Below are 144,179 nucleotides of genomic sequence, written 5' to 3'. Positions count from 1 at the left end.
GTCGTAGCTCCTACACTGTAACATAGACTTACAACTATCATATCCCGTATACCGCAACAAAGACGTACGGCTGCCGTAGCTCCTACACTGTAACATAGACTTACAACTATCATTGCTCGTATACCGCAACAAAGACGTACGGCTGTCGTAGATCCTACACTGTAACATAGACTTACAACTATCATAGCTCGTATACCGTAACAAAGACGTACGACTGTCGTAACTCCTACACTGTAACATAGACTTACAACTATCATAACTCGTATACCGCAACAAAGACGTACGACTGTCGTAGCTCCTACACTGTAACATAGACTTACAACTATCAAATGCTCGTATACCGCAACAAAGACGTACGGCTGTCGTAGCTCCTACACTGTAACATAGACTTACAACTATCATAGCTCGTATACCGTAACAAAGACGTACGACTGTCGTAACTCCTACACTGTAACATAGACTTACAACTATCATAACTCGTATACCGTAACAAAGACGTACGGCTGTCGTAGCTCCTACACTGTAACACAGACTTTCGACTGTCATAGCTCGTATACCGTAACAAAGACGTACGGCTGTCGTAGCTCCTACACTGTAACATAGACTTACAACTATCATATCCCGTATACCGTAACAAAGACGTACGGCTGACGTAGCTCCTACACTGTAACATAGACTTACAACTATCATAGCTCGTATGCCGTAACAAAGACGTACGGCTGTCGTAGCTCCTACACTGTAACACAGACTTACAACTATCATATCCCGTATACCGTTACAAAGACGTACGGCTGCCGTAGCTCCTACACTGTAACATAGACTTACAACTATCATAGCTCGTATACCGTAACAAAGACGTACGGCTGTCGTAGCTCCTACACTGTAACACAGACTTACAACTATCATATCCCGTATACCGTAACAAAGACGTACGGCTGCCGTAGCTCCTACACTGTAACATAGACTTGCAACTATCATAACTCGTATACCGCAACAAAGACGTACGGCTGTCGTAGCTCCTACACTGTAACATAGACTTACAACTATCATATCCCGTATACCGTAACAAAGACGTACGGCTGCCGTAGCTCCTACACTGTAACACAGACTTACAACTATCATATCCCGTATACCGCAACACAGACGTAGGACTGTCGTAGCTCCTACACTGTAACATAGACTTACAACTATCATAGCTCGTATACCGTAACAAAGACGTGCGACTGTCGTAGCTCCTACACTGTAACATAGACTTACAACTATCATAGCTCGTATACCGTAACAAAGACGTGCGACTGTCGTAGCTCCTACACTGTAACATAGACTTACAACTATCATAGCTCGTATACCGTAACAAAGACGTGCGACTGTCGTAGCTCCTACACTGTAACATAGACTTACAACTATCATAGCTCGTATACCGTAACAAAGACGTACGGCTGTCGTAGCTCCTACACTGTAACACAGACTTTCGACTGTCAAAGCTTCTATACTGTAACATAGACTTACGGCTGTCGTAGCGTAGCTTTGAGAAATGGGACCGAGCACACCTGGCATCATAAACGTTTGAAAGTGATGCATAACCAATTGTTCATCAAACTATTAAGTCGACTCTGCTTTCAGCGGAACTATTGTGTGTATATGGAGTTTTTTCACTTTTTTATCGTGTTTTCGGTTAGCTGGCATATTCCGCGGTGGAATGGGGAGAGATACAAGCCATGACATTGCTGGCACTAGAGACTCCAAGTCACTACTACTACAAGTCAACGCTACAAGATCCTCGTTGTCCTCGTTTGGACTTAGGTAATGACGTATTTGTGACGGTCAGGATATGGAATGGACTAGACATTTATTTAAGGAAGTATGATGTACTCACATATCCCAGCAGAAAGTCCTACCCGACTCGTCGTGGCATCGTGCTTACCTTGAAACACTGGCTGGAACGTCATTTCAACCTTCTGGAGGCCCTCGATCAAGGAAAGATCCATGATTATGTTCATGTGGGAGCCAACATGTATGCTACTTTGTATCTAAATGGTGATTTGAATCTCGGACAGTGGGAGAAACATAAACGAGTGACAAGAGTGGTAGGTCTAAGGGTGTCTTATTGTCCAAACAACAATGGCAGAAGCTGAGAGACTGTTGTCATGTGATGACAGATTTCGTGCCCGCACTCAAAGACATGGTTATGTGTATGGAACACGAGGACTTATTAACATCCTGACAGTTATGGTGGGCCCAAGAAATTGTATGAAGCTGTTAAAGCTGAGAATCAGTTTCAAACTGGTTTACATATAATCAAGGAATGGGTGAAAGGTCAAGACGTCTATACCATGAGTATACTAAATGAGTTTGTCGTGGAAGGTTTAGATTGTCTCTGGCAATCAAATTTGATGGATACGGTATCACTGGCCAAGTACAGCATTGGCATTAAATACTAGTACCTTTAAGTCATCATAGATAAACATTTTCACGATATAATGGGTGTAACCACTCAAATCCACTAAGGGACAAGAAGTGGTGAAAGAACTGACCAGCTTATTGAAAACCGACACACAAAAATGTAAACTTTTTCAATCCGACATGAGTTCAGAATTTAAGGGTCGATGGCTAAAAACCTTTTTGAAAAAGCACAAGGTATCCCAAATTTTTACAATGGATGAAAGTAAAAGCCTCATATGCTGAGCGAGTTATTAAAACCATTAAATCGAGACTGTATCGATATATGTTGAAACACTTTACCTACAGATATGTGAATATCTTTCCAGATGTAGTCAAGAGTTACAATTACACTTAACATCGTTCCTTAGGACAGTCTCCTGCTAGTGTGACTGAGAAAATATGAATAAAATGAAAATAAAGCGAGACTCTCTCAGTATTTAAAGAAATCCAAAGTGAGTTCACGTTCAATGTGGATGATTAATTTAGTGTGAGTCATCTACAGAGAACCTTTAAAAGAGAATATCAGGAGAAATGGTCTGGTGAAATCTTTACAGTAAGAAGGAGATACTTGTCGCAAAACAACGAGATGTACAAATTGAAAGATTGGTGCTCTCTATTCATCAGAGCTGCAAGCAGTGGTAGAAAACCCTGATCTGCAGTACAAAATTCAAGACACTGTCCAATAAGAATAGAAGTAAACAAAAAGAAGTCTTAGTGAAATGGCTTCATTGGCCGAAAACGTACAATAGCTTGATCCCGGGGCCAGTGTAAACAATTGTGAGAAGGTATAAATAGGGATAAAACCAGAGATGGACTCATTTTGGTGTGGAAGACACAGCAGAGACACCATCTCTCTCATGCAGTAGGTCTGGACATTACTAGGTCGAAAAGTAGCCAAAAGAGTCTTTTTGTCAAATCATCATTATCTACATTGCGTTGACAACTTATCATGAATGTGCCCTTAGACAAGGGAAACTCTAATTTGTAGACAGTACTACTCAATAGTATTTTGGGATAGATCCTTACCAACCATTAGCTTAAATCTATACATGGATAAATAGTCGACTGTATGAAGTACGGATAGTAAGGAGACGTTTTATCCTCACAATAAACCCAAACAGTTTAAAGTCAACTTGAATAAACCTTTCACTTGGACAACCATTGGCACGTTGGACTGGCAGATATCACCTTCTGTAACTGAGCTGCTAAAGAGAAATCAAAATGTTGGGATATCTACATCTGTTCATCCCTCTTTGACACCTCCCGTGTGGGTGACTGAGAGCTACAGAACTGCCGATTTAGCTTCATTTATGACTGGACCCGTGATAGGGATATTTCATTTGAAATCGCTGTCTGAGAGTCAGTATTCAACTGGAACAATAAAATGATACTGGAGACCATATCTGGATGACCCTAGGGTTTGGAGTAAATATAACTATTTGCAGGCAAAAGGCTATCCCAATCCCTTATTCCTTTGCTACAGTGGATGATCATGTGATCTATTATGAGCAGCAAGGAGTAACAAAATGGACCTACCCTCTTCTACAGACACATTTCTTGTTACCTCTCCCCCACCCGAGAAGTTGTTCAAAGGCTAAAGCATGTCTGGAGAAAAAACATCAAGGTAAAGGGGTCACAAGGGTAAACGCAATACAGAGTGGGTGACTTTAGTTTTACGCCGCACTCAGCAATATTCCAGCTATATGGCAACAGTCTGTAGATAATCGCGTCTGGATCAGACAATCCAGTGATCAACAACATGAGCATCGACCTGCGCCATTGGGAACCGATGACATATGTCAACCAAGTCAGCGAGCTTGACCAGCCGATCCCGTTAGTCGCCTCTCACGACAAGCATAGTCGCCTTTTATGGCAAGCATTAGTTGCTGAAGGCGATCTCTGTGGTCTCAAGTAGAGATCCCCCTAAATGGAAAACTGCCGACTTCAGCCACCTATCTCCACTCGTATATATTCTATTGGAAACTTCTTATGAGGACAGGCACCTCAGGGGAAGAGGCCTATGGTACCAGCCAGCTCTTCTACCGGGACACTGGGAATGTCAAGAGTACCAACCCCATTACTGGGACCAACGTGGGACTGATTCAATGAGGTTTTCATACATAGTTCAGCAAGGTAGCTGACATGTGTGGACCTCTGTATGAAGATGTCATGGAATGTGACAAGTTTCTTATCAACACAGCAAAAATAACTTCGTTTCCGGACACCGGAAACCTAACTGAAACAAAATGGAAACTTAAGTTTCAGGTAGGTCTCCGGATCGTTAACCTTATATTTCCATTAAGTTTCCGGAAAACGGAAACTCACAAGTTACCCACAATCCGATAGGGCTCCAGGGGGTTTCCGTTACCTAGATTCCAATGTGGGCTCCAGTTGGTTTCTATTAGTACATTAACCATATTCCGTTTCCATATTTCAGTAAATCATAATGTGTTTGGCTACATTTGGTTTTATAATGAGTTATTAGCATTTAGTGATTACCATATGTTCACATGATTGAGGATTGCTTAAATGATAATACTACATAATACATTGTACGTTGTACATTCAAAATACATATTCACTTCAATTATCTAACACCACCTGGACATAAAACAAAAATGAGTCAGTTGATTTCTCTTTATTCATCATAAACATTGTTTTAAAAGCTATCAAAATATGTTGAACAGCTTTTAGCATGTAGGAATACATACATTATAAAGAACAATACCACCTATATTTACGTACATCACATTGTCCTCATGATATGTCTATGTTTCAATGTTGCAAATATACATTGTCATAAATCACAAAATCCTGCCAGCAGACTTCTCTTTATTCAGAGAGGAATGACTTGCCCACTTACAAGCACATAAACCACATATTATACATATTTATAGTTATTATTGACCATTTTTCTAGGAACAGGTTTTAGTGTTTTCAAAACCTACATGTTTGGAATGTGTGACGGAATGGTGACTCAGAAACAGAATCTTTAGTTGTTGCTTTCCTAAACAGAGTGAACGCAAGGAATAATCAGATGTACATTTAGACATTCCGTCCTATCCCTAACTATCCTGAATCATATTCTCAATGACCAGGTTGGAAGATTTTTGGATGGCAGGGACTGAATGCATCTCGTTGCAAGGTCTTCATTTTTGCCCTGGCTCTGGAACACCCTGGAGCCATTGGTTCATTGTCTATAGTCTACAGTCTTATAGTGCTGAAGTTTCCCTTGAAACTCCAGCGGAGTGGACAAGGTTACAGGGTTGTCAAACTCCACAGACGATGTCAATTCTGGGGTTACGACTGCAGACACCTGTTTCTCTTTCTCAGTCCACTTAATAGTAGCTTGATTCTTCACGCACTGTTGGAGTAATGACATGGGTAATGACTTGAGATAAGAAAAGTTATTTTGTTACAGTTCTGTTGCGATGTGACAATACGTAGCTCATATGCTGTCAGGTAGTGTATTTAAATTGATACAAGTGGTACTGTGTAGTCCAGATTCAGGAACATACGGATTCTTTCTTTTCATTTAGCATCTCCCGTTTGATCCCGTTTTTCCTGCCTTCTGTCATGTCGATGGTCCCCCTAGCTTTAAGAAAAGCATATGCTTTCATTTTGATTTTTCCAGTAACATATCATTACAATCCCACACCCCTTATTTTGATTATTATCATATTCACCATGCATCAAACGAAGTAATAAGTAATTGTGGTATATGCACGAATTACCCCCGAACCGTCCCCAAGCTGAACCGGCCCCAGATATGTGACCCGAATCGGCTCCAGATATTTGACCTAAACCGGCACCGAGAAGTACATATTTCTACAACGACATATGAATTCAAGTTCCTCTAACATAAATGACAAAAACACATATGATTTATGAAAATATATTTGCGAATATTACTGCTAGACACATATTAGATGATCCTGCGCACTAAACGCATTTGTGACAAGAGAAGCGGTACAACGAATTGGGCGAGTACACTTGGCTGCCACAGGTAGCTTGACGATTATGCACGTGCAATACATGCTAACCGTGACATGAAATCAACACCGCATATTCCTTTGAATGATAAGACTGCAATTTCAGGCATAAGATACTGATATTCCACGCTAACCTTTAGTTAAGACGAAGACAAATAGACGATTGGGGAATTGACAAGGATTTTAGATATTCAACAATTTTGTTTAAAAAAAACCAGGAAAATGTCATTTGCTTCGTGAAATGGATCGGTGGTCCTAAACATATTTGCTCAGTTTATTGTGTTGATTCAATTCGTTGGGATTGTACCTGTTCCCAAATCGAGTGTGCTATAAAAATTCATGCGTGAAACGCACGGGGAAAATGGACTTCTCGATATTTATCAGACAACCTGTCTCCCTCTTGTTTCAAGTGGATCGTTCTGTGGGGAGTTCCCAAGTATGCAAATTGGGGTCATTTGTCAGGTCGTGGATCATCTTATATGTGTTTACCAGTAGTGTCAATGAGAAGCGAGTGAAAATGCTACTGATTACGGAGATCCCGTGGTAGGGGACATTTTATATACTGTAAATCAAGAAATTAACGCGAACGATAAATTAATGAATAGAATGCGCGTGTTTGTTGCTCGCATTATTTTTTAAACGCATTTCAGTCTACTTTTTCAACGTGATAATAACTAAAGACAATTAAAGTGACGATTCAAAATTTTATTCTTGCAGACATGAGCACTTATGGAGATATGGAGTCGATATGCAAATTAAACTTATCCCTGCCACACCCCAGTTTTATATCATCAGTGAAATGACTGATACAAAAGTGAAGATTTTACTAGAAGATGTCTATGTCCGTCTTTGTAAGAAACGGCCCACCACTTGCATTACCACAGGACATGATGACATCTTGGTCACAGAAAATGCAGTGTACGCCTTCATCAAAACAGATCTCCGTGTACCCTCCATCCCTCAAGAACAACTCACTTTTACATGGGACCATATAGTCACAGTCGTTACCCTAGGACCCCATACCCTGTATGTCAATGGAGAATCTCTTCCAGCACAGCCTCTACAAATAACTAGGTGGACACATCATACCTGCCTTCGAAGGTGTCTTTGACTCCTGACATCCTTCTTCAGTTCCCAACATGACGAGAAGTATGTTCAGTAGGGGGTGTGCCCTGTTCCAATTTACCCTGGAATCTTCCTATGGAAGAGAATTTCTCCATCAGATAGAACGTGGAACGTGCGTCTGCAAATTCAGTTCAGTAAAGCCCTGCCTGAAACAGTGAGGTGCCTGTGTATGCTGAAGGTGCCCGTGTATGCTGAAGGTGCCTGTGTATGCTGAAGGTGCCCGTGTATGCTGAAGGTGCCTGTGTATGCTGAAGAACACAGCTGCTGAAGGTGGATCAGGCCTACAACATTCTGATAGAATCATCATCATAACGATTCCTCAATAACAACACACTAAATGTAGAATATATAGCTGTGTGTCATTACTATATGTTTCCTCTTAGGGATCTTGATGTAACTTGTTACCTTTCACTTTTTAGCATGGTGATATTGTACTCAGAACTACAGTGGAAGCTGTCTAAACCGGCACTCATTTGGACTGAAGAAATAATCTGGTTCAGACAATGTGCCGGATTGTAGAGCTGATGATAAATGTACGAGCCACGAACGGGGCTGAGATTTTATGCCAGTGTTGACAACCTGCCGGATAGGACAGCTGCCGGTTTTCACAGCTTCCACTGTAAACATTGACAAAAAGAAAATTGCACTAGCCCACAGAAGTTCCCTATCAGAGAAGGATGCTTGGGAGGTATGAGACTTGTGTTCTGATGAACAAACACGATATACAATTTCATTTATTTAATAGCTCCGGTCACATCAGTGGAACTATTGGTTCGGAGCAAACCATAGTCTACTTTACTACAACATACATAAATTTATATACACACATATATATTTAAAATTTAAAAGTCTGTTCCTCTGTTGTGTTGGAATATCCGACGGCCTCCCTGTCTTGGTACTAAGAGTTAGGATTTCATTTTTCATTTCAATCTCCCATCGCTGCTTGATGCCCACTTGACCTTGAGGCACACTGATGTCTTTTAAGGACTGGTAGAATTCAGAAATTCTCTGTGTCTGAAAACGGGTTATACAGAGTCCTTGAGTAGGTCTTCAATATCACTCCCTTGAATGAGTTGACCCTTGTACTCTGAACCGCATAAAAAACGGCACTCCTTTTTTGAAACTGGTCATTAGTTTAATTCAAACAGGTGTAAATAACATACTAGTTGTCTGAAAGATTTCAAAATTGACATGTTTGACTATCAATACGTAAAGACGAATTTCAGACAATTACAAATCAAAATGACGACAATGACGAAAGTCAGTAAGGTGACTTGAGCATTGACAACAGAGTTGCATCATCTGTACATGGATGAGACGGTTGATGACGGCCACAAGCAGCTGTGCCCCGCCTCAGTGATATGCCGGAGAGAGTTCATTGTGCCTCCTGTGAAGTGTTCTATCGAGTTTAAGTTTGGACTGGGAGCAGGGCATTGAAGAGTTTGTATGCCATGTTGACGGTGAAAGTCACCATTTGCTCTGGCTCAGTTTGTGACTGAGAGCAACAGTATATCTGTATTGACATCCCCACGAGTCTCTTTCCAGGAGATCCGTGAAGGTCCCGGGGTAGAATATGCCTTCAGCAATCCATGCTTGCCATAAAAGGCGACTATGCTTGTCGTAAGAGGCGACTAACGGGATCGAGTGGTCAGGTTCGCTGACTTGTCATCGGTTCCCAGTTGCGCAGATCGATGCTTATGTTGTTGATCACTGGATTGTCTGGTCCAAACTCGATTATTTTCAGACCGCCGCCATATAGCTGGAACATTGCTGGGTGTGGCTAAAACTAAACTCACTCACTCACTCTTTCCAGGATAAAATCATCTGCATAACGCGCCCTACATCGTCGCCACACTCTCACTCTGCCATCTGCCGTCGAAATGTAATACTGGCTTTCGTTGGAGGAGACTACAGTTCGCCACTCCCTGTCACGTCAATTCCGGTGATGTATGGCCCACTGGAGACAATCACGACGATGTCGAACAGAGAGGATAGGACCCCGGTAAGGTCTGCAACATCAGGCAATTCTCAGCTTCAAACGCCTCTGCACTGTGTCATGATTGGTCTCTGGTGACTGTCAGTGGTTGTCAATAGAGTTTCCATAGCCCTAACGAAACGATTTTGCAGGTGATGACGGACAATCTGCCAATTTGCCTCAACGCTGTCACAGTCAGTCTTCCACTGCGAGGACGGTCGGCTGTGTTTCCAGTGGCTTGGACTCGTTGCTGCAGATGGTATATTGTTTGAACATGAACAGAGAAATGATTCGCAACATGCCTTGCAGACTGACCAGCATTTCAATCTTCCTAGAGCTTGGTCCCTCTGTTGATCGCCCCTTGATACTCGTGGCATGTTGCTACTGTCAAATAGTGCATGTTCGGTGGCTCTTCTTACAGGGGTGACACTACGGGGTGTACGTGCATTGTCATTTTCATTAACTATATAAAAAAACCCCTTGTCTCATCATTACTTTGACGACTTGTCAAATGCAGAATTGGGAATCAAATATACTGTATACATAGCAGTGACTACGAACTAGCTCTAACTAACATATAAGTGAAAAAGTAATGTAAAATAAGATAAAACATATCTAGCAAATGATTTGGTAGGGTGACGTTTCTTTTGTGGTTCAATGTAGATGGGTACACCTTTCTACTTCCCATGATAGTCTCTCTTCAGGGTCACTCCGAATATATCGCAATAAAGCAGCACCTCCCTGTCTGTAAGGTTTGGGTAACACACTCAGAATCAAACTGGTATCCATGGGTTCTGACGCATCAATGGTTGTAGTATTTGTAATCCATTGTTCCACCAAGTAGTGGCTTCGCATGATTTTTCAAGAGTCGTTTATATTTATTCATGGGAATAAGCACCTGATTTCGGATATGCTCCTTTATAATGTCTTCAATAGAGGCCCAACAACTTTCAACACTAAGCAGATGATAACCACACTCTTTGGCAGTTATTGTTTTTTCCTCTGCATTAGAAACAGTAGTCATGACAGAGAAAATGAAGCACTTTTCTGTGTTTTCTCAGTGCAGTCAAATTATCTGAATGCAACAAATTGTAAACAATCTCCACCAAAGCTTTTGATTGTCCACCAGTCCATCACTTTGCAACAGCAACTCTGAACGGTGAATGTGCTCTCTTGCAAAAAGCGTAAGAAATATCTGTTCTGTCTAAGTGTCTTAGACATAATGGCGGTTCAATTAATCTTCACCACTATTTATAGCCACAGCATTATTCCTCGCTGATGACTTGTTTGTTTGAACATGACAAAGTCACTGCCATTTGTATTCTTGGCACATACAAAATGGAGCCTTCACTTGGAAATAAATCTGATTCTGAGTTTCAGTTTATCCTCTGCACGTACAGACATGTCCAACAACAAATAGCCATAGGTTTGTATCATAACATCAGTGTCAGCTTCCACGAGAACCCCAGCACGTCCAGGAAATAATTGTATTCCATGGGTCATCATCTATTAAAAAACACGCACATTCTTGAACACGACCAGGCACCATACGTTCAGGGCTATGGTTCGTGTTAACCTGCCCCGACCATAAACGTTCTGTGTAATAAGTATACCACTCAGGTGTTGATGATCACAGCCTTGTGTAAATAAAAGTTTCATGTCTTTAGAATATAACACTTGATGGATGAGATCTTCCAGGATAATGAGTCCATCTTGCTCATCCGAGGACAACTGTACAGCGTCTGCTTCTGTGGATAACCCCCTTTGAATCACAATGTTTGGCACTGTTCTTTCCATATCTTCAAATAGAGATGGGTAGACACCATAACAGTACAGGATTTTCTGGGATGGTGTTCTTTAAAAATTTACACACACACTGAACCTTCCTGTGTCTGTGGGCCCCTTTCTTTGGTTAACTCTGGAATGCACCATGTCCCAGTAAAGGTACGTTCACGAAATACCTCCGATCTCCGAATACGTTTAATGTCAACCCTCTCACTCCACGGAGGACGGCGAAAAGAAAACAAAAAGTTTACTTCATTGTCCTAGATTATAAAAACGTATGTAAGATGATGTAATTCGACATTAGTGACATAAATTGTGGATCGCTTTTATTTTTGTTGTTTTGCTCATGAGGCTGATGGATCGCCTTAATACTTCCGGTTAGAAATACAGTCAATGTATCTCGTCATTTATGACATCTGAAGACGGCTTCTTGGAAAAGACCATTGTTCATTTGATTGACCTTAATGATGTCATCACTGGCGAGGTTAACATGAAACGTATCGTAAACATACCCACACCCTCTTATGTTAAAGGACCTTGGTCTGTCTCTCAATGTTTTGATAAATAACGTGAGAACCTATTTAGGTAACTCGACTCGACCCAAGCATGCAATTTGTGTTACGTTTGTGTTGCTTTCCTCGTTGGTCATGAAGCTGAACCGAGGTCGAGGTCACCCAAGCTCACCAGTGAGACACGCAACAAACATCGTCCCTGGTCCAAAGTGACAACAGGGCCTATCGTGTGACATCTTCCACCCTCCACAAAATGTGGAACTAGTCTGTCTCACAGACCTTGAACCACTTTATTTTTCCTACTACCAAGCCCTTTCTAGCAATGCGAAGCCTTACATGAAGCAGGTCTAGATTTTACCAGGCTCTGAATCTCTGCTGTCCCTGTGATATGGATTAGTTGTTATCGGAATTCTATGTATTCAGAGACTAGCAGTTCGTCTACCTTGGAACTAGCCACAGAATGTCCAGGTTATTGAGAACAAACGAGGTCTGCTTGTCTCACACAGAGCACGTCTACGGTATGAGGACGTTGGTAACAAGTATCCAGATTGAGAGTAACAGTATAAATTGCATGAGAATGGCGCACACTGTAAATTAACTGTACATAAATAAACAAACAAGGGGACAGGGTTCAAGGCATGAACTTGAACATGAACCCTGAAAAGTTAAAACCTTTTGATATACATGTACATAGAGTAACTGAAACATTACTATATTATGGTCGAGTTAATACATAGCTATGATTGTTAGTGGCTGTACCCTCGGTGGGGGTTGAAGCAGCGACAAGTAATGTCCTCCGAAGAGGGTACTTCCGACCATATCATTCAATATCTGTTTATCAGTGCCAGAATTTAAATCACAGAATGTTTGTAGTTTTAATTTATGGGTAAATTGCTTACACTTCTCCAGCAGTTGAGGGGCGATATAATAGGGACCAAGCAGGTAGCAGGTGTTCTGGTTTCTGGGCTGCTACATCGGGATTAACCTCACACCACCTGGCTGGATCTACCACAGTGGTAAATCCGACATTATACTAAGCATGTGTTTATGAATTGATGACAAGAGCTGTTTGTGAGATGATTACTTTTTCCTGCCCCGTGTTGTCAACCGTCAGACGCAAGCAATGGTTGGTAGCTTTTTGACCTGAAAAAAGACACTGTAGTATGTAAAGCAATCAATAGCATCAGCATCGCTATGCAAACCTGAGAACCAATGACATTTGTGCAACAGCCGTATCCAAGTACCAAACACGTGTGACGTGATGGCATAAGCGCCACCCGCTAATGACTATTCATATTCAATGTGAACTTACAGACATTGTGAGTTTAAGGTCGTCTAACCACTCAGTGCTACAAGTCTTTTCAGCAGTTGTGACCGGACACCCTGTATATAAAGGTGTGCCACGTGACCTGGAGACCTTTGTTAGTGCCGTCATGTTGACCGTCGCAAGCCTCGTTCTGCTGGCCGCCGTGGCCCTGGCCCAAGAGCCCCACCCATGCGGTAGGTCATCCTGCTTATAACACTGAACATGGCAAACCTACAGAGACGTGCAAAAAGTATTCGGACACTCGAAGTCATTTCCATAAACTTACATGTTATTTCAGTGTAGTAAAGATAATTTTCATGAAATGCGTTTAGGATGGATCTTTGTCAAATTTGACAGGCACGTCTGAAATCGTCTCTGCGAGGTGTGTTATGTGCTTCTCTATACCGACATTTTCCTGGAGATTTAACCCCCTGGATGACGAGTTTTTTTTCAGGCGCACATTTTCGTAAGGTTTGAAAAGTGAACGTTGTGCGAGATTTGCGCTTGCGTGGTACTGGATCTGCGTATGGCTACAGTCTACGTAAACTTCGTCTCAGTGTATTTCAGTACACTCCACCACTGAGGCTAACAAAACCTAGCAGAAGGTCGCGTCAGGTAACCTTTGAGCGACCAATCACAGTCCAATCAAATCCGAGACCGTTAAATAGATTTAACCAATCAGACAACGGCTACTATTTAGGGATCGGAGGGACTTTCAAAATATTCAGATCACCGACACAGATCTCCCCACAAACAAAAATCAGCATATAACACAATTATTTAACCTGCGGTATAAACGCTTTGGGGTTTCTCTTGACATGGTTACCACTAGCTAATATTTCCGCCGGATAACATCCTTGAATATTGTCAAAAACACTAATTTCAGCGACTGTTTACTCACCGTTGTCATGGCTGTACGTAAGCCGTGTGCATCACCCGAAGCGATCGTACGCTAAATACCATTCGGAATCGTTCGGGTACGAACTTTTTCCGAGATAAAAAGTTCAAAAGGTATGTGCGAATGTGCCCTTTCGCGATTTGGTAAGCTGTGTTCTGATTGGTCAATCTCAAAGGTTGCCTGACGCGACCTCCCATAAGGTTTTGTTAGACTCAGTGGTGGAGCGTAACGAAAAGTACTGAGGATAAAGTTTACTTAGACTGCGTACGGCTACAAAAATTGCACAGAAATGTCAGTCTAAGTAAACTTCGTCTCAGTGTATTCAGTGGTGGAGTGTAACGACAAGTACTGAGGATAAGTTTACTTAGACTGCAGAAATGTAGAATATTTAATTTCCTATCCGTTGGTATAAATATAACTGCGGCTACCTCAGCCGTTTGAGAAATAGACACTGCTAAAAGTTGTCCAAAACTTTCGTGTGTGTTGAAAAACAGTAAATTTCTCCGTTTTTTATCGTTCACCAATAAAAACACTCTGCTACGATTTTTTAAAATCTTTACGGAAAGTGTGAGCGAAGAAAATACAGCTTGATATCTGAACGACATAAGTGTATATGAAATGGATGTATGTGCTAATGCATAACGTCATATTCACAAAATCAAAAATGACCTGCAATAAATGTCAAAAATCGATTTTCTTAATAAGGGGGCATAACTCAGCTATGGTTTACATTAGGTCAATGTAACTCAGATCACATGGAGAGAATTTGCTGTGGATACTGACAGTATATGTTCGTGATGTTTTGTTCACAGTGAACCAAACTATTCCAATACAAAGTTCCCCAATGTGAGAGGATACCTTTTGGTAGTTTCACAATTTGTAAGAAGTGATGCCAGTGTACTGCATCAAAAAGCAGGTAATAGCCCGACTTACTTATGTAAATGAGGACAAAAATACTCCTTGACGTCATACCCATACCTCGAGTTATGAGTGAGTGAGTGAGTTTAGTTCTACACCGCGCTCAGCAATATTCCAGCTATATGGCTGCGGTCTGTAAATAATCGAGTCTGGACCAGACAATCCAGTCAACCAGCGCGATGACATATGTCAACCAAGTCAGCGAGCCTGACTACCCGATCCCGTTAGTCGCCTCTTACGACAAGCATAGTTGCCTTTTATGGCAAGAATGGGTTGCTGAAGGACTAATCTACCCCGGGACCTTCACGGGTCACCTCGAGTTATGACACAAACACGAATCAGCCGACACATTCCAACACTATCCAGAGCAGAACATGGGTGCCCTACATTACTGCTCAAAATCATGAAGCCGAACGTGACACATTCCAACACCCTCAACCAGGGTAGAACAAGGGTGCCCTATATCACTGCTCTAGCGGCTGAAGTTCATCACAAGAATGAAGCCGAGATTTGGCTAGATATTTACGACACTTCAATGCGTGTGAAAAGCGACGAATTAACGACCCCATCAATGTATTTTCACCCCAAGCACTACACGTTTAGAATAGGTGACCTCGTTCGACTTTCGATGAACAAGACGGCGTTTGAAAAGGAGTACGAAGAGAAATGGATGCGGATAGTTTTCAGAGTCGTCCACCGCGAACGCAGAGAGGGCATCACTATATACAAAGTCAATGATTTAAAGTCAGAACCCATTAACGGTATATTCTATCAATCTGAAATGAACAAATTTCAAAGATCCGGACAAATCGCTATAGCGTATAGAGAGAATTTTAAAGTATAGAACTGTGAAGGGCGATAAAAGCAGTAAGGGGAGAATTAAACAAGGCCTCGTTAAGTGGTATGGTTTTCCCAAATAATTCGTGGATAGACACCGACGAGATAACATGACCAAGACACGCGGAAATATCCAACCTTCCCCCCTCGCATTAGTGATGAAAGATGAATGGATTGTTGCTCACAGTAATAATAGTTTATTATATTTCCCAGACAATCAACCGCACAGGTTTTCTTTGTATTAAATTTTTACAACAACCGCTTCGGTTGGAAGGTCATTGGACAATCGCTCTCCGTGAATTTCATGCCAAGCAGAAGAGAGGAGGAAAAAAGAAGAAAGTCACAGATGACATGTTTTACATATGTTTTGTGTGCGAATCCACAATCGTATACGGTGAACGACGGTCTCTGCTGCGACGGGCAGAGACAGACCTGGCTTTGCTCGGCGGGTGTTTTAAACTGATCGGCAATTCCGGATTCTGTTGGACAAATCAAAACACCGGGAATGTGTCTACGTGGAGGGTGATGATGACGCCAGATCGAGCATAAATAACGCGCGTTTTATCTCGCTGCGTCAGCTAAACGACGAGGACTTCGAGGTCACTAAGACCTCCCGATTGTTTTAGGGTTTCATATTCTACTGTACGCCAAGCAACGGATGTTGGAGTTTCAATACAACTTCCTCGATGTTTTCGTGAGTAGAGCTGATTTTGCACTTTTGCATATGGATACGGAATCTTTATACTTGGCAATTCACGGATCGTGTTTGAGCGATGTCATAGAACTCGGAAACGGGAACTATACACCTGGAAATTAATCAAGCAACACCCCAATTTTTTCTATTGGAGCAACTTTGAAGTGTTCTGACAATCAAAATATGCCGGGTTGATATAGTTTGACACTTTTTTATTCAACAGACGATCTCTGACAAACAACTTAAAGGGAAAAAGTATCAAGACTTTGCTTTATTGCAACGAAATCCAAATTCTTAAAACTGTCTTAAATTCATGAAAAAATGGACACAATTTACTATTCATCCACAGACGTTGTTGTCAGGTGTATTAACACAAATGTCACATGGAAAGAAAGAACAGTCATCTGAGAGTCTGCACACCGACTTTCATCAATATCTAGTGTGTCCTCCCTGCGCACGCACCACCGATTCCAGACGCCTCCTCATTCCTTGGATGAGTCTCCGGATCTGATTCTGGGGGATCCTGTTCCACTCCTCATGCAGGGCAGCCGTCAATTCGTTGAGATTATGGATTGGTGGGTCTCTCTGCCTCACACGACGGCCAATAAAGTCCCACAAATGTTCAATGGGGTTGAGGTCAGGGCTCATGGCAGGCCATGGAATTCTGTCAATTGCATTTTGCCGCAAAAAATCATTTACAGCATGCGCCCTGTGAGGTCTAGCATTGTCGTCCATAAATATGGGTCTCGTTGCCAGAGGATGGTTCTCAAAATGAGGTACCACAGCCCTGTCAAGAACCTCCTGTTGGTAACGAACACCGTTAAGGTTGCCACGGATGGTAATGATATCCAACTTGCAGTTCATGGAAATGCACCCCCATACCATAACGGAACCTCCCCCAAAGGCCACAGTCTCCTGGATGTTCCGTGGAGCCATTGCTGTGTTCCTCTGCCTCCAGACCCGAGTACGACCGTCCACCATGTGCAGCAAGAACCGGCTCTCATCTGAGAAATGGACCTTCCTCCAAGAGGCAATGTTCCAGTGCAAACGGTCATTACACCAGGCCAGTCGGGCTGCCTTATGGGCTGGAGACAGTCTGGGTCGCTTGATTGGCCTCCTTGCCCGGTATCCTGCAGCTTTCAGACGATTCCGAACAGTCCTGTTCGAGATGGGTCTCCCTGGAAGCCACTCCTGTCTCAACCGAGAGCTCGAGTCGAAGGACCTGCGCCGTACAAGTCTCAGTAAAGCTCTGTCCTCCCGGACTGTGGTCTTCCTGGGTCTTCCTGGTCTAGGCAGGTCTTTAACTTCATTAGTGGCCCGGTATTTTTTCAAAAGTTTTGAAATTATGGAATGATGTCGTCCGATTTGAGTCCCGATTTGTCTTAGAGACATACCAGCATTCCTCATGCCGATTATTTGCCAACGAGTGGCCTCTGATAATTTCCTACGTGCCATGACATTGAAATGAATGAAAAACCGAATGCAATCGACAACCTGCGCTTGTAAACACCCCAGGGAAAAAGTGCATTTTTCGAAAGTTGAGGTTAAAGCAATACACGTGCGCTGTGGAAGCTTCACGCGCGTCATATCAACCCATGAAAAGCTCATGCTGTATGTCAATACATCAAAATTGAATAATCAATCATCAAAATTACTTCGTTAAACTTTGTTAAGTTTTTATGTGTCTTTGAATTTGGTTTTGCTTAATTAATTTCCATATGTATATTATCAGCCCATGCTTGGTGGATTTTGCGATCGGGTTGACATAGCAGCGGCTGCTGGCATTCACTTTCTCCCGAGGACGTGTTGTGAATTACACGCCAAATGAGACAAGAGAACACCTAGTATTTGGGGTGTGGAAGCTGTAATAATAATCACAAACAATATTATAATATATAATATAATTGCAAAGGCTGTTTGATCAAACAGCAGACAAAAAACCCAAACCAAACCAAAACAACCCCACGCGATGATGGCGACGGGCACCGCCGACGAGATGTTAACCCTGGCATCATGTTATTAAAAAATGTCGACGACCGATGGAAAGATATTCGTCAACGACGCGTACCTCGCCACCGCGATCAGCTTGCTTTCCATAGGCTACGCGCACTAGAGCAAACTGATCACCAAGCAACCCGCACCTAAGCTCGACTTCAATATGGGCATGCTCGTGTTCGGCTTGGGACCGGCAGCGGACACCAAAGACATACTTGTCAAGCTAGGCATCATCCCGGACAACATATTGAAGTGAAGACGTTGTACATGTGCATATCGACGACATGGCCATGATCGTGACAATGGTTGGCGGGGCCTTGGGCAATGCTCTGGTCTTTTCCGGCAGCAATTACCTCTTCTCCCGATTACGAACCGCGAACGTTGCCGAAGTAGAAGCAAAACGGAAACGTCATGACGAGGCCGTGAAAAACTGCATGCCGTGCAGATCGAGAACACCGAAAAACGCCCACGGCGACTCGATTTCATCCACACCAGATTCGTGCATGAAAACCACACCGAGTTAGCCGCGACCGCGACCGCGACCGGTTCGTCGCCAAACAATTGGATTAGGTCGTTTAAACGCGAGTATAAACCCTGGGTTGAAGAATGAAGAACCGCTGCAATTACCTGCTGCTTAGCAAAGTTGAAACCTGCGACAAGAAATGCGTCACCGAGTACATAGTATGAGCCTTTCAAAGGCGGGTCCCACCTGCCCCGTCCCCCTTACTACACGAAAGAGCAAGCCATGGTCAACGTCAAAAACAAAAACAAAATTGCGCGAGGGTGGTGATTTGATCCGTGCTGTTTCCGACCGATTGACATTCGGAGAGACTTTCTAGCTATCGCGAGGACGACGGGCTTGTCTGGGACAGCATCGTCGAACCGACTCCCGGTTCACCAAAATCAAAAACAGAACGACCACATCGTCATGAACGCAACGATCGTGCACAGTATCAGCTCCCTGATGTATGATGAACTACACCAGACCATCAACATATTTGTGATCTGGCGAAGCGACAAGTACCACTACGTGTGGATCTAACATTTCAGCCGACTGCTGTACGAACAGTCAAAGCATGACGAGAAAGAAACAAAGACAATTGCGAGTGGTGCCTGCGTGGCTTCACACAAGTTGACCGGGAGGATCGCCAAGGCGTGGGAGGGACAGACGGCGACTCGAATCGACATGCCCAACAAAGACAACAACGTCCTGAAATTCGCCAACCACACACATCAGATGTTCGTGTCGTATGTCTTCTACGCCGACTTTGAAGCCCTTGTCAAGCACGTCGACACTGCTGCCCCGCCCCGTGACCTAAGCATCATTGAACTCAGACTTGCGATTTCGAGAAAAACCTCTACAAGCTCATGAAGCACTCGGTGTTTGGTAAGACCATGGAGAACTTGAGAAAACGCATCGACGTCAAGCCGTGAGACCCGATGGAGACCCTGCTGCAGCTGGTGAAGTGTTCCCATGTCTTCCTCTCTGACCGAGAGAAACTTTTCCTAGAGTGATCAGGCCACACCTTCTACGAGCGATACGATGTGCCTAGTCTGTTTCTGGAACTGTATTTTCATTTCTTTTGTGGGGCCATAGAAAAAGGTAAAAAACGGATTTCGTCTACATCTACCCATGCAACCAATTTCAACCCACGGCAGGCAAACTCCAAGTCATTCTCGCTGACAACTGCTGTCCGGAACCCGAGGACAGAAGACAGAACCGGACCGCTGCACAGACAGCCCAGCCTCCCTAACGATAAACCCGACAGTCGTCAAATCGGACAACTCGACTTGCAAGGGCAGTGTCATGAACCACCCCATCAACAGCAAGAAATGTGTTAAGTCTTGTTTTCACAGTCTAGCTGAAAAACATTGCCTTCAATTCATGACAGCCAAAAACCTTTCTCCTCAACCGACCCTAAGTTCTCTTACATCGCAGTAGTAGTGTTGGGATTGGTGGCGCTGGATAATTGGACCCTTGGGAGCGTCCTGATCCGTTCCAAGTGCAGTAATCTGTTACATGTGATTTCATCGTTTCATCCAAAATGCACGAGCATGTGCAATATTCAGGTATAAAGTAAAGCACGTGTTATACATTTATTGAACCATGGTGTTGGATAATGATGTAGACGAGTTGTTGTCTCAAACTGACTTGAGGGCTGAGAAGACTTAAAACTTACATCTAGGCAAGAGCAACGGCGCTTTAGTGAATTAGTGACTGGTGAATTTATCGAAGCTTTCCTTCAAAATCGGATTCCTCAAAATAAACAACGGAACTGTAAATGGTGTGTATAAACATCTACGACTTGTGGGCGGGAAACCGAAACGTACGAATAGCCCGACAACCTACAACTGCAATTGAACAGTATGTATTAGTACCTCCTCTCTGTTAAAGTTCTCGCAGACACCAACAGGATGCTACCCCGCATGTGTGACGAGGCAGGTCTAGATGGAAGATTTACTGGCCATTTAGAAAGGTATAAGTCGATCGAGTTGATACCTTTTTATTAACATGAAACGCTAAGTAGTGCAATGTCCTCAACAAAGAGGTTAAGAAACATCCCCAAATCCAATACTTAAGTATTATGTATATCATAATATGAACTTTAAATTGATAATGAAAATTTGGTTGGTCAATAGCCGATTTTTCGCTGAGTATACAAGCGATGCCTGTTTGAGGAAACGTTTTGCTACTTAAACTCCACAAGCTGAAAGCTTCTCTTCAACTGTAACATTGGTGTGCCTATAGAACATTTGTATTTTCTCATAAAGCAAAATGTAAATTTCTGAGTCGTGTCGAGAACCGGAGGGTGAGGGTTTACAGGTGCGCTTTTGAGGACATACCGAAACATCAGTCTCGTTAACCTCGTTTCAGAGAATGACCTACTTTTCAGTCGATCCGAATTCGTGTGAAAGTGAAAATAGACACCAAAAACAACTCTGGTTACACTGAATTCCAATTCCTTGTTTCATAAGAAGATGGCATTTACAAATGGACATTAAGTTTAAACTTTAATTACACCATATTTCTATATTTTATGTTGAGGTTTAGGCGCCATACATTAATTAAGAAATCACAAACTGCCCTGTTTGATAAGGTCGTAAAATGATTCACGATGCATGTGGCTGACTGATGGTGTTTTTGAGATTGATATAAAATCAATTCCGTACCAAACCGCCAAAGTTTTCTAGTAGCAAAGCCTCGTTTTGATATTTTCACGATTTCAAGCACTGAATATGCTGAAAAGTCGTCTTGACTTTTCGAATAGTTAGAAAGTTATGGTCGTTTCCTGATCTTTTCAATCCAGTTTGAAATGATATCTTTGGTAATGTGAAAATAAAAATAAAAATCTTCTGTTTTAATATCTTGGTGACGTCAGGATACAGTTTACTGAAGTTTTCAAAAGTGTCCCTGTATCTGATATCAAGACACTTTTCATCAAAGAGTCCTGATATCGATAAATATCAGGACACGTTCATGAACGGTTGCCCCTGACAACAAGGTGTTAGAGGGATGTAGAGAAAACATAATGAAACTATTTCGTAATACTTATGGTGTCTTATTTTATACCTACATGTCATGGTACAAGACTTTTTTGAAGGAAGCTATCCTTGTTTTTTATCGTTAAACATTAACGGCTTTTGTGCATTTGACCTTTTATAGAATCTGTGTAAGTATCTCCAGTTCTTCACGTCGTTGCTGTTCTTAAACAGATATTGATAAGATGTACCCTCTCTTTAAAATGGCAGCCCTAGAAGTTGGAATGACGTGTGGGGGACAGCGTTTTCATGATGATTTAGAATGATCCAGCACTTGATACGTACATCGCGTAATTTGTAATATCATGTGCTGCTTTACTGTTCTTTGCTGCATATTATCAGTTGGCCAATGTCTGTTTTCATCTTACAGAGAGCCCAAGTCAGTTCCAAGGAAGACTGTCGATTGTAAGTTTTCCATACACTGGATTCGTCTATGTTGTATATAACAAACAACACTCTGGACTAGCTGGATTAAACTTTTCGTATTAGAATGAAATTGTATCGTAATACCGCCAATAGCAGTATTTTGTCGGTCACGTACTATACGGAGGCTGCTACAGCTTTTTGAGTAACGGAGGGTGCACACTCCCTTTTCAACCGCGTTTTTGTGGTGATTTAAGAAAGTTTCAGGACAAAAAGGAGGGATGCGCATTCCTGTACCCCTCCCAGGATCCACCTATGCTATAATCAACCGAATTCTGTCGACTTCTGTTGCTGTTAATATACACACAGTGTCTTTGAAGATGGTTTTATACATGTTGTTTAAATTCATTATTTAACTATGAATACATTGTATCACTCTAACGAGAGAAATACAAACAAATCAAAATGACATCATCCTAGAGGGAGTGGTGGGGGAGGATAACCTTTATGATTCTCCTTTCGGAACATCCGGTCAAAGTTCGAGAAACCATTTACAGACATCTAAAGACACATCGATGTTTGTTGGGCCGATTTCAAAATGCATCTGACGCGACTTCTAACGAAGCAGTTGTCAGATCAGTATAACGAGTGGAAGTAAAGAGCTGCGTGATATTGCAAGTAACCCAGTGTATTTTCTCAACCAGCAGTGAATGGGTACCCGGTATAATGAGAATGCGATGTAGCTGTGAAACCATATCTTGGGTTATATACTCATCAGGGAGCAGAAAATGAGAGGAGTGATAATGATAGTGTTTTGAACATGCACGTGTAATTCGAAACGTGTTTCTGTTTTCAGTTCGATGAGGACAGGCAGTTAGGTGCGTTCGGGCGATTTGCTTATGATGACACGAACAGGCGTTTCCGCGAGACTGAAGAGATGGCGATCGGACGTGACCGCGAGTACTATGACAGACTGTACCTCTACAGTAAGGTGAGTCAACACACGATCACACATCCTTGACGGGTAGCGATTATTCGTAATCACTTTACACACATGAAAATGCAGTGTTAGGAGTATTGCATAAGCTCACGACCCTCGCGAAGAGCACTCCGTAAGGTTTCCTGTAGGAATAAGTGCCCGCTTTCGGCTTCTTGGCATTTATGTTTGTGACCATACCTAGGCGCTTCTTTAATATCAATGGCCTGTCTTATCCAGACATGAGTATCTATAGCCCTGCGTCATATAGTAGCGATGTTTTTTGAGTGCAGCGTTAAGCAAACAAAAAAATCAGCAAAAGCATCATGAACTGTCTGTGTTTCTCCCTTATGTAGTATGTGAGCCAATCAAAAAGGTCACGTTCAGGTGCCACTTAATTCCAGTATTGTAAAATAGCTATAATAATTACAGGTATTGGCCGTTAAGTAGATTTACATATAGACTAAGCTGTTGTATGGAGTTGTTAAATCTTGCATTTACCGTCACAGTGATGATGATGATGATGATGATGATGATGATGATGACGACGACGACGACGACGACGACGACGACGACGATAATGATGTTGCACCTTGAAATCTGTGTAGAACCTTGCGTACCATCTGAACCTGCGCACCCGCAACTGTACCATCACCACGCTCACCAGTCCCTCGATTCCATTCACTGTGCCCCGGGACGCCAGGTTGAGAGACGAGGGCGTCATTGGCATCAACGACGAACAGGTGACCACCGTCAACTTCGACGGCAGTCTTGCCGGAAGTGAGTTAATTTTTTAAGACAAACCATAACGCTAAAGAACTTCTGTCTCGACTACCGAAACAGATTGTATTGATAGTTGGATCTTCCCATGGTACATGGGTGTTATGTTGTGATGTCAACTGAGAGTGATGGTGCTCTTCCAGATTCCTACTTCATCACTGCCACCTCCATGGACTGCCTACCCGTCACTGTCGTCATTACCAGCAATAGCGCCGGCGTCGTTCTCAGACAGTAAGTTTCCATCCTGACAGTCTTCACCTTTCAGTCAGATATGAAAGTTTCTTTCAGACGATTGGCCCATCTCTCTCAATGAGCATTGTCTGAGATCCAGTATGGATACTGGAATACGTCACTATTTCTCCTCGGGAACAAACTTTCAAAGCTCTTTTCTGTTCTTGATAAACGCCTGTATTATAGATTCAGTAAGATACTCTGACAAACAAACTTGTAGCATAGAACAGGAAACAGAAAGTTTTGTCATCTAGTTTGGCCTGTTGTTGGCAAATCCCCTTCATCGGTGTGTTCACTGCATAGCTGAAACATTTCAGATGCTTAAATATGAATGTCGTATTTGTATCGAAGTACCGACTTCATGGGTGAATTGTTAACCTTTAGTCAAATTCAGATACTCTTATGCTATTTTGATGTCATTAACACCAAACAATATTACTTCGTTGTTTTTCATCGTGTTGTCAGGTGACTAAATGCATGTGTTGTTTTGGCTTCTGTGGTTTGACATCACTCATCACTCTTGTTTGCAGATTTTACGATATCACTCTTGGACTCGCCGACCCTAATGTGTTCACCCCTCCTCAGGAATGCGACCTTCAATAAGCGTTCATCGCGCGTAGATGCCCGTTTCAGTCACAGAGTACGATCAGATCTTTGTCTTAATTACACATTTTATGATATCACTTTGTCGACGGATGCAAAGGCATCCACCCCGCCAGCAGAATGTCATCCAAATGTCACTGTCCAAACGTCCGATCAAAATTTCATCCTTCGTTCCTGTACCTATAGTAGATGTTTTTTTAAATAAAATAGATCTGCTGTTACCCTGACTTACTACTGTGTATTGTGAAGATATATACATAAGTAATATTATCTGTTCTTAACTGATGGACTTCATTCACTGATGGTCTTCATATTGGATTTAGTTATTAAAGTTATTCAAACAAGCTGTCGATGTAAATTTCATGTGAGACCATTTTGTTGTTGAATGTAAGTGTTCATACCTTGTAGATGGAGTGTGAGTGAGTTGAGTTTTACACCGTCTTTAGCAGTATTCCAGGAATATCAGGGCGGTGGACACCAGAAAATGGGCCTCACACATTGTCCCCCATGGAGGGAATCGAAACAAACAAACGAACGCTTTCACCACAAGGCTATCACACTGCCCCGTGGTGGAAGTGAGAGTGACATTGAATTACTTGTTAGAATAATGACGGGAACGAACGTGATGATACGTCAAACGAGTTTATGATGGACACTTAATACTATAATATGTGGTCACGCGTGTTACAATGTATGAACGATTTAAATAATGTTTCTTGGGCAGCGTGGAAAATATCACTGCCAAATGGTTACTTGAGAGGTGTGGGGTTGGTGAGGTAGCAAAATGAGCAAAGCCTGCCTTAGTCACCCCGAAGATCCGTGTTACGGCGTAAATTGTAATATTTGCAGCAAATTTTAATAATCCTTGTAATTGTAATAAAATGTGGCGTAAACTGGAATACACAAATTACACAAATTGTAATAAAATCTGACGTATTTTTTAAAATTTTAGTTGCGTTAAAATGTAATCAATATTTACTTAACCTGAAATAACAGTTTGAATCATTCGTTTATACGGATTTGTACGTTTTGAGATTCACCGACACCAGTTGAATTTAGTGACCCTACGATAACTTTCAAATAGAAATATGAAGAATCTGCCAATTTAAACTCAAGAAAGAAATTATGCATTTTGTTCAAATTTGGGTTCTTTAGACTTGTCACTCACTGATTCAACCGTCTATAATGACTTTGAATGGTCCGTCAATAATGATCTTTGTGGGAGTGACCATTTTCCAACAGTACTTACAACAATTAACCCTACCGATGATCCGCCCTTAACAAAATGGAATTTTTCTAAGGCCACTTGGCCCTTTCAGGCCACCTGCCTTGAAGAACTTAAATCAGACCTTTTCGAGGATGTCCCTAATCCAAATAAAATCTCCTCGGGCAAGCTGAAACATAGCTGAGGAAACTATTCCTAAGTCCTCTGCAAACGCGCACATCCGTAAACCATGATTTAATGATGAATGCAAACAGGCTAGGAAAGTGAGGAAGAAAGCAGAGAAATATTTTCGCTTTCATCCCACTGCACATAAGTTAAATAATGTGAAAATCAGTTAAAAATGAGAAAGAAAGCAGAGAAATATTTTCGCTTTTACCCCACTGTACATAGGTTAAATCATGTAAAATTCAGTAATGCTAATACCCCGAGAGGGTACTTAAGTCCCAAAACATTTGAAGTACATTTAATTGTTCCAGGTTTTTAATCGTAGAATAAGTGTTCGCTTACTGTATGGCTAGATTTGTCTAAATTGCTATCAGCTGAAGGGATGATGTAAATCCAACTAGGGTCCATGCAGGAAGCAAATGTACTGTAAGACCCCATTGTCCTTAGTATGGTGATCTACCTTCAGTTGTTAGCAACCCTATAGCTCAATTGTACGTTGTAAGGTCCTCTATAGATACATTGTTATAGGTCTAATCACTAGTTTTACATTTTACACTGTGATATTCTAGTTAGTTTTACTGTCCTTCGTTGACAGGTTTTACTATGTATGTGCTATTAATTCATTTGTATTTTTATAATTAATCGTTCTCGTCACTATATGGCTGCAATATGTGATGTGACGTTAGACATTAACTCACTCACTCACTGTTCAAATTTGGTACCGAGGTGTCGTGGAGAGATTCACTGACAGCAGTGCCCTCGGGATAAATTAAAGTCTCTCTTCCACATACACTAGGCTGTTGTGTTTGGGAGCTGGAATCAGACATGGGGCTGGTGTGTTTGAGCACCATTGTTTTTCGCCGTTTTTGACATAGACCGGCGATGGCGAGTGACTTCATGCAACAGCCATTCTCTCTCAACTCTGATTAATGATTTATATGTTCTTTTTAAATTTGGTCGATTGTTAGAGGCGGTACCCGCGGAGAGGGTTAAAGTAGTGAAAAAATTCCTCAGAAGAGGATACCTAAGACCACATCGTCCAGTGTTTGTTGGCCATTGATCGAATTTTAATCGTAGAATGTTTGAAGTTTTAATTTATGGTTAAATTGCTCAAAATTCGCCAATAGAAGAGGGGATTAATTTAAATCCAGCTAGGGACCATGCAGGTACCAAAAGTAACGTAAGTCCCAATGGTCCCTAGAATGGTGATCTACCTTCAGTTGCTGGCGGTCTATAGCCCGAGTTTATATTGTGTTATTTACACTCATCTCAACCTAGATTTTACTAATGTGTGATATTCTAGTCGTTATACTGTCTTTTGCTACAATTAAAAAGTAAAATAGTCGATATACTTATACTTAGTACATACCATTTTTGCCCTCATGTTATGGCTGAGAAATTGCCGATAATCACATGCACACTATGTTTCCTGAAGTTTGTGATGCATGTATTGCAGACTTTGCTTTTTAGCGGATTACCAAAATGGGGATCGTGAGGCTGGGACAGCAAAGCCAATTTTCTTGATGTTGACAGATAGTATGAAGATTAATAATAAAATGGCATTTGTATCATATACTATACAAAATGTTAACTGACACTGTCACACATCCCTCAAAAACAGAAAGTGTAAAATTATTACATAGCGTGATAAACACCTTTCCAGTTTTGTCAAATAATAAGATCAACAAGAAAGATTAAGATCAACAAGCAAGAGAGAAGTTACAGAACTATAACCCTGAAGCATCAATGACAGATCAGATCAGATCGTCATATTTTTCACACACATCACATACGCCCCAACAATTTTTCTAAAATCATAAAACTATCACTATTACATGCAAACACATTTCATCTGCTAGTATATTCCCCTCATAAGAATGAAAGGTGGATGTGAAAGATGTTTTGAAGCAATAACTAGGGCTGATGGTGGTGACGCTGGAATGAGATAAGTGAACTGTTGCGTGCTGCAGGTTGACTACTGTTTTCTTGCTTTCACGACCGATGGTGGTGACGCTGGAATGAGATAAGTGAACTGTTGCGTGCTGCAGGTTGACTACTGTTTTCTTGCTTTCACGACCGATGGTGGTGACGGTGGGGTGGGATAAGTGAACTGTTGCGTGCTGCAGGTTGACTACTGTTTTCTTGCTTTCACGACCGATGGTGGTGACGGTGGGATGGGATAAGTGAACTGTTGCGTGCTGCAGGTTGACTACTGTTTTCTTGCTTTCACGACCGATGGTGGTGACGCTGGGATGGGATGATGGATAATGTAGAATTTTCGAGATGGATGAGGTGCAGGCCTCGGGACAGGAGGTCGGAGTCTGAGTCCCGTAGGTACGATGTTGTTGTCTGCATCGGAGTAAGAAGGTGGGGTGCATTTTCGATTCGATCTTAGAATTGATGGCCGACTTGGTGTTGACATGTCTGGCTGCTTCATATCCATGTAGATGTCTGCTGTGATTCTTCAAAGGCAGGACAAATCTTATGGATAACAACTTCTTGAATTTATTTCTGACAGCCTTACGTATTTTTGGTCCTTAGCGATATCCGTCCCTTCATAATAGTATACTTGCTGTTGGTGTGAATATCTTGGATCTTAGTGCTTTGTGAGAAACGAGGACTAGGAAGAACTGTAAACAACATGCCAGCAGATGATTAGACATCCATGGTCTTAATACTTCACCTGAGAAGAGTAAATGTTATGAATTTGTTTTATACCCCTTCACGCCTGAGGCGGAATGAGCCGAAATGCTTTGGGAATGAAAATTTCTGGAGAAACCTGGAAATTCGAACTGAATTCTGAAACTTCTCACTGCAGTCCGAATGCATTCCAACTGTTCGGGTCAATTCTTATAACATGTGCGAATTTTTTAACATGTTCAAAACTTTCGAGGTACACTAGAAGTGGAAAAATATGGCAAGGCATTTGCAGTGCGTATTAACTGCATTCCAAGTAGTCTTACTGCATTCTAAATGCATTCTAAATATGTTACTGCATTCAAAGTATGTTCTGAACATATCGGAGGGAAAATAGAGAAGGCAAGCCACTTCAAATCCTGCCAGGATGTCTCGAAAGCGTCTCCAACGAGTCGGAATGTATCTCCATTGCTTAAGGTGGAATATTCTTTTAAATGTATCGTAATATTTCGATTGAAGTTGGAATACAGTTTGAATGTACCTCAGGTACACCCCGCATATAGTGGACAGGAGGTCCCGAATGCTCTTAAAATGAGCGCTGACTTCATGATAACCGTGGCACCGCCGAATCGCATAAATACGTGGCCACCTGTCATTGAAATGTCAGATAGCATGTAGGAGTCGCACAACATTTTGAAAGAGCCTTCAAATTTGGTTAGTTTAGTTGATGAAAAGGTGATTGACGCAAGGTGTGATGTGGAGAATATAGATAGGTTTCATATCAAGATATTTTATATGTTGACACGCTCCAGGAATATACATAGAATTACTACAAATTACTACATTTATAGGTAAATTGCGCAGACCTCGCCAACAGTTGAGGGGACGATATAACAGAGACCAAACTCGTAGCAAAAGTAACTTAAGTCCTCATGGTACCTAGCATTGTCATCTACCTACAGTTGCTGGCGATCTATAGCCCCGGTTTATATTGCGGTGTTATGAAAAGATTTAGGATTCCTTTGCCAACAAATGTATCAAAAAGTATATAATCGTCTATATATTTACTCTTAGTACATACCTTTTTTGTCGTTACGACATGACTGAAATAAAGCCGATGTCGCGTAAAATTTTACCTCACTCAGTCACTTGCACATTTTGTTTCCTGAAGTTTGTGATGCATTTGCTTCAGGTTTTCTTGGAGTACCAAGATTAAAGACAACCAAATGGGGATCGTGAGGTGGGAACATCGCAAAACAAATTTGAGGTTGACATAAAGTAGTATTATGTAGAAAAATATAACATTAAAACAGCTGCACTTGTGTCATATTATGGGTGAGGCTGACTACATTTTGAACGCCCCACGTAGATGTGTCATTTAGAACAACCTACCCACCACCCACCACCCACCACCAACCACCCATCCCGCATCCTACATGTATTTAAGTACGCTAGATATACCAGGTAAATTCAGATATCTTGACATAACAGTGTTTTAGCGGGGATGGATAATTCAAAGGGAGCTAACTCTTGATGACCCAATATGTTGCAAAAACGTTTTGTTACGAATTCGAATTCGCAGATTTGTTGAACTCTTGCCAACAATCTTTTCAATGTGTTTTTCAATACATCAGTTCATGTCTACATAGTACCTTTAAACAGTTTAGAATGTTTTGCTAAAGCTTGTTTGGAACTGTTGACTGAAAAAGTGGCCACATGATGCATTAGTGAGTCTACAATTTTGATGGATGGTATATATATATGATCATATCTGAAAATGTACAGTAGATATTCAATGAAGAATGAAGTGTACTGAAACGGGCACGTTGCTTGCATTCAGAGGGAGTTTCAACACATTCTTATAATATTTAATTTCGTTTAATCTCACACACTGCAATAGTCCAGCTATGTGGCGACGGTCTTTAAGTGATCGAGTCTGGACCTGACAATCCCGTGATCAACAGCATGGGCATTTATCTACACAGCTGGAATACGATGACATGTGTCAATGAGATCAGCGGGCCTGACCACCCAGTTAGTCATCTCTCACGACTAGCATGGGTCTCTGAAGATCGCTTGTAGCTCGGATCTTCACGGGACAGACGTTCTATTCGCCAATTTGTATATTTTGTGCTGATGTCATTGATGATCCATAACACAATAAGGGTTTATTAATACAGGCATTCTACTGAAATGTTCAATACAAAGACTCACATTACATGTGTTCAGCTTGTCAAGGTGAAGTGAAAATAAATTAAAATAGAGAAACGGCATTGAACAATATTCACCTACTATTTATCCAAGATTATGTAAATTCATTTTGTCGTCCAAATCTAAAAGATAAGGCCCAGGTCAACACATGAAGGTATAAATAGGACTGAAATTGTTCTTATCGCTCACCTCCTGTAGTCTCCTGAAAAAGCCGCTATGTTTCTCGTTGTCTCCCTGGCCTTGCTTGTGGCCGTTACTCTGGCACAAGAGCCACACCCCTGCAGTAAGTACATCGGTAGTTTTCCCAGAACAAAATACGAATCTTGAACCATCATTATAACCTTTTGTAATGCTATATGCTGACATGTTGTTCAGAGTCACTGTAGTAATTTTGTGTAATATAGATGTACTTGACCGTACCTAACTGGCCCAGTCTAAACGGAGAATTCAATCTGACTAGTACAACTCTAGAGTGAAGATTGCCTATTTGAACGAAATATCTTCAACTTATGGTACTAATTCCATCTCAGCAGGTTCTCTATTCTCGAAACGTTCGCAGCCCTACGAACTGCTTATGCCCATTCTGAACACACTGGCTACGAACAAAGTTAAGAATCCTTAGGGCTACGAACGTTTCGAACACGTATTTTTAATGTAGCTTAAATTAAATTCTTTATTTATCAAGAGCAAGTTTTTTCCTGGAATTTACCGCCAATTAAATCATACGTATTAATGACAGAAATACCTAGAAATTCGGTGTACAAGACTAATCTTGTCTTATATATGGTTCATGGATTTTGAGAGTTCAAACGCTTGGCATAAATAGTTTGGTAACATGACTGATGTTCGTTCCCCTTCAGGAAGTCCCGAACAGTTTGAGGGACGGCTTTCTACAGTGAGTGATGCTGATTCATTTTCATGTTTTGGAATGTTCAATACAACCCAAACACACTCAAAACATTTGTCTACATTAAGGTATTTTTTAACGCTAAGCTGACAAAGTAAGTACAGACGTTTGGTATAGCCTATACAAAACAGTATGAAAATCAAGATACCAGATTCATAAACGTAAGCATAAAATATTTATTTCCAATGATCTGTACATGAGGTCAAGCTGTTAGTGTCGTCAAGCAAATATACTTGTCACGTGTATGGCATTTCCAATTCCAGTTCGACCCGGACAGGAGATTTTACCGTACGGCCCGTTTCGCCTATGACGACAGACAGAGAAGGTTCAGGGAATTCGAAGAGGTTCAAGTGGGCCGTGACGACGACTTCTTCGACAAGCTCTACCTTTTCAACGAGGTGAGCTACACATCTCCACATGTAGGCCACACTAGTTTTCCAAAAACATAAACCCTGTCCATAGAGACGGGGACGAAAAACTTGTTTCCCCCAGGTCCTAAAAATGGACATTTGTTTTGACGATCGTAGAATGGTCGCTGGTCGAATCTTGATTGCTCTTGATTATGTTTTTAAACATTTTGATTTAGTTTCATTAACATAGTAGATGTGCATGTCCAGTGCACCTTGGGGCTCTTATTCTGACGTTACATAGGCATGTTATTTATGAGGGTGGGTTTGGGCATATAACTCATGAAGTCTAAAGGTTAGGATATCCTTTTTCGGGAGATGGGTACGAACCCCCAGCAACCCCTCCACCACCCCTCTAGATCTGTCCCTAAAACACACCCACCTTTCATGGCTTAATTCATTTTCCCTCAGGGCAAGGAGTACAGAGTCAATGTACGCACCCGCACATGCAATGTGACTGGCATCACGCGCCCCTGGATTCCATTCGGCGTCCCCCCAGACGCTAGATTCAGGGGAACCGCTGACATCGGCGCTGCCGGTGTTCCTGATGAACACGTCATCGTCAACCTCTTCGACGGTACACTGGACAACAGTGAGTTACCATTTCAACTGTTTAACTACTGATGTACAAGAACTAAAAGCACATGTAGGAACTGACAAACGCAGTCAGAGTTTCAGTCTAAACTGCATCACTTTACGGCCTTTGCTTGACGAAATTAGTATCTATGTCGAAACGTCGCAACCATTGAAAAAAAAGATGTTGTATATCCATAAATCATTGTCCTCATTTTCCGTAGTTCGTTATGAAGGTAGGTGTTTACTTCCCAGAGGTTACTCGCACCCATGGGGATCCTTACTGTGAGGTTGCTGGTGTGTTTAATGAATGTCACTGTGACCATATATGCTCATGATGTCAATCACTTGGTTGTCTCGTCCAGAGTCGATTATTACAGACCTCTGTGGTAGAGCTGGAGGGGCGGATTGGAGGTTAAATCGTTCGCTCGTCACCCCGAAGGCCCGAGTTCAGTGTGTACTATGTGTGAAGCTCATTTATGGTTCCCAGCCGTGATGTTGCTGGAGTATTGCTGGAAGTGACTAATCAAATATACCCACAATGTCCAAGACACTGACTGAGAGCAAGATGATAATTAATTGTTATGATGACGATTATTCCAGACCCTTACTTCGTGACGGTGAGCGGAACTGACTGTATCCCCATCCAATCAGGATTTTTCAGCAACGAAACTGGAGGTGTCCTCACAGAGTAAGTGTGCCACGTCCATAAACCAAACAAACACACACACATATACGCCTAAAAGCACAATCCAATAGTCGCGTTCCCCACTATCTCCACTGTATCATTGTACATCCACAATATCACTGTTTAAAGTCACTATCAAATGAGAGGACAGCTGGTGAGGACTGTTGAAAATCTGGGTGGATGGGGCTTTGTTGGTGGCTTCTGTCACAAACACATGCAGAGGCGACTTAAGTATGCACCTTTAGCAAAATGGGAAAATGTGGTCTGGTCAAAAGAACGAACTACAGAAGTAAGCATGTCTAGTTCGACAGAAATTCAATCCAGATCTTCAGGGAGATATTTAACACATTTGGGTTTTTTTCCTTCTTTTTATTGTTGTTGTCTTGAGGCTGTTGTTGTTGTTGTTTTTTATTTATTTTGTTTTGATGGCAAATTCGCCTAAACCAGACTAGTGTATGTCGGTACGCGTTACGATTATCTTAAGAGTAGGCTGTGGAGATGATATCATCACATTCCTGATGGCTATGTTCCTATGAAATACAACATAATGTTTTCTCTTTCAGTTTCTTCGATATCTCCATCGGTATTTCTGACCCAGAAGCCTTCATACCACCCAGGGAATGTTCCTCCTAAACATATTTACGACATGTTTGTAATTCAATGTATTTTGTATAATAAAACTGTATTTTAATGTAATCAGAAACCTCGTATACTTTTTCATTTAATGAAAATATTGATGCACGATCGGTTCAGATGTGGCGAACGTATGACTGCCTCTAGTGTAAAGCTTATATGAAATTCGCTTTGTATAAGTAAATACATTTTGCATTGGATCAGGTGATAATATGGAAGTACGAATACCATTCATAGGACATCGTCTCCAATTAGTCTGTGCAGTAACTTATTGTAGTATTTCTATTTCACATAGTGGAAATGTGGTTTGTTAAACAGCGAGATTGAAAACGAAATTTATAAATAGTGACAAAGTATTAGATAGTACATCCTCTTTTTGGAATATGAGGAAAAACACGTCACAAGTACTCAAACAGTGCTACACATATAGCTTAACTACATGTACTGATGTGGAAGGTCAATGTGACCCGAAACCGATGTACCTACCCTTGCTTTCCGCCAGTGGTTTGTGAATTTACAGGATGTCATACGGAGATACTGATGACTGTGGCGTTAAAAAACAAAAGAAAGTTGTGTGTTAAACGTGATTCAAGTTGAGAGAGTGAGTTGGGTTCTTGATTGCAACTGGTTAAATGAATTTAAGCATTTATATCTAATTTTCATTAACTTCATAGTCGTCCATGGCTTTACACTTCTTCCTCAGGGCAAGGAGTATAGAGTTCATAAACGTATCCGCAGATGCAATGTGACTGGCATCATAAGTCCCGATTCCATTCGAGTCCCTATCCCATTCGGCGTCTCCCCTGGCGCTAGATACAGGGGCCCCGCTGATATCAGCCATTCCAGCTATATAGCGACGGTCTGTAAATAATCAAGTCGGGACCAGACAATCCGACGATCAACAGCATGACCATCGGTCTGCGCAACAGGGATACAATGACATGTGTCAGCCAATGCAGAGAGCCCGACCACCGGGCTGATTCAAGCTGGACTGCAGATGAATATTGTTAAACATTCTACACAACATGCACTATTTAATCCATAATGAAATTAAAAACACATTATGTCATGAAAGACTGTAAGATAAGCCCGGGGTCAACACATGCAGTATAAATACGCATGAAACATTCCTTTCTTCCACACCCCGTGTTCTGAATACGCCGCCATGTTGCTGATTGTATCTCTGGTTGTCCTCTGTGTCGTCACCTTGGCTCAACTGCCTCATCCTTGCCGTGAGTAGACCTGCCGGCTGAAATATTTCCCTGGCGCCTATAAACAGTCTCGATCATCATTGTGTCTTTAACAAGGATTTGACCTTTGAGAAATTTTACGTTTTGAGCGTTAAATCAGGCCACATACAGTCAAATGTTAGTCAATATTAAATACCGTATTATCTGGGGGACAGTTAAAATATTGTTTATCACTCTAGCAACTAATGATGATACATTCAGTTTAAAAACTTTGTTTGACAGTTTCATTAGTTTATTCAATTCTGATGAATCCTGAAGGCATAATTATGGTATTTTCTTTGCACGTTGATGTAGAGAATTAGTGACATGATTTTATCCGGTAAAATATGTGATAATGTTTCATACACCTCTGCGCTTTCAAAGACTACTTGAAGTTCTCAAGAATAATATACAATTAAAGAAGTAGGGGATATTCCATTTTGCGAGCATACCACTAGCCAGTGCCAACGCGTATGAGAAAAGGTAATACATATCCATACAGATGAAACATTTCCAAAGGCATAAATTGTCACATTTTCCCATAATTTCTCTTCATCATCTGGATCCTGCTTGGCTTCATCATTTGTATTTTGTCAATCCTGTCAATCCTATATCCCCTACTTGTTAATGGTATAGTTGGAGTGACATGTTTGATATGTTTCTTCAGGAACTCCAGAAGAGTTCGAGGGCCGGGTTGTTACTGTGAGTAGAATCCATAAACAAAAGAATTGGTACGTCAACAAACATCCAAACACCTGTAGGATGTGTATGAGCAAGACAACCTCGTTCTCAGTACCTTCCTATTAGAGAACTAATTTGACGTTTTATAAACGAAAACCTGTGGTTTCTGATGCGTTTAAAACTACATTTGTCAATCGTTTTGGTATATATACTGAGGAAAACAAGTAATGGAACACTACTTCACGTCAGTGTTCCTAAATGTATTCTCTGTTATTCAAAGCTGGTGATGAAAACTGGAAAAAGAAATTAAAGAACTCTTGAATTTTCCTGTGTTCCTGTATTTGTTCCTATATCAGTGTTTAAAAAGGCTGAAATTGATAGATTCGTAAATTATATCTCTAAACGTCATATTATTCATATCGCCTTTGGGATTTACATTTTCCAGTTCGACCCGGACAGAAGATTCTTCTCCTCCGCCCGTTTCGCCTATGACGACCGACAGAGAAGGGTCCGTGAGTTTGAGGAGGTTGACGTAGGACGTGATGTGGACTACTTCGACAGGCTCTTCCTATTTAACGAGGTGAGTTATAAGGGAATTACTGGTCTCTGTTCGAATCTCAATTATCGTCATTAATATATCTTTATTCATACCAGTGCTCGGCAATATCCTTCTCGTTCTTTGTCATTTGACGGAGAGTTTGTTGTTTAGTGATGTTCTCAGCAATAGTGTAGCTACATGGCGGACTGTGTTTTAATAACAGAGTCTGGACCTGACGATCCATTGACCAAAGCATCATCATTCCCTCACGTAATTTTGATACGATAGCACGAGTCAATTAAGTCCTCGAGCCAGACCACCCGATCTCGTTATCGTACATGAGTGAACTATTACACAGAGCAGTCTGGAGTCCTCATCACCCAGCTTTTAACACTTCATATATTCTTGCCCCAGAACAAGGAATACAGAGTTAATGTGCGTACCCGGCAATGCAACGTGACTGGTTTGAGTCGCCCATGGATTCCATTCGGCGTCCCTCTAGACGCTATGTTCAACGGGACTGGTGACATCGGTGCTTCTGGCGTTCCTGATGAGCACGTCATCGTCAACATCTTTAACGGCGTCAATGACAACAGTAAGTTACCATTTTACCAAAGATTAAGGGGGAGCGGTACTAGCTTAGTATTTATCATACCGATGGCCTGGGCCTAGATTTTCGAAACTCTCTTAGCGTTAAGATACTCGTAAGTTGTGTTAACGTATGGCACTTACGACTATCTTAGCACTAAGAGAGCTTCGAAAATCTAGGCCCTGGGGCTCATTTCACAAAGCAGCCGCAGCGCTAAGACGGTTGTAACTCCCTTACGTTAGCATAGAGGTACGACAGGCATAGTGCCACGATCGCTTTGTTCCTGGGCCAGTGGTCCGCTGTATCGTTTCTCTATATCTGAAGAAAATAGTGTGTCCAGATGTTTTCATGTTGTTTGAATGTATCGAATTCTTCTTAAAAACATTTTACTTATGCATATTTTAGAAATGAAAGGTTTCTGGGGTATAACGTCATATACGGTATATACCGTATATGCATGTGTCTAGTTCTTAAGTTTAAACCTTTAAACTCTTCTGGATAAAGTGACGTTACAGGTTACTCATCTGAACACGATTCTGATAAGTGTGACTGTGGACTTTCAGATCCTTACTTTATGACTGTAAGCGCAACTGACTGTATCCCAATCCAGGTCGGATTTTTCAGCAACCAGACTGGAGGCGTCCTCAGAAAGTGAGTGTTCCACAATATCGACCAGGGTCATGATAACGTATTTGTTGTAACGAATGAAACGCCTATTCTCTGCTATCTTTTTCGGCCAGTGGCTCGCCAAGTCCCAATGAAGTATGGAATAATTTTCGTGTTATTCAACATCAGTTTGAATGATGATGGCAAAAACTATGATGAAATCGAATCTAATCCTGAGGGACGGTATTTATGAATGTTCTTAATAGTGGACTTCGGTTGTCTTGATTGGGCGAATATCACTCCAAGTTCAAAAGGTTAACACTATATACCGGCCCAGCATGACAACGTCATATTGACGGTCCACCCACAGTCCATGATAAATAAAATATCTTCTCTGTTTCCAGTTTCTTTGATATCTCCCTCGGCATATCGGACCCGGAAGTGTTCATACCCCCACAAGAGTGTTCCACATAAACATCTGGACTCCATGTTTGTAGTTATTCAGCGTATTTTGTACAATAAATCATTATTGTGGATGAAATGATAGTAATTCATTCAGCAGCATTCATGCACGCCCATTTCAAGAGTAACAAACGGAGTAAGGTTCTGAGGCTCACCTTTATTTATTGATGACCATCATATAGATAGTCGGCATCAACATCTGACTAGGTAATCTGTACGCGTCAGATGGATAATCGGAGATTATGGTCATGTATATAATTGCGCATGCAAATACTTGATTTACGGGGTATATTTAAACGACTATGGATCATATGGGATTCATTACCCAGCAGTTGTGTAAGATCCCAATGATAGACAAAGCATATACTATGGAGATATGTACTTATACGATAACCATTACAGCTTGAGTTCGGATGAGAAGCCCAGTACGCCGGACTGGACTAAAGGTAGTGGCCCAAGGTCCACAAACTGGTCATAACGCTACGACTGTAGCATGCTAAGTGAACAAGTTACGACAGTTTCAGCGCTACGGGCGTTTTGTGCAAAGGAGATGATTGGTAAACTGCATTAACGACATGTCGTCTTGAAAAGATATTGGTAGTTATTGTTTGTTAGCTGAACGCCACACTCAGCAATTTTCCAGCTACAAGATGGCGGTCTGTAAATAACCTAGTCTTGACTAGACAATCCTGTGATTAACAATATAAGCATCGTTTCGATACGGTGACTCCCGATTCCATCAGTCGTCTCTTACGACAAGTATGGTTGGCCGGAGACCAGTTACAACCCTGATCTTCGTGTTTTAATGCTCAGTTGGTTGGGACCGTAGATTATGCTATCAATCACTCGACAAGGATACATTCGAAGCGTTACCACCTATCGTAACTCTATACTTTCAACGGGTTAACGAATGGACGTTTCGTGAATACTGATACTATTCCAAAGACTTGTTTAATGGGCATTCTAGAAGTTGGTGAGTCAAAAATGAAACATACAGCTTCATGGCTAAACCTTTAGGTTGAAAAACGATGTAAGAATCTACATCGAAACGTCGCGCAACGTAATAAAAAAGAAGTTGTAATCCGTAAAGCTATATGTTTCATTTTTATTCCAATGACGTGACCACCCTTTCATATCACTACAGCTATTCCGTTGTAGCATAATTCCTAGTCTGGTCCCTGGATACCTAAATAACAGGGCTGGCCAAACTCAAAGCTGTGATGGCTCTCGTGAAAGGTTATCAGATTGAATTAAGAAATATTACACTAGGTTATCGAGGATATATTTATGTAATCGTGTTAAGTAAAATCGTTCTTTCATGTTATATCACGGAGATGATATTACATTTGGATACATGTATATATGTGAATATCCAGGTTTGATTCCCCACATGGGTACAATGTGTGAAGTCTATTTCTGGTGCCCTCCACCTTGATATTGCTGGAATGTTGCTAAAACCGGCGTAAACCCCAACTCACTCACTCACTCACTCACCCACCCACCCACTCACTCACTCACTCACTCACTCACTCATACAGTGCAGGGCGAAATAAAGGTGATATTTGATGGCAGCTTGAAAAGACGCAAGCAAGAAATGGCTCTGTGATGATGATATAATTCAGAAACGTATCACAGTTTTGTATCCCTGATAGTACCAACCGACCTTGTCTTATCTCGACGAGAGACTCCAGATGACACCTTTCTCACCACTGTTCTACTTAAAGGATATCTTTTAGCCTGAACTACATAAAAGGGTCAAGAATACGATTTTGTATCAGTCACTGTTCACATGATTAATGATGTTTTAAAAGCACTCACTATCCTGTTAGACGAACGATCAATATTGTCCTGCAGCAGATGGGTACCCGGTAGGAAGAAATAGTAATTTAAATGTAAACTACTATTTAAAACTTTGGGTGTATTTTCCGTGGAATACTGAGAACGCTCATTTACAAGGCAAGTCGTGTTCGGGGACAGTAAGGACCCAAGGCTGTTATTCATTCTTTATCGCATCAATTTTCCTCTAAGTTGAGTGCAACTAAAGAGGATACAGCTGCGATTTGTAAGCTGATCATGTTTTGTGGGTGTTGTTAAAAACCCCTGTGAACAGCATTTTCGTGTCATCTATTTCGGAAGAGAGGTTTTGGGAGGAAAGCTCAAGTCTTGCACGTTTACCACTTAGTTGTTCTGACAAACCAAGACTCGGGGAAGGAAGGTATCTGCACAGTGACATCTGACACAGTGGTGCCCCTTTCCTCCTCTGACATGAAGCCATATTTATTAGGGGAACAACTGCATGAATGATAATGCATTTATTTGCATTTCCATTCTATCCGGAATTGTCAATCTTTTTTTACAGGGCATAATAGTAGGATCTGCTATACTAAAGGGACGTAACTCGACCATGCGTGTCTCCATGTAGACAGATCATGGCTTACGTCAGCTAAGTTGATAAAGTATTCTAAAGAGGTTTGTATGTTCAGGAAAATATATATGTAAACTGCCTGACTAAAAAATAGTATATAAACCTGAAATCTGACCCTTCACTCGACCCCTGAAGGTCCGGGTTAGAATATTGGCCTTCAGTAGCCCATGCTGGTCGCAAGAGGCGACTAACAAGATTGGGTGGTCAGACTGGCTTGGCTGACACGTCATCGCACACCAGATGTGAAACTCGATCCTTATGATGTCTGGATTGTCTGGTCCAGGCCAGGTCCCTGTTTTACAGACCGTAGCCACATTGCAGGAATATTGCTGAGTGCGGCGTAAAGCAACAAACAAAGCAAAGCCAGGCAAACGCTGATCATTAACATGAGTCTGATGGTCTTCTTGCTGGCATTGTTGCTACTGCCTTGTAGGTCGTGACAATGTCTGTCTGTCAGCAGTGTGGCAAGTTCCCATATTATACAAGCATATTATGTTTGCGAAGTGCTGACTTCGTACATAGTTTCGCGATAGAAAGTGCCAGAATGTACCCCAACGCTCGCTTGTTCACGTCACGTATATGTTTTGCTAGTCATGCAGACATGATTCAAATTTAGACTGGATAAGGACCACGTGTCGAATTCTACATGTCCTTTGACCTCAGCGGTTCTAATCGTGGTGAAAAACGCGGCCAAGTTAAGAATTGTTACATATGCTGATCACCTGAATATTTGGAGGTGAAAGGTTCAGGAACTGGAATGTTTGTCCACGCAGGTTGGTCTACAACACAGATAAAAAAGAGATCGACATTTCTAAAATGATCTGCTGGGTACCTTCATTTCAACATAATCCTGCATATTTTTCACACTCAACCACATTCATACTTCATTGTGTGTAATTGCTTTTCGGGGCGCTACGTGCACATGTCCTTTTGTGGCATACGCATTGAATTGATGCCTAGAATACAGTGTAGCATGTGCAATGCCAAACACCGTACAGTGTAGCATGTGCAATGCCAAACACCGTACAGTGTAGCATGTGCAATGCCAAATATGTACAGTGTAGCATGTGCAATGCCAAACACCGTACAGTGTAGCATGTGCAATGCCAAATCTCGCACAGCGTAACATGGCGCAGTGCCAAATGTCATACGGAGTACCAACTAACGTACACTTCAGCATAGTGCAATGCCAAATATGTACAGTGTAGCATTGTGTAGTGCCAAATATCGCACAGAGTAGCATTTGCAGTGCCAAATATCGTACAGTTTAGTAACTGCGCAGTGCCAAATACCGTACAGAGTGCCAAATACGTAGAGCGTAGCATAGAGCAATGCCAAATATCGTACAGTGCAGCATGGTGCAATGACAACTATCGTACATATAGCATAGTGCCATTCCAAATACCGTACAGGTTTAGCATGGTGTAATGGCAAATACTGTAGAGTGTAACATGGTGCGACGTCAAATATATACCTGGGTGGCTGGCACTTTTGATCGCATATAAACTAATAGGACAAAGAATTATATCAAATCAATAAAATTAATTTGACGAACAAATTACGAATCACATCAAACTAAACTTGTATCTCTTGACTTCCTTACTCTGTTAAGTACATCGCCATCAGTCAACCATGTCTTGTTTGTTTTATACCACCGAGATAATCCTTCGTTCGGCTGGCAAAGTCGTCTTGAAGTAACATGAGCCGATCTTGAATCAAACTGTGTATGAAAAGATGTACTATGCCAATAGATGGCATGTCCAATGGAGGCGTGACGAATTATCCTAGAAATACCGGAGTATTAATTGCATGATTGAATATATATAATGTGTTCATAAAAATGAGTTTATTTCAAAGTCATTAGTGTTCTTGTTCGACCATCAATAAGAGAGACCGTGGTTATTCTGTGTCAGAAAGTCTATGTGCGGGTATTTATACGCCCTGATAAGAAAAGATAAGAAAGCTGTAGAAAAGACGACAGACGGTTGACCCAAACTCACTGCGATCCATAACCAGTCGTCACGATGCTAGTTTTACTTCTCGCTCTCTCGGCTGCGGCCGTACTGGCCCAAGAGCCCAGACCATGTCGTGAGTTCAATATACAAACTCTGATTTCAATATTCCATTCACATCTGAAGATTGTGTTTAGTACATCTTTCCGATTATTCCATGAGGACAGGTCATATTTTGAATAACATCTTGTTAGTTAAAAGAATGTGTTACAGAAACTTTATTTTGTTAACTTCAATCTATAATTTATAGGGGTTGTTTTTTGTTTGTTTCTTTGTTTGGGTTTTTTTTCGTTACTCTGATCAGAGACCATATAATAGATAATAATCTATTATATGGTCTCTGCTCTGATTTTGGCTGCGAAGCAAACTGAATTTAATTCGCCCTGTTTCATTTGTATCTAAGTAATGTAGCCATGTCACTGGAAATAACCCTCAATACACCGGAACTATATCGGCGTAGAAAAGGCCTATATTTGGAACAGTTAAATATTTCTAGAATTGTATCTTTGCCACACTTCTTGAGTGTGGTAATCGAACTTAAAATTTTGTTTTAACCGACGAACATTTTAAACATAATATGAAACTTACTTTGTTTACAGAAAGCCCCCGCCAGTTCGAAGGCAGACTTGCCCGTGTAAGTATTGTTATTGAGTCCATGCCATGTATGGTTAGAGTCCATTGATGACACTGTGTCATATACACACCACCTATACCACTACATCGAATAAAATGCGGGTATAAAGAAAATACACCTTCAGACAGTGGTGAATATCCAGACCATTTGCTATGGTTTCGTTTAAAAACCGAAAAGCCACTATCGTTATTTCATGTATCGCTTATAACGATATATGCGTGTATTTATATAATTAAAGAGCTCTTAGTACATTTTTCTAAAATAAAATCATGTATTCTGCAATAATTATCTGACGAAACATTTTTTGTTTACAAATCTACACATAAAGAAATAGAAACTGATTATGTAAAAACGTCGTTTTCTTCTCTATATATTTTCATGCCCATTATTATCACATCTATTGTATTTGCTTATTGCGTCGCCTCGCCATGGTTTGTTGGTTCTTGGCACTCGACTAGAAATATACAGTGATCTGCTACAACGAACGCTTCACAAGTTGTCGATGACTTCTTGGTCATTTCAAAAGACTGTGTCACATTTAAATATTTCTAAACGATATATTTAAAATCAGTGATATATTAAAATAGATATGGTATTGTGAGTACGTTTTTTCCAGGTTTATGTAATGCAAATACATAAGGCAAACATTCTCAAGTGATTGTGTTTGGCGTCATTCATTTTTATGAACTATGTGATGTTATTAATGCCAAACTGTTTTCTTTATCATATAACATATTCTTCATAAAGAGGCCATATACAAATAACAAATACCTTTAGTATAACATGCATAATTTCGTTTTGCTTAAAAATATTATTCTGTACTTTTCATAACTGTCCTTCTGAAAGAGGATGATATTCTGTGACAACCAATTTCAGTGGTCATGGATCCTATTGTTTATCATCATTATTGATTTAGGCGCTTCTGAAACATTTATTTCGTGTGTATTAGTTATTACATTTCGTGTATGTGTCATTATATTTTGTGCTCTACGTCATCAGATCGACCGATCACGTGGCTTTGCCGTCTTCGCCCACTTCAGCTACGACGAGGACGACAGGAGGATAAGGGAATCAGAGGAGGTTGACATCGGCTCTACCACCGATTACTTCGACGTCCTGTACCTCCACAACATTGTAAGTGACGTGTTGGAACATCGGCGGTGGCCCTGACCTTCTTTTATCTTCTCAAAGACGTTTATATACGCCATTCGTAACTACTCGTGTCATTCCGGAAAGTCGTAGGTCACGGAAACAGAGTTACAAATGACATGTGCGTCTTTGGTTTGTCTTTGTCTTGAGACAACTCGTTTGTTGTTTAACGTTACAATGAGTAATGATCAAACCACATAACGGCGGCTGTAAATACGTCTTGACCATACTATCGAGTAATCACGACAAGCGGTCTACGTAATTGGAGAGTGAGTGACTTTAGTTTTATGCCGCACTCAGTACTACTCCAGCCATATGGCCAAGGTCTGTAAATCGTTTAGCCTGGACAAGACAATCCACTCAGATATACCAGAACAATCAGCTGAAGGAAATTTCAGACACAACGAAGAAAATATTTTCAAGTTTGATTTTATTTCTTGCCCAAACCTTATTAAAATCCTTCTAAGTTGAAATGATTATAAACATTTATATAAACACACACACGCGTGTGTACGTGCGTCAGGTTGCAGCGTCAAATTACCGTTATTCCAGGGCAAGGAGTACCGTTACAACTACAGAACCAAGAACTGCACCGTGTCCGATCTGACCCGTCCTTTCATCCCGTTTGGCGTCCCCCCAGACGCGCGTTTCCGTGGTGAGGGCAGCATTGGTGCCTCCGGACTTCCAGATGAACATGTCACAGCTGTTCTCTTTGAGGGAGAGTTTGAGTCCAGTGAGTTCTATATTCATGCAGACATTACATTGTTTCTGTGTGTCACTGGAGTCCAAGCGCTGCAGATAGTCGTGAGTTTGAGTCCAAAATTCGCAGTGACCTTGTTTACAGGTTTGTCGACATCATACCTGCACTCGTTGGATTCACCTCAGTGATAACCAACATCTCGTTTCGTCTTTCCCCCACATCAAGTTTACAAGCCGTGACATAACTGGTTATAGGTCCCAGATCTCCAATATTGTTAGTTTACCATCAGTGTCTGTTAGCCACATGATAGAGTGGGGTTAGTTTTACGCGCACTCCGCAGTATTCTTTATGGCGGCTGGATCAGACAATCCAGTGATCAACAGCATGGGTATCATGTACGCAACAACTACGATGAGTGTCAACCAAGTCAGTGAGCCTAGTCGTCTCTTACGACAAGCATGGGTTACTGAAGAGCAACTCTGACCCTGATCATCACAGCTCTTCACAGCATTGAAAATTCAGAGAAACCAGTGGTTGACATTATGACAACCAGGGTACGATGACACCGAAAGCGATCGTAGGACTACAGTCACTTTATGAAAAACGGCACAGAACAACCCAATAATTTTGACATCGCCTACACCGATCAGAGCTTGGTGCCTGTAGCACACTGTATCTAATGATATCCCTGTTTAACTGTAATGTCATGACAGGACAGGAGGTTGGTGATAACTAGTCATCCATTGTTAACAGATCCCTACGCCTTTGTGGTGACCAGCCCCGACTGCTTCCCCATTGAGATGGACTTCTACAGCAACAGAACCGGCGCTATCCGCACCACGTATGTCAACACGTTTACCTGTACCATACTTTCTCTAGTTACACTCTGGAACCGACTGAAACAAAATAAGTGCCTGGCATCTGATCACCTGTCGGTCTAATAGTGGTGGTATATATTATTAAGGCAGATGTACTATTTTGAATTCCACCCCTATAACACACGTTTTACTTCACTGTAAGAAGAAAAGTAAGAATAATAAAAATAAAACTTAACATGAGGATAAGAAAATGGTAAACTGTTCATTTCTTTCAGCAGTTCTGAGAGACCATGCTCCAACCACATAGAAATATATTGTGATTTTTCTAACTGAAATGATTGAATATCCTCTTGTGTTTCAGGTTCTATGACATCACAATCGGCATCCACGATCCAAGCCGTTTCATCCCACCACCAGAGTGTCCCCAGTAAACATTTCCTACTTGTCTTTTTCACATGTTTACTCATCTCAGTTTGTACCATTTTCTGTATTAAAGGTGTACAAAGTAACATACTGCCATGATCCCATGTTTATCTGGAAAGCTCCTCATCCATTACTGTGATGGAATAGGCCGGAAAGTGGTGTTTGTTGTAATTGCTGAGTGTTGTTAATGCCACACTCAGCAATATTACAGCTACAAGGCGGTCTCTAAATAACTTATTCAGGACAAGACAACCTAGTGATCAACAGCATGAGCATAAGGCTACACAAATGGGTTGGTTGGTCTTTGCTTCACAATATTTCAGCTATATGGTGGTGATTTGTAAATAATCCACCCTGGAGCAGACTATCCGGTGATCAACAGCGAGAGCATCAATTTAGACTATTGGAATAGACAACTTGTGTCAACCAAGTCAGTGAGCCTGACCACCTGATCCCGTTAGTCACCTCTAACCAGATGAATGCAGAGTAAAACAAAACAGATAAGCCGTTAGTACTTATCGAATTTACTTATGGAAACAATCATTTCTTGGTAGCATGGAGGACACCTAACTGCCAAACCCATAGTGTTAATGACATTGTGTGCCCCTTGAATTCATATTCATATTTACAGGGGAAATAAGTGGGTCATAGGTCATGTTCTTTTCAGAAATTAGGATATACAAAGACAGTGAGAGGATGTACAGTAACAGTTAATGCACAGTATGTTTATACACTGTTGTTTGATGAAACAAACTGTTACTGTGCATCATATCACTGTCATTGTACATCCTAATTTCCCATCACTGCATACTTCACGGGTTCCACCTGTGGTCATCTGCTCCATGTGAACACCTTGTACAAACACTATGTACACCCCCTACCCTTTCTCGCTAATCTGTTGTAAAATGAATCCTGTGGCTTCATGTACATAACTGTACACACTTTTGTAAAAACACCCTGTGGCATATATATACCTCTGTAATTGTTCACTGTCATTCACCTGATGAAGGGGCAAGTATTAGCCCAGAAACGTGCATAAATAATAAAGAAGTTGCATATCCATAACAAGTGTCAAGTATTACCCTACCAATTTCTAAATGCCTATCAAACATCCAAACTTGTAAGTTGCCTCTAATTTCATCACAATGTATATATGAACGGGAGTGTGACTTTGCTGTTTGCTAATTTTAGTATCATAAACCACTTACTCTGAGTGGATGTGGAATAGCATGTGGCCAGCAGTGTTTAATGTGGTGTTGAGCCCCTCAGAACTGAAACTTGTGGATTATAGAGGTATTCCACTGGTCAGACAAACGTCAGTTTCTCTGAATGTGATCAACAGTGGTCAGTGTCTCGGGACATGTCTGTGTTAAGCTGAGTCGAGGTGAAATATAGAGTGTGACATGTTCGCAATTCTTGCACTAATACAGTTTTCAGATGAATACCTCACTCAGACACAGAACTGACTCCAATCCAACCAGTCCATTGTATTTACTTTAGTGAACACAGAGATGGTCTGGTCTGGCTGTACCAGCTCCAACAATATTTCCAATGGTTTTCATAAATCAACAAACATATGTGCATTATTAAAACTTGTTGGTTGGTTCGAGTCAGCACCATCACACCTACATCATAACCATGGGTAATTAACCTTGTCTGAAATCAAGAGGTGGATATCAAGAGCAAAAACAGAGACCATAAAAGAAGTACAACAAAGCATCAGATGCTCACACTCTGGAATACCAAACCCCTTTTTAATCAGGTCTTTCAACAACGTTTGAGCAAGGAAATCAATTATACTGACAAATACTGGACAAGCTAAAGAGGACAATGCTTTGTTTACTATTGGGAGTTGCTGATGGTTTGATTAAGCACTTATCAACATAATGTACACAGGTTCCACTACTGCAGTGCAACATGTTATGTCAGAATCAAAACACATGGCTCACATGTGTTCCCATGTATTCAAACAGCATCATTCTGTGGTCAGAGAGTTGGTGAGGTAGCCTAGTGGTTACAGTGTTCACTTGTCATGCCTAAGATATGGGTTCTAATCCCAACAGGCTGACCTCCTCTTTGATGATATTGTTGAAACAGTGCTATAGATGATGTGCAACAACACTCACTCCAGTGATGTGACAACAAGCTGTTGATATCGCCATCACGAGCTGTCCTCCATCAGCTAAAGACCATTACTTCTGGTGTTCCCTTCAATGATATTGTCAAAACAGTGCTAAGGATGATGTGCTACCACACTCACTCACTCCAGCAAGACGTCACAACAAGCTGTCCTCATCGCCAAACTTATAGTCCCTCCAGATCTGATCAAAAAGAGATTTACAATGGACTTTACACCTGAGCTTGGTACACAAGAGAAAGGCACCTGACATCTTCCTGTGCAGGGAGTAGGTCTCCTCTGGGGGTGGGGTCAGTCTGTGTTTCAGCATTACAGGGACAAGGTTCTGAATCCTGTGGGTGGTGCTCTGGGTGGAGAAGTCAAACATGTCAGAGACTGCAAACGCCTCACCAAGAATTGTTACTGCGTCCACATGAGCATCCATCATTACCTGGAAACAGAATGGTTTTCTTGTTTAGGCTCAAATAAATTTATTATTACATTTCCATCCACATTTTAAAATCCAGGAAAAACTATACATGAAATAAAAAGAAATTAATAAAATTTGTCATTTGTCATTATTTTGTGGATTTCTTTACATATGTACAAATATACACAGTTGAACTTCAGAACACCACCTCAGTATATATATATTACTAAAACTGTTTAAAGGCATCTGTAAATTGTCATTGTGCTTAATTCTCCTTACTAGGTATCTGCTTTGACTGGTCATAAAATGCATTCAACGAATTTATGTTTTAAGAACAATTTAAGAAAACAAATTAGATCATATATTTAGAATACATTTTAGCTATTGGTTGTCTGACCTATCCAATACATTTAAAACTAGTATTGCCTTACCAAGAGCAGAAAAATTTACATTACACTGGCATATGTAGCATAAGGGAGAGAACTCACGTTGCCAGTTGAAAATCAGGACATAAATCTATTCTGTTTTCAGTTTTTCAGACCTGTACTAAGGATCACAAGCTAAAGGATCGCAAAAATGAAAACAGACTAGACATATCTCCATTCCAGCACAACTGACATGCATTTGAAATCTGGACATTTCTATGCACAAGATTACAGAGCTGTGATAGGCAGTGTTTCCAGGAATCAAGAGTGGAATTGTCCAACTTAAGAGGAGTTTGTGCAATGAACAAAACAAAATGATTACAGTATTTAAATAACTTTCAATAACTTCCTGGCTAGTCTGTGTCACCACACGGAATATACCGACCTTTGTCTCGTAGCCTGTGAGGAAGCCCATATCAATGGAGCCAGAGAGAATCGTTTCTCGATCTCCCACAGAAGCAGCCTTTATGACCTTGATGTACTTATCTACGAACGACTTGTCAAACTCTCGACTGGCTCCAAAGTCCAGAAGTACAAGCTACAACATACATGATCTCTTACACTGAGACACAGGACAATGTTTAATATCACCATCACCAATACTGTAATATACTGATGTGGACAATCAACAACTTGCCCATCATAAAAGTGCTGATGTTGTTTCTTCTATCAAGTACAGCCCAACAAAGTCTTACTTAGGACTGACTTACCCTGTAATGTATAATGTAATAATTTCATACATGTTTCCAGTTGGATGTTCAGAAACTGGTGTATGAACAACACATTTTGATGTTCATGTAACTATTCACAGGACTGAATTCTTGAAACAACGCAAACACCTACAGACTACTTTCACAATGCAAGGGAAACGTCTGGGATTTCCCCTTGCACGGAAAATATGCTTGAATTGTTTCAGATCTATGATATTTAACATGTCAAGCTAGAGGATCTGACTACATGTCTGATCAAGAAGATCCTCTCTGTGACGAAGTCTGCGAACAAAGGAGGGAAATGCAAAACCTATCAACTTATGTCTAGGCTGACATGTGACAGTCTATAATGCATGTGTCTCAGTATCTGCTTGACACATATATATCATCACCTTTCAATGTCCAGCTAAATGATCACAGAAGATTGATAATAATGATCATAGGTGCATCTTTCCCATCACTTTTTGAAGACAAAATTTACGTAAATACATTATGATGATTTTAAGAGGTGGTTCTTAGGAGACTTGATTCAGTCAATGACAACATAACAAGAATCTGACTTTACATCCTGCTACATGTAACCCACTTCACAACACTGACCTTGTCTGTTACTGGGTTGTAGAAGAAGTTGGACCAGTTAGGATCAGTCTGCATGAACCGGAACACGAACAGCTCCAGCAAGCACAGCTTCAACACACTTTCCCCCAGCTGCAACATCAAAATCATTCAGCTGAAACTACAGGATACAATAGAGCAAAATGAAAACGTACTCCACAGACACCTTGACTGCTGTGTATATGCTCTTGTAAAGAGTCTGTCTTCAGCCATCTATGACAACACATGGGGCAACTGAATACACAATGTCTCAACAGGGACAACTTTCTTGTATGTACCAGCATCACAGATTATCCATGATGCCTTCTGATGACCTTGACACTTCATGCTGTACTGGAAGTGTTGCATCAAAGTTTATACAACACATTGGTCCATGTGACAGATTTAAGCATTCAGTCAGTATCCATGATAACATCACCACAGGAAATATACTTTATCATATGGTAAACATTACCGTTACTGCCAAATGATTCTGTTCTTTTTAATCCATAAATTCACGATTTGTATTTAATGATATGTGAGCTGACTATGGGAAGAGGGACAAATGTCACGTGTTCACCTGGGTGATGAAACCACAAGGATCACAATCCAAGGTCATTATCTGACATTAAAACGGCGAAACATGATTTCTATAGCTAAAGACAGACGAGGCCACCGGTTCCCAATCAAACATCTGAAATTTCCTTTGATTAATCCCATATCAATCTAATGTGCATTCATCTCCATAATCCTGGGTTAGACTTGGTACCAGGAACGCATCGCATCCTTCCTGGATCCAAAATTCCTGCAGATAGTTTTGAAATATTCCACAAAATCATTTTGGTTATGTTCAGAATATTTGTGAAGACATAGAGGGAAATCCCTTGATTCACATTCTTTTGTTTTTGCAATTCATGTAATAGTTTTGAGTGACAGATTTTGCTAGATGATACAGCTTGTTTACTACTCCAAGATGGACTAATTTGTTACAGTGCTGCTTTACAGTAGTTACAGTTCCCATAAAAACGGTATTCTAATGGTTGGATGTCAACAGTATATAGCTGACAGAATGTATACCAAAATGTCGAATTATAAGAAAATAAAGAAGCAATTATCCATGAAGTATCATGCCTTTCTCATTATTCGTCAACTTCTAAAATGACAATCAAACAGGGCAGAATTTATATTGACTCCATGACAAAACATGTCTAGAGGCAAGACCCACTTAATACCATGTATATTCCTAACACATGATATTTACCATTCCACACATCCACATGATAAATTCTACAAATATTTCTTTATCATTCTTCATTCACCTTTTAAAATGCATGATTATGTCAAAATAACATGACTCCCCTGGCAAAACTCACAGGATGTTTCACAATGGTAAATCCCTTTTACATAAAGGACTATGACTGGCAGCATATGTCATATTTGGGATTTCACTTTCTTAGTAAAGTACAAATTCAATTACACTCTGATGAGTGTAAATTGGCACGGCTCCCACGGCCGAAATCTATGATTACACGATGCCATTTAGAAAGTGGTCAAATGCTACATATGTCATATTTGGGATTTCACTTTCTTAGTAAAGTACAAATTCTAGTACTTTTTTTCGGTTGAGTCCCATCCGGGATTCGAACCCGCACCCTCAGAGTCAGGCACCTAATCGCCAGCACACAAAGTCAACCGCCTAGCAAAAATGAAAGTCGGACAACTGGTAATCTAGACTGCGTACTTTGTGTACCCCTCTGATGAGTGTAAATTGGCACGGCTCCCACGGCCGAAAGCTATGATTACACAATGCCATTTAGAAAGTGGTCAAATGCAACATATGTCATATTTGGGATTTCACTTTCTTAGTAAAGTGCAAATTCTAGTACTTATTTTCGGTTGAGTCCCATCCGGGATTCGAACCCGCACCCTCAGAGTTAGGCACCTAATCGCCACCACACAAAGTCAGCTGCCTAGCAAAAATGAAAGTCGGACAACTGGTAATCTAGACTGCATACTTTGTGTACCCCTCTGATGAGTGTAAATTGGCACGGCTCCCACGGCCGAAAGCTATGATTACACGATGCCATTTAGAAAGTGGTCAAATGCAACATATGTCATATTTGGGATTTCATTTTCTTAGTAAAGTACAAATTCTAGTACTTTTTTACGGTTGAGTCCCATCTGGGATTCGAACCCGCACCCTCAAAGTCAGAGGGGTACACAAAGTACGCAGTCTAGATTACCAGTTGTCCGACTTTCATTTTTGCTAGGCGGCTGACTTTGTGTGCTGGCGATTAGGTGCCTGACTCTGAGGGTGCGGGTTCGAATCCCGGATGGGACTCAACCGAAAAAAAGTACTAGAATTTGTACTTTACTAAGAAAGTGAAATCCCAAATATGACATATGTAGCATTTGACCACTTTCTAAATGGCATCGTGTAATCATATGACTGGCAGGTTCCTATTACATTCGGGTCCCTGCTACATGATGATTCCCATTAAACGATGGTCCCTATTACAAGCAGATTCCTATTACATGAAAGTCATTCCTACATGAAGATCCCTATTACATGAAATTCAATGTTACATGAAGATCCCTATTATATGAAGGTCCAAGTTACATGAAGGTGCCTACTACATGAAGGTACAAATTACAAGGGGGTCCTAATTACATGACGATTCCTATTACAGGTCTCTGTTAGATGAAGATCCAAGCTACACGAAGGCCCCTGTTTCCGGTACATGTAGGCCTCTATTACATGGAGCTTTTAATTACAAGGTCCCTACTACATGAAGGTCTCTACTACACTGAGGTCATTATGACATGAAGGTCCCTACGAGATGAAGGTCCGTATTACAGGAAGGTCTCTTGACATAAAGGCCCTATTACATGACGGTCTCTATTACATGAATGTCCCTGTTATGTGAACATCTCTATTACATGATGGTCTCTATTACATAATGGTCTCTACTACAGGAAGGTCTCTATTACATGATGGTCTCTATTACATGATGGTCTCTATTACATAATGGTCTCTACTACAGGAAGGTCTCTATTACATGATGGTCTCTATTACATGAAGGTCTCTACTACAGGAAGGTCTCTATTACATGATGGTCTCTATTACATGAAGGTCTCTACTACATGATGGTCTCTATTACAAGAAGGTCTCTACTACAGGAAGGTCTCTATTACATGAAGGTCTCTATTACATGAAGGTCTCTACTACATGAAGGTCTCTATTACATGAAGGTCTCTACTACAGGAAGGTCTCTATTACATGATCGTCTCTTTTACAAGAAGGTTTCTACTACATGATGGTCTCTATTACAGGAAGGTCTCTATTACATGAAGGTCTCTACTACATGAAGGTCTCTCCTACATGATCGTCTCTTTTACAAGAAAGTTTCTACTACATGATGGTCTCTATTACATGAAGGTCTCTACTACATGATGGTCTCTATTACATGAAGGTCTCTTCGCATGATGGTCTCTATTACATGATGGTCTCTATTACATGATGGTTTCTACTACAGGAAGGTCTCTATTACATGAAGGTCTCTACTACATGATCGTCTCTTTTACAAGAAGGTTTCTACTACATGATGGTCTCTATTACATGATGGTCTCTATTACATAATGGTCTCTACTACAGGAAGGTCTCTATTACATGATGGTCTCTATTTTTATGATGGTCTCTATTACATGATGGTCTCTATTACATGACGGTCTCTATCACATGAAGGTCTCTACTACATGAAGGTCTCTACTACAGGAAGGTCTCTATTACATGATTGTGTCTTTTACAAGAAGGTTTCTACTACATAATGGTCTCTATTACATGAAGGTCTCTATTACATGAAGGTCTCTACTACATGATGGTCTCCATTACATGAAGGTCTCTTCGCATGATGGTCTCTCTTACATGATGGTCTCTATTACATGATGGTTTCTACTACATGATGGTCTCTATTACATGATGGTCTCTATTACATGAAGGTCTCTATTACATGATGGTGTCTACTACATGAAGGTCTCTATTACATGATGGTCTCTATTACATGATGGTCTCTACTACAGGAAGGTCTCTATTACATGAAGGTATCTACTACATAATGGTCTCTATTACATGAAGGTCTCTATTACATGAAGGTCTCAACTACATAATGGTCTCTATTACATGAAGGTCTCTATTACATGAAGGTCTCTACTACATAATGGTCTCTATTACATGATGGTCTCTATTACATGATGGTCTCTATTACATGAAGGTCTCTATTACATGATGGTGTCTACTACATGAAGGTCTCTATTACATGATGGTCTCTATTACATGATGGTCTCTACTACAGGAAGGTCTCTATTACATGAAGGTATCTACTACATAATGGTCTCTATTACATGAAGGTCTCTATTACATGAAAGTCTCAACTACATAATGGTCTCTATTACATGAAGGTCTCTATTACATGAAGGTCTCTACTACATAATGGTCTCTATTACATGATGGTCTCTATTACATGATGGTCTCTACTACAGGAAGGTCTCTATTACATGATGGTCTCCATTACATGAAGGTCTCTTCGCATGATGGTCTCTATTACATGATGGTTTCTACTACATAATGGTCTCTATTACATGATGGTCTCTACTACATGATGGTCTCTATTACATAATGGTCTCTACTACAGGAAGGTCTCTATTACATGATGGTCTCTATTACATGATGGTCTCTATTACATGACGGTCTCTATTACGTGATGGTCTCTACTACATGAAGGTCTCTACTACATGAAGGTCTCTACTACATGATCGTCTCTTTTACAAGAAGGTTTCTACTACATGATGGTCTCTATTACATGATGGTCTCTATTACATAATGGTCTCTACTACAGGAAGGTCTCTAATACATGAAGGTCTCTATTACATGATCGTCTCTTTTACAAGAAGGTTTCTACTACATGATGGTCTCTATTACATGATGGTCTCTATTACATAATGGTCTCTACTACATAATGGTCTCTATTACATGAAGGTCTCTATTACATGAAGGTCTCTATTACATGATGGTGTCTACTACATGAAGGTCTCTATTACATGATGGTCTCTATTACATGATGGTCTCTACTACAGGAAGGTCTCTATTACATGAAGGTATCTACTACATAATGGTCTCTATTACATGAAGGTCTCTATTACATGAAGGTCTCAACTACATAATGGTCTCTATTACATGAAGGTCTCTATTACATGAAGGTCTCTACTACATAATGGTCTCTATTACATGATGGTCTCTATTACATGATGGTCTCTATTACATGATGGTCTCTACTACAGGAAGGTCTCTATTACATGATGGTCTCCATTACATGAAGGTCTCTTCGCATGATGGTCTCTATTACATGATGGTTTCTACTACATAATGGTCTTTATTACATGATGGTCTCTATTACATGATGGTCTCTATTACATAATGGTCTCTACTACAGGAAGGTCTCTATTACATGATGGTCTCTATTACATGATGGTCTCTATTACATGACGGTCTCTATTACGTGATGGTCTCTACTACATGAAGGTCTCTACTACATGAAGGTCTCTACTACATGATCGTCTCTTTTACAAGAAGGTTTCTACTACATGATGGTCTCTATTACATGATGGTCTCTATTACATAATGGTCTCTACTACAGGAAGGTCTCTACTACATGAAGGTCTCTATTACATGATCGTCTCTTTTACAAGAAGGTTTCTACTACATGATGGTCTCTATTACATGATGGTCTCTATTACATAATGGTCTCTACTACATAATGGTCTCTATTACATGAAGGTCTCTATTACATGAAGGTCTCTACTACATAATGGTCTCTATTACATGAAGGTCTCTATTACATGATGGTCTCTATTACATGAAGGTCTCTATTAGATGATGGTCTCTATTACATGAAGGTCTCTATTACATGAAGGTCACTTTGCATGAAAGTCCCTATTACATGCAGACATCTCTATTACATGAACACTTCTTTTACGCAGCTGGAATGGTCCCCACATACTGGTGAACATTATTCACTGACTCAGTAATGTGTATCCCAGCAGACAAGATTATCTGCAGGTCGCAACAACTTCAACATAACTTGATTGAGGAGGAAGCAAACAAGATGTCGCCAGCCAAGTGTTTCTGCATCCATATGAATGGCTGCTGTATTCAACACGCCTGTGGCAGACAATATTAACAATAACAGATCATGCTTACCCTCCAAGGACATATTACAACAACAAGCTGTCATCAGGCCACTATATTACATTCGTTCTGCATGTGCAACAGGAAGTGCAGTCTCGAGAATCTACTCTGGTTTTATTACTTGCTAAACAGGATCCATTCAACTCAATGAGCCTGATAAAGTTGAATTTACACTGCCAATTAAAGTGTGTTTAAGCAGAAGTTAAAGACATGCTGCTAAATTTTCCTTTCTAAGAATTCATGTTTGCAGAAGTACATAACTGTACATACACATTTGCCCGTTTTTCATAAGTATAATCTGATCAGATATGAGAATTCAAGGGAATTCACTGGGTTTCAATCAGGTACTTCGATGCTGGTACAAAACTCAGTTAGTTGCGTAGCTGACACTAATTGGCATCTGGTGATTACACTGGCTGATTACAGTGGTTAAAAGAATAAAAGGAGTTGTTTCAATTTAAAGCCCATTCATCTTCTTTAGACCTGATAGTGATATCAAAGAAATACAAGTCACTTCCACAAAGTCACAACAAGAGTTGAGACCACTTGGAATTATTTACCTGTGGCTGGAATGTTTACATTTGTTGGAAACATAGGGCTGGTTATGTGAGTTGGTTGGGCTGGCCATTATGTCACATTGACATTATTCCAGCCATAAAGTGACAAGATCAAGTCTTCATTCATAAGTATTTTAATTACAATGTCCATGTCAAAAAACATATATTTTACATACATTATTATTTGAAAACAGGAAATGTCATAGCATCAAATTAAGAAGCAAGAAATTTGATATAGTTACAATTTATAATACAGGTCATATGTGAGCACTGAAGCTGTATTTCTCTCTCCCTCTCTGCGTGCGTGCGTGCGTGCGTGCGTGCGTGTGTAGTATCACAGCAAGAGACACCAGCAATGGGCTTCATACACTGTACCCATGTGGGGAATTGTTCCCAGGCTTTGATGTGACAAGTGAATACTTTTACCATAAGGCTCTCCTACCACCCCCATAACCTGGGGCCCTTATTCTCAAAAAGTTAGTAGCATCGAGTGGTAATAATACCACCTGTATTGACCGCAGTAACAGTATCGACTGGTAATAGTACCAACTGTATTGACTGCTGTAACAGTATCAACTGGTAGTAATACCACCTGTATTGACTGCAGTAACAGTATCAACTGGTAATAATACCACCTGTATTGACTGCAATAACAGTATCAACTGGTAATAATACCACCTGTATTGACTGCAGTAACAGTATCAACTGGTAATAATACCAACTGTATTGACTGCAGCAACAGTATCAACTGGTAATAATACCAACTGTATTGACTGCAGTAACAGTATCAACTGGTAATAATACCAACTGTATTGACTGTAGTTACATAGTAACAGTAACAATCTAGATTTTCAGAACTGTAGGTTTCAGTTTACCAACAGAAGTTTGCATACACAGATTCATCAACATTCAAATGATACACGAGTGTTTGAAATCAATTGAAAAATATCGTTCCAGATTAAACTCAAAGTACAAATGTTTTCCCAAGCAAGATTGAATCGCAAATTTCAGATTCACAGGCAGACATTCTACCACATGGCCATCAGGCCGACAAAGGAGGTGGGGGTCAAATTATCTACTTTTCAATTACTGTCATTAAATTGATTGCACGTGTCCTTCAGTTATTGTTATGTAGCTATATTAAATGATCATCTACATTGTAATTATCCATCACTGACAGTGTATATGCTAGAGAAAACACCTCTCCTCGGTTTTGACAGACAATGTAAAACCATCAAGGTCGGGAAATCCCTCCAGTTTTACATTGTCTACCAAAACCTTGAAAGGCGTATTTCTCCTATACATATCATCTTCCAGTTATTTACCTTGAGTCCTGTATTTGAGGGTCCCTGGGACTTACACTCTTAATTTTTAGGGGTTCTGAACTACAAAATGGGAGTCACAGACACTTAAATATTATTATTAATACTATGTTATAATACAGTTGCAAGTCAGTAAATGTTATTGCACTGCGTATCATGATGATCATCACAGTCATTAAACTGCAAATGATATCATAACCAGGCTAGTTTCAGACTCGGTGATAACCTATATTTACTTGATCAACATTTTAAACAAAAGTATCTGGACTTTTTCTGCATCCCTGTGGATGCGCCAATCTATTTCATTACATCCGTTATCAATTTTTATGCAAATAAGATGCAGGAATTTTCGTCCTTTCATAAGATAACATGAAAGTTCGCGTTTAGTTAACAAGATTATAATATATTCCCTTGATCATCTGTTATAATATTTCTAAATTCAATTTGATAACTATTCAAGTGATCAATCAAAGCTTTGAGTGATGAGCAAACACTTTAACCACTTGGCTACACAACTACCACACAAACATAAATGAAATAAGAGTCTTGAGGTGTAATATGTGATGAGTAATTTTGGTTTGACACTTCTCTGAGCAGTATTCCAGGCATATAAAGACAAGATGTAGAGATGGATGTTGTAGATGCTGACCACTTTGATGAAATGAATGAGCAAACATAATGCTGACACACAGATACACAAAAAATTTGAACACGGATTCAAAACCACAATCTACAATTTGGGAGGAAACACTGTACTATGACACGGTGTCTCTGTGAAGAAATCTATAACCAAGACAACCTTTTCTCCATTAGCATGATACAGCACACCTCTACTAATTATGATTCTTGAACAGATACATATATAAGTTTTCAACACGATAGCTATGAGGGTGTCTCTGAAAATGACACAGGTGTGCTCATATTTTTTAATCCAACAGATATACAAATATATTTGAAGACAACAGCTATCGAGACATTTGTGCAGACAACAGACATATCTCACAATGGACATTCTTGGAGACAGTAGTAAAACATGTTTGCAGTCTGCCGTGCTGAAGTCTAATTCCCCACAAAACAGTTATAGTTAAATTATTATGACAACCAAAAGACCATTGATAAATACTAAGTACTTACTCATGGTGTTTCTACATGTGTAGGGAACAAGGACATCTCAGACTTCTGACATCCACGTCCAGGCACTGTGAAGCCATGCACTGTGTGTGAACATCCTCAGCCTGTCACCAGTCAATAGTTCTAAGGTTGTTCAAGGTTTGTCAACACTAATGTCATCCCTTAGACATTCCTAAAGACAGGTAGTCACCACATTTAGGAAATTGTGAAAACTCAATAGAAACATTCTTATTGTTTTGGTCGTCATGGATGGTAAACTTTCAACTAAATCTGCTGCTCTCCATGAATGACTCTTGCACTGCAGGGGCAAAGTGGAGAGAGCGCCATCTTAGTGTGTCCTTGCAACTAGCCCCAATCAAAAAATGTCCTAAAGAGTCAAGGCCTAGTCATAAATACAGGATCCTCCAAGTAAAGAGTAGATATTAAAACACAGTAGTGGTTAATTAAAACTGATTCACACAAAATAGTGTTTGTTTGGTTGGATCACTGGACCAAACACACAGATGTCTTCATCTGTACTCAGAAATCCATATCATATCCCCAAACCATGCTATCACAGTCCTCCATGTGCATGAGAATCCAAATTTTTGAAAAATGTTACTTCTCCTTATCTTAACCTTTCTTTAGTGTCCAAAATAACCAACATCATACATCCGGAATGTGGCCTGGAATCCTCAATTTTCTTGGAAATTTTCTACCATCACTATACTTCATTCATGGTTGACACAGACCTCAAAGAATGGAGTGATCCTGTAGATGACAGACTGTGGAAATTGCTCAGATATTTCAGAGGGAGGTTCATCTTAACTATCGTCCCTTGTCTCCTCTTGGAGAATTCCCTTCGATAACGAGCTTTTTGTACTTGTATGAACAGAAATCTCTTAAATGCTGCTTTGAAATCTTTGCGAAGGAACCCATAAATAATGGGATTTATAAGTGAATTGCTGAAACTTAGACACAAAGCAAAATCTTTCATGGTGACTACCATGTCCGCTGGTATACCTTCGATGTATTTCATTGGGGCAAGTATGAAATAAGGTATCCAAAATATCACAAACATCAGAAGGACAAATGCCATGACCTTTGAAGATTTAATTTCTTGTTTTTGACGAAGTCGAAGTTCGTCTGGCATCAAATTAGATGTGCTCTCCATCATTCTATATTGTTTATGAGCAGCACAGAAGACACGCAAGTAAAGCACAAGTGTCAGAGACAAGCAAACAGCTCCAAGCATGAAGTCTGACAAAATTATCCAGATTGGTGACATAACCTTGAAGATGACACATTTGGATTCTTTCGTCCACTTGTTCCATCCCATAAGGGGTAAAAGGCTCATTAGAATGTTGTAGAACCACAAAACAAATATGGTGACCTTCACCCTGAAAGGTGTCACCAGGGCTTGGTACCTCAGTGGGTAGATAACAGCAATATATCTATCTACAGATATACACACAAGGTTGAGCAGAGATCCACCACATGAAGAGATGACTGATGCATAACGGATTAAACACAAGTACTTATTGTCAATGGCAAAACGGACTTCCAGATAATACAAAGAGTACAATGGTATAACAAAAACTCCAACCAGTAAATCAGCAACAGCCAGGCTTAATATGAAGAAGTTTGTAGGGATCTGGAGTTTGGGAGTTGTGATGATTGCCATGATCACTAAAGCATTTCCACCAATAATAAAGGGAACAAGACACAGGTCTATCACTGCCTGAATTACACCGTATAGTTTCATATCACTGGAGGTCATGGATGTCATATGACTAGAATTAGTCCAGTTTGCACCTCCATATATGGTCATGTCATCCATTTTGTTCTAGAAACTGCTTGAACAACTTGTCTCAGATAAACAGTCCTGTTCCCCTTGCGTCACAACAAATCTGTAATTATTCGCACAAACACATTTGCATTTCTCAAGAGAAGAAACCATCAAGATATGAAAATATACAACCCATCCAGCATACCAACACCATCATACTCTGCAAGAGTGACATCTTCTCCAAATACTAATGAATGTTTCTTCTATGATTGTAAGTGTCCCATAACACCTACTAATCAATATCCCCTATGATGCGAAACACCACACAAAGTTGACTGTCCATCCCAAATATTTGTTCAGTGTGATCTAACAGTGTCCATCAAAATTCCTGTGTAGGAATAACCAGCTTGAGCCCAACCGCACATTAACCATCCCTCCCTCTGATTGGCCAGACATAACTGATGAACAGAGGAAAGAACATATCTTATCAAAACAAAGATGTCCCAGTAAATCTTTCAAGGCAATAAAGTCACCCAATTACTGCTGTAATTTCTGAGAATCACCAGTGTCATGCAACCATTCCTTATGTTCAGGAAGCCACCTCTAGCCATGGATGTGCTGACGGCCTGGGACAGACATCTGTCTCTGTCTCTCAACTAATGATACATGGACACTACAACATCAGACATGTCCTCTAATGGGGCGTGAACTCCATAATCTCTGACTGTGTAGTAGCCATGGTGATTAACAGACGTGAAACACGATACGGTTAATTATATCAAAGGTAGCATGACCAGTGAAGGTTGTAGTAATGAGTTACTAAATAGCAGTAGTTGTGTGGGTAGCAGTATGATGATGATGGGGTTAATGATTATATGTACTCTTTCAAACATTATCTTATTTCGCTAACAGGTAATAGTATTAGTAGTAGTAGTACTAGTATGGTAAAACTAGCAGTAACCCTAGTAGTATAAGCAGTAGTAGAAGCAGTAGTGGTAGTAGTGGTAGTAGTAATGTGGTAGTATCAGTAGTAGTGGTGGTGGTAGTAGTAGTAGTACTGGTAGTAGCAGCAGCAGAGGTAGTAGTTACAGTAAATATAAGTGCTTGTGGTAGTAAATCGTAGTAAATCCTGACAGAAGTAGTATCTGTTACAGTAATATCAGTAGCAGTAGTAGTAGTGGCAGTAATAGTACATGTATGAGTTGTTGCAGTAACAGCAGTAGCAGTGCTAAAGTATCCCCCAACTATTAACTAGTGCCATCAATGAGGAGCACGCCTTGTATCACTTGTCGTCACTTAGCATATCAGACAATACTGCTCCACACTCAACACTGTACATACTGATAACTGAGGGTTATATAAACACCTGTCTACATCACATGCCTAAATATGGGGCCTATCAGTGCTGACCACCACTCAACAAATGGGTCTGGAAGGATTTACTGTCGTACCAGCACAGTTTACTCATGATACGTGTTGTATGAAGGTTTCATATATTCATATTTCAGGGTTAAAATATACTATGCAAAAAGAATGAAAACGAATTTGTGAAAGTGGGCAGTTATCTCAAAGTTATCTCAAAGAGTATTAGATGAATTTTGAGGAAACCTGATGTGATGAGAGCGTGTCAAGATAAGATGAAGTGTATCAGTTTGGTAAATATACTTGCTGATATGTTTACACAAACTGGTATTATTGTTCAAAGATGGGGATGTAACGAGAAAGAAGCCAATTAAAAACCATGAAGGTGCTGACCGTGGTTACAAGCAGCTGATTGTGGAAGGAATAAAGACGTCAATTTGAACATAATGATAGGTTAGAACACCAAGTCCTCATTTCCTTCCAGCTTCTAAATGTCCAACTGAGATCAAGCTGACTATTTCTGTCAAATGTCTGTAGATCATTAGTTCAGAGAGTGCAGAAAATACACCATTAGCGAGTGAGCTGGGTCAACACGGCTGTGAACAGGATTCCAGTTTAGAACAAACTTTATTGCTAACAATTTCTATATTTCATGCGTGTAACATATCGACACAGATTCTTGTACTGTTGTCAAGCTTGATTGTATTGATTGGTTTAATGGTACATTTAGCAAAATGTCACTCTCATGAAACAAAGCAGTTGCAACTATTAAGACAATTGGATACAAATTCTTATACCAGTGTACCATTTAATGCAGTGATCAACAGCATGAGCACTGATCTTCACAAATGGGATACAATGACATGTTTCAACAAAGTCGACCATCCAAATCCATTAGTAGATTTTTACAACAATCCATGGTTGATGAAGATCGATTCAAACCCAGATCTTCCTGGTGTACCAGCCCAGACCAACACCCCACCAGATTATACCCTGGTGTAAACTATATAGTCTATCATACAGACCCTGAAGTATATATATCCAAGAAAGCCCTAGAAGTCTAGAACTGGTCTGTCATACAGACCCTGAAGTATATATATCCAAGAAAGCCCTAGAAGTCTAGAACTGGTCTGTCATACAGACCCTGAAGTATATATATCCAAGAAAGCCCTAGAAGTCTAGAACTGGTCTGTCATACAGACCCTGAAGTATATATATCCAAGAAAGCCCTCAAAGTCTAGAACTGGTCTGTCATACAGACCCTGAAGTATATATATCCAAGAAAGCCCTAGAAGTCTAGAACTGGTCTGTCATACAGACCCTGAAGTATATATATCCAAGAAAGCCCTAGAAGTCTAGAAAATGTGGCAAGCGTAGATTTCCAAAGCTTCAGAAAATGAAGAAAGCTCAGGGCTCCATTTCATTATATTCTCATTTTTTCACTATGAACTTTTTTCAGTAAAATATGTTCATTTCAGAGACTAGTTGTTAGTCTATAAACTCTCGGCTAGTCCAGTTTATACCCCGGGGTATATTCTGGACCAGGCCAAAGTAACCCCCTCCATAGCCCAGACTACGTCTACAATTCACTCAATATGACTGTGTGACTCCGTGCAATGGTCTTGGTGTCATTGAAAGGAATTCGCTGGTGCATTTCATTTATATATACTGAAGAATACAAAATTTATGAATTATTTGTTGAGTGCCTCTTTACGATGTGCTATTTTCAACTTTGTGCGACCCTGCCTTGCTGATATATCATCAAAGTCAGTAATTACTTATTTGCTTTTTTCAGAGTTGCAAGCACAAGCTAGGTATTTCGTCACTGGGGTAGTGCACTAAGAAATAAGAAGGGGGAATGGAAATTTTGAAAGTAGTGTTGCTACCCAAAAACTTAAACACTGAGTATTAAGGGAAATATCAAAGAAAGTGAAAATATATGAAATAAGTAAAGAGTAACTGAGATTTGGAATTTAATATTGATGTAGTATAATATATGGTTTTTGTTATTGTTTGAGGACAGGAACTTGTCTAATTTGCTTGTACTTGTACTAAAAGTGTGTTTAAAAACATATTTTGTTAAGTGAATAATGATGAATATATAAAAGGTTAAAAATGAAGTTGATAAAAAGAGAAAACTGATTTGAAAAGTTAAAAGAACACACATACATATAGCCCAGTTCAACCCCGGTTATAGTTTGGAACAGGGGTATACCTGGGTTGGGGTACCTGTGAATATCATCTGCCTTCAAATGCTGTTCACACAGAACTTGAATATTTGGGACATGGTACATAGGATGTTTCAAGTAGAGACAATAATCGGGGATAGCAAGATCGGGGTTCATTTCACTTACACAGCATCGTGCATGTGATGGTATGATGGTACTATTCTGGACTTTTATTTACTGCGAGTCAAGTAGGACACAATGCTGCAGTTTAACATGGATAACCCTCTCAGACACAGTTGTCAAGTCTTTATTTCATTTAGGGAGCTCCAGGGTAACAGAAAGTACCCTCGATTAATATTTTCAGCAATAAAGTCCATTGAGTCAAGATACTTGATGAAGATGATTGAAGAAGGGTACTTGATGATGATGATGATGATGATGATGAGTGTCTTGCAGAAAGGTAGACTGGAAAATGGTAAGGGATTAACAGATGTCTGAATGGTAGTGGCTGATTGCAAGGTTTAACAAACGTCTGATGAACAGTAAAGGGTTAAGAGACCACCCCTGAATAGTAAGGGTTAACAGACTTTTCCTGAATCATAAGGGTTAGCAGACTTCTGAAAGGTAAGGGTTAACATACTTTTCCTGAATCATAAGGGTTAGCAGACTACTGAAAGGTAAGGGTTAACAGACTACTCCAGAATGGTAAGGGTTAGCAGACTTCTGAATGGTAAGGGTTAGCAGACTTCTTCTGAATGGTAAGGGTTAACAGATTTTGTCTGCATGGCATGGGTTAACAGATTTCTTGTGATAGGTACAGGTTAACAGACTTTTCCTAAATGGCAAGGGTTAACAGACTTCTCCTGATAGGCAAGGGTTAACAGATTTCTCCTGAATGGTAAGGTTAACAGATTTCTCCTTAACGGAAAGGGTTTACTGACTTCTCCTGAATAGTAAGGGTTAACAGACTTTCCCAGAATAGTAAGGGTTAACAGACTTTTCCTGCATGAAACTCCTGGATGGCATAGGTTAACAGACTTCTCCTGGTGGAGTGGACTTAGCCTCCACACCACATATTTGTATCAACTTTTCTTCTAATCAGGTGGTAATAATTCATTACTGGCACACCAACACTACAAACAGCATCTGCACATGCCATTGCTGATCAGCTATCAGTGCAGACCCTGTAGATAATAATCATGGCATGCATCTTGGAACTTAATCTTGGAAACTCTGAATCTGTTTCATGTTAACAACTTGTCCTAACTAAATATATGAGTTAAAAATCAAATCTTTTTGCATCCTTTTGTGTTTGAAAGGTTTTCATTTCTAAGACTCAGAGGATCGCTTACTATCAAACCATCATCACACCTGTCATTAGCTTCCATTAGCTGGACCTCTAGAGTAGAGACCAGTTCTTAATGTGAATCATCAAATGGAATAAACATTTCATGTTCAGTGGGTTTCACATTTATAGATAACACTGTAACGTTGATCAAGTAAACTGTCTTCAAGGAAGCATACAGCTTTAAACATCCTTCAAGTATCCATATATCAACTTCCTTCAATCATAGACCTACAAACTTCTTTCACGTACAGTACTATCAACTGCCCGCAAACAAGCACATTAACTGTAAACCCCCTTCAAGCATAGAGCCATAAACTTCCTTCAGTCAACTTCCTTCAAGCATAGTGCCACAAACTTCCTTCAAGCATGCATAGAGTTGTAAATTCTGAGTGTGCTATAAACTGCCATCAAGCAGTTAGCCACAAATTGCCTTCAAGAATGCTATCAAGCACATAGGTGTAGGCCATGCTGACATTACCAAGGTTCGAAAGGTTAATATAAAAAAAGGTGTAAAAATGTTAAACTCAGACATGTTAATGTAAACAAGTGACCCACTGTGTAGGTTACTGCCTCCAGTATGAAGTGTTATGACAGGCAGAGATGTTGGGATCTATTCTGCACATCATCACCTGGTGTAAAGGGAATAACATCAGTATCACAGACTTTACATGCCTATTTCAGAACTGTAAAAATTGGAACTACAAATGAAACATCTTTTGATATTTTTGTTCCATTTGCAAATCATCACATGGGAAAAAGACTATATACACCACCAAATAATTGCTGATCATAAACAGTTGTAGACTTGTTGACAGGTTTCAATTGAATCCAATAAAGATGATAACATCTAGCAAACAGTTACCACTGGAACAGGACCACCAGGTTTCAACAGATTCCAGCCATCATGATAACATATAGCATTAGTAACAGTTACCATGGTTACAGGACCATCAGGTTTTAACAGATTCCAGCCATCATGATAACATCTAGCAAACAGTTACCATTGGAACAGGACCACCAGGTTTCAACAGATTCCAGCCATCATGATAACATATAGCATTTGTAACAGTTACCAAGGTTACAGGACCATCAGGTTTTAACAGATTCCAGCCATCATGATAACATCTACCATAAGTAACAGTTACCATGGTTACAGGACTGTTGGGTTTCAACAGAATCCTGCCATTACAGTAACATGTATTAAAAGTTACCATGGAAGCGGGACTGTCGGGTTTCACAATCCAGTAATCATACTAACATCTACAGTGTTGGCGCTAACACAGAAATCTGCCTTTTCTATGCAAAAAACAATAAAAACACGCAAAACATATTTTGTGTGTGTATTTTGGATGCATAGGTACTGATCTACTTAATTTTAAAAAGTACCTTAAAACAGCAACAAAAGACAATAAGGTTTGAAATGATTCTGGAGTGTAATGAAAATTTCACTCGCAAAAGATTTGGACGACATATTTATAACTTTATTTCTGCACGCACTTGTACAAAACCTACCGCAAACACTGATCTAGTAAGAACTACCATGCTTACAGGAGTGTCAGGTTTCAAAATATGGGGCAAAGAAAAGTTACATCATTATTTCCTGGCTTACAGAAAAAGAAAAGCTTAAAGGCTAGCAACAGCTTCAACACATTCCTGATCTCATTCCAATTCGATAAAATGCTTTAGAAATTCAAGTGTCTCTAATCTAATGCGTCTGCTGACCCTTCTAGAAATTCAAGCGTCTCTAATTTAATTTGCTGACCCGTACAGAAATATGACTTAATATTATTATGTCATTCCTCAACTCTAAAGGAATTTTAGATGGAGAAAATAACTTCTGTCTGTATCAAACTGAACCCCCTTCCAATCAAACATCAAAGGGCAGCAATTATAAGTCGGGAGAAGTACTTCTTTCATAAGAAAGATCTATCGTACATTCTCCTGATCATTTGCATAACATTATAATGTACTTGTTACAACAGCAGCTCGAAGTCGTGAAACAGATAATTATTGTTTATTGAACTCTGCATTTACACTATCCAACAGTGTCAAGCATTCATATTCAATACTGTTCATAATAATTTTGGCCAAACAGCTTGTGAACTAACTGCACCTAGTCACAGATATTTAGCAACAGATATTACCACTATCCATTACTTAGTTAACAGAAAATGAATTCATCATGAATACCATTTTTAGTCATAGTAAAGTTGTATTTGTTGACCCATGAAAATAAGTGCATATCCAACATATATATCTGAAGTTTACAAGAGGAAACAATGGTCATTCAATGTTGGCATATAAAAATAGGAAAAACAACTACAAGGGTAAATCATCATGTCTGTTGCTGATTAATCACAAATTTCACATCTTTACTGCCTGAGTTTGTTTTCACATATTCCTTCATATGAAAGGAGTGAGTGATTGAGTTTAGTTTTATGCCGCACTCAGCAATATTCCAGCCATATGGCGGCGGTCTGTAAATAATCGATCAACAACATGAGCATCGATCTGTGTAATTGGGAACCAATGACATGTGTCAACCAAGTCAGTGAGTCTGACCACCCCATCCCGTTAGTTGCCTCTTACGACAAGCATTGTCTCCTTTTATGGCAAGCATGGGTTGCTGAAGGCCTATTCTACCCCATGACCGTTCACAAGTCTGACATGAAGGGTAATGAGGAGAATCCTCTGAATATGTGTGAACAAGCTGACAATCTGCATGAACTTATTTACTGCATATTGTGATGCATAGATTCCTGAAACAAGACTTTTAATATTAAGTATGTCATGATGCGCGTTCTGGTTTAGTATTAGTAAACACTGTGCATTAGGCAGACATTGTATTTAGGTAGCCTTTCATACAGTATATGCACTTGATAGCTACACCAACAGGTGATTTACTATCTCCATTCTCGTGGTATTGGCCAAGGTCGCACCCAGACCAAACACAGGTCAAACTGTGACACACAGAAATTAACACAGCTGTCTCACCTTGTTCCAGGCATCACCCACACCCAACACTGGTCAAACTGTGACACACAGAATATTAATACAGCTGTCTCACCTTGTCCCAGGCATCACCCACACCCAACACTGGTCAAACTGTGACACACAGAAGATTAACACAGTTGTCTCACCTTGTCCCAGGTCTCAGCCAGACCCAACACTGGTCAAACTGTGACACACAGAAGATTAACACAGTTGTCTCACCTTGTCCCAGTTCTGACCCAGACCCAACACTGATCAAACTGTGACACACAGAATATTAACACAGTTGTCTCACCTTGTCCCAGGCATCACCCACACCCAACACTGGTCAAACTGTGACACACAGAAGATTAACACAGTTGTCTCACCTTGTCCCAGGCATCACCCACACCCAACACTGGTCAAACTGTGACACACAGAAGATTAACACAGTTGTCTCACCTTGTCCCAGGTCTCAGCCAGACCCAACACTGGTCAAACTGTGACACCTTGTTCCAGGTGATACACACAGAGGTTGACACGATGTGCCTCACCTTGTCACGGGTGACAAACAGAGGTTGTCACACAATGGCCTCACCTTGTCACGGGTCTCCTGGTCCAGATCAATGCACTGGTCAAGTGGCATGCCTTCCACAAACTCTGTGGTCAAAATCTGGGAGGTTGTTAATTCTTCTATCACCTCAGGAATTTGAAATTCTGAGTAGTCCTTCAACAAGTTTCTGGAAACATCAATAATATGTCTGATATATTTCTTTTTTCACTGAAATGTGCAGGAAATGTAGTAGATATTCTGTTAGAACTATAAACAAATTCAGATGCATGGCATGGGTATCAAGTACAAGAATATACTAAAGAAACACATAATCATCTGTTTTCCCTGGTCAGGAATAGTGTAAAGACCTCTATGTAGGGGTGGTCTACTTAGAACAGAGTCATCGTAGCATGTCAGTTTCCATATTTCCTGTTCGAGTTATCATGGCTACTTGCTGCCGAACATCTGTTTGAATGACATTTCACAAGATCAAAGCATGGATACAAAATCTGAAAATATTAATTGTCTTATGTGTTTATGTTAAACTGGTTTTATCCTTTTTTGCAAATATAAACTGACATTGAGAAACAAAATTATCATTGTGCATTTGATACCATGCCATTAAAATCTCTTCCATGTACCGTATCAGTATAACTGAATCCAAGCCATGTACCTGAATCTTTGACTACATTCAGCCTCCCTGTTATAGTCAACCTCCCAGGCCAGCTCCCTCCTGGCTACAGTCATCACATTCTCCACATAAAGACCTGCAAGAATAAACAGTTAACCTGACATGTGTATAAGCTATCATTAGGTGACACATACAAGCCTAAACTCAGTTCACTCAGTCTGGAGTTTTAGGAGTAGAAGTTAACAGAGGCAAATATACAGAACCAATTTAAGGCATGGTCCACACCAGCCAGATCGTGGTGAATCACACAACATACAAGGCCAATACCAAGCTGTTGCAAAGTATCACAAACAGATGGATAAGGTGAAGTACTTCAGAGGTCACTGGTTAGAGTGAGAGAGTGAGTTTAGTTTTATGCCATTTTATGCAATATGCCAGTAACTTCACACAGGGGACACCCGAAATGAGCTTCACACATTGTACCCATGTGGGGAATCAAACCTGGGTCTCCGGTATGATGAATGAACGCTTTAACCACTAGGCCACCCCACTGCCCAAACATGGTTAGAGCTCTCTAAGAACATAGCAGAAATCAACACTGATATTGATATCTCTTTATTAGAATAAGCATTAAACAAGTGCAAGGTTAAGAACTCATGAAAATGACAAGGTTGAAACACAGCAGAGTAATAATTAAAACCAAAACTTCACTACCCTAACCATGATACACTCACAGTCAGTTGAAGGAAGTTGGAAAGAGGTGATGGTTACCTTCCGGCAGGAGTTTGCCTACTCGTAACATGGCCATCAGGTTGTTGATGTCACTGTCAATACTCTGGGCCACACCAGGGTACTGCAGACAGACATGAAGCATGGAAATACTCCATTCATTCAGCAAATACAAAACGTAGGCCATTCTGAACATTAATGAAATTCAAATACAAACAGTTATCAGTGTAAATCTTTCAACACTAAGAAATGAGGAAATTAGACAGGAATAACCTTTAAGCTTACTCTTTCAGTAACACTAACTGTCAACAAAATAAACTTGAAACAACTGTAGCCACAAAAGTGGCAATGTCCCCCGCCACTAAAGAGGATAAAATGTTTATAACATTTTCACTACTTTTCATGTTTTGGTCACACACAAGAGATGCGTGAAATGACTGCTGTCTGGATAATCACCCAATGTAGGCTGCCAACAAACCTGAAGACACTGGTTGCAATTTTTTTATATCGAGATATCGAGTTGAAATTTGAAAAGTGAACAAAGTGTTGTTGTCACATTGAAAATAAGATCAAGGTCTCCTAACTCAACAGATGCCTGTGTAATCCACCAAGGTGGACTGTCACCAAATTTGAAGACACTGGGTACAACAGTTCATGAGATATCGTGTTAACAAGAAATTGAAAAGTGGTGAAAGAGTCGGAGTGACCTTGAGGAAAAAGGCAAGGTCACCAAAAGCATCTGGTGTTTGTGTAATCTCTCCATGTTGGCTGTCACTATATTTGAAGACATGGGGTACAACAGTTCATCAGATATTGTGTTAACAAGAGTTTGAAAAGTGGTCACAGAGTCGTGGTGACCTTGAAAATAAGGCATCTGCATGATCCCCCAATGTAGGCTGTCACCAAATTTGAAGACGTTGGGAACAACAGTTCAAGAGATATTGTGTTAACAAGAAGTGGGACGTACATTCTGGCAGGAACAATAATCCGGTCTTGCAGATAATAATCTTTAAAGCAGATGGGTATGGTAAATATACTTTGCAGAATGAACAATACTCTTTTCTGAAATATTTCGATATAAAACAGTCGAACACCATTGCCTCGATATTTACGAGACCAGGAAAATATAACGACCCATCCGAATATCGAAATATCTGAGTTGGGTTTATCATCACATACCAGGAAACAACATGAAAGAAATGAAAGAAAACAAAAGAAAACAGTAGATTCTCATTGTTTTGATTTGATACTACAATCCATTATCAGGAGCATTAAAATGAAATTGAGAGTACATCCTAATTAGATAAACGAACCTACCTGACACCTACAACCCAATTAGCCTTAAATTAGCTTACACTACCACTGCTTTTGATCCATGCCGCAGTGTGTGTATAAACATGTGAAGACAGTCACAGTTCCGATGGATACTTCTCTGAGAAAGGTAGGTGCATATCAACTTTACATGCAAAAATCAAGTTAAAAGGGTAATTTTGGATAGCCGGACCATGCAATCATATCCAATTTATTATTGAGATATCAGAAATATCGAGACATCCGTATTGAGTAAAAAGGGTTTAAATAATGATAAATAAAGAAGGATTTTGTAGCACAGTGAAATTATATTCAGACAACCGAGATATCGACTTATCAGAGTTCAACATAATGGTGTTGGACTGTATTATAACATGTTCGCTGTATGTAGTCATACCTCAAATTCATGCTTGTACCCTGTGTATCACATTATGATCTTTAGCACAAAACTTGACACCCCCATTCTCCATTGCTGAAGAAATGTTTCCAATGAGTTGGGAAGCTGATCATACTCTATCAATGAAATCACAGAGTCTGACCAAGTCTCGTCTTGCAGCCAGGATAGGTTGCTGGGCACAATTTCTAATCAAGAATCCCCCATATCTGACTGAATAATGCCAATACTGACCTTTGTAAATCAGCTCAATTCTGTGATCGTCTTTAATATGGACAAATTATTAAAATCTAAATATTTTAGATATTTAAATACTTACCTTACCATAGGTCTTATGCATATTACCTCTAGCTTCGCTAAACGAGATCAGACAGTCGTTGATTCGCCATCCCCTCGATGGCTACCTCATGTAATCTACGAATGTAGTCACGGAAGTGACGTGATCTCTCCACTCGCGCGAGAGCGCAGAATCCAAAATTCACTTTTACCGTCAGCCAGAAGGTCCGAAGAGTCCAAAGTGGGGAGGAGCATCCAGCGTTGGGAGGGAGTCACCGCCCTATGGTAAGGTAAGTATTTAAATATCTAAAATATTTAGATTTTAATAAATTTTTAACTTACCTTACCATAGGTCTTATGCATATGGCTTCGACAGATGGATGGTGGTGTGGACTCCGGAGGACCATCCCTCAGCAAACAGTGCACATGCATCAGGAGAACTCGGGAAAACCAATGTCAACGGTCTCAGGATAATACCTGGAACAGGACAAAGAGTAACCCAATAGAACTCCAAAGAAAAACCGACGCACCCGGGGGGTGAGGTTAATCTTAAGACCAACGGTAAGTAGAAGTGTAGTTACCTAATGGGCGGATGGTCGGGTAAGTTGCTGAGCAACCACCAATGGACCAAATGACTGTAACCCCTCCACGTCTTCAACTGCCAAGTCCCTCAAGTAGTGGGATGCGAAGACAGTTGATGACCTCCAGAAACAGCCCTCCATGATCTGCGGTACTGTGCAGTTCCGATGGAGGGCCATTGTAGACGCCAAGGCCCTGATCTCGTGCGGGTTACTTGCTACCGGATGAGGCAGGTGCTTGTCGTCATAGGCCGCCAGGATAGTCGATCTGAGCCAGAGGGCAATAGTATTTCTGTTTACTTCGCCTTTGCAGGACACGGCAAAGGGAATGAATAATCTTTTGCGGGATCGTCTCCTAGAGGCTGACCTTTTAATATAGCATCTGAGAGCCCTGACTGGACATAGCAGCTCCTCCTCCACGTCATGATGACCCAGGATCGTAGACAAAGGAGGGATGGAAAATAGCCTGTTAGGCTGCCCGGGAAGCTGGTTCTTAGCCACAAAATCCCAAAGCAAACCCAAATGAACACGTCCGTGTCTTGACTGTTCAAATCGGATCTGAGTAACGTCAAGAGCATGGATCTCGCTGACTCTAGCCGCTGTTGCCAATGATAGTAAGAAAACCGTCTTCTTGGAAAGATGTTCAAAGGAGGCTTCCTCTAATGGCTCGTACGGCGGCCCTCTGAGATGTTGAAGGACAACATTAAGATCCCAAGCTGGAGGATGGAACTTGGCCTTCTGGTCTTCCAGCTTGAAAGCTTTGAGAAGCGCAATAAGTTCCGGTATCTTGGAGATCTGTGTATCTGACTTGATAGCAAGGACAGAATTCAAAGCTGACAAATAGGTGCCTAAGGTACTGCCTTTGAGATGTCTAGAGTTCCGTAGATAGAGAAGGAACTGTGCCACAAACTGAGGAGATGCTGCCATGGGATCTTGAGATCTTCCTGCGCAAAAAATCTCAAAAGAGCGCCATTTGTCGTCATATAAAGATCGGGTAGAAACTCTATGCGCGCGAGCTATAACGTTCGCCACGTGCGCAGAGTAGCCCTTAGCCTTTAATGCCCTCTGCAGATGACCCATGCGTGAAGATGGAATCGCAGTGGATCCGGATGCAGCTGTCGACTGTGTGGATGTCGAAGCAGATGCAACCACCCTGGAAGTTTGTAAGGGTCTCCGTTGGCGAGCCATCGAAGATCGGGAAACCACAACCTGGCTGGCCACCAAGGCGCGACCAAAAGCAGTCGGAGGTTCTGCGTCAGTCTGATCTTGGCGATTACGTCCGAGAGAAGGACTGGAGGAGGGAACGCATATGCGTCCAGGCCTTCCCATGACAGAGACATCGCGTCGACTGCCCACGCCTGAGGATCCGGCACGGGAGATACGTACGTTGGTAACTGGTGATTGAAACTGGTGGCAAAAAGATCTACCAGTGGTCTCCCGAGTTGCCAGCAAATCTGGTGAAATGCGTCCGGATGAAGCATCCACTCCGTCGGGGATGGTTTGCCGGGGCGCGACAGGGCGTATGCCAGAATGTTTTTGCAGCCGGGAATGTGACGAGCCGCGATCACGATGCCGTTGCTGTCTACCAGATCCGCTAACAGGAACATCTGGTCCAGAAGTTGTTTGGATCTGGTTGTACCCTGATTGTGAATCACCCACACGACCGTGGAATTGTCGGACGCTACCAGGAGTCTGGAGTCTGTTAGAACCGGTAGCCAGTGGCGGACCGCTAGGATGACTGCCTGCATCTCCAGGTTGTTGATATGCCACTCCCTTTCGGCGTCTGACCACAGCCCTGAGGTTGTCTGGCCGTTCAAGTGAGCACCCCATCCCAAGAGGGATGCGTCTACAAACAATTCGTGGTCGTGGTTGAAGCTTGTCAAACAAACACCGGTGCAGACGTTCCACTCTACCGTCCACCACCTGAGGTACTGATGCAGGTGCGTGGGTAGAAGAAATGATGACTGGAGGTCGTTCTCCCGAATGAATGGTAATAGGAACCTCTGTAGTGGGCGCAGCATAAGCCGTCCTCTGAGGGTGAGGTCTTGCGCCGACGTCAACAAGCCCAACAGAGACTGCCATTCTCTGAGGGTGAGAGGTAGGGACAGAGCTCGATCCGTAAAGGTGAGAATCTTCTGCCATCGATAGGGAGGGACCCTGACCAGATTGAGCCGAGTCAGGAACAACCCCCCAATGAAAGTTAACTCCTGCGTTGGTTCCAGTTGCGACTTCTCGATATTGATAATCCACCCCAACTGCTGAAGTAGGCGTGTGGAGAAGTCCAGTTGTTTGCGTAGCAACTGAGGATTGCAGTGATTTAGAAAACAATCGTCGATGTAAGGATCGAAGTCTATCCCCCGGAGGTGCAGAAACCGGGTGACAGGCAGTGTGACCCGAGTGAAAGGCCACGGGGCCGTAGAAATTCCAAACGGCAGCACTCGCCACTGGTAGTGTACTCCGTTGAATATGAAACGCAGGAACTTCCTGTGGCGCGGGAATATAGGAACGTGCAGGTAAGCATCCTGTAAATCTAGGCTGGCCATCCAAGCTCCGGGTGACAACTTGGCTCGGATCTGATCCAGTGACGTCATTCGGAAATGCGGGGGCTCGGCTAAATACAGGCTGTTGAAAGTCGCCATGTTGTGAATCATCCGCATTTTGGTGGAACCTTTCTTGGGTATCAGGAAGATGGGTGAATAGAACCCCGGGGAGTGATGGGGTTCTGACACTATCTCTATAGCACGTTTTGTTAATAAAATGTTGATGTTCTCTAGTATAAGTACCTGTTGATCTATTGAGTACACTCGTGACAGGGGAGTGGTAGTCAACGGCGGAGCTCTGGATAGTGGTAGCTTGTAGCCGGCTCTCAGGATCTTGCAAACAAACGGGTCTTCCAGGAATGTCCAGTTGGCCCAGAAGATCCCTAGTCTCCCACCTACAGGGGTCGGATGAACTGGTACGACTGGGGGTGGGAGGTCCCAGTCGTAGTAGTCCATGGCTTCAGCGGCCGGAGTAGGGACGCTTGCCCCTACCTCGACCGGACGTAGATGGGGCATCCCTGCCGCGTTCTCGAGGCTTGCGCTGGACATCTGAGTCCTTGGTACGACCTCGTCCCCTCCCAAACGAGGAACGGATAGACTCTCTCCTGGGTACATATCTTTTCTTGGCATTACCCCTGGCTCGGCCACGAAATGCAGAGCCCAAGGCCTCGAAGGTTGACAGCGCCACTTCCATGTTAGTGAGTTCGGCATGTTGTTTATACACCGTTGGTATCTTTTCATCAAAGAGGAACTTAGACGTAAATGGTGCACGAAGTAGTTGTCGTTTAAATTCCTCTTGCCAAGAACAAGCATCTAAAAATCCAGATCGGCGCATAGTAGTAGTCATGGCTAGCGCCGCGCGTAAATGTCCAAGCAGGTCATGGAGTACTCTGCCTTGCCAAGCAAAAATAGTAGTTAAATGATCCACCCTCGAGGCATTATCCTCTGACAAATCCAAGGCTGCAGCGGAGGTGGCTGACGCAAGCGCCGAGATAGGTTTAAGCATACGTTTCAGTTCCGTATCAATAGCTGCTAGCTTTGAATCCTGAACTCTGTAAGATGACGGAGTTGAGCTTGACAACCTCTTAATTGAATCGTCTAGCACCGCCCCGTTGTCGGCAAAATCCAGACTGTGTACTTTATAATCTGATTTCTTAGACTTCGACGCTTTGATGGTTGGATTTAAGGATAACTTCGCAAAGTCCGAATCTAACAAAGCAACAGCATCCGCCACCATAGGGTGTGGTGGAATAAGTAACTCAGGAGACAAGCGAATCGACGCCGGGTTGCTTGAATCTGAAGAAGGGGAAGGACAGTCCGGTAATCTGTCGGCAATCCACTCAAAGACAGCAGCTAAGGGAAGATAGGTGCCATCACTATCACCATCATTGCCAGGGTCCTCCTCATAATCTGGACAAAAGAACTGTTCCTCGTGATCCTCCCAGGAAACAGAGGTTGATTCTCGTCGCTGACTAGAGTTGGAAGCAGAGTTCTTAGAGTTCAATTCCTTGCAGGAAGTCCGCAGTGGTTCCGGCGATCGCGAACGCTGGGATCTAGAGAGACGCCGTGGTGATCTTGACCGAGATCGCACTCTACGTCTACTTCTGGTACGTGAGTCTTCCTCTAAGGAGCGCCTTGGAGAGCGGGAAACAGACCGGGAGCGCCGGCGCCGGCTACGGTGTGGAGAACGAGAGTGCCGACCCCTCGGGGACCTAGAACGAGATCTGCGCCGGGAGCGCTCAGCCTCTAAACGACGAGCGCGCTCTTCATCCAACTGGCGCTGTAACATTTCTTCTTTAGTCAGCGTATGAGACACTCTGGGGATCCGATAAGAAGTAGGCATAGGAGCAGGGTCCGGCAACAACACTGGCTCTGGCGTTGGTACAGGCGCTGGCGTCGGAATAGGCGCTGGCGTCGGAATAAGCGCTGACGAAAACACTGGTGCTGATGTAAACAAAGGCGCTGGGACAGGCAGTGGCGCCAGGACAGGCAGAGGCGCTGGTACAGGCAACGGCGCTGGCGTAAGTCTAGGCGCTGTCGTTGGTAAAGATGTAGACGACGAGGTAGGGCGTACAGCAGCGCCCGGTGTCAAGAGAGATCGCAGAAGCCTCTGAACTTCAGGATGGGATAAGGCATCTGGGTGAGATAAGTCTACAAAGGCGTCCGAATGCGTAGGCTCTGGAGAGGAGCGCGCCGGCGTAATAGATGAGCGCCCCACACTAGGCGTTGATACTGGTACTGAAGGCGGTGGTAGATCCTGGTCGTCAGGTAAAGATCCCAAGGAAGACGCTGGCGACGACATTCTTCTCTTACGTTGTGTAAAACGTTTCCTCCGAACCGCCAAAAAGGTCTTGAAATCGGCGAGAGATAACGCTTGACAGTGTAGGCACCGATTATCGATGGAGCAAACAGCGGACGCACAATCCGGACACCAGGGATGTGGGTCCTTGGCTGACTTCTGCCCCTTGCAGACAGTACAAAAGTGTCGAGTCATACACAGAAACTGTAACAGACAAGAAACCAAGACTTGACGACATGTTGATACAATACTAGGAGAAAAAACCCCTACATAAAAATGTAGAAAGTAGTTACACCCCTACGTAAAAAATAGACACACCCATAAGTGCAGGGCAGCGAAAAACAACAACCACAATGGCTGCCTTCGCTACGCTGAAATTCATGGCAGAAAATGGTATGAAAAATACCGAAAACACAAGTGAAAATGACCAAGCATGGGCAGAAACATGACGGGCAAACAAATAACAAGATGTACTACCCCCATGGACGCCATGCCGTTCTCACATACGGCACGGACAGGCCATGCCTGAGTGAGAAAAGAACAACACGAGGTAGCAAGGTAAGCACATTAAATGCTTGTATGACTTGACTTTAATACAAAATGAGGGGATACAAACCATACCTACCAAGGAGTAGCAACTTTATTGAAACTACACATAGTAGAAAAAACCCAGCAAACCAACATGTCCGTTCGCACGAACGCTAAAGGTAAAAGTGAATTTTGGATTCTGCGCTCTCGTGCGAGTGGAGAGATCACGTCACTTCCGTGACTACATTCGTAGATTACATGAGGTAGCCATCGAGGGGATGGCGAATCAACGACTGTCTGATCTCGTTTAGCGAAGCTAGAGGTAATATGCATAAGACCTATGGTAAGGTAAGTTAAAAATTATCACAGTAGTGTCCATGATTAAATGATCAGTCAGTTCGTACAGCTGTATCACAGCGTACATATTAAAATAACTACCTGTATTTTCATGGCAACTTGACGGCCATCCAGCAAGGTTCCCCTGTGCACCTGGCCAATGGAAGCTGCAGCAAAAGGCTTCTCATCGAACGTCTCCAGTTTACTTCTCCAGTCTGGTCCAAGTTGTTTTGTCAATACCCGCTGTAAGTTGAAAATTCGGAGACAAACATCTTGTATTGGCCAATTCAAATATATGAAATATTCCAATCCTTCAAATACTCAATAACACACAGAAATTGGCCAACACATGATGTTTATGGACATTGTAAACAAAAATGTAAACCAAAGGGTTTTACAGTCTGCAGTTGTTTACATTGAGTACGGGTACAGCAGTGAAGTGTCATCAACTGGTTGTTTCAGCTGGTTCCCATGGTAGCATCTGGAGTTGCTCATTTGTGACGTCATTCTAACTTTACATCACAATATTATTTGAATGACATCACCACTCTTGATGACACAACAAAACAATTATTTGCGATGTTTCTACGTGTCAATACGCAGTGAATAGTCTTGAAGTTTCTGGGAATCTATTACTATCTGATCATATTTTTCAACCAATCAGATTACAGAACACAGTATCTTTTGGTTTACAATACACAATAAACTATGTATTTCTTGGGTTCATCATGACAGTCAGGCTATTGTAGAGCTATGATTTTCAGAACTCCTACATTACCTCTGCCCCTTGAAGCTGTCAGTTGTAACAAGCTATACGAAATACACTGTCAATCACTACTTTGGCAAACCAAATACAATTCACTGAGGCTGACCACCCAGACACCTGGTAGACTAACAAGGCAAAATCTTCTAAAAAATGTCAAAATATATCCAAGGCAGTTGCTCTATACATGTAACCAAGGGGACCTTAGCCTCATGTATAATACTAGGGTTGCTTCCAGTTTACATGTTAACCAAATAGCTTGCCTAGGTTGTAGCAAAAATAGTTTATTTGGATATTTATCCATTTAGAAATTAGATTGGTTGGTTTAATCAGAAAATACATTTACCAGTTCTGTCAACATCATAGGATGCCTAACACTTTGATGCATATTCATCAGAATTTCAGTCATAAAAAGCTTGTTGTCCAAGAAAGGTGTCAGAGACCAAAATAGTGTCTATTAGAAATCTGATATTGTTCCAATAATATTTGCAAGTATTCTCCCTTTTCTCTAGATCAGTTCAGCCAAAGAGCAAGGCATTCAGTGTAAGGTAGTTGTATTGTACATTCATTCTGACTGTTGCTTCTGCCCAGTTAATCTTTGAACTAGAAAAATCAATAATTTTGGCCTTACCCGCATTTGGGAGGAAGGCATAAAATCTGCACTTTGCCGAACTCTCTCAAAAATCGCCTGTAACTGCGGATTAATGAAGGAATTGTCTGTAGAGTAGAAAACATTTTCAGTATGCAGCATCCTGTCATTAAGAGGACAACACAAAACAATCTGCATGCAACGTAGTTTCTCCAACATGTTGTCAAGGATTATCTCCCCTTGACCATTACCCCAGCCAGTCAGTTCAGAAGTCAATGGTGGATTACATGTTTCACCGCCTCTAATTTACAAAACACTTATGACCAGTTTCACTAGGTATATATCTGAACAAGCAGGTCCTTTGGATCTAACACTTATGGTCACAGAGACAGTAGATGTGTATGCAGATCTCTTGATCTGACAGAATAATATTTAAACAGTCGTCAACACACATCTCTTCAATTTCTGTGTAAAAAAGCAAAGATATGTCAGAGATCTGCAAACAACATGGGGACATACTGGAGAGGCTTTGACAAGAAAATCTGGATACACAATCTTCAAATGTTATTATTAAATACTAATATTCACAGTAAATCGTGAAAAATGTAACTGATATTATAACAGACATCTACAAGTCTCAAGTGATATTCTTCTCAAAATATTGAGTAATAAATGTTACCACCTGCTTGATAAATCAACACTACATTTAGTCCTCTGCTTTATAAACATGGCTAGTAGGCAGACTGACCTTGAATGCTGAGCATCTGGCCAAGTTTAAGCGCTGCTCCCCGCACACGGCACAGCGTGTTGACAATTCTCTCAGCATTCGCCTCGGTCAGGAAGGGGCTTGAGTCTAATATACCTTGACCTTTGGCTGCATCTGAAACAGGCAGCAGGAACAGACATATACTAAGATCCATGCAACATGTGATGAGGATGATGTGATGATCTACAAAATTATGCAAATTGAGTGCAAATATTGCCCCTGCCACTCATTCCTAACACATTTTATCATACAGTATACAACTAGCACATTATATCACTGTATTTCCAGGAATCAGTCACAGAAAAGAGGCAAGAATATGTATACAGTGTGGGGGATATTTGAGTTATTTCAAGTCCGGGATTTGCATGTGGGACGACAGAGTGCAGTGATGCAGATCATTCAGTATTCAAATGTCAGCAAACAAAATATTAACTATGGTTGTTTTTCATTTTTTTCTCCACGAGTGAAAAGACTTATTGGTGAACCCTTACTGTCATCCATGATGCCCAATGACCTCCGTGTGACCTCAGCAATGGCTCCGACCCCTAGACCAGCGGCAAGACCTGGAACAAAATGCAATGAAACATTGCCAACAAACTTCCAATGTCCAAATATATCTTACTTTGCAATCTTACTAAACATACAGATGATAAAAATGTAACAACTTGTATGAAATACAAATGATTCTGTATCATGGTTCTGAAGGGTCAAGGGAACCGATGAAATCATCAATCAGACGTCATACCAGTGAACATGACATGACAGTATACTTCACTATGTCCAGATACAAATCCATAACTAGATTCATCTTTTTGTATTATTCCACAATTTGCACAATCTGGTAATATCACAGGTGATTTTGCATCTCCTCAGTCTGAAGAAAATGTTGTCTGCTTGTCATCACTGTATTTTTGCTGCCATGTCTAAGATGCAGTAAAAATGGTTGGCATGTAACCGGGATCCTTTTGTCTGATCATCCATGTTCACTGGCCTTACAGTTAATAACCAGACATTAAAGATATAACTACCATATAATTAACTGTGACACCAAAAACATGAACTATGAACATTTTCACAATGAACCGTTGTCTCATGAACAGATGCCTAATGTCTATCCAACACATATGGAGAGTGGACATATGGATTTCTCTGTTATCATGGTTAACTGCCAAACATGAGTTAGACAACACTTTTTAATTTTGACCTGAAAAGTATTGCAAGAAAATGTCATTTGCAAATTGCTAGAATCCATGTCAATCAGCTTCACACATCGGTACATTTCAGAAACCATAGGTAGGGTTCTTCCTGGAATGTGTCACTTTAAAAGGTCTCATACTCTGGAGGAGAGGAAAATTTGACACCTCAAGTGTAAAAGTCAATGACAGGTATACAGAAGATGGACAGCTTGCCACTATATCATGCTCACTTGACCTTCAGTCAGGTAAGTGAAACAAGTGTCCCTCTAGGTAATATCCCCTCACAACGGTAGTACCTCCATAGCTGAACAGTCTGCTGACACGAGAAGCTGGGACTCGCCGCTCCCTTGCTCGTGCACTCAACTGAAAAGCAATGTTTCAATGGAATAAACAACATGCATAAGAAAGCAGTTCAAATATCAATGTCGGTTAAACTGATATCCTGCACAGGCTTCAGTAATAAGACACAAAAAGTGAGTAGCAGCATTCATGGGTGGAAATACTGGTAACTATAAACTTGCTAACGAATATATCACTTTGTTAGATATGATTTATAAAATACATATTAAAGTGTACAGTTTTCATTATTTAAAAATACTTTGCACTCAAACAAAAAATCCACACAAAAAAAGAAGTAATATAATCCTATCCAGTCACCATTTGTAAAATGACATGTGCCAATACAATCAGCTGTTTCCTGTGACGTCACATACAGTGTAGAGTGTGATTGCTTACCACTATTTTTAACACTCACAAGTAAATGAACAAGGATATTAACTAGGCAGACTTCTATACAGGTGTATACATTGTATACATACTTCAGACATTTGTGCTTGTATTTATTGTACGATATTTATGTAGTGCACTGTAGAAGGGAGTCGATGTATCTATGAGATACAGTTTCACGAAAGTTGTTTTAAGATTTTCAGTGCCGTGTCAAGGACATTCTTACAGATCAGTGGTACACCTGCTTGGCAGTTTATGACTATTACACTCACTTTGTTAGATATGATTTATAAAATACATATTAAAGTGTACAGTTTTCATTATTTAAAAATACTTTGCACTCAAACAAAAAATCCACACAAAAAAAGAAGTAATATAATCCTATCCAGTCACCATTTGTAAAATGACATGTGCCAATACAATCAGCTGTTTCCTGTGACGTCACATACAGTGTAGAGTGTGATTGCTTACCACTATTTTTAACACTCACAAGTAAATGAACAAGGATATTAACTAGGCAGACTTATATACAGTTGTATACATTGTATACATACTTCAGACATTTGTGCTTGCATTTATTGTACGATATTTATGTAGTGCACGTATCCATGAGGCTACTACGTGCTCAAGGTGCTGGTATTTTTCCCTCATGGTTGGTTGACAATCTCAGCAGCACATTGTACTATCAATCTAAACTCCATGGGGTTCATACAACGCTTGCAGTCAGTAAACGCAGTGAGTTATTGTGACTTTCTAAACCTTACAAGGTACCCATTCACAGCTGAATGGAATAAGGCACACAGTCACAGCACTCTGTCCAAGTGTGCTGCATGTCGCTGTATCCACAACTACGTGTTTGCACGTATTCATGTGACCACCATCTGGCCATATACCAACGCATTCATGGGTTCTTTTAAGTGTACAGGGTTGTGTACTGTACATTGTACAGGTCTATACTGAGTAATAGCATCGGACATACATGAACTCTGCTGCAGGGTTACTAAGACATCAATAGCCCTGTGGTGAGATTATGTGATACATTATCAGTCTAGGTTGAGAGGCATGTAGAAGTTGGTATTCAGGTTTCTAAGATGCTTCGGTGAAAGATCAAAGGCGCCGACAATACTTTATCAGACGATAATGTGCACATTTTGTATTACATCACAATGTGTTGACGTCACTGCACTATTCCAGACTGCCCCTTTGTAATCGAACTTTTCTGCATTACGTCACAATGTAACTGACATCACAGTGGATGTCAGTTGCCATCATCTCGTACAGTCTCCCACAGTAAACTGCTTCGTCACATCCCATTTCTTGGTTTGCAGTTTCATCACACAGCTAACATCACTGGTGGAAACATTACATTTATGTTTTCTGAAGGATAAAATGTCTCGTAGTTTGCCTCAAAATTTTACAGAGACATGGTAATGTTTGCAATGTTTACATTCGCACAATGCAATCGTGGAATGTCGCATGACCAGTCAGCTTCAGCTGAGTGTACTGATCGAAACCTTCGTCGGTAGTAGAAATATTGTCTTGTATGGTTTAAGAGAATCACAGATGTAATATCGTTAAAGCACTTGGACGCAAACATCCTCGTGCTTTAACTATAATAGTTCAGGTCGAAAGTGTGCCTTATTACACTACACATGGTGGTAGAACGAACTGTATTTCTTAAATAAGGCAAAATTTCATGGATGTCATCTTCTTCTTCATTGTTTACACAACTTTCCTGGGCAATTCCATGTCCCTTTGTTGGGTGAATGCGCTATCAGCTAACATACAGTACCACTCAACATGCTCTATCATCCTGAATTAGATCTTATGGCAAGCATGGGACGGACATTAAAGACTACAGACTCCCAGAAAACATACCAGTCATACGGACCGATACCTGCCACCAAACAAATTGCCTCACATGTTGTTCATACGGAGCTTCGAAAATGGAAGTATTTGTTTATAACATTACCGAGCGGAAACCTACTGATACTGGGGAACAGATGACCATACATATTATTTGAGAAATCTTTTTACAATAATTTTCCGATAACGTACAAATGAAAATACACAAAGGTGAAGGAATATTTAGCGGGAGCGCATCGTCGCTCTCAACTCACGGCTTAAATGACATGTTACAAATGAAAATACAAAAAGGTGAAGGAATATTTAGCGTGAGTGCATCGTCGCTCTCAGCTCACGGCTTAAATGACATGTTACAAATGAAAATACACAAAGGTGAAGGAATATTTAGCGTGAGTGCATCGTCGCTCTCAGCTCAAGGCTTACATGACATGTTACAAATGAAAATACACAAAGGTGAAGGAATATTTAGCGTGAGTGCATCGTCGCTCTCAGCTCAAGGCTTAAATGACATGTTACAAATGAAAATACACAAAGGTGAAGGAATATTTAGCGGGAGCGCATCGTGGCTCTCAGCTCACGGCTTAAATGACATGTTACAAATGAAAATACAAAAAGGTGAAGGAATATTTAGTGTGAGTGCATCGTCGCTCTCAGCTCAAGGCTTAAATGACATGTTACAAATGAAAATACACAAAGGTGAAGGAATATTTAGCGGGAGCGCATCGTCGCTCTCAGCTCATGGCTTAAATGACATGTTACAAATGAAAAGGTGAAGGAATATTTAGCGGGAGCACATCGTCGCTCTCAGCTCACGGCTTAAATGACATGTTACAAATGAAAATACAAGAAGGTGAAGGAATATTTAGCGTGAGTGCATCGTCGCTCTCAGCTCACGGCTTAAATGACATGTTACAAATGAAAATACAAAAAGGTGAAGGAATATTTAGCGTGAGTGCATCGTCGCTCTCAGCTCAAGGCTTAAATGACATGTTACAAATGAAAATACACAAAGGTGAAGGAATATTTAGCGGGAGCGCATCGTCGCTCTCAGCTCACGGCTTAAATGACATGTTACAAATGAAAAGGAATTATGCCCATACTCCAAAATGTCCCGCTTCTTGTGCAAACAACAAAACAATGAGTATCGCTTGAGAGGCATAACAAAACAACAGGAAGCAATCCCCATATGTGAAGTCACTGGAAACAGCTGATTGGATTGCCACACGTCATTTTGCCCCTGGTGACTAGGCAGGATAATAACTTTTTTTATTATTATGTGTAAATAGGTAGATACCAAACTTAATAATGACTAAGAGCAAAATATTTGGAAACAATGAAAACTGCATACTGTATATTTTATTGATCAACTGACCACTTGTAACCAAGTGGCTGTAATCGTTGCAACCTTCCAGACAGGTGTACCACTAACCTACAAGATCGTCTTAACATGGCACTGACAACCGGAAAAATACTTTCATGAAACTATACTTTCACAGTTAAGCCGACACCCTTCTACAGACTTCTTTTTTTGGCCCTCAAAATTCAGCTTTTCTATGGTAATATACGGTAATCATAATCATTGTGAATCAAGAACTGATGAAAATAGGTAACATCCATAGGTGCTTGACTCTGATATATATTTGGAAGTATGACGTAAATATATAAGATATAGAAAGGTGTGACACTAAGAATGGCGGCCCCGCTCGACTCGGCGCGTTTTCGGTCTGACAAATGCTTCTGTAGCTTTGATTGTTGAAAAAAACACACCAAATAGTGGAGCAAGTCCCTGACTGGATATTACAGATGCACGTTAAAAGAGGTGGGAATAATGAAAAACGCAATCCAATCAGAGACTCGGTCTGCTACTCGGTGCTGGTTTGTAACCTGAGATTTGTTTACTTCCGGGCATATGTCCTGACTTTGTCCGAGAATGGACGGTAAAACTATTAAAAGCTTTAACTGGAAATAACATCAGCAGGTAAGTGATACTCAAGGTACTTTACAGAGGTCAATGAAGTATAAATTGTGCAGTTTTTCAACGATCAAAGCTACGAAAAAAAGCCGAGGCGAGCGGAACCGCCATTGTTAGTGTCACACACTTCCAATATCTTGTGTATTTAGGTCGTACTTCCAAATATGTAACAGTGTCGAGCGCCTATGGTAACATCAATATCATACCTGCTGCTGTGGATTCTGTACATGTTGTGAAAATTGCACTTTGGAAGGTGGTTTAACCGTTTGGGGTTTTAGTGTGAGATCTTGGTTATCTGATTGCCCTGATGTACTATCCTTGCCAACAGACTGTAGAGGCTGCTGATCAGGAATTTTGGTTTCACTTGAGGAAACACTGTCACTACTGTGATCTGCCGTATCTGAGTAAACATTGTCACTGCTTCCATCTTTGTGGGCAGGCTGTGTTGAGAAGTCCAGGTTCTCGGTCACTGCAGACTGGATGATGAAGTCCTCCGACAAGCTAGAATCACCCAATGAATGATTAGAGGTGGACGCTGTCTCAAGAGGGTCACTGCCTCTAGCTCTCTCAACTACTGTTGCAGCTTGATCTTTCACAGTCTCGACAATATTTGCAGCAGAACCAGAAAACTTGGAAATGGTCTCCTTGATGGTTTTCTGTAATCATGATAACAATGACATTATTGTTAGTTTCTCTGCACATTACAGAGAGCAATTCATATTCACAATGTTCAATTCAGACCCCTCTATGTAATGGAAGGAATTACGGCAAATTCGAAGGAATTGCATCGCAAATGTGAACAAACACAGCTCACTCGTGAAACAATTGCAGCAATATCGGCAGTTTAGCGGTAATAGCAGTTTAGCAGAAACACAAACAGATTTTGTTTATATAATTAGTTGATGGTACTGTAAATAGATGTAGTATGGTATTGTTAGAGTGGGTTATAAATCGTTGGGGGGTTGTTGTTAGATTATATTCGGTAATACTATGGGAACAGGGTTATGTTCAGGGAAGCGTGACCAGGTATGGCCAGAGAGCTGGGGAGTTAATTTATAAACAATAGAGAGGTGTTGAGTAGCTTGGGTATGGGAGGTCAGTATAAATAGTGAGGAAGGGTAGTAATCTGCATGGGTTCAACTTTTGTACAAAAAGAGGCTTTACATTATAAAGAGAAAGTGTTCTCTCTGAGTGGCAAATTCCCTTGTTGTTATTTAGTTCAATTGTTTAGTTTCCAATTGGGATTATATGTAATCATTATCTATATTAGTGAGGGTATTAGGATTTTAGTGTAGTTAGTAGTAGTAGTGTTATTATAACTTTAGCAATATAAGTGGTAGACAGAACTGTATATGTAGCTAGGTTAGGTAATTAGATTAGTTAGTTGTATTTGCACCTGTAGAATTAGTTTAGTATAGGTATTGGGGTTACTTATATCTTAAGGGGAGGAATAAAGTTTTGCAAAACAAACTATTCTTCTGTTATGGTTACTTTGGTATGTGACAACGCCCCTCTCAGAAACAATGTCGGTAATACTTGGAACAAGATCAGCCATCTTCAGAGATTTCTCGGCTCAGTTAAGTGATTTGTTGGTGGCATTCTGAAACTCACACATCAAAACATGGCATCACTGGTAAAGCACCCGTCTCGGTGAGTTTGGTTTTTAGTTTCTGCTGTTTCCATTTCCATAATTATCCATCTTTGACCACCCGTGTTGAATGCGTTTAGGTATGAAGTGTTGTCGGAGCTATAAATCATTTTTTAGGAAAAGATCGTCACTGTGAAAGAGTGTCATAAGTCATGCCACCTGAGGTTGTTTATGTCTGAACATCGGAAGCATCCAGGGGCATGACTTATGACGCTCCTTTGCAGTGACGATCTTTTCCTAAAAAAATAATTTATAGCCCTGATAACACCTCATACCTAAACGCATTCAACACGGGTGGTCAAAGATGGATGATTATGAAAATGAAAACAGTAGAAACTTAAAACAAAACTCACCGAGATGGGTGCTTCTTCCAGTGACGCTATGTTTTGATGTGTGAGTTTCAGAACGCGACTGACAAATCACGGAACAGAGCCGGGAAATCTCCAAAGGTGGCCGATCTGGTTTCAAGTATGACCAACATTGTTTCCGATACTGGGGTTGTGTTTCTATTATTACTGCTAAAGTACCGATATCGCTGCAATTGTTTCGTGAGTGGGCTGCGTTTGTTTACATTTGAGATGCAATTCCTTCAAATTTGCTGTAATTCCTTCAGTTACATAGGGGGGCCTGTAATTGTAACCGTAATTTTCAAAGCCAAATGAATTCTACCTTGAAATCCACATGTTTGTGAGAGTATGACTGTGAACAGGAGCTTGAACAAAGATTACTGTAGATGCTGAAGTGGACATCATTAGCAATATAATGTCACCTCACCTGAGCCTCTTTAGGGGCCACCATGGCTGAAGTAAGCACATTTTCAACGTTAATGCCTGCATCTTGTGCTGTGGTCCTGATGCTTGAGTTGGCCCATGTTCTCTGACATGCCTTTCCCTGGTGTTCTACAAGTGCCCGGGTGATGAACTCCAACCCTCGAATAAATCCTGCAAGATCACTGCTTATCCTCGACATGTCACCTGGACTGTTTGGAAAAACAAAACTTACAGTTACACTTGAATTACAACTGAAGTGCATACATTCAGCATGTTTAGGAACATCTATGTGACATCACAGTCAAGATAAAGCTCAAACTGCAAATTAGCACTGACTTCAGCTTTTTGTTGTTAAAGAAAAAATGGTACATGCATAAAATGAAGAAAAGGTTCAACAAAAAGTACTGGACATGCTGACTTGGCCAGGGATCCTTTGCCAATTTGAAATGTAATTTCTGTGCAAGCAGTTATGTGCTAGGGATGATCATGGTGCACCCAGTTATAGTTCTGATCATGGGTGCAACATTAAAGAGGGTGTGGAATGACATTATTATATCAGTGATAGAGGGGGCACGGCAGGACCTCATTATACCGGTGTTAGAGAGGGCATGGCAGGACCTCACTATTCCAGTGTTAGAGAGGGCATGGCAGGACCTCACTATTCCAGTGTTAGAGAGGGCATGGCAGGACCTCACTATTCCAGTGTTAGAGAGGACATGGCTGGACCTCACTATTCCAGTGTTAGAGAGGACATGGCTGGACCTCACTATTCCAGTGTTAGAGAGGACATGGCTGGACCTCACTATTCCAGTGTTAGAGAGGGCATGGCAGGACCTCACTATTCCAGTGTTCTAGGAAGAATGTTCATGGAGAAAAGGTAGATATTTACTCTCTCATTATCAAAACTTTCTCCAGAATTTAATCAAATTGGACGGACAGTCAAAACAAACCAGAGCACCTATTCTGTGGCTTTGCAATCTTAACACAGGGAAATTCAGTCATGTGAAGTAACATCAATGTGATGAGACGGTGTTATGGAATCATTTAATATCCTGGCTACTCTGAATCCGCAAGCTTCTACTATACTAATCATACGATGTCGTTATTCCATTAAAAAATGGCGGCTGTTTGCAACACATAATATGTATTTGCAACATGCAAAACGAATTGTACCTCAATGATATTCAAAACATATGAAGAAATGTGATATGAATGTATATACAGTTAGGCATGATCAAGCTTGATAACACGTTTTTTGTTAATACCAGTGTGTAATATTCAACATAGTAAAGATGATTGTGTCCAAGTATTCCAAATAATTAATCTAAGCAGGTGAACAAACCACAAACGTTTGTAAACACTCTCTGTATGGAATGAATGGATCATGATAACTGTGCCTGCATGTTTTTCTGTATTGCTGATTTCTCAGAAGACATAACTGAATGGTATATTGACCTGATATGCAGACTTCTCATATGGCACAAAGAGAACAAAGAGTGGCGATATCAAAGTGAATAAACATACAGCGTATCTAAAATTCAGAGAACATATGCATATTATTTGGGCCATGCTCAAATAAATTGACTTGTGATTCATTCATTGGAACTTGTTTGACGGCAAAACCAACACAAGAAGTTGATGATGAGAATTTCGAGACTGTTACCACATGAGAATTATAGCCCTGCCTAACCGGAAATTCCCAGTCATGAATGTAACAACTCACATTCCGTGAACTTACGTTAGTTTGATATCCAAAAGTCTAGTGCAATTCTTGGGTATATTTCCTTATGCCAGCTTGTGTAATCGGCATTCACAGAGGTCAAAGAAAACTGGTGAGAGACTGATAAGTTATCACTCTGCATATGTTGGGGATCATATACTACCCTAGATTTAGGATATGCAGAAATGTTTATGCGGTGTACTTTCATATCATATTTGTCTCTACAGCTGATCGAAGACTTCAAGTTACCAGCCAAGCACGTTGCAGCTGACGACCTTCACCCCTGAACCCAAGGTTCACGACAAAGCGCCATCTATTGTAAACATTGCCTAAGGTAGATAACTCTAAAATCTTATGATTGCATCATACAGCTGTCAAAATGGGTACTGGCGTTTTTTAAGACTGGTTTTATACTGCGCAGGTTACAATCAAACACTCTAACGTTTTCAAGGAGGGGAGATGTGTCGTTTTCCTATAGTTGCATTGGTATTCTTGCAAGGTTATTTTGATGTTGTTCGTATTGGCAATAAAAAACCGAGATTTCGACGAAAATATCTGAAATTTTAATGATAATTTTATGGAAGATTTCTGTTGACTGTGTGAATGGCTGTCAGGCGGAATGTGTTTACATCTAATATTGAAAAATTATAGAGTTGTTTTCGTGAGCAATACTTCCCAATTACATTGGGAGCAATCATAGAAATAGCTTGATGGCAAGACGTCATTTGTAATGTTTAAGAATCTCGACAAAAAATGGGCTTACCTTTAGAATACAGCACCGCAAACGTTAAAAACGTAATTGCAGGTGATTAGGGTTAGGGTTTGGTTGAGGGTTAAGAGTAGGGTTAAGGTAGGGTAGGGTAGGGTAGGGTAGGGTAACCTAACCTTAGTTAGCGCCCTCGCGGGAAGTTGTGCTATATTCTAAAGGTGCTCCCCAAAATGCAGTTCAGCTAGCTGAACTACCCAAAATGCAGTAAAAACCCCATCGCATAACGGCTTTCAGTGAATTCGTAGACCAGACTGGTTCGTAGACGTGGAAATTCGGCCGATTCGTAGGCGAATTGAGAGGCGAATTCGTAGACCAGACTGGTTCGTAGACGTGGAAATTCGGCCTATTCGTAGGCGGATTGAGAGGTGGATTCGTAGACCAGACTGGTTCGTAGACGTGGAAATTCGACCGATTCGTAGCCGAATTGAGAGGTGGATTCGTAGACGCTGGTAAAATTGGTTAACTTCAACATCATTGACGCTGAAGGTGGATATTAATTATGACTTTATGTGTGAAATAAAACAACATATGTTAGGTAAGTAAGACCAGTGTTGAAACAGTTGAGAAAAGGGATAAGAAGGTGGATCGGTCATTAACAAAAAACTTCAATACACTTCAATACACACACACTCGCAGCTAATAAGTCATCGATCATTTGCCTGTTTTGCTAATTGACGTAGGTTCTACACCTGCTGTTGACACTTTGACTACCGTCATGCAGGATTTAGCTAGAGCCAATGGTACGGTCTCACGCTGTGATCCGTTTTTCCCACTATGTACTTTATGAAAGCTGTTGAAAATGAAATTCATTTTATTTTTGTGAAGGATGCTGTAAGCCTGCGATCGTGTTATTTTTAAAATTTAGAAAACGCAGCACCAACTGTAAATATTTGCATGTAATATAACAGGGATAATCTACAACAAATTGTATATAGTCTCCCTGGTAATAAGTACGTGGGCCTGGGGCCTTAGATACGGGAAAATATTCGTTCACTCTTCGATCACACATTTTTAGTTTCGTATCAATCCAAGTGATTTTCTGAATTCATATGGTTGCGAAATAGGATTATTCAATTATTTATACGAACTGGTTCGGTCTACGAAAACACCTCTCTCGCTTCTAACTCGACACCACCATCTTCACAAATATGTTCAGGAAACTGAACTCTTTCTAATACTTTGTGCTTGCTGGTCACCACGATCGTCAAATATAATCACAGAAAGATTTTAGTCTCAGTTGTAAGACCGTGAAGATCCGGGGTAGAATATTATAGGTCTTCAGCAACCCTTGTTTGTCACAAACCTGCTTGTCGTAAGAGGCGACTAACGGGATAAAGTGGTCAGGGTGGCAGACTTGGTTGACACTCATCATCGGTTCCCAATTGCGCAGATTGATGCATATGTATGCAATTGATCACTGGATTGTCTGGTCCAGATTCAATTATTTACAGACTGACGCCATATAGCTGGAATATTGCTGAGTGTGGCGTGAAACCAACACTCCCCCCCTCACTCAGTTGTTAGACCTTGTGATTTTCTCCACACCCTAGTCAGCACCTTCTAATAACACAGATTAACTGACACACACACTTAGTGTACATTGTTTCTTATCCAATAAATAGTTTGTGTGATTATTTCTATTTCAAGTTTGTACATGTTTCATAATTGTGTTGTATGTTTGTTGGTTTTCACTGGTTGCCCTTCAAAAGTTATTGACTGGATTCTATAGCTTCCAAATTAATGCTGTCAGGATAAAAAAGATTTCATTTGTTTATTTACTGCACTAATATTCAAGACTGGAGACGGTACTGTATTATAATCAGCAGCCTATCTATTCAGTTACGTGTTTGATTGGCTAGTCCTGACTGAACAGTAGTAGAAATGTTCAATCCAACTTAATTACATGAATAAGTTTATAAAGGATACCCCACTCACACACAGTCACTGCAGGGATTTATCTCAATCCTGCAACAAATAATAAAATACATTCAAACTTGAATTTAACATTTTCCATTTGCTCAGAATTGACAAAAATGAGAACATAAGGATGATCAAATTTGGAACAATATCATAATTGTTAACCATCTTGTCCAAGGAACTTTCTTTGTAGTCCAAGATATATCTTTGTCTCTGATTTCAAGCAGGATTGTTCTTGTTTTATCCCCTTCAGCAACCCATGCTTGCTGTAAAAGGCAACCATGTTTGTCCTAAGAGGCGACCAACAGGATTGTGTGATCAGGCTCGCTGACTTGGTTGACACATCATCGGTTCCCAGTTGCGCTGATCAATGTTCATGTTGTTGATCACTGGATTGTCTGGACCAGACTCTATTATTTACAGACCACCGCCATATAGCCGGAATACTGGTGAGTGGGGCATAAACCTAAACTCACTCACTCACTTGAAGTCACCTTTAACAGTTTTAGTAGCCCGAGATAGGAAATGAACCACAGACCAGCACACTTATTGACCAACTGAACCATGGAAGTGTCCATTGTGGGAAGAAGCAGAAGAGTAGAAGCAACCATGAGTAGGCAAGCCACTGGCTAATTATCAAGGAATAAGGATGCAATGGCTTCAGTATAACAGTATATGCCAAATACACCAGCACAATAAGAAAAGCATCACCCCTTCTCATTTTCTTTTTTATCCCACACTCACAAACAATGAAGTATCAACATGCCATTGATCATGGTGATCTCCCAAATGTAAGAACAATGTCCTTCATCCATAGCTCCCAAATGTAAGAACAATGTCCTTCATCCATAGCTCCCAAATGTAAGAACAATGTCCTTCATCCATAACTCCCAAATGTAAGAACAATGTCCTTCATCCATAGCTCCCAAATGTAAGAACAATGTCCTTCATCCATAGCTCCCAAATGTAAGAACAATGTCCTTCATCCATAGCTCCCAAATGTAAGAACAATGTCCTTCATCCATAGCTCCCAAATGTAAGAACAATGTCCTTCATCCATATATTTTATTGTTGCTTAGTACTACAACTTCTAAATGCATTCGGTGAAGATACTGACTTCATTTTATAAAGTCTAATAGCACCATTAATAAAACAAAATGGTACAAGAAACATGTTTCTCCTGATGGTCACTAACACGGAGATGTGACACAGGAAGTTAAAGGTAGCCTTATTCTCCACAAACATATTTTTCGTCAAGTCAACAAGTTCTTTGTATACTATGTGAGCATAGAGTGAGCATTTCAATTAATGTGAATGTTTCGCTTCTGTTCATTCGCCATTACACATATTTCTCCATGTAACTGTCAGGGGCAGGATTTAAAAAGTTGAGTAAATTGTGCCCAATCCTTTTCCATTTTGAATAAAATATGTTCGAACAAATGCAGCAATAGATCATCAGCAGTCAGGTTTGGCCTCTGTATCTCTAGCATGACACTTTGTAATCAAAAGGAACATTGTTTCATGAATAAGTTTATCCATTGTACATTGACTTCAAACCTTGCTATTTTATATAACGTACATACAACACAGTGCTATGTGATTAACTGGTGTATGTGTGGTGTATGTTATTGTGTTTCCACTAATTACAAGGACTCTGCACCAATATCTGGATGTCTCAACATTAATGAGATGCAGTAAGTATATACAACTGATAACTATGGCAATTTTTAATTGTCTACAGTAAAAAACGTTTCACTCTGCAATGACACCCTGATGGAGCTAGGTCAAAACAGGCAGTTAATTAAATATCAGCAGGAAGTACAAGTGAAGAGTTTCAAGCTGATATTAGCTTTGTGATATTCAATGCTGCACACAACATAACTGAAATGTGAAGACATGCCGTTAACTGAGTCGCAGAGTCTGACTATCCGATCATTGCTGTCACCTGGTATGACGAGTGCTTCACAGAATCCCCACAGGAAGTCAAGGCTTCACTGCTTGGGACCCACATTCTTACCTTGATACCCACAAGTTTCCTATGCACAGTTCCAGCCAGATGACATCAGTGGTTCACCAGAAGTTAACATCACATTTCATCCATGGGAAATTATTGCTGGGTCAAAACTACTGCTGTAACCTCAAGACAACATGAACACCACGAAAAGTAAACATGCTTGTTCCCATGTTGACCAGTATTCATCTCTGTGTGCCTTTAGTCTTTTGTGTGATTGATCCAGCAGGTGAAAACAAAACTGACAAGGTTTCTCTTTATATAAGCAAAGATATTACCAAAATGCCAACTTTTCACTAACTCAATAACAAACACCAACCTTCTAAGCAAATATAACATATATGTACAACTTATGTTTTCCGAGGTTATCTTAAAACCAGAATAATGTCCAACAATTTGTTGCAGAATGTTAAGTTTTATGCAGCACTAATTTGCAAAAGAATTTAGGAATTCATGTCTTTCTTAAAGAAATTGGCAAACCCCAAACTGTCAAATCCATTGTATCGCACAATGAATCCCAGTAAACTCAAGTAGAGTGCTGTTTTTGCGACTAATTTATCCCTTATGTTGACATCTTGTGCCACAAGCTCCTCGGAGTGAAAGCAAGTGAGCAATGAGATGCATGAAAAAACACAATAAATGAGGATATGACAAATGCTTGTTTCATTCATGTCTACAATTGTTCAGTGGGGATGTTTGCTTATTTTTTAATAATGGCAAGGTCAGGCAGTATTGAAATGGAAATGTCAAAATGTTGGAAAATTTAACTGTATCAGGTTGCCATGAGTTTAAGAAATTGTTGATCTAAGCATATTCAGAGTGAAAGAGAATCAGAATCTGACATTTAATTTCAAAATGCATGTACAATGCACCGTTATGTCTCGTTACACACATCTCATTCTCGCACAGGCCTACTTGAGAAAATGAACAGAAGCTGAGATTAGACCACACAGTTAATCATGCTGTGTGTATGTATTTGTTGTAGCTGTGATTTAATGTGGGATTCTATGAAGTGAGTTCGGGTTTATACATTGATGCTGACATTTATGAGTGAGTTTAGTTTGACGCCACACTCAGCAATATTCCAGCTATATGGCAGCGGTCATTAGATAACTCTGGATCAAATAATCCTGTGATCAACAGCATGAGCATCAATCTGCCAAACTGGGAACTGATGTGTCAACCATGACTGCGAGCCTGACCACCTGATCCTCTTAGTCGCCTTTTGTGGCAAGCATGGGTTGCTGAAGACCTATTCTAAAGCAGATCTAGTGGCTGACATTTATGACTATTGTGTGGTTGTGGTTGACACCTGGGACTATGCTTTGTCAAGATGAAGTTCTTGGACACTGGTTTTATCACTTGTGTGTGGGAAAGGATTTTCATGGGGTTTGAACGGTGCCACCTGACTTTGCAACTTACGACCACATTCAAGCCCCTACCTTTAAACATTCCTGAATCCGCCCATGCATAACTTTTCAGCTTTAAGATAGCACTGAATGTATGAAAGGTTAGTGCTGCTTTGAACAATGTATAAATATTATTACATCAGTATTTCAGATTTGGTACATCTGGACGGGGCGGGGATACAGCTTTGAGAAAAGACGGTGCACACATTTACACAAGAGTTTCAATGCCATTTAAACTTTCAAGACAAAATCTAATCCATCCCACTGTCTCCAATGTCTTTTCATGCTAGTTAAAAGGAATTAAAACAGACACACTGTAAGCTTTGTTCAGCTTTATTGAACTTATTTAGAACTGCATATAATGACCAGGTAAGAGACATGGTATTTGCAGTCAATTAACGGGGCTGTGTCCATGCAAAGTCCATTCCCCAACATCAGACAAATTCATGTACACATTACATAATGCATGTTCACTTGTAGTCAACAATGTTCATTCAAGAACTTGTCACAAATGATCACAATTTCAAGACTGATAAATATGTATACATGCTGAAAAATGGCTCAATCCATGGTATATGCCATTTCCTGAATTCAAAACTATTGGAGGAAATATCACAGTCTAAGAATGATCTTTGATGATAATTTACAATCAAACACTGAAAATTAAAGAATGTTTATGTGTTATGTATAGTGCTTCAACCATGTCAAATGTTTTGTAAGTAAATATATTGTGCTCTGTATGCCCGAGAAAGGACGATGTGACAGCTTGTAAGCAGATTTTAATAAATAGGTGGTATTTCTCATGAACAATGTATGAAATGTATTATAAATAATTAAAGTCTAGGAAAATGACACCTGGGCTTCATCTGAACACAGCCCCTTTAAGTTGTAACAATGACAGCGAGTGATGGCAACTTGTCAACACTGCAGGTAACAGACAGCCAATTCATGATACAACAGCAAATGAAGACGATGAAACATACTAAATGTTACTTCCTAGCAAGCAAGGTATGAATTAAAAAATAAATAACAATCTTCAAATAAAATATATAGGTAAAATCTGTAGCCATGAACTGACGATGCTTTTGACAATATATATATGTATATAATTATAATGCATGCATCTTAGAAATTGATGGACCTGAACATGTATATTTCATGTTTGTCCCTACATAATGAATAAATAGGCAGTCTGTTCCCTGCTATCGACATTTGAATTTCATTGATGTCACACACTGTGGCAAATACCAAGGCACAACCATGTGCACGTCTTGTGTACGTTTATGTACCAAATAAAAAGCTATAACAGGAGAGAGAGTACATAATATAGAGAGCCTCCCCTGACCAACACGCAGGAAAAAAAATAAATAAATAGGGTTCCCTCCCTTTAGTTAAACCTACCACACAATTCCCAATTCTGAACCAACAAATCATTAACCAATTTAATAAATAAAAGCCACAATCAGTGGCTGAACAACAACTCAGGTCAAACAGCAAATTGGCAACTTGGTGTCCACACCAGCAAATAGTGATACATTAAAACAGTGATTAAAAAAGCCCACAAAATACCATCTGCACATGCCATCCAAAAACATCAAAATGTTTTAAAATTACCATAACCAATCAAACAAATTTCCACCCAAACTAATTCAAAGTAACGTTTTCCTCTGTCAGTTATTTCCAGTAAAACCAAATGGAGGGAACACTACAAATAAAACAAAATCTGTCTCTTTCTCTTTCTTGTTATGCTTAAAATCTAGATGCTTCTTTTTTCTTGGTGAATATTATGACAATAAATTTGGAACCGCTCCCTAGACAGTGTTATGTGCAAATTAAACTACATAATAACGACTAAAACGTGTCAACTCACCACCCTCATGCACAATAATAATTCCGGAACACATAACAAGTCTATGAATACTGGTTAAGGACAGCAACTGATATATTGCTTTGGTTGGGTTTCCGTCTGCTGCAGTACAAAGTTAGTCTTTCAATGAGCCACGTTTCGAAACTGGCAATGAAAATTCCAGATGAACTCTCCATCTTATGTACTCATTTTCAAGAGAGGTTTTCAGAAAGCCCACCTTATGAACGAACCATAATCCTTTTAACTTCCAGCCACAGCAATATCTTTTCCAAAAATAAGGTACCACATATCTGGGGTATTTCTACGACTAATGTATACAATAACATTATATATATTACAATATCACAAATCAGACTGGAAAAACAATATGGTGGCAAAAAGGTAGGAGGATTATCAACTCGTTCACTCACGACCACGATCCCAGTGTAACTGCCAACGCGTATTACATCCGAGTTGGCATAAAGGTGCCTCTTCCAGCCTCCACACAGAAGATTCCACCTTAATGAGGAAAGACATCGGGCTATGACAACTGCAGATCTCATGGTAAAAATGCGTGGCCTATCCATCCATGAGTCAGAGACAGGAAACAGATAGTAAGGTGAAATCACCAGCTGCTTGCACAACATGCAGTTATATGATACCAGGCAAAGAGTGAGAGAAGAAGTGAGAGAAGAGCGACAGAGGAGAAAGAATGAACTATATGACAGACACACAGAAACCTTTTCCAACTCTTAACAACTCCACACAGAAGGATTAAAGAACAGATGAACAAAAAAAAAAAAAGAGAAATGAAAGAAAAGAATAAGGCGAGTGGAAGAAAGTATACCCGTTCAGTTGGAAAACACTCTTCCCTGGTTACAACGCACACAATGAATTCATGCTATTAAGGAAACAATGACTCTACATAACTTCTGTCCATGGTTCAAAATAAATATGACTCCTTCTTAATTACAGTTTACCAGTGATTAGATCATGTACATGAAACGTGGTTAACAACTTGAGTTAAATAATAACAATCATTTGACTAAAACAGTAGCTTTTGTACATCATACAATAATCCATTTAGGTACACATGTATATATAATACAATTTCTGTTGCATGATAAATGTGATAGTATAACTATTATAATATAGAATACCTTTCTATGAAAGGCTTGTTTTGGAAAGTGGAGAGTATGCTTGAAAAGTCTAATAAAAACACCACCTGGATGACATTCCATGACCAATGGACAGCATGTCCGAATGTGTTGGTGTAATCGATAAAACGAAAGCAGCCGATAGTCCAATATGCATCTAACATACTTCTCTGAAGTTGGGCAAGGTTTCATCGGCTTGGTAACGATGAGAGCATTATGAGAGTTTTCTTATCAGTCTGTGAGTTGATTGAGTTTAAGTCTGTGAAAAACGGCACGGCTGAGATCGGATTGATTGATATATACAGAAGTCTAATGGCGGAAACAGATAAAGTTCAATCGATGTGTGGTGTTGGATATAGTGGGATGAACATGCAATGCCAATGTACAAGAAATCACTTGAATGCAAATAAATCACTTGGGGCCATTATGCCATGTAGGGGTAAAACAAAGGCATCAAACTTACAGTCGCCATGATAGATATCTATAGTCCCCACAGATGATCACGAGACGACTAACGAGCTGAAGCTTGGCGAGCTCTCTTGAATTCCTCCTGCTGAATACGCTGTTGGATCATGTACTGTGCTTTGGTGATATTGGATGGCGTTCCAGTGATGGAGACAATGCGGTTACGGGTGCCTGGGGCATACACTCCCTTTTTGGAGATTTGAATATTACTTCCAGTAAACTGCTGAATTTCCACTATTCCTTTTCCTCCAGGTCCGAGTATTGCACCCACAATACTCTCGGACACTTCGATTTCCTGTTTGGTGGTTCCAGCTGCTTTATCATCAGTTGGACTGTACATCCCTGTTCCAAGTCCAAAAGAATTTTGGTTCATATTCGGTGATCTATCTCCAGTTGAAAATGGGGCAGCATTTTGATAATTGACTGTGCTAGAGAAGGAATCATTTAACATAGGGCTGCTCCCATACCTCTCATTGCCTATACTGGGGGAAGAGCTCCCAAACAGACTAGAGCTAGCCCCAGTGGAACCGGAACTACCGAGTCCAGAGGAGCCGCTTCCAACTGGACCAAATAGGCTTGTGGCACTAGTTGAGTTATTACTAGTGTTAAGGAAAGCATTTGATACACTGCTAGTTGTTGTAGTAGAGCTAGCCATCATGCTTGTGGCTCCAATAGTAGGTGTGCCCAAACTCAGTCCACCAAGGCCAGTCGCTCCACCAAGGTTAGATGGGGCGATATTTCCTACGCCACCTATTCCAAGGCCCATACCCAGTATTCCATAATTTGCTAGTGTACTCATAGCTGCACTGATCTCCTCGGTAGCCTGATCAGTGAAGCCACTGTTGCGAAGTGTCAGCTTTAGGTTGTCTATGGCAGCACCAGACATGGCCCCACCTCCTGCAACGGCAGCAGCGTTCAAGTTGAAGTTCACACCAACATTGCTGTTGAACCCCGCAGGTGCATTTCCGTTCACCCCGAAACCGAACCCTCCGCCAGCGAAGTTATTGTTACTAATAGCCATCTCTGGACTGCGGTTCTGTATGAACGTGGTGTTAGCAAATGGTGAACCAGTTGGATTGGCACTGGCAACAGGACCCGTATAATCTGCATAGCTAATATTGGGACAACTTCCACTTTGTGGATCTTCAACAATCTTCTGTAGAATCATATCCATGGCTTTTCGGTTCGACTCTAAGTCACCTGTAAACATTAATAAGAGTCAATAAGTTTGGGTACTTAGAATAATTTATCCCTTATTAACACAGTCTCATGCAGAACTACAAAGAAGCAGCAGTAACACATACCGAATGCTGGGCAGATGTTCATGTTTTGAAGCCAGTGATATGCATGCTATTATGAACAAAATGTCTGTAGGAGTGAGTGAGAGTGAATGAGTGAATGCCATATGAAGGGCAAAATCAGTACTTTCAGCATAGCAGTCTTCATTAGTCAACAGAAGCAAGTGATATCTAGGACCGACATCCCCCCCGACATGACCCTAGTGTTGTTTGAAGTCGATGTCATGCCTTTATGAATCAATGCCGAGGTCATGTTTTTGTTTGAAATGAGTGGATTCAGGTAAAGAAGGCAGAAGGATTGGCACTTACGTAGTACAAAATATCTTAGATGCAAACCCCAAGCAATCTCTTCCTGACTCAGTGTTCAATGCATTGTTTCCTGCAGCGATATATTTCCTTCTGTTTTCTTATAGAATGTTCATGCTTGATTATGGCCCACACCAAGCTCAAAATATGGAGACGGCAGCTTAAAAGCCACAACTACCATCTGCACATTTCATCACGCTATGTATACACAAGTTGGAACAAATCTCATTTAGAAGTAAATATGTACACTATTCAACACTAATACAAGTATTTTAACAGGTTCCTTTTGAAATTTTGCAATTCTGATTTGTCACGTAAAGTGACAGACCCCACGTCAACGACGATTTCTACTGGAAAATGGAAGGGCACTCAGTATGAAGTATATGTTCATCTACATAATAGTTCCTGAGCAGCTAAGGTTTATCTTAAAATAAGAATTGTTCCAATAACAAAATTCATCAGTCAACCACCAAGTTTGTGTATCACTATTGCCATCAAGTGACCTGTCAGTGAACACAAGGTAAACATTAGATATCAAGAATGAAGCACTTCAGTAGCAACTGATACAACCATAACTTGGTGATCAACAGCTGAATGTGATTAATGAAAATGAAGGGGAATGAAATGACATGGTACCTGTGCTCTCACCTGCTACCGTCACACAACGCTCAGGTAAGTTAGTTTCCTTAGACTTTTGAGAAATCTGCACATAAGCTCCACTTTCTTCCTTAATTTGCTTGATAAAGTTTCCAGCCTTTCCTATAATCATCCCAGCTGTGCTGTTTGGTACAAGGATTTTCACCTGGAAAACAAGCACTTCTTTAAGAATGGGTATACCTCAAGAAAGGGTCTCATTTTCCAGCTCAGTTTAGATTTGAAATTTAGACTTTTGCAATTTTAAATTTGGAATTTAGGATCTGTTTGCGGATTTAACAATTTTGAATGCATCAAGAATGTCATGGTTTTGATCCAAACACAGGGATATGAACCCTACTGAAAATGAATACATGTACTTGAAAATGAGCATGAAGTTGAACAAGGAATTTATGACTGATCAATGATTTGTGTATGATCAATGCATGAAAATGAAACAAGTAATTGAATCTTATTTTAAAATTCCTTGAATTTAGATTATTCTGGATTATTCAGCTTTAAATTCTACAAACTACAACACATACACACAATATTTAGCTGAAGTTGACATCAACCAGCACCAGTTGGTTTCAATCTCACTTACACATTTGTCAGGATTGTTTAACAAAGGTTTAGTAAAAAATGATGTGGAGAGTGAAAATGACAACGGTTGTGACGAGGATGATATTTTGATTTTAAAGCCATGGAAGAGGACTGAACCAAAATGAACCAGATTTATGAACTGGGGGTAAGTGCAGTGACATGGAACATGAACTGTAATCCCCTCACTACCCATAAGTAACCCGCTGAACCACTAACACCACTATGCATGTACAACAATACAAGCATATTTCGGATTGAAATCAATTTTTCTTTTGAGGAACTTCACTAAAACTGAGGCATTACTCAGCATTTAAACATTTAAACACTGTCTGCATTCTACCTGTAGCTTAATGAGAATAATTGTGTACATGCAATGGTAACCATGTCAATGGCTTACTTTCACACATGGAACTAAAGTCTCCCAACCTAGGTTGGTAATAACATGGAGCAAAGATACTCTCTAGAATGAAAATTATCACCTACCTGCAATGTAATACTCCATTATCTTCTTTTCCAATACTTTCCCCTCTAACCCACCACCACCCCATAAAGCCATGTTCATGTTTGTTCTATTTACTAATTTCATCAATAACTTCAACCATAATCATTATTTTTTTTATAATATTTAAAAACAATCACTTTTCTTTTCAAACTTGTTGTCAGTGTTCTCAACCATATCATGCTTAATTTGTAGGTACCAACTTAACATAGGTACCCCTGCCAAGTCAGGTTGGACTTGTGTGATAGTGTTCAATTCCTAGCCTCATGTGAAGGCTTGAAGACTGGAGATTGCTATCCACTGGTGCTTGTTAACAAACTCAGCAGAACATGGTGTGCATGTGGATGAAAGGTGAAGGAAAATCAACTGACTTCTACCTGACGATGTCTCTCGAATGTGGTCTTGGTTTCGTCAAGTTTGGGGTTGGGGTCTGGTTTTTCCCGGATTTTTTCCATTATGAAATTGTGAACTCTACGAACAGCATCGACGGGACCCATGATGAGGCACACTCTTTCTGTTGTTCCTAAAAGTAGGAAAACTTGCGGTTAGAATTACTGTTTCCTACAAACAATATAAACAGTGATCTTAGCAATATAAACTACATCATGGCCTGTAAAATATTGTATCTGAAATAGTCACGCCAGTATCTGACCTCATGAGCACTGGTATAAGCCAAATAAGTGCCACAGTAATCAAGGTAATATACTGTGACCACCCATTCCTTTTAAGTTGGTTCCAACATGCATTGGGACCAGGGGAGAAAATCTAAAACACTAACCCTTAATGATCAGAAGAAAGTACATGTCCAAGTTAGGAATAATGACAACTTACTTTGGTCTAACAATTAACTGATTCGGGGGTAAAAAATACATACAAATCTGCAAAACGTATCAGGGTGATGGCTTACGTAAATTAACTTACACCTGACTACCAGAAAATACACACCCACTTGTCTATGTAAATCTTGATTTGATGGTACTTGCCTGGATAGAAATCATTTGCCTTGGACATTTTCACACGGGCTCCGGCCTCTTTCTGCACTTGGGCAATGGTTTCCCCACCTTTTCCAATGATGGCTCCTGCTGCTATACTGGGCACGAGGATTTTGAGATGGATGTTTTCTCCTAAAACAAAAATAACTGGAGATATCACACTGGAATCAAGCATAATGAAAATAACCAAAAGTCAAACCTTTGAAAAATTTGTTATTATTTGACTCTGCACTGACTCCATAGGCTTTCAAGATGATCATTGAGGGTTTAACTTGTAACAGAAATTAGATTATTGTAAGTACCATTTTTTTTTTAGTGAAATTAATTTAATCAAACATGTCTGGTTAGTTAAAATCAGCACAAGATAATATAGAATTTTAGGAATTTATTCAAAATGGAGTGATCCATGTCATGTCGAAAGCATATGACAACTTCAAATGAGGATCACATTTAGGTATGGACTGCCGTAGAAGACTTTCCACATGAGCAAACCCGTCAATCCACAGTGCAAAGTTTGGGAGTACAGGTGTGACACTGACACATTACAGAACATGAAGGACTTTTCTTTACTTCTTGATGCACAAACCTCAACAAAAGGTTCATGATAATGATACTGCATAATAATGGGCTGCGAAGTAAAGAAACCTGAGGGTAGGCTGGTCGGCTGACAACTTGATTTATACACACATATCCTATCTACCAACAGAGCAGGCTTGTACTGCTAGGTATACAGGCCTTTCTTTTCTGACCTATTTGTACATGACTGTGAGTCACATGTAATTTCCATAAAAATACATTTTACACAGCCAGGTGGATCTATACTGTAAGATGGAGATGCTGCCTGATGGGAGTCAACTTATGTGTGCACAATATTACTGATTCCAAAACCATCAACTGATACTGGTTACAGTTTCCCGTTCTTTACAAGTGTAGTGTTCATCACAGCAAGAATTACTCCACCAGATGTTGCAGAAATCTAGACGCAACTAGTGCCCAGCTTCTATTCAGACTTTTCCCAACAACTGCGCAGGAAAATCAAGGAACAAGCTTGAAAAATTGAAGTCATTTTCAATTTTCATTCAGAATTGTTTGAGAAACACCTACATTTATAAGAGTTCAGGCATTTTCACTCAAACACAAATACAAACAAGAGTCATCAGAAGATGACATATCCCCCCCCCCTCCCCAGCCCCCACATGTTTGAAAGGACAAATCATCTGACAGTTACTAATTGTGTAAGCCTGAATTGTTTCCATGGAATTCAATAAACATATAAATGCCATATCTGTAATCAGAAAACGTCACTATTTCAAGATCTGTCTCATATCTGCCAAGATCTTTTGAAAGATCTGGAAACGAAGTCTGCAACGTGTTCATGGAACCAAGAAAATAATGAATCAAAAATACCAAAAGGCACCACTTTGGGGTCTGCAACACATATCTACCAAGTTTTACTGACAGGTATTAAGAAGGTTTTGAGTTCTGCTCCAGAAATGAAACACACCTCTCCATTTTGATACTAAGACCGAAATGTTTCCATGGAAACCCAGAAAATAATAAATAAACCTGCAAGTAGCAAAAGGCACCACTTTAGTTCCGGTTGACATGTCTCCCAAGTTTTGCAGAAAAATACTGAACATTTTTTTAGTTCTGCTCCAGAAACGAAGCCCATCACTCCATTTTGAGACTAAGTCCTAAATATTTCCATGGAAACCAAGAAACTAAATCACAAAAACCTCTAAAAATACCAAGAGGCACCATTGTTGCTTCTGATTGGTATATCTACCATGTTTTGCAGAATAAAGAACGGATTGAGTTCTGCTCCGGAAACAAAGCCCATCCCTCCATTTTGAGGAAATGTTTCCATGGAAACAGAAAATAATAAATTGCAAAAACCTGTAAATAGCAAAAGGCACCGATTTGGGGTCTGTCACACGTATCTACGAAGTTTTGCAGAAAAATATTGAGTTTTTTAGTTGTGCTCCGGAAACGAAGCCAAACCCACCATTAGACTAACACCAAAATGTTGTACGGAAAAACAAAAAATTTTAAAATTCCATTACGTGCTATGGGGATAAAAATATATAAACATTCAACAAGTGATAGAACTGAAAAGCAATATTTAATCAGAAAATATTCTTCAGGGTAATATTTATAATTCTAACAACCAATGAAATCCTCACATTGTTTCCATATTTGTAATTATCCAGGACTGTTAACATGTTTGCACTGAAGCTACACAGGTAATACACACTGAAAATAGCCCCACCTCCTACTCCCCCCTTCTCGTCTCGCACAGCTGAAGTATGCAAGGAATGTGTTATACAGACAGTCTTGTACTGCTGTAAAGTACTGACACTATACATCCACTGCTCTCCACAATATACTGCAAAATCTGTTAGCTTATCAATACTACATGAATAGCATTATCAATGCCATCACTTTCACAGTACCGATCTTATTTGGGGTTTGCATGGGAATATTTGAATATTTAGAATTCATACTGGTATTTGATCAATTTTTTTTTTCTCAGTATGATTAATAGATTCAGAGTTCACATTTTCCACAAGTAACTCTACCACCCAGAAAAGTTAAATTTCTGGCATATCTACAAATATGACATGTTGATTTGGGTTCAAGGAATTCAGACACCTCCAAATATACCAGTACTCATGGCATGTCGATTTGTCTAAATTTCAAATATGAGAAAATTTCACCACAATAAATCTATTCAACCAAATATTACACCACACAGTAACAATTTCAACACATGTGGAACACTGTCAGTAATAAAACTCCATATGCTAGCAATATACTTTAGTAATAACACAGGTTGCCTCAACAGCTGACAAAACATTTGTTTCCGAAAGTCCAACGTGGCAAGTCCATTTTGACCTTTGTCCTGTCCCAGGGTGGTCGTGAGATTCAGCTTGACCATATTGGCAAGAGCAGAGTGACATTCACAGGCTCAAGTGTACCATGGTATGTAGGACGACTGCGGAGTAGAGGCGGAGTAGATCCAAATCACCCGAGTCAAGACAATACACATGAGCATATGGTCCATATTGACATGGAGCCAGGTCTATACACCTCTACCCTTGGGCTACCATGCAAAGTATTCTTATCATTGACACTGGAAAACTGTAATATGCTCCGAGACATTTCTGTTGGCTATTAAACGAATAGGCCGAGGCCTAGTTTCAGCACATATTTCTACACTACATAACCTAGTTTACATAATGTGATGACAATAATATTTTTCACTTCATTCACCTTGATCGTCTAAAACTGCCACCAACAGTAGCAAGTCATAATATGATATCCCTTAGTGTTGAAAGGAACGGGAGGTACTGGGGTAATTGAGGTTTGCTTAAATAGTACTGGAATCAGGGACAGTTGACAAACATCAAGGTCCTAATTTATGCTTAACTTTCATCTTGCAAAACAAAAGTATACAGTCTCATTAATCTGACCTCCATTTATCCCACAATCAGCATTATCCAGCACATTTGTTGGTAACAAACTGAATAGACGTATTAGTCTTAATTTTTTAGTCCAATATCCTTGTTAATCTGACAATTTACTGTGGAACAATGTCAGATTAATGAGACTTGACTGTATCAGCTTTAATAACTATGCACTTTTTACCATGTACAGGTTGAAAAACATGCCTTTGATACCTTCCAAATTCAAAGTCTACTTACCAATTAAAGGTAATGAAAGCATCCCAAATTACACTGCTGCATAAAACTATCTCAAGCTTGTCAACTTCAGACAAATTTGTACATGCAGTAAAACAAACATCTCATGAACTTTACATATGGTTGCAGTCATCAACAGATGAGGAAATTCACACATTTACCACCCTCTTCAATGAAAACAAAATCAATATATCTTGGGCAAACATGCCTGTAACAAGAACAGGTTAAGTATTTGCAGATGGCAACTAAACACTGTAAATTTTGGCTCTATAACCTTTCACAGTGTTCTGACCACATGCAATAGGTCCTCACTCATGTGAATTTGGAACAAGCCTTCTTGGGGTTCACAAACACATCATGTTTATGCTATTAGTAAAAAAAAAAAAAAAAAAAAATTGTGCTTGAATTGACAAAACAAAATAGTATACCATGGACATCCTCAAAACATCAATTTATCAAAATAGAGATTAGTAAGTTGATGTGAATTGGATTAGTCAGGGTACCAAGAGCGCAAAGTTAAAGACTTCCCAAATCACAGATGCAAATCGCATAGACCCAAAAATGCACTCTTTAACGTAACACTGGATTCTTCTTACAGCGAGAGAAGAAAACTTGCAAACAATGAAAAAAAAGCAATAAAAAGCTAAACTTCCTGATCATCTACATTGCAGCTGCACTTACCCATAGTAACATGCTATTCATATGGCGATTTAAACAGTAGAAGTCGCATTATTAGTACTTTCATGTGAAACCAGGTGTTTGACCTAACAAAATGTAAAAAACATTAGGACTGAGTTCTAACACACAAGAGCATCATATTTACAAAAATATGGAGTTACCAATTTCATCCCTTTAACACAGGCTTGAGATGTAATAAGTTAAGTGGTGTATTGTTTATCAGTTCATGCATCAGCTCCACACAAGTTGGAGTCAAGTGCTGATCTGAACCCATGCCAAGTTCCACAGTTTCTGCATTTGATCAATTACTGTTTGGGTGCACCAAGTCTGTTACTGGGACCTATATATATATATATACATACATATACATATACATATATGGGTGCACCAAGTCTGTTACTAGGACCAAAGCTAACAACTGTTATGTAATTAAGTATATATATAAGTATATATATATAAGTATATATATATATATATATATATATATACTGACTGCACGTCCCTTCTGGCCAACACACTTTGATATCTTCCAGAGATCTTCCAGTCAAGAAACTATCATTGAATTGAAAGGCTCACCAATAACATTGTTTCTGACGTATCGAGCAAGTTGAATATATAAGCATTTCACTGGCAAAGCATGCCTAATGTTGAGCCAACTGGTTTGGCAGCATGCCCTGGGACAGGCCTGTTCAGGCATGCACACCTTCTGCTCTACCATGGCTAGTAGCTACAGGTGAAACAGCTAAGACACTCGTCAGGTATAATATCAGAATCCTGTACCCATCTGGATCTGATAATAATCAGTTATGAAAAACCTAAATGAATAATTGACTGCCAAACAATTCTTACCATTAATATGTTTTACTTCCTTGCAAACTCAAGTCCCACAGAAAAATGTTTTGAAACATGCAAATAATATGCAGTGTTCCAATGACAAAAAGCATTTAACAAATTGTGCTTCAATTTACCTGATTTTCAGTGTGCCTACTGAACAATATGTGTAAAGGTGTTATACTATTACACAATCAAGCTTTCTTAGGGGGTGTCAACTATAGAATTAGAGGCCAGTCAAGCAATAAACCTCCACACATTTCAAGCATTAATGACAGACCATGTTCATGATTGCTTGGGTCTTTATCATAAACATCATATCATAAATCAGCTTATTATAAAGCTTAAATCCTGGGCATAAAAATTCAAGTAAAAAACTAATTACGTCATCAAGCAGGATTCTGTAACACTAACTTGAAGAGAAGTGCATATTATTAGACATGTTAGAAAATTCTGTAACCTGTCAAATGTTATTCAAACCAGAAGGACCATTGCATAATGAATCACAACCCGTTGGAAATGATAATTCGCCCTTCTGTAACAATCTCAAGCATCTCAGCTGATCACAGATGACTTGAACACGTCACTTATCAGTACCACTTACCAATGGGCAATACATCAACTGATGTTTTGTGTAGGCAAAGTAGATCATCTAGTTTAATGACATTTTTCACCGAGAAACATGAAACACTATGCTGAATATATGACTGTCATAGTTGCTGTGACCTATGGTTCAAAGTAGTCCCATAGATGTGAAATACCTGCTTTCCATGTAAATGGCATATACAATTCTGATGTTCAATAATAAACATGAAAAAGGCTCATTTCTGATTGATCCTATTTCAAAACTTGCTATTTTCTGAACATTTACAGAGATGTTTTCAGCTAAGTTGACAGGAAAACTAAATTTAATATCTTCAGCATATTCTAGTTCTGTTCTGGTTCAAAAAGTTTTATGTGTCATAGGGGTCTTTCCTCATTTCTGGTTCTCAGTTCAGACTTTCATATGGGAGTAGCGTCAGTGAAAGGTCATCAGGTTCAAGTAAGTTAAATATTAATGCAAAACTCGTAATCAGTGAGATTCTCTACCCTGATCTCAGACATGTTGACTTCTGTGGTAAAAATAAACAAATGCCTTGGTACAAAATTTCAAAAGGAAAAATATACACCCCATGAAAGTTATCAGAACATAATGGAAGAATCAGAATTATCTTTCAGCAAAGAAGTACAACTAGCCAGACTTGTGTATGATTTGACATTCATGCTTGAGCGAGTGAAGGTCACAGGCCCCGGGGTGTGACAAGCAATGATTTCACTGACCCTTCAGACAGCTGTTCACTCAGCAGCCAGATACTGAAGACCAATGGAGGAATAATTACATCACTTTATGCATTCTGTGAAATTAATTGCCACCCCTCCTACTGGTTGTGATGTATCCTAATTAAACTCATGGTTGGTATCAATAAGCATGTTTTTATCATCCTGTACATACAAGTCATGTGACAACTGGTCCAAGCAGCTACAACTGTCACAAACAAGTTTTATCAGTGTTCAAAGCAATGAACACAACTACACAGTCCTGCAGCTTGGCATAATAAATTTTAGTTCGAAAAATTCCATGTGAAATCATGTTTTTCATACCATACTTGCACAGAATTTACAAGTAAGCTCAAAAAAGTAAACATGACCTTTGAGAGGCAGTAAAAATACAATATACAGTGTATAATATCAGTGTTTAAAATTAATAACTACAGGTTTGATTCAGATTTTGACATCAGCACACTGTTCGAAACAGTGACAGGAACTTGTCCCTTGCAACTGCTGGGATGGTAATTAGAACCCTTTGGTTAAATTAATACATAGGGGGGAAAAAAAGTGCAAAATATTTACAGAAAATTGAAAATGATTTTAAATTGTTACCCAATTAGTTGCGGCTACGTTAAAAGACTGACCCGTTCATGCAAGACATTAACGTACAAGTTGTATCTCAATATAATGTTTCAAATTACACTCCATTAATATATCATAACACTTCCTGCTACAACTTTTATCATGTGGCATGATAAAACTGATGTGTTTATTTAACAGTAGATCATCCCAAGGGAGCCTGCAAAAAGCATTACCACTGTGAGCATGCACAGCTCAGATGGCAACTTGCATGATTACAAGCTATATTTAGGTAACAATATTCCCTTCTCCCATCCAGTATTCAGCAACACAAGCCTCGGTTACTCAAGTTACAATAAATGTGAAAAATCTTCCAGTTGTTTTATTCACTGTAGAAGTATTTATTTCTGTTAATACCTTGTCACCTATTTGACTGGGAAAGGTAACAACGGGAAGGTGAGTCAAGAACAATGTTGGAGATGAAACCATTCTGGCAAGGAATCATTCGAATTCTGTTACTGTACATAGACATATTTGACTCTTTTTCAACCCCTTACTGACCCCAAAAATACCTAAATGATAATGTATCTGTTTCCTTTTCAGTTCAATCTCTACAAAGTTTTAAACAAACTAAGGAATCGATTAAAACTGAACTATTGACCTGCATTACAAATATGATTAATTCAAACAGAATGATGAAAAAGGTAAAAAACTTTAACAGAACTCAATAATGTTCAAAGTATCCTAATAAATTCAATGAACAGTATATCAGGATAAGTGAATACCAAACATCACTTGGTAAAAAAGTTAAAAAATCATTAATACTCCACTATTCTAGTTTCTTTGAGTCTTATTACTCGTTTCATGTATTCTGAGCTCCAGTCCATCGCTAATCTTCAGTTATAAAATTTGAACAGCTGTATCTGGGAGCTGCTGCTACAGCAATGGTGGTTCTCAAGGATGAACTACAAAGTACACCTGCTTCCATAATGTTTTTAATTGCCTGATAATGCTTGGCATGTATGCCAACATTGTAACAATGTACGGAATGTTGGCCTCAAACGAAGCTTATATGGAATACACAACGAACCTGGTACATTTGTTCTGCAGCAGCAGCAAAGGTTGGTTATCCACCAGCCACACCCAATCAAATATTTCGAAATCACAGATAATGGCATGGAGTTGCATTAAAAATAAGAAAGGTTTTCCATTAAAACATCTGCATAACAGAAGATGAAGCTGTCATTTGTGTATCCGTGTTCATTATCTGCAAACAAGCAAATCAACTTTCAGGAAACTATTTTTGTGTCTGACATGTCTTGCTTTCAGAGTTACTGCACACATACAAAATAAGATTGTATCAGCTATGTCACTTATCTACATAAGGATATTGGAAACATCAATAACAAAACAGATTATAAACCTTCTTTGAAATGACATAAAAACCAAAGGTTAACTACCACCAGGCAGTATGAAAATCGGGGATGACAAGGTTCAAGATTTTTCTACTACAGTAATCTAGGGAGCCCTAAAGCATGGGTTTGTATCATACAGGTTATGACAACGACCCCATGACAAAGCATTCAGTCAAAACAGTGAGGACTGCCATATTGAAAACCACCTGCCCACTATTCAGGACTGCATTTAACTCCAGACAAGACATTTACACCCTGAATCCACACTGACACCATTTTGGAGATGTAAATATGTTCAGTAAAATGGAGCTTTTTCCCTTCCAGGTCATGCTGATACATTACTTGTAATCAAAAGTGGTCACAGAAAAGACCATTCACAGACAACTCATCCCTCCCAAAAGATAACAGGCTGCAGCCTTTCATACAGCTGTCGTACAACAGGCATACTATTAGTTTCAACTAACATCTATATTAGGCATGGAAACATTGATCAGGACATCCATACATCTCCCAGTATCCTCGTGCACTAAGCAGATACAAGCAAAATGACTACCCAGCTATCAAAAGACCTTTGATGCATCTAAAAATATAACTGCCAATACTGAAGCATTGCATACAACCCCTAACACCAGGATACACTCGCTACACCTGGGACTAGAATCTATAAAAAACATTGCTCAATACAAGAAACAAAATCAGTGAACAAGTGATTTACTTTCCACCAACAAGTTTGAAAGCAATACACAATTTCAGTTAACATTGGTATGTTTGGCATTTGAATTGATAAGATTCCAACTGCTGAGTTTCCGACTGTGAAAAATGCAGGGGTACGGTTAAGGATGGGTAAGAATTCCGTGCAACTGCAGAGGAACAATTTCTCATATTGAACACTTCCTCATCAATTGAAGTGCATGTTATCAAGCCTTCAAGCAAACTACATCCAATATCATTTTACTATTAAAATCCACATAAATGCTGATAACAGATGTGCGCACAATGTCTGCTGATACAACATAAAAGCCAGGCAATTACATCCTCACAAGAACACAATGGTATATCTCCATGTAGAAATATTCCCTTAAGTCCAGTAACTACACTGGACAAACAGGAAGGACTTGCCAGGCCACATACCATGGTAGAATGTAAATGGTTCCCTTTCCAATGAAGTAGGTGAAATAATCATTTCTGACACGCTCTGCTTGGTCATGCTGGTGTAATCCTAGGCCTGACCTCGACCAGTATGTGATCAGGCTGCTGCCTACTGCTTACTTATACCACACCAGGCATGTGCAGACAGGTCGAGATTCCCCTCCCCTGGGATGGGTTGCTATGCTACCAAGTATCCTACAGAGGGGGAGGGGTTGTTGGGATAGTAATTGAAAGTTAATACAGCCAGCCTGCATATGGACTTACTACCTCTCCAGACTATTTTGATATGCATCAGTTGAAAACTATAGGTGATCACCAGGCAAAGGGCTTATGTAATTGGGCAGACCAATGGGTCAATTAGTGGCCATGCACAAATGCACAGCAAGTTCAAAAGGCTGGACTAGGGTGTAAACAGTGGGGGCTCGTTTGAGTAGAATAGCCAGTATTACTTTTGTTTGTATTGGCCCATTAAAAACAATAGCTGAATAATGAGTGCTAACTTGTCCATCTTCCAACATTGCAACAGTCAGGCAATTAAATAAATACACTGAATAATATTGAGTGTTAGAAGCCTACAGAACAGAAAGATACAGATAAGGTTCTAGGGTGGTTGATAAAACTGAAGTTAAATATTCAAAGAACATCACTTCCATCAATGTTACATAACTCTACCTCAGGGCACTGTCACAGCATATCAGTCTGAAATATCTGACATGGGCAATCTTCTGTCTTTACATGAGGCACTACCAAAAATAGATGACATAAGAGATACCGTCACTAACTAGTCGGCCTCATTAACAGAGAAATTATTGATGATTATATCGCTGAAAGTAATAATGCATATAAAGTCGGATTAACATCTGTGTACCCTGTTATGACCACACCCGCTGAAAACTATCTTTATTATGTACGCAGGCTGGTCTTATGAAAGTACCAGTAACATATGGGACATCTACAAGTGCCTTCAGTCTAGTTTCAAAATGATATGTAAACAGTACACTTACCAACACAAAACAAAAATTTAAATTGCAGAAGGATGTTGCAAGTTTAATTGTTTCATACGGATACAATTTCAATCCATTAGCTGACATTCCATACCATGTATTACTCAATATTGTTTGTGTTTGCTTAATGAGGTATCGAATGCTGCTTTACGCTCAAGTTCCGAGACAGTATGGTAGCTTTGATTCGAGTTTGAACCAAACAGTTTTAGAATCCTCAGATTTCTGGGAGTTTTAATGAGAACCGTTGTCATATTAATTCATGTAATAGTAAGGTATATTTGTCATGATTTTAATAACATACTTTTGTTTCATTTCAGTGAAATCAGCTAATATTAAATGTTAAGGTGAAATACAGCAAAAGCATCATAAATGGGGTTAGAAGAAAAAGGGTTCCATCAGTGTGGTACTGGGAAACTAAAACATTGCAGGATGTTACAGAATGCTCTCAGTAAACAAAAAGTAGCTATTTAAAGCATCTACCAAAACAACCTTTAAAAGTTTTGAAATTCTACAAGTTAACAATAATTCAAGCCATTCATGCCACACCATGTTTCATTAAAAAATGTCACTGTCACTTCACATACATTCAAGAAATCCTGTCATTGTTGACAAGACATCTGATTCAAGTTGGTAATTTAAGGGCTCCAAGTCTGCATGATCAACTTCATGTTTGATTTAACTAAATCATTACCCATTATACCATGTAGTCAGTATTGCCTGTAAAAAGGGAGACCAAATTCTTAGAAGACATGAATCTCAAATTGTGATCACTTGTGATGTCATTCTATCCATGCTCAAGAAATGATACTCACCATTAACATATTAGTACGAGACATTTAAAAATTGAATATTACTTTTATTATCGTTGAGTTGGAGAGCCACTGGACCACCTGTCTCTAGACATGTAACAAAAAAAAAGTAGATTAACATCATTTTCTTCTGCAAAATTTCTTCAGAACGGAGAGGGTGACAGACATAAGTTTTCTATAGCTAAATATGGGATACCTGAAATATGTAAATGAAGAGAAACAACAAGCATTCTTTGATCTGCATGGTTCTCCTTAAATGCTTTAGTGCACATACAGTACTTTCTCGGCCAAACTGAGGTGTGTACTGGTTAGGTGTAATGATGATTCTGTATCTCCCCCTTTGCCTTATAAAAGGATATTTATCTTACCTCACACATGTCGCTTTCTGATTGAAAATAATAGCCAATGTGAAAATTTGAACCTGGATTTCTCAGGCGTTCACAATGTAGTCTTCTACATCTCGCAACGAATTGTGTTGTGCATGTTCTCACCTACCTGACATGGGTTACTATGCATAGAGAAATGAGCGAGTTTAGTTTTACGCCACACTCAGCAATATTCCAGCTATATGGTGGTGGTCTGTAAATAATAGAGTCTGGGCCAGCAAGAGCATCGATTTGTGCAAATGGGAACCACTGATGTGGTGTTAAAGTCAGCGAGTCTGTCCACCCGATCCTGTTAGTTGCCTTCTATGGATGAAGTCATGAAGATTTGTATATCACAAGGAACTTAAAATATGTGAACATATTCAACACAATGTCTTCAAAGTATAAGCAGACACTCCCAAACCGGCACATTTAACCCAACAAAGCTGTTTCAGTCTTGATTACAACTACTATCATGACCATTACTAATCATCCTGGATAATTGCCAGATTACTGAACATAACTGCAGCTTCATTCATTGCGACCTGAATCCATCTGCCAAGTCGACCACACCCAGCTTTGACGAGTACTGATGGTGGATCTTCAAAGATGTGCATGGACACTGATTGCTATTGATACTTATAGCAAAGCTACTTACAGGGGAGGCATTGTATACTAACAAGAAATATGGTCATGGTATTTCATACAGCTTGATGAGATGACAAACTGGCTGGAATGGTTAAGGAATGGCATCTCTCTAGGATCCATCACACATAAGTGTCACACATAACATGCTAGCGAAGAGAGTGATTATGAAAATGAGTAAATTTTGACTTGTGAAAAGCTCATGTCTGCATGCACATCTACACAGCTAAGCACTGACTACTGACCTTAACCATTCATGATATAAACTTAGATCAGAAGGGATGTACCTTAATGTACCTGAATCTTAGTTTATATTTTTTTCTCAAGGCAGCAAGCATAGCAAACAGGAACATTTTATGATACTTCTATACCCAATGGTGCAACATCTGAATTGCTGCATCTTGCACCCTGAAGGGGATCCAAACTTGTTGGAAATTGTAATGCATTGTCAAGTGAAATCATTACCACTCATCAAGTTGCCTCACTTCAAAAGCACCACATGTTCTATTAACTGGCTAAAATAGCTTACAGTGCTAATATAACATGTACTAATAGCTGATTCAGGGTATATTGCATGTCAGTGTTACAATTCAAAAGCAATATGGATAAAACAAGATTCAGGACATGAATCACAAGAAGATTCATAAATATCCCCCGCATTGGTAAAATATCTTTCATGAATTTGTCTACAAGTTATGATGATGCCATATGTTTTGGTGTGTATATAGAAGAGTGGAAGGAGAGCAATAAAAGATTTTAAAAGATCTGCTCCTGAAAGGAGCCCAACAACCAATTTCAGCAAAAGTCAAAGTTGTTGCGATGGAAACGCCAAAAACATTATATTCAGAATACCCAAACTACCAAAAGGCACCAGCACACCACCAGTTCTATCTATGTGCCAAGTTTGGTGAAGAAACAGTGAATGGTTCTAGAGTTCTGCTCCAGCAGAGAGCACTACCACCAATTTCAGTCATGCCATGTTGCCATGAAAAACACAAACATTTTATTTAGAATTTTAATATTCCCTGCAAACGGTGTTGTAGGGGATAAAGAATTATCGTATGACTAGATTTATTTTATCATACCTTTGTCGTAAGGGGGCCACAATGTCCTTGAAGTGTCCCCTGAAAACAGGTGCCATCTATATGTAGTCTTAACCTGACGGTCCTGACACTGACATGCTCAGACATGTTTAGTTTCAAATACTGCAAATTGATTTTGCCCAACACCCCAAATCTTGCCAATCTGAGAAAATGCCATGGTTTGGCATAATTACTTAGGTCATTGTCTCTTAGACATATTTACACTTATATGACAGTTCAAGCACAATGTACTTGTCTGTTTAAATAAAAAAAAATAAAATAAAAAAACTGAAGCTTTATCTCTGTCCAAACGGTAGTACAAAGTAAAATGCATGAAGGTCATGTTTTCATTTAAAAAGACACAAAACTAAAATAATCATGCTCACTGATAAACATCTGAATCCTCAGTGAATATCTGTTTTGTGCATGATGGAACATATTTTGCATCATCAAGGATTCATGTTTGAACCTCTTCAGTCAGTGCAACTTTAAATTATCGAGGATAGAGCTCAGTATATTGCAAATGTATGTTTAGCTAAAACACACAAATAGGATTTCACTAGTTCACTAGTCTGTAACCCTAAATAATGATGATAGGTATGTAAAACGCAAGTAAAATACCCTGCACAAAATGTTACCATGTTTTATTTAGACAAAGCATGTTCTTGTACCACAGCTAGTTGCATCATTTAATCCAACTAGTCCACATTTCATCACAGACCAACTGTTTAAGTTTTGAGAGGCTTATCACAAATAATTTCTTTCGTATGATCTCTCCGCCTCTGAATGTTTTGCCTGCTAATAATTTCTTGAATTTCTCTCAGCAACTTAACATCTGTTGCATACACCTTGCTTGACAATGTGCAGTATCTTTGTACCATAATACATAGGTTGTTTGGACATTAGAATAAAATTGATTTTACCAAACCAAACTACACTACACATACTTTTTCCCAAAATTACTTTTGCGAAAAGATTTATCATTTTCAGATTTTGCGGGCTGGGACAAGAGAAGAATTAACCTTGCATATTTTGGCCATGTAATAACAAAACTTAAGTTAAGCTTCTTAACAAACTGTATCAATTCCAAGTTTCCACAACAATTTGTGCAACACAGGCCAAACTGGTCAATCCTCCCTGTTGGCAATGTAGGGTGTGGTTCTAATAACTGGCAATACTGAGTGTAGAAGGGTGTGGAACATGCTGCAGTGGCTAGGCAACAACAACAACATGTCAGGTGTCCCAAATGAGATCACCATTACTCAGTTTTCTGACACACTAAACCTGTCTGGATACATAGAACCTTGAATCCTAGGGATCAGTTTTTCATCATCATCACAGTCAAAGATGCTGTTTTACAGGTCAGGAACCAAAAGGTGCCTTTCGACACCTACATTCAGGTTGTTGGACATCAAAGTTTAACTATCTGGGCAGGCAACCAGTCATGCCAGTAAAGAACTATGCCATCTCAGCCTACTAAGGACTTGACAAGCCATGCTTTATATACAGGAATACATGAAAGACCAGTTACGGGAAACTAGATTCCTTTCTATATCACTGTTTGATGTTGCAACTCAGATTTCTTATTCAATGTTGAATTGAATATAATTATGGACAGCAGCCAACCAATAATTTTATATCAGGAATCATTAAAAATTCACATTCTTAAAAAGTATACATTTCAGCTAATATGTGTACTATGAACGCTACAAATCATAAATTTTATTTTTTGTTTTGTGTCTCTGCATCAGTTTCATAAACATACACAAATGCACAAAGTAATGTAGTCAATGAGTTCTGAATATGAAATATAGGTCCATCCTATTCTTGTGGTACTGGGTAATTAAATGGATAGAGTTTTCAGGCTCAGAGACTTGAATTCATTTCATTGTATCCTAATGAATTAGATCAATATTCATGACATCACCCACTGGATTGTCTGGTCCAGGCTCCAATATTCAAACAGTATCAAGAGTACTGTGACACGCAAAGTTAAAAATCACAATACAATCAATGTCAAAAGGTTGTGTAAAAACAAGTATCATTTACTGAAACGAGATGGCAACCCTGAAAATGTATTATTTCATTTTCCTAACAGTGCCGTAATTTATCCCAATAGTGATCAGCAGCATTGGAAGTAAATTAAACATTGATCACACGAAAGGAACACAGGAGCAAAGATCAGTGGGAGGGAGTGGCAGGGATCACTGGGCAATGATCGTTACACAAATAAGGCATCAGAATCTTTGATGAAGGATAGAATGATGCTTCAAGGAAATCATAGAAAACAATGCGGGAAAGGCTACCATGTCATTTTACCTTGACAACTGGCAGCACACCATGCCTTCCTTCGTAATACCTGACACAAATATTAAAGTTATTATTGGCCTCATAGGCCAGTAGCTTTAGAAACACTGTCAACTTTGCCATTTGTGCCAGGTACATGCCCAGGATAACAGGAGAAACTCTTCATCAGCAAGTGAAAGTAAAAAAATACAACTTAAATGCTTATATTGACAATTACACAGATAAAACAATCAGTTCAAACAAATCCCTTAAAGGCAGAAAGATGCTTCATCATAATGTCACCTGACCAAAAAAATCCATTCAGGATTAACATTCTTGGACTTGTAAGATACCCAGTTACTTTATTTCTTGATACCAAACAAAACCGTATGATGCTGGGCACGTCTATTCAGTAAGTAGAATTGTCTCATACTACAACTTTTGCTTCATTTTGGTGATCCTTCAAACATGATCTATCCAGACATTAAGGAATTTCTAAAACAGTTCTTTTACTCTCCGGTCAGTTGATAACAATCACATGACACACTGACGTACAACACAAAATTAACAGCTGGCTTGTGGTAGTGTTCACCTTCGCAAGGTCACCACTAATGTCAATATTCTGTTATGCATAACAATACTTCACAGGAGATGGTATAAAGAAATTGTGAACTGCTTTTGAATGACAAATACAATAAAAATTTCGTTTATTTCCTTCTTTTCAGACATTTTTGAAAACTAATTAACTGTGATATTAACTAATAAACTGTGATATTTAACCAAAGCAGCTAATCAAAAAAAAGATGTCGACTTACAGATTTAAAGCTGGAATACTATTTGTGGAATGATTTCGAAACAAAGCAAGAGATACCAGTTGACTGTTGCTTGTCACGTCTTTCCCTAAACTTTAATGTATTTGGCCCTCATGTTAAGAAAAGACAGTACTATTCCAAATTACAGTGCATCTGCTAATCATGCTGAGAACATCAGCTGTCATTGATAACCAATAAATGTTGGACATCTGTTCGGAAGTTGACTGGGGGTCCTGTATGATGTACTTCCATTATACGTACTGCATACAGTTTCCAAATTGGTTCTAACTTAACTACCAGATACATATTTTCAATACAGGGCTATTCTACAGATTATTATGCCTAAACAGTTTACCAATATAAACATGATGAATGTGGAGTAACTAATATCTATTTCAATTTTGGAATTTAAGCACTGAAAAACCATCAGGTTTGTTGCATAAAGCCAAAAGCAAAAACAGTTAAACAGATACATGGCAGACATAAAATGCATTTAAACAAATCAGTAGATGAGATGAGACATCTCAAAGACCATCAGGAAACTAAGCCACTCTGAAGCAGGTTGGAAAAACATTGAATAGTTGCAAAGATTCAGTTGCCATAAAATTGGGAAAATTTGCTCACTCAGCAAATTTTCTGAACTCTGCAGCAAAGGTATTCACTGATCAATAATGCTTTACACTGCTGATAACACAGGGTACATCCACTTCCAGTTTCTAAGAATACCTTGTGATGCTCCTGATAAGAGTCAAAATCCTGTGTTAGGAAAAATTTCAAAACTGTGGTGTATAACCATGTAACATAAGTATTTGAATAAAGATGGCCTGTATTGATCATTGGTGAATTTCCTGGATGGAGTTCACCTACAATGACCAGCCTTGGCAAGTCTATCGGACATGAACCAGCATTGCATGTCATGTTTACAGGATGACATGGTTACAATGACACAAGTTAAACAGTCTAACCATCAAACTTGTACTGAAAATTGGCTACACAATCTCAGTTCAAATGAAAATGCTACACAATCTCAGTTCAAATGAAAATACTACACAAGATATTTCAACTAGAAAGACATGTAAATCAATGATTGAAACTGTTACAAACAAAAGCACATCATCATCCACATTAATAAAAATAAGTCCAACCTTAATTTTAATCCAACACATTTTTAACAAGTCCATATTTTTATAAATCCTCTGAATTCACTCATAAGGTACAATCTTTAACAGCACAACACCTCAATAAATGAGAGATATATAACCTGTCAGTCTGACTCCAGCCACTAGTCCTTTTCCTGTAAGTTAGCTGTGATCAACGTCACTCGATTACAAGACCCCAAGTACATGACTCCAACTACCGGTGTTCTGCTACAAAGTGACATACAATGCTGGGGACCAAGTAACACAAGGCCGATTCCATAAATCCATCATCTTTAAAATTTTGATCTATAACTAATTTGTATTGTGTTTGTATATATGCAATATTTAGCGTAACCCCTGACCTTTGAAATACCACCCACATGCAACTGATGACAGGTTCACAATCCCTGTAATAAAAACATTTCTTGCTTGCCGTACAACTGTACAGTGATTACCATTATCTTAGGATATATGAAATGCTTCAGGAAGGAAAAATAAAGTCATCTTCCACTACTTTCCATGGCAATGACAAACATCAGAATTTCATCAAATCAACAAGACCAGCAAATGCCAACACTTCAGTTACGTTTGACATTCATGCAGATAACATGATTGACTGACAGAAAGACAATAACATTGGTGAGTACACTGTTCAACTCACCCCTTGTAGTAAACAAGAGGAAAGACAGCATAATGCATTTGAACTGAAGAGTCTTTCAAAACAACCGCAATCATTTACATAATCCTTTTTCTTGCACTTTACCACAGAATTTCCTGCCAGAAAGCCATAAATCAATTTAACTTGTGTATTTTGTCAAAGTATCTATCATGAATCCATGACAAAAATTAATAACTTACGCTTGTAAGGTGTGGGTGGATTTTTAATGGACTCTTTACTCCAGCTATGGGAAAAGAGAATGTAAATAATCAACCGATGACAAACAATACAGTGAGTAACTGAGTTCATCTACCAGGCCTGAGATGGTTATAGCTACCAGCAAGGGTTGCTGTGGAACTATTCTAGTCGATAATTCTGACAGGGGCATGGTAAGGACATGACAGTACCAAACAGGGATTGGTTGTCTCAATATTGTCACACTGACAAATTAACAGAATCATTCACATTCTCATATTGCTATAGAAATTGCAAAATATTGGTATGATATACGGTGTAATATATGCAGAATAAAGCCAAATTACTTTGTGAAGGTATGTTTAACATCCAAACACTAAGAATTTATTGTTCATCACATATCCCCCTAATTATGTTGGTTCTCTAGTTAACGTAAAATGATGGTTCAACAATACTTGAAGCAGTATTCCAGACAGTAAGCTTCTTGCATTAACATCCATGTTGGGAAGTAAAACCAGTCGTCAGCATGCAAACAAAATACTTTGGCTTCAACCCCATCAAAATATACTTCACACTGTCAATTCAAGCCCATTTTGATTTTGTGCCACCTTCAGCAATGTTCCAGCAATATCACAAGTCCATATTTTTGCAGGGTGATAATGTGTTAATATCTTCAATGTGGTTGCTGTGTATGCAAGACTTGTGCAAAGTGGCTGCATGGAAAACAAACTGTTTGCAAAATATATCAGGTTCATTTCCATAAACACACATGCCAAATCTTTTCTATCCAAGCACGTTCAACATGTTGAGGTTTACTTGTTTGGAATCAAAGGCAGTATAAGGTACTGACCAGTTATCCAGAGCACTGTAAAACATCTAGGTATGTGACAACAATGTGTGTATGAACCAATATCCCAAAGTTCTAATGTACAACACATCACGTATGGAGGTCATATGATATGAAGCATATGTGTATCCACTGGAATGGCATTTACAAACTGATGATGGCAAGCATGGCTACAAACTGAAAGCCACGTCAAGAGGCAATGTTTGACCACCACATTTCCAATTACTAAATAGTTTGTCAAGTCAACTTCCCCCCCAAATTTAGTGACTGTACAAACTTTTTCAGAAATACGCAATGAACAAGATGTATCTTTATGTAATGGTGTCCTCCACTGGAAGGAACAATCTCCGGACATCCTTCAGTTTTAGTCGAATTTCAAACATGACACTGACATGCTATGTTGACGTATTCACCTTACAGTGGGATGTTGCAAATTACCAATAAAATCCATGACCAACGTGGTGTGGGCAAGACACTGCCAACACCATGAATCAATATGCATCCTTATGGGACTTGCATCTAAGTTACTAGTCAGAATCAGATGCTTTTGGTAGCCATAGCGTTTGCTCTGCTCCACATGCTTGGACACGTTTTGAAAAAAAAAGAAAAAGACGTGGAAGCACTGACCATGTAACTTCAATTGCTATTTCACGAGCTTTTGAAATTATTGCTCGTGAAACAAATCCTCGGTCGAAATACCTGCCCAACTGTCCAGGACGGGTTATTTTCCAACAGAACTGCCAAATTCACCTGCCAGACAGTCAGGACAAATGTAGACAGGCAATTTATCAGAGGGATGATGACAGGAAAATAGGTTTTCAGCTGAAATAAAATCAGCAGAAATCCACAGAAAATTGCAATCCATGATATGAAGATATTCATATTTCAGGATAAAAAAATCATTAATTCACTCATGAAAATAAATGAAATCCAACTGGATGAAAAATATGTTGCTTATCAAAACTAAATCTGTGGGTAGGTATGTTTTGGTCAGGGCTGGAAAGTTTTACATCTAATCAGACCTGTGCTCTGGCTGAATTTTTTGGGAGGTTCATACTCTGAACTAATCAACAGCTAGTTCAAGAACAGTGGTTAATGTAACAGTAGAATGTTTTTGCAAGTAAGCAATATTTTGTCAGCATTAGAATAGTCTGTCAATCAAGGCAGGTCGTGTCAAACCAGTTTGGGATTGTTCACAAGTGACATCCTGTGACACAATCAGTCCATGTCAAGCACTAACCATCCAATCCTCCATTTACTGTTGAAGTTATCTACACATGAAGAGTAATCACAGATAAAACCAAATGGTTGTGTCACAATCCACCAATGCATCAATAACTTCCTCATACAATGATATGTCATACACACTTATCTGTATTGATTCATATTTTAAAACAATTTCAAGTGATATTTTGTTAAACATTAATTTAACTATTATATGGAGTGATAGAAAATATATAATGCTGCCAATATGGTTTATCTAAATAAAATTCTGATGCAGGGACTGGGAAAGGCAAGGGCTATTAACCATTTCGCACATTACAATAAAAACTGACCCATTAAAGTTTAGAGGTTTACTATTGATACAAGGGCAGTAGCCCATTCTGGATACAGAAAACCGCTAATAATCCTGAAAATGGCCCATTGGTAAAGCTCTATCCAAATACCTACTGATGAATTGAGGCAGTCTTATGTCAAACATGAGACCAGACATTCAGGAAATTTGAAACCTTTTTCATAGTGTTTATGCTATTCAAAATATGAACATGTACACAAAATATCCACAAATAAGTATCACAGTATGGGTTTTAGCATGAATAACAATGCATATCTTCATGGGAGATAGTCGTGCCATGACATCAGCATAAACAGTGATCAGTAATCATTTAAGTGAAGATACCCATGCTAATATTCCAAATATTTTTAATTTGGTTATACCAAGATAAATAACATAGAAGGCCAAATGTGAACCTTAATTTTGAAGCTGTACGCAATTTTGCAGAAATATTATCTAACCTCAGTTGTACTAACAACCATGTCAGGGGTTTCCAAGCTCTTTTAACGATATTACTTTAAGAGGGTATATCTTGCAAGGACTCCTTGTTAGGATTGAGGATTGGATGATCAAAGATGTAGTTAGTGACTTAGTTATTATCAATCATTGTTCAACAGCATGGATAACTGCTGATGTCAATCACTGGATTGCCCAGTCCTTACTTGATTATTTTCAGGCTGGAATATTGTGGGGAACAAAAACAGAAACAAGTCATAAGTTTCAAATTGATAGGATTACTGTTTGCCAATGAACCCAGTCTAAGTAAATTTAGCCTTAGTAATACTCGTTACACTCGACTGATTCTTACAAACCCTAGGAGGTCATGTCATGTAACCTTTGAGTGACCCAGGACCATCCAATCAACTGCAATTTCGGCGAACGGACTTAACCAATCAGACAATGGCTACAGTTTAGGGTTTGTCAGGACTTACAAAATCCCCCAATCACTGACACTGATCCCTCAAACGAAATTCCGCATAAAACAAAGATAATTTGACCAGCAGTATATACGCTTAGGGCTTTCTGATGACAAGGATACTATTAGCCAATATTTCCACAAGCTAACATCCATGAACATTAACAAAAAAGCACCTCAGTGACTGTTTACTCACTGCTGAGAGTGTTTTAACATGTTCCATGTGCATCACTCAGAAACAACTGTACTGAAAATAGCATTCAGAATTATTCAGGTACAAATCTTTGAGGTAAAATTTCAAAAGGAATTTGCAAGCATCTACTTACGCTATTTGGTAAGCAGCGTTCTGACTGGTCAATCTCAAAGGTTACCTGACGTGACCTACTAGGGTTTGTTAGACTGAGTGGAGGACTTAAACAAATAATACTGTGACTAAGCTTACTTAGACTGCCAATAAATGTGTACAAAATCATAAATAAAGAAATGATTGATTTCCAATACATTGTATGTATTGTGAATATATATTTCAGTGTTGTAGCATTAATTACATTTCAGGTCAATTTATATTCTCACATCTGCATGATTTTTATATCTAGATACAAGTTCTTTGAGAGGCATTTTACAAGTTGTATAGGTGACAGAACACCAAGTTCTATGGATAGTCAACTTCCTTATTGCAGTAAATGCCATGTTTTGGTGCAGGTACATACACCATATCACATGCTTGAGAAAGGTTTTAATTCCTATACCGAAACCTTGAACTCATTGCAATAAAGAAGTATCCATAGAACTTGGTTTTCCTTACATACAACTTTGCACAACTGCTATGAAGTTTCTCAAAGTTCTATATGTACATGCATACCAGTTATCTTCGACTTCACATTTGTAACCATGGCTACAAGATATAGACGCTCCATGACAGATGCAAAGGAAAAAAAACAAAATTACATAATGTCTCTGGGGAACAACTTCACAATTATTAGCACAAAATTGCACCTGAATCAGTTTTTGAAGAGATATTGCATTAAAATCTGAAGTATTTACATCCTTTTAACAGTGTAATGCAGTAATTCGCATAAAAAGAAGAAAATGTCTGTCTAATCTTACCTAGAAACCCAACCAAGATGAATTCCTAAGAATCTAAAAAAAAAGCTATTTGTTTGACACTTCATTATTAAAACTTGTTTCCTTCACACATTCTACACAGTACTGCAGGTATGTAGGTTCATAATTCACTGGTTCATAATAGCTTCATTAGAATATTATTATCATTTCCTGAACAAATAATCATAGCAAACTCTGCCTTGTGATGTCAACAGGAAACATGCAAACATACAACTGGCGATGGCTGTGTGCAGTGACCTAAGGAGATTGATTACAGGTTGATGTCGTACATGGTGATTTACAGAAGTGAATGGAGGTCGAGGCATGAGCTCAAATGGAAACCTGCTCAAAAAAAGAACATCAGCATCACTTTTACATCAAACAAAGGACCAATAACATCAACAATTCTCCACAAAATCAGATCTCTTACTTCAATATAGTATCTCACAAAGATGACTGAACTATTTGTTATGTATGCTTGGGAAAAACCCTTAACCTTAATTTAACAGAGCCATAATGTGATGCTCTGAATTTGTCAACTGCATACACTGAAAATTTATACTTTACACAGAATAGCTAATTAGAAAGTTAAAAGTCTTGAGCGGTAAATGCCTGTAGAATGTTCACAAGATCTTTAAGGAATGTCATGACCGAAATATACGGTGTAAGGGCAAAATTCACTTTGAGATCAGGACACAGTTGGATGAAGTGAGATGATAGCGAGTTCCATTTTTATTGATTTATGATCTCAATTATTACCATCAAGATTGTTTATGATAATGATGGAAGAGGAGTTAAGCATTGCATATAACACAACCTAAAATGTTATACATGCTAACAGAAAGAATTATAATGTTCGGAAAATCTATACATACAGGATGAGCCAATGTGCCACATATCAAATAGCCAAGCCTAGAAGCACATGAACTTTGTATCACATCTCAATGTTCATAGAACAGAATGTACCATGTGTACTATGGGCCTATGGCTTTAAATCTGCACCAGCAATGAGAGAATGCAGCTTCCAAATGATCACTCAACACAACACTGAAACTTGACTGACAGTTGATATGAAACATACGCATCTCTCTGACACTGGGCACAAATCAAAGCATTGATGAATGTTTTATCATGTATGAGTATGATGGGTATATGACATCTGAGGGGCGGGTTGGAGTGAAAGGAGAGACTCATGTTGCAGAATACTATGGTCTGGGGACTCGTGTTCCAGAATGATAGGTACTCCATATATGGCATACAGTTTGTGACTAAACTTTAGGATTTAACATTCATGTTCAAGAACACTCATTCCAAAATATAATACATATTTTCTGTTTTCAAATTTAGTAATGATATACAAGAATACATGACCAAAAAGTGATAAAATTCATGGGAATCTACAGCCAAGCAAAATGCTATGATAGAGGAAAATATTTCCAATAATCAGACTTAAATCTCTCCAGAAAGTTGAAACAGGATTAGATACAAAATTATATCTATTCTAAATGACAACTGTCAACATTACCCATAACATATATATGGCCATGCAGACAGTTTCTTTCTCGATGTTATTTATATGAATTATTAAGTGATCATATACATTTTTAGAATCTGAAACTTCAGTGAACATTACTGTTGGTAAAGGCGAGAATGTTTCTACAATTAATATCACACTGATCAAATATACATTGTATAAAATTTCACTTCTGTGAACAAGGTCACTGCAATATCAAAGTTGGCACCCGAAGATCTGACTAAATTATCACAAAGTAAACAGGTTACCAGCCACAAATGTAATACACTGACGATTTGTGCCATACTGCCATGTTAGATCCAAACGTTGGGTAGATTGCACCTGTTCGACCTACAATACATATACTGTACACACAGGTTACTAAGCACTCATGATCAGTTACACAGAGACATAAATTATGATAACACAATGTAAAACATCGAAATACTTATATTCCCATGAAAAAATGAACATTTGCAACACAGTTCCGATTTTTACCTCGACCGTCTGTTGCTATCGTTTTCGACATTATTGAAGCCGGGCGAACTATTTTTAGGAGGGCATGGTCTAGCAACCGTGCACCCTGCAAGACCAAATTGGGAATGCCAAAGTCCTGTAGATTCCATCCGATGAATTAAAACATACGTAGTAACACAACATAGGTTTTGACACGTGTGCAACTAGTGAAATGCGTAACTGAAATCAACATCGGTTTCTGTCAAGTGGGTGGTACGCTGGTTGCCTGCGTGAAATAGCCAAGCATATAACGCAACAGATTCCTATGAAATCCGCTAAATTCCAGTTGATTAATAAACGCTACCTTTCCATATGGTAAACATACTTGAATACATGTTGTCTACCAAGGATTCGTGGAGGATCCCGGGGCAAGAATTTAGGTCGCCCGGCGTCATAATTGCAGTATCGAGAGATCTCCACGTCCTTCAGTCGAGTTGCGCAGACACAAGCCCGATTTGACCGTGACTGCTCTCCTTGAAAGTGGCCGAAATGAACTGAGACTTGCAGGATTGATAGTTCCGACGTGTATGTCTATAAATATTCGATAAATGTTACTATCAGAACTCGAGGGGTCCTATAGGCAGTCCAATTTTTTTGACACATGTTCCTACATGCATGTCCCTACACGAACGAGCTAAACTGACAAGGGCAGACAGTGCCCGATCAGAAGAAAGTTAAAATATACATCCACATATCTCTCAATGACACACAAACGTAACATGGTATCAGAGGAATAATCCGACAATAGGATTCAACCAGGAAATTTAGATCTTGACGAGTATTTGATGAAATTCCAAAAAATTTTCGCGGCCCACGGTCGGATCGTGGACTGCATGTTCTGCCGCCATATTGGTTGAAACCAGTGACTAGTGTGTTCCCAAACTTTGCTACTGTACTTAAATTAGATAATTAGCACCCTGACCTCCTCCTTGGTTCGATCTCTTGGTGACCCCATTTTCCGTTTCCCCGTCCAAAGGCCTTTTTCTCGAGTCTGAAGTGTCCATTTCTGACCCGTTCATCCCGTCGTAGCTGAGAGCCATCCTGAGTTCGCCCAGTTCTCGTGGGGTAACGCAGCAGACGGCGCATGAGTCACGAGACTTACTTGTCAGGGCGCATCCTAACACGATTGGGGAATTCTTTTACTTGTTTTTGATTGAAAAGCTTATATTTGAGGTAAAAACTTTAGAAAAGCAACCCAATTAATACAATATCAATTTAAAAGGCCGTGGAAATCGAAGGGGGCGTGGCACTTCACCTGATTCAGATGCAGGGGTGCCCCGCCCCCTTGCATCCAATCAACTTTTCGGAGCAAATCGTGGAGTGATTATAAACTTTCATTAAAAACCAATTGTTGCACAAAATGTTACAAGTGAGTTATTAAACAAAAACAGTAACCAAACAATTGCAGTTAATATGTCTTATATTCCATCAGTTGCGTCGCTATGAAGTTGTCCCCCTGTATGCACCGATGCGTATAAGCTGTCCGTGCTCAACACAATTTGGCGGATATTTACCAATCTACAGGGGAAAAAGAATAATAATTCTTTACTTGTTATGCAATGAAATGTTTAAGTTAATTAACAGCTAGACCCTCAAATCCGTGGACTCAATACGCGACAGCACCTTGATATACCTGTTGACACATCTGTCAGAACACCAGTGTCATCTGATTATATATGCTGGAATAAACATTTCTCAAGGTGTCAGGGTCGTATGAAAGCATATTTACCTCGTTATTACAGAAGGTTCCAATCTGCAGTTGGGGTAATAGACTGAGTAAATGCTGTAATGCAACAGGTGGTTGAATTTTAAAATTAAAATAAAATAATAACATGCTTATACCTGACGTGCTTTAATACTGCGTATTTTAGTATTTTATCGCGAATTGTTTGCTTAGGTTGCACTAGTATGAAAACATGTAAGCTTAGTTAACAAGTACTGATATATTAGTATGACTGATTATTTATACTTAAAATACTTGACCTCGTGCCATATGCTATTCTAGAATATCCATATTTCTTAAGGCCTTATGCAGGATATTGGTTGCGAAGATTCAGTCATTTAAGTTTTATTAGATTAAAATTACCTGAATATCAATAACTCCCCAAATGAATTTGTTGATTCAGCAGTTTTGATAAACTCATTTTCCTGTACAAACAGGCATGAACACAATGAATGTCAGTACTTGTTTACTTATTTATACGTATGATCGCTGCATGTACACATTTCACAGTAAATGAACTGACAGATTGACAGATTCGACTTTCAGCTGGGAATAAATGTTCATTGCACTCACGTGACTCGATCGTCACGAGTCACACCCTCGAAAGTAAATCAGCAATATTTTTCATTAATCCATATTATACCCCACTTATTTCTGGTCTGTTATGTACACAACGCACCCAGTTAGTAATAATACATGCAACAAATGCCAAACAATTTCCAGAAAGTGGATTTCTGAACAAAAAATAAACCGGTACGGAATGACAGTTCGCCTAGTGAGTTCAAGGTCGTTGAGGTCACACTGAATATTCATAAAGGTGATATGAATATTCATTAGGTTTACATGCAAACAGGAGCCGATCCTGACATGGCAGTTTTTATTCGAATGTAAATGCTGAAGTCACACCTTGCCTTCCACGTCACTATCATACCCAAATTCATCGTTTATTTATAAATTTCCCCAGACATTTCCCATACATAAGAGATCTGAGTAGCCACGTGTCACCAGTGGAGAAAAAGTCCCCTTTGAGACGTTCCCAGCATACCTTGCTAAATCAATAACACGATGTCCGCGCAACATCGAAAATTTAATGCACCGATGGGGAAAGCCCCATATCGATCTGAGGCTATATTTAGCATCAAATTGGCTCTACTGCAGATAAGTCTTACCGCACGTGACAAGAGCGAAAGGCGCTGCCGGTGGTTTCGCAGGCACGTTTTTAGACGATTTGCGATCAATCTCGCAGTGACGGAATATCCTACAATTCTTCAAAGCAAATAAGCGATCGGTGTCTCAACCTCGCGACTGCAATCAACGAGTGTTTTCTCCACACGACATTCCGTCACTCTAGTTGTGATACTACGTTTATTCCTTCAACGATAGAACAAACTTTACCGTTAACTATGTGATTAGTTCCCTGGAAAAATTATTCCGTGGAAAGTTTAAAATTGTTTTCCTGCAGTGTACCGTTATGCGCTATTCCGCTATTGTTTAGATTACCAGTTACTTAGGAAGACATAGTTGGAAAAAAATTAAATTGCACTCGGGTATATTTTTTACTGTGTATATTCGAAAACTGACTCCAGGTGCTATTTGTAACGTTTCAAAGCATATTTTAGGGAGGCGGCGGAAATTTAATTGTTGCAGTTTTACGTACTTGGCCATTAAACTTTTACGTATTTAATAACCAGTTATGTATGTTGCATATACTTTTAACATGAAAGAGACTTCGTTTGATAATGTTAGAGAGATTTTGTTCGTGACAAGTGGCCTCGCCTACAATTGCCCGGGTGTCAATCGGTAGCATAATCTGCCTTCATGTGTGCGAAGTAAATAATCAAAATCGTTTTCTTGTGGCAAGCAAGAGTTGGGACTTAAGCAGATTGAATTAGAGACTTGCAAAGTACAGGAGGGGCAGAGTAATCGATATCACTTGTATAAGTGTATTGACACATAGAGCATGCTGTCAGTGATCTGGCAGCCAGGTGGGTCCGCGCCGCTCCTGAACTGCGTGCATGTGCAAGAGACGAATGATTCGCGGGGTGTTACTGGCTGTTCCGTCGTTTGTGATAACACCGAGATTATGTTAATGGTATATAATTTAACCTAATTTATGGCACACAAGAGATAACTGCATTCTAGATATGTAAAGGGGGGGTAGATCAAATATACTGTGTCGCAGCTCATCAATACCTATGAACTTGCGCGTGCGTGCGTGCATCTCGGGAAATCAGACATGCCGGTTCTGTATCTAGTTTAACTTATCCACAGGAAGTGAACGTTTTCACGAAGGTCTTGTAATCTGGATCAAACAAACAATTGCCTGCGAGAGAGTTCGCTATAATATCAATAAATATCAAATTATTTCCAATATGTATTACATGCAAGTATAAGTGTCTATATGACAGTAGTGATAAGCATGGTATAGCTACGTTTCCAAAGAATGACCATGTCTTTGAATCATTTTGGTAAGTAATGCTGCTTGGGATCTAACAAAGCTACGGGCTGGTAAATGCGCAGACTGTGGTGAAAACTGGGATGCTAAACTCCACAAGTTACATATATGAAACATTGTGTGAAATATTCAGGTGGGTAATGATTAAACAATTGCTATATATATGGGCGTAAGAGCAACGAACACGCCATCACTTGTCATCTTGACCACCTCAACTGAGCTCAGTGGTCTGTTATAGATATGGGGTATATGGGGAATGTTTGCGGGCGTAAAGTCCAACAATATTCCCAGAAGCATAACCATTACTCGTGGACGATTCACACGATTGAAACCTGGCTGTGTTATAGCAGGCCTTACTTTTCAGACCTATGTATCCTATTTACAAACGAGATTAGCAGTCAACTGATGCCATGGAAGTAGCGCATGCCCATCAACACAGGCTGGTATTGTCAAAACTACAGGCATTCCTTCCCGATACCCCTCTCCCCCACCCCCGCCTTCAAGTATTGCAACAGACAGCCGCTGTACTCTTCGCAAATAATTACTGCGTGGCGCCCCGTTATAACGGGATCAGGCGATCAATTAACTACCGCTAAGTCACGTCATCGCACGTGGTTGTATACACAAGGTACACACACAAATACATTTCCCTGTACATGAGCGCAGACGCATTTATTCCCTCTACCAACGGAACTGCTTAAACACAGTGAATATGAATCAGACTGTATATTTACCTCCTCCACTGTTTTAATGAGGCATGTATTATTATGCAAGGTACCTATGTCATCACGCCATGAGCGGTGGTGTGTCTGCAGGTGTATGTTCTCGCCCGCTAGTTACTCGCACTAAAATCTATGAAAACACTTGCTCATATTAAATGTGCACCCTCATCAACCACGCTTGTGGTATCAAGAGGCGAATAATAGGATGGTCAGGGTGAGAGACATGGATGATGTATGTCACAGCATTACAACTGGGCGGATCGATGCCGATGTCAATCGCTGGATTGTTTGGTCCACCTTAAGATAACCTGTATATTGCCGAAATATTGTTTGGCGCAGTTACCAGCAATCATACAACTCGTATGTATTAAAGTCTTTAATTAGTTACAGCTATAAATATCCATCGAACTAAAACATGTCAGCGTACACCTGTTCGTCCTTGTCGGACTCTGCTAGGAACATTTACATACAAGGACGGGAAATCTTTGGGTTCCCTTCCGGGTGATATTCCTCCACGTTAACAGCAGTGTGTATCAAAGGGGTTTCACTCAATGCATGTTTTCGCTATAAAATGCAGTCTCATTTAATACCTTAGAAATGATAAACTTATTGGATGCAACTATATATAACCAGGAGTTAATTCTGCATCTTGATAGCAGGTTACATACTTGTGTACCAGAAAATGGATTTGGTAGGTGTCGTTGACATATTATCCGTTATCATTATTCAAAAATAACAATCTACGTTCTTGCCAATGTTTTGCAGATACAAAACAGAGCGTTTAATGGTTGTTGGTTCATTGTTTTATGCCGCATTCAGCAATAAATCCGTCTATGAAGCAAACTGTTTGCAAAAAAAAATCGAGCCTGGACCGGATAATCCAATGATCAACAACAACAGCATCAGTCTACACAATTTGGATACCATGACAGTCGCCTCTTACAAGCGTGGGATACTTAAGGCCGATTCTAACCCCAGATCTTCATGTGTATTACTGCAAATCTAAGGCATTCATGAAGCTACCTTCATTTCGTTGTCAATTTCTAATTCCTTAACAGGTGGCATAAGCTTTGACACTGACAAGTTGCTTAGCAATGTAAATGCATCGATTTCGTCAACATGACATTTAAAGCTGTCCGTCAAATATTTAACTGGAAGATAGGTACTCCATTAGTTCAATATGGTAAATGATCATATTGTAATTTCTTAATGCTTTGTAAAAAGATTGAATATTAAACAATCATCAAAGGTTACTTTTAGAGAGTCCTTGGGGCATGATGTGCTTTTCAAACGCTGATCGACACGTCAATAAACATGTTGAAATCGATATTAATAACGGTTCTTGTTTCACTTTAATTATAGTCTAACGGCACCATGAGCCCGAAGATACAGTCCAATGACAGGAGCCTGAAAACATTTGGCTAATGACAGCAGGGGCGTGAGAACCATAGCTTAATGACAACGCCAGTCTGAAAATCCTAATTCAGTTTCATCAGGTCTGAATGTACCATAATAACAAATGCCTGCAAACCATAGCTTAATGACAACAGGAGCCTGCAAACCATAGCTTAATGACAACAGGAGCCTGCAAACCATAGCTTAATGACAACAGGAGCCTGTTTATCCCATTTACTCCTGAACTTGATCGCCATATCTTTTAATTAATATATATAGAGATTTGTTCCTAGTGCACTTTGTCGAATTTCAATCAAGAATGGTGAATTTATACCCTGACATAGTAAACTAAACCTTCAGCTCTGAAAATGTCATTTCGTCCATGGACCAAAAGCCAAGATGTAGACGTTCATTGATCAGTTTTAAATCTTGTACACAATCTACAAACAAGCAATTTACTATTTTTTCAAAGTATGTCCCAATGGGCTGCTATTAATCATGCGAAACTGAAGGCAGAGGGGAGGGGATATTAGATTTAATGTTGCATTCAAGTTAATTCTCTTATATGGAGACGTGTGCATGAAGTCATGATTATCGGTGGTTGCACTGGTGCGGACCACATTGGGCTACCATGCCTCACAACAGAGATGCTCCACTGAGAGCCGTCATGAACTGGATTTATTCAACTGGTGCGGAACGCCAGGAAGGGTAGCAACAAGTAACATTTTAACGTATTTCGTATGACACCACCGGGATCGAAACTCCAATCTTCCGCTCCCACTTTCGACTACACCACGTCGGTGGTCTGTTTAAGGGACAAAAAAGCTAAATAATTTTTCTGTAAACGCCCCTCTAAACATAGTATGGATCAATATGTATAATTGTCACTGAAATTATAAAAAAAAGGTTGATACAAATTTAAAATACCAGAACGTCAGTATTTGTAACGAGGCGCTAGAGTGAGCGAGTTTATTTTTACGCCGCACTCAGCAATATTCCAGCCATATGGCGGCGGTCAGGACCAGACAACCCAGTGATCAACAACATGAGCTTCGGTCTGCGCAATTGGGAACCGATGACATGTGTCAACCAAGTCAGCGAGCCTGACCACCCGATCCCGTTAGTCGCCTCTTACGACAAGCATAGTCGCCTTTTATGGCAAGCATGGGTTGCTGAAGGCCTATTCTACCCCGGGACCTTCACGGGTCACGACTCGCTAGACCGACCAAATGTTGATGTGAACAAATTCTCAGAAACAAGATTTTTTTTCCAATCATGATTGATTTGCTCGACCTAACAAGTACACGCAAATAACCCAGTAAACCCCAAATCAGAAATGTTAAACATAAGCGTTATATATGCTGCTGTGTTATCTTTGTGAGTGAGCAAGTATAATGTACAACACATGTTGATGGACCAGCTCAAACCTGTTTCTTCTGTACTATATATGAAAATATGGGTTTGTACACTACAAGCAGGTTAGACTTGGGACAAAACTGAAACCGGTTTGTGACGGGTTAGCATCATCAAATACTACTCCCCTGTATGGAGGTATACAGACGGCGACATGCCCAATGTAAAGCGTTCCAAATTAGGTCAACAACCGACGACTACATACTTCGAGGTCGACTGTTGTACACGAGGGTGGATGATATGTTTAGATGCTTCAAGTGCGTGGGTTGGGTGCGTTAGATTCAAGCTACGTGCCCACTTCGCTTTCCATGCATTCGTGTTGAACGATGAATAATGGCTGTCATTATTCTCACGCAGTGTCAAACGTTTCACAATTCGTGATGAATAGAAGTAGGGGTATGTCGGTGAATACATATATCCTTATAAAGCGATATGTGATGGCTGTTTTAAACGCGGCGGTGTAAGTTATTGTACAGACAAAGAAAATCCATGGATGGTAACGTCAGCTACCATGCACCCGATCCCAATTTCAGCTGATCCTTTGACTTCAGCCGAAATCAACACGGTTCCTTGAAGTGTTGCTGTTTAACGCCAAACCCAGCAATATATATACGCGAGACACCGGTCTGAAAATAACCTCGTCAAGACCAGACAATCCAGTGACTGACATAAGCATCGATCAACCCAGGTGGAATAAGAGGACGTGGCAGGCATACGTCAAGGAAGTCGACAAGAATTACCACCTCAGTGTAACGTAAGCACTCGCATCAGGGCACGCACGTTTATTGTATACAGGTTACAGGATGTACACTGATACCATTAACGTTACAAGACCCTGTGCAATCGATCCAGTTTGACGCCTCTTTCTACAAACATGAGCTGCTCAAGAGCAGCTTTAGGTTTTGTTTGTGACGAAACGATAGTGAGCAGAAGAGTTATGTACGTGGTCATCAGTAGTTTATTCACTTCATAAAGCACGACTACTTCGGTTAGGATCATTTTTATCAATTTGGATTCGAACTCGGCAATGTCATTTTAGTCTCGCAAGGCATCACAATATGACTCCGGCATGACTGTAATTGGGAGTCATCATAATTATGACGACGTAGGCTACATGCCTGAGACCCTTACGCATCACAACAGCTATAGCACCAGCATCGGCACCGTGGATCCAGCGTGCATTAAACAGGCAATGTTTACCTCGATATCACGCTGTTTTATAGCCGCCATTTTGACCATTGGATACGCAGAAAACACACCCGATGTCTTCCGAAACATTGCCTTCCAGGCTAGAGATGGAATACCTTGTTGAAGTTTCAGTTCTTGGCACTAATACTTGAAGTCGTCGCGTGCACCGACGGGACTACGGCGTTGCCAACTATGCGAGAGGAATCTTCGTATGGGATGATATGGTTTGAGACGAGCCGATTCAAGTCTTGTATCCGGTGTGAAAACTGTTTAGTACCATAAGTGTTTAGCTTGGCCCAGAATCAAAAACCCGCTACCAATAATCAGATTAGCTTGTGGTTTGAACGAACAGATTCGACCAAAAAAGACGCCACAGTTGCATAATGCATGGCACACGCACTATAGGACCAAATTTGCAAAAACATTCTCCCATCAACGAAACCAGCTTTCTCACTGCAAGTGACAACTGGTTGAACTGAAGCACACTATGCAAACACGCCTCGTCTGAGGCAACACCAGCATTTCATTACCTAGGGGCTTCTTGTAACCGAGGAAGTTGCCCATCTGACAATGGAATGATGAGCGGGTAATTGGGGATTTTATTGCATTATATGTCATGCATATATTTGACGTCACTATTAAACCCTTGGACGAAATAGGCTGCCTTATAGATTTTTTCCAACAGTAAAACAGATTTTAGGTTTGCTTGTTTAACACCACCTATTGTCTTGCTATATGACGGTGCAGTGTAAATAGTCGGGTCTCGATCACACAACCCAGTGATTCATGAGTAACCTCTTACCCGAGCCCGTCGTGGTACGATGGTAGGCTTGAGTCACTGACGTTTACGGACGGCCGATCCATAACGTTACCTTATTCAGAAAGCGTCCTTATTGGAATTAATTCTACCACGAAGTCTGTTCCAGGACTATTCTTATGACCATTCTCATGCATTACAGATACCAACATGTTTTATTGAAGGGTGGCTGGCCACTGACATATCCGCATCTGATAAGAGATGTGACGTGAGATCGTAGACGCAGCAATATGCAAATTCAGAAGTATTGAACTCCAAGGAGCACAGTTTGAGAGTATGCCCGAGAATGCAGAATAGTGAGGAGTGACCTTCAACAATGTACAAAGACTCATTATATCATGTTCATCAAAGCAGACGACATTGTTCTTCAAACGCCAACACCAGCAGGTAGCAGACGACAACTAGCAGACGACAACGATGGAAAGTTGCTTCGATCTGTTGCCCTTGGGTCATTCAGCGCCGAACAGTGAAAGGATCTAGGTCATCGCGTCAAGTCTACGGGCTCGAATAAGACAAACTCATTTATTCTGCCATTTTGGAGGTTCGGAACCGCCAAGGGGTAAAACTAGTGCTGCGTTAAATGGATTGAGAGTCCCCGTACTCTTGGCAGATCAGCGGTAGCGCAAACACCGATAGGAAACCATTTGCTGGCTTAATCAATGATCGATCTTTATTTATGTAGTTCTTCAAGGACTGCCCACTTTCTTAGATCCGTGTGAGATGTGCAGAGATCGCCCAATATACATTTACTCAATATTTGACATCGTAAATACGATTGTAGGAGCCTTGATAGAACGCTCACGCAGTTTCAAATCAATGTTGGCGTCAGTTCGCAGGAGTCCTACACAAAATTATCACTTGAATGATAAAACTGTTTAATTTCTAAACCTACACCAGCGTACGTTTAGCTTCATTTGAAACCCACGGATTGGAACTATGTTAACGCCGACCTCAAGCAATAGAGGGGTCTTTATCAAATTTGGTGGCCAGACGACTTCACATTCGTGTATTGATCACCCCTTTGTGTCATTTAATGTACATTCAGTCACAAGATTCAGTAAGGTTTTAAAACTTTAAAAGCCTTTCTACGACCTTTTTAAAAAATTTACATACATGTCGTGACCGTGCATAAGTTGATATGGAAGCGCAAGATGAGGTATTTGCATATGTTCCAATCACTGCGAATTCGAGGGATGTTCCGTGTCTGGGGTCCCTGACATGTTTAGCTCTCAGATACTGTTCTCGTAATGAACTATGAGGCAACTGTCATGATTTGAGTACAATCCAGCCCGCCAGACAGTGTCTGGCAAAAGACAATCCTTTCGACGACGCCGGTAATGTGAACATCAATCTACGATTTCGGGCGAAGAGGCTACTTCAGCCTGCATGTATATTACCAGCATGGATAAAACCCATGTACACGTAATACCCAATACACCCAATTCTACAAGATATGCTTATTTAACGGGTACAACACGTTTAACATTTAATCCCAGAGTGGTCGATGGTGCAACAGAAAGGAGTGAGTTGAGGTTGATGCCGCACTCAGCAATATTCCAGCTGCATGGCGACGGTCTGTAAATAATCTAGTGGAACAGGCAATCCACTGATCAATAGCATGAACATCGATCTGCTCTATTGGGCATGGATGACAACCAAGTCAACCAGCCTGACCACCCGATCAAGACAAGCATAGTCGCCTTTCACGGCAAGCATGGGTTGCTGAATGCCTATTCTGCCCGGACTTTCACGGGTGCAACAGAAAGGGTATTGTTCTGACTGATCCAGCATATAAGACGACTTCGTACGATATGTCAGACGGTGTTGCTGGATAAAGAACGATACTATTCCCCCTTGGGTCGGACAACGGGAAACAAAAGTTTAGAAAATCTGAATATTGTTGACAAGGCCATCACTAGAGCATTTAAAAGATTCATGAACACGCTTGAACACTTTATCGTTAGAGCTATTCCTCTACTGAGACGTAGCTAACTGAAGATTCTAGAATATTTGGGGTTCTGTCTGGAAGGAAACAGTTGCATCTGGCCATGTCTCCACAGAAATAGCAAACAGTTTCAGAGGGTGATTGTTTACCGATCGGAGTATTATTTCAAAGATTCATTAAAATATATCAAATGATGTTTGGTAAGCTTTGTTTAACGACAATGACTGACACAGCAGCCCCAAAAATCTTCAATTACTCAAGTATCGGGTCCACTCGGCCAATCTCAACCATCTAAGGTCATCTCGGGTCAGGAATCCATATTGAATCTGGATTCACCGGCTCCCACAGTTCAGTCGCAATCATGCAGAAGTGGTTACCATGATATCAATGTTGCTCAAAATCATAATTGTTTATGTAATTGTTAAAGACTCACAAAAAGACGATCGGCTGCCGTGTTATTTAAACTAATGCGACAGGATCTATAATGCAACACCGACTACTGTGGGCATTACAATCCCAGTGCTCTCCGAGGTGTTGTGTGTAAAGTAACGAATTTAGCCGAGTCGACCCGAACGACAGAAGGAGATACAGTCAAAGCCTAAAACCAGGTTCAAACGTGATGTCCATCTATAATGTATTAGAGGCTGACTTCGTGAAGCCCTTTAGAAATCACGTATTAAAGATGTGTGGAAAGCTGTTGCGATTGATAAGTGTACCAGAAAGGCCTTCAAGTCCACATACATACATTTAATTTTAAGCTGGTCAAGGCGTGTGCTTCCTGAATTTCCAAATACATTTATGAAAACTTCTGTGACTGCGTCCTAGAAATAGCCCTGAGTGATATTTCAAAGGATTCATCTTGATACTTCCGACACGTCCCTCATTCCTATAGTATTTGTTGTGATCCCAGGCTGCCATATGGGTAATACAAGAACGAGTGTCTGTTTTTCCTGACAAATATTTTGTGATTCGAACCCGGGATCTGTGCCTTAGCAACCACACGAACCTCTGAGCATCCGGGGATAACATTCGACTCCCTTTGCATGCAACCTCATCCTGAAGAACAACCGAAACATTGTAACGGGTTCGGCGGATCGATCCGACTGCTGGTGAACGTACTATTAACCAATACCAGTGTGCCAGAACGAGACACTGACGCGCTGCATTATTCCCGCCGCAACAGTGAACATTAATGAAAGCATGCATTCAAGACTGACACAAGGCAAATGTAAAGAATGTTTTTGCTCCACTCACACGGCTCTCAAATGTGTATGTTAAACGATTACTGTACACAATGGGACACAACGCTGGCTTATTTACGATTTAAGAACAGGTTGCCATGGTGGTTACTGTGTTATGATAGAAACGGGCGATCCTATACACTTGAGTGGTACATGTATATTATTGTGGGATTTTCTCTTGTTAAAACCGCTTATTAGCTATAGCGGGTCCCCCACCCCTACACACACACATCAATGTGTACAGTTGT

At 40.0% G+C, this 144,179-nt stretch overlaps 7 protein-coding genes across 11 annotated transcripts; 4 read left to right on the top strand and 3 right to left on the bottom strand.

Moving 5' to 3' along the window:
- Positions 1-13,264: 13,264 nt before the first annotated feature.
- LOC137294378 (mammalian ependymin-related protein 1-like) lies at positions 13,265-24,972 on the top strand. Its single transcript, XM_067825381.1, has 6 exons — positions 13,265-13,331; positions 22,390-22,424; positions 23,239-23,373; positions 23,967-24,138; positions 24,282-24,369; positions 24,900-24,972. Exons 1-6 carry the CDS (start codon positions 13,265-13,267, stop codon positions 24,970-24,972), a joined length of 570 nt encoding a protein of 189 aa, XP_067681482.1.
- Positions 24,973-31,390: 6,418 nt separating this feature from the next.
- Positions 31,391-34,478, top strand: LOC137294279 (mammalian ependymin-related protein 1-like). The gene is made up of 6 exons (XM_067825284.1): positions 31,391-31,493; positions 32,071-32,105; positions 32,381-32,515; positions 32,936-33,116; positions 33,701-33,788; positions 34,349-34,478. Exons 1-6 carry the CDS (start codon positions 31,427-31,429, stop codon positions 34,416-34,418), a joined length of 576 nt encoding a protein of 191 aa, XP_067681385.1. The 5' UTR covers positions 31,391-31,426; the 3' UTR covers positions 34,419-34,478.
- A 1,084-nt stretch (positions 34,479-35,562) lies between these two features.
- LOC137294217 (mammalian ependymin-related protein 1-like) lies at positions 35,563-38,602 on the top strand. The gene is made up of 6 exons (XM_067825213.1): positions 35,563-35,650; positions 36,315-36,349; positions 36,774-36,908; positions 37,281-37,461; positions 38,019-38,106; positions 38,466-38,602. The coding sequence occupies exons 1-6, from the start codon at positions 35,584-35,586 to the stop codon at positions 38,533-38,535; spliced, it is 576 nt and encodes a 191-aa protein (XP_067681314.1). The 5' UTR covers positions 35,563-35,583; the 3' UTR covers positions 38,536-38,602.
- A 4,340-nt stretch (positions 38,603-42,942) lies between these two features.
- On the top strand, positions 42,943-46,783 carry LOC137294218 (mammalian ependymin-related protein 1-like). Its single transcript, XM_067825214.1, has 6 exons — positions 42,943-43,036; positions 43,560-43,594; positions 44,594-44,728; positions 45,296-45,476; positions 46,197-46,284; positions 46,623-46,783. The coding sequence occupies exons 1-6, from the start codon at positions 42,973-42,975 to the stop codon at positions 46,690-46,692; spliced, it is 573 nt and encodes a 190-aa protein (XP_067681315.1). The 5' UTR covers positions 42,943-42,972; the 3' UTR covers positions 46,693-46,783.
- Positions 46,784-48,406: 1,623 nt separating this feature from the next.
- On the bottom strand, positions 48,407-92,453 carry LOC137294412 (atypical kinase COQ8B, mitochondrial-like). Of its 2 annotated transcripts, none has more exons than XM_067825417.1 (14): positions 92,039-92,453; positions 90,305-90,509; positions 88,089-88,538; positions 83,615-83,681; positions 82,614-82,685; positions 82,105-82,236; positions 81,399-81,484; positions 80,107-80,247; positions 71,785-71,866; positions 71,056-71,149; positions 70,428-70,569; positions 50,966-51,073; positions 50,041-50,193; positions 48,407-49,251 (listed from the first exon to the last, which is right to left on the bottom strand). In XM_067825417.1, exons 2-14 carry the CDS (start codon positions 90,497-90,499, stop codon positions 48,961-48,963), a joined length of 2,013 nt encoding a protein of 670 aa, XP_067681518.1. In that variant the 5' UTR covers positions 90,500-90,509; positions 92,039-92,453; the 3' UTR covers positions 48,407-48,960. The 2 variants fall into 2 exon arrangements, with proteins under 2 accessions (XP_067681518.1, XP_067681519.1); XM_067825418.1 differs by having other exon boundaries at positions 92,270-92,373.
- LOC137294413 (adenosine receptor A2b-like) lies at positions 60,917-62,064 on the bottom strand. The gene has a single exon (XM_067825419.1). The coding sequence runs from the start codon at positions 62,030-62,032 to the stop codon at positions 60,917-60,919; it is 1,116 nt and encodes a 371-aa protein (XP_067681520.1). The 5' UTR covers positions 62,033-62,064.
- A 5,990-nt stretch (positions 92,454-98,443) lies between the features above and the next one.
- On the bottom strand, positions 98,444-132,108 carry LOC137294409 (RNA-binding protein Nova-1-like). Of its 4 annotated transcripts, none has more exons than XM_067825411.1 (5): positions 131,955-132,108; positions 105,917-106,057; positions 105,305-105,456; positions 103,835-104,000; positions 98,444-102,794 (listed from the first exon to the last, which is right to left on the bottom strand). In XM_067825411.1, exons 1-5 carry the CDS (start codon positions 132,070-132,072, stop codon positions 101,641-101,643), a joined length of 1,731 nt encoding a protein of 576 aa, XP_067681512.1. In that variant the 5' UTR covers positions 132,073-132,108; the 3' UTR covers positions 98,444-101,640. The 4 variants fall into 4 exon arrangements, with proteins under 4 accessions (XP_067681512.1, XP_067681514.1, XP_067681513.1 ...); XM_067825413.1 differs by having other exon boundaries at positions 103,847-104,000; XM_067825412.1 differs by having other exon boundaries at positions 105,311-105,456.
- Positions 132,109-144,179: the final 12,071 nt, after the last annotated feature.

Source organism: Haliotis asinina, chromosome 8, assembly GCF_037392515.1.
Source record: "Haliotis asinina isolate JCU_RB_2024 chromosome 8, JCU_Hal_asi_v2, whole genome shotgun sequence".
Classification (NCBI taxonomy): Eukaryota; Metazoa; Mollusca; class Gastropoda; order Lepetellida; family Haliotidae; genus Haliotis; species Haliotis asinina.
Note: the sequence above shows the minus strand (reverse complement) of the source record. Positions and strands in the feature narration are given on the sequence as shown.

Bases quoted from the DNA above. Each gene is read 5' to 3' on its own strand.
- LOC137294217 (XM_067825213.1), top strand. From the start codon at position 35,584: ATGTTGCTGATTGTATCTCTGGTTGTCCTCTGTGTCGTCACCTTGGCT. The intron at 35,651-36,314 runs GTGAGTAGACCT...ATGTTTCTTCAG, and splicing joins TCAACTGCCTCATCCTTGCC to GAACTCCAGAAGAGTTCGAG. The intron at 36,350-36,773 runs GTGAGTAGAATC...TACATTTTCCAG, and splicing joins TCGAGGGCCGGGTTGTTACT to TTCGACCCGGACAGAAGATT.
- LOC137294279 (XM_067825284.1), top strand. From the start codon at position 31,427: ATGTTTCTCGTTGTCTCCCTGGCCTTGCTTGTGGCCGTTACTCTGGCA. The intron at 32,106-32,380 runs GTGAGTGATGCT...TTCCAATTCCAG, and splicing joins TTGAGGGACGGCTTTCTACA to TTCGACCCGGACAGGAGATT. The intron at 33,117-33,700 runs GTGAGTTACCAT...CGATTATTCCAG, and splicing joins CGACGGTACACTGGACAACA to ACCCTTACTTCGTGACGGTG.
- LOC137294409 (XM_067825411.1), bottom strand. From the start codon at position 132,072: ATGGCTCTCAGCTACGACGGGATGAACGGGTCAGAAATGGACACTTCA. The intron at 104,001-105,304 runs GTCAGTTGATTT...CTTGTTTTCCAG, and splicing joins AGAGACATCGTCAGGTAGAA to GTGAAAATCCTTGTACCAAA. The intron at 102,795-103,834 runs GTACCATGTCAT...TAATGTTTACAG, and splicing joins GGTAGCAGGTGAGAGCACAG to GTGACTTAGAGTCGAACCGA.
- LOC137294413 (XM_067825419.1), bottom strand. From the start codon at position 62,032: ATGGATGACATGACCATATATGGAGGTGCAAACTGGACTAATTCTAGT.
- LOC137294378 (XM_067825381.1), top strand. From the start codon at position 13,265: ATGTTGACCGTCGCAAGCCTCGTTCTGCTGGCCGCCGTGGCCCTGGCC. The intron at 23,374-23,966 runs GTGAGTCAACAC...AAATCTGTGTAG, and splicing joins GACTGTACCTCTACAGTAAG to AACCTTGCGTACCATCTGAA. The intron at 24,139-24,281 runs GTGAGTTAATTT...GTGCTCTTCCAG, and splicing joins CGACGGCAGTCTTGCCGGAA to ATTCCTACTTCATCACTGCC.
- LOC137294218 (XM_067825214.1), top strand. From the start codon at position 42,973: ATGCTAGTTTTACTTCTCGCTCTCTCGGCTGCGGCCGTACTGGCCCAA. The intron at 43,595-44,593 runs GTAAGTATTGTT...CTACGTCATCAG, and splicing joins TCGAAGGCAGACTTGCCCGT to ATCGACCGATCACGTGGCTT. The intron at 45,477-46,196 runs GTGAGTTCTATA...CATTGTTAACAG, and splicing joins TGAGGGAGAGTTTGAGTCCA to ATCCCTACGCCTTTGTGGTG.
- LOC137294412 (XM_067825417.1), bottom strand. From the start codon at position 90,499: ATGTCGAGGATAAGCAGTGATCTTGCAGGATTTATTCGAGGGTTGGAG. The intron at 83,682-88,088 runs GTATGATATTGA...ATTGCTTTTCAG, and splicing joins TACAGAATCCACAGCAGCAG to TTGAGTGCACGAGCAAGGGA. The intron at 81,485-82,104 runs GTCAGTCTGCCT...TCTACTCTACAG, and splicing joins CCAGATGCTCAGCATTCAAG to ACAATTCCTTCATTAATCCG.